The sequence below is a fragment of the Kogia breviceps genome, chromosome 15, assembly GCF_026419965.1.
Source record: "Kogia breviceps isolate mKogBre1 chromosome 15, mKogBre1 haplotype 1, whole genome shotgun sequence".
Taxonomy (NCBI): domain Eukaryota; kingdom Metazoa; phylum Chordata; class Mammalia; order Artiodactyla; family Physeteridae; genus Kogia; species Kogia breviceps.
Genome location: NC_081324.1, coordinates 71325694 through 71469872, shown reverse-complemented (window position 1 = coordinate 71469872; position 144179 = coordinate 71325694). Strand labels below are relative to the sequence as shown.

Genomic DNA, 144179 nt, shown 5'->3' with positions numbered 1-144179 from the left:
GGCCATTCTGACCAGTGTGAGATGATATCTCATTGTAGTTTTGATTTGCATTTCTCTAATGATTAATGATGTTGAGCATTCTTTCATGTGTTTGTTGGCAATCTGTATATCTTCTTTGGAGAAATGTCTATTTAGGTCTTCTGCCCATTTTTGGATTGGGTTGTTTGTTTTTTTGTTATTGAGCTGCATGGGTTGCTTATAAATTTTGGAGATTAATCCTTTGTCAGTTGCTTCATTTGCAACTATTTCCTCCCATTCTGAGGGTTGTCTTTTGGTCTTGTTTATGGTATCCTTCGCTGTGCAAAAGCTTTTAAGTTTCATTAGGTCCCATTTGTTTATTTTTGTTTTTATTTCCATTTCTCTAGGAGGTGGGTCAAAAAGGATCTTGCTGTGATTTATGTCATAGAGTGTTCTGCCTATGTTTTCCTCTAAGAGTTTGATAGTGTCTGGCCTTACATTTAGGTCTTTAACCCATTTTGAGTTTATTTTTGTGTATGGTGTTAGGGAGTGTTCTAATTTCATACTTCTACAGGTAGCTGTCCAGTTTTCCCAGCACCACTTATTGAAGAGGCTGTCTTTTCTCCACTGTATATCCTTCCCTCCTTTATCAAAGATAAGGTGACCATATGTGTGTGGGTTTATCTCTGGGCTTTCTATCCTGTTCCATTGATCTATATTTCTGTTTTTGTGCCAGTACCATACTGTCTTGATTACTGTGGCCTTGTAGTATAGTCTGAAGTCAGGGAGCCTGATTCCTCCAGCTCCATTTTTCGTTCTCAAGATTGCTTTGGCTATTCCCCTCTCCTAGTCTTTGACCATGGTTACCTTAGAGCAAAACGATCATACCTGTCTGAGCATCTACATTTGGAGTAGCATTTACATATAGATACAGCAATAGTACTGATGTGAATATAGCTAATATTTGGAGGAGCAAGTGTAGGGTACAGATAGTAGGTTTTTAACTCAAATGTATTTGCCAGTACATTTAACCATCATTATCAGTATTATAATCTTGCCAACAGTGCCAGTGTTAGACCGCATCTCAATATTATAGATGCAAACTGAAAAATGAGTACCTTTTAGTTATGAATAAATAGTCCAGCCCATCATCATATTACATGACCAAATGTCTCCTGGGCCAGGGCCACACAGGTTTGCAGGCTTTTGTTTGAGATTGTCAGGTTCCAAAAGAAGGAGTGGTCTCAGTTCTATGTGGCTTCAGCCTTTCAGGCATCTGGCAGAATTGAGCTAAGAGCCTTTTTAGAAGAATATTGGATTTCCCTCTCTGCATAACCCATGTATTCATTCCTTTACCTTCGGCTGTTATTTCTGCTTCTCTCCATTTGTACAGAATGAATGGGCTATTTCTACCACTGGGCAATATAAGCACATTCACCATTAACCCCATTTTGGCTTGAGGGAGTGAAAGCAGGACTCACTCAATCAGGCCCTTAGGAAAATTGACATAAACGTGTAAAAGTAGAGTTACAATTTCTTGCCTGGGACCCATGCCTGCTTCTGATTGTAGTTGCAGCCCAGTCCTGTGACAACTATTTACATCAGGTAGGGGAAGAATGTTGAGGTGATGGGTGAGGAAAAGAAAAATATATAATCATACCATCATCTTCCCCCAATGGGAAGAACTGCATAGTCAAAGCAGCATCCTCTCCCACGCCCTCTCCCTCAGATCTACCAAAAAAGCAGAAGGTTCCATCTAGTGGGGAAATGCCTTTGGTGCCTGTCACGGTGAGTGTGAGCAAACACGTGTGAGGACACATAAGCAAGTCTGTTATGCCTCTATCTCCCCCTGTTTTCGACAAATCAATGCCTTAATTGCCTATTCCAATTCTCTACCAAACCATTACTCTGAGGATGAGCATTGCGTTGCTCGGTGCAGGACCTTCTGTTCTGACTCTTTCGTTGTAGTGTGAGCATTGGCATGTACCACCTGATAACATACACTCCAGTCCATAGTCAGTATCTGTTCCTGTCAGGACTTAGGTATAGCCCCCTGGGGCCCCAGCATTAGTCCAGTGTAATCCACTTGCCAGGTTTCCCCCTGGGGAATCCACTTCACGGCCATCAGCAGTCTGTGTCTCTCTTGTCGACAGACAGAACAGTTCTTCTTGGCATTTTGTGTCTCAGAGGGTACAAGAGGAACGCATGCAGATTCAGTCCATTACTACAGTCCGTGGACCGAGGAGGCCACCTCCGGCAAGCACATTAGTATATCCAAACTCATCGATTCCAGTCATCGTACAAATCTGAAGAATGGTTTTTCTGATGGGCATTGACATATCCTACTTTAATTCAGTCTTCACATTTCCATATTGATTTCCATAGGGCCATGCCCCACCTGGGCATCCTTCTAATAGGCCAGTTTTCCATTGCCTTTTGGCCTGACCATATGGCCAAAGTAATGGCCAAGGTATTGGTCACCACGCATGCATCAGTAAAAACCCAAACAGCATGTAATACAGGGACATGGAGCTAGTTTATTTTTACCGTCTTTGATCAGAGTGATGGTCTTCCAAACAGGAAACTACCTCTTCATCTTGGAACTGTCATCTAAAAGCTAAGCCGCTCTTTTTTGGTCAGTCCAGAGCTGTTTACAGGGCACTGTCCCAAGTGGCAATGGAATCAGTAGCTTCTCATGTGACTGCAAAGTCAGTCCTAGAGAAAATGAGTGTACTTGCCCACAAATACACTGTGCAAACCATTTCCATTTTATTATGGAAGTCATCTGGGCATTGCCCTCCCTACTAGAGTGGCCCTCTGCTATCACCCAAGATATCATGGGTTTCTCAGGTTTCAAGATTATTTTATGTCCTTCAGTTGTAGGGCAGAGTCAGTTAATGTCTGATAGCAAGATAATAATTGCTCCTCTTATGGAAATTCTCTAGTCCGTTATCCCAGCAGTGGCCACTGGGAGGGGATCACAGGGTTTTGCCATAAACCCCAGTCTACACTCTACATGGGTCTCCTGTAGCGAGAATTTGTCTGTACCAACACTTAAGCTTCTATTTTATACTCTGTAGGTTCTGACATTTTTACTGCTTCCCATTTAGCAATTAGTATTGCTTGAAGGGTGGACTTATGTGCCTTCTGTTTTATGCCAGGCAAGGGAAACATTCCTGTCAGACCCAATATCCATCCCCATAACACGTTCAGGTAAAACAGACACAGCCACTTCACACAGAGCCTGCATAAACATTCCAGTTTCCATCCAAACTTTCCACCTTAATCCGATTAACTCATGCATTTCTGTTATTTTCTCAGTTTAATTGTAGGCTCTTTGAGGTCCTGTCTCACCCACAGATTTGGGTGCTACACAATTCATGAAGTTCTTTTGTCAAGGAGCCCAGGAAACTTCCCTTCCTCCCTCCCCAATCATTCCACACACTCAAGTGCATAAGGCTTTGGGTCCCCCAGCAGAGCCTTGAGCCAAGATACACTGGCCCCTTTGTCAGTCTTTATCTAGGTGAGTCTGCTTGACCGTCATCCCAGGTGACTCCCAGTTGGGTTTCTCACTGTAGTCTTTGCCTCCTGACTTTTAAAATTGCTCCAAACTGGGTTAAATAGAGTGGAAAGACATGTTTGAGGACCCATGTCCCATTGGTCCCCTCATCCTTTGATGGTGCTCCATTAAGACTTTTGTTTCAATGCCATTAAGGTCAGCTTTATTCATCCCTTTCCTCAAAAACCATGCAAAGATTTCCATTCTGCTGGAATGAGTCCCTTGACTCTCCCTTCTGCCTTTTGCCATTGTTTAAAGTTAATTAGTCTATTTTTAAATTAGCATCTATAAGACCCGTAAGGGGAAACTGAGACAGAAAAATCTCATAAATCATTTTGGGGCGCTGTTTGATTTGGCAGCAGTTAGGTTACATGGCGTGTCCATGCAAAAGAGGCCCTTTAATCACAGTACTTACCATGTCCTGGGTAAGGGGCATACTCTGTGGATTAAAATCCTGATCTCCATAAAGCCAGTGTAGCATGGCTTGTGTGCAAAGCATTTCAGCTGCTTCATCTGAGATGTACCAGTTGGCATTTATAGGGGGAGTCAGACAGTCTTTCTTCTCAGGGGAAACAGGCTTCACAGGGCCTTTTATCCAGCCCACAAGGCTGTTGGGAATAACCTTTGGTGTGTCTGAATCATGCACAGCCTTCTGTGATCTGTAGTGAGATGTGGATTCTGGATCAGAGCAAACACACCCTTCCACTGTGCAGCCTTCAAAGCCAAAGACAGCCCCCAAATTAATCCTCTCATGTGCCATTTCAGTACAGGTTTTTCAGGAAGTTGATGATACCAATCCACAAAATGAGACAACTGCACACTCTACCTCCTGGTTTCAGTAATTTCTTCGTTTTGCCATCCTTGACCTGGACTACCCTTTTGGTGACCAGAGGTCTCAGAGGTCCTCTCTCCTGTCCAAAATCTGAGCTTTGTCAACACCAAGATCTGACTCAGAACTTTCTTTCAATTCAGTTTTAGCTATTACAGATAACAGTAACCAGCGGACTACATACTGAACTTTTTTCTTGTTATTTTACAATTCTTATGCATCCAGTGAGCCAAAACCCCAGAAGCTGGGTCCATCATCTCTAAACTCTATTGTTCACTTTTGAGTAAGGGACTGCAGCACAACTGCTATTCCATACTGTAAATGACCTTGTGGCCACCCAGGAATCAAAAAATCCTCACCCGCCACCCTTTTATCCTTTCTCTTCCCAAACCATGTGTCTCAGTGGGTCAGGGTCCTTGTAGTGGATCCCCCATTTCTGACACTAAATGCTCTGTTTTCCCCCCTAATCTGGGCATACATTAATGTGAGTCTGATGCTCACCACCCAGAGTTAACATCAGATACCACAAGGTAGGACAAAGTCCTCCACAAGACTCTCCTTCCATCAGACACCAGATGCAATTTGGTGATTCCCTAGCCACCCACACTTACGATGGACTGGCTATATATTTAGGGGTTCCCACAACCCCTGGGGTTCAGTAATTCCCTGGAAACAATTCATAGAACTAAGTGAATCCCTATCCTTACACTTACAGTTTTATTATAAAGGATACACACAGGTGAGGTCTAAGAGGGTTCTGGATGCAGAGCTTCCATGTCCCCTCCCTGTGGAGTCCTAACACATCACCCTCCCACCAATGTGGGAGGTTCCAATATGTATGGGTGTCCAGAGTTTTTACTGGTGTTTCATTAGGTAGGCACGATTAATCAAATCATTGGCCGAATGACTGAAGTCAATCTCCAGCCCCCTCCCCTCTCCCTGGAGGTCACTTTGGCTTGAAGTTACAACCATCTAATCCTGCAGTTGGCCTTTCACTCCCATCCTAAAGCCATCCTAGGATCCAAAATGAGTCACCTCTTTGGCCTAACAAAGGCTATCTTACCATGCAGGACATTACAAGGAGTTTTGAAGCTTTGTGCCAGGAGCCAGGGACAGAGACCAGACACCATCTTTATTATACTATAGGATGTATGTCCGAATTTATCAAACTGCAAACCTTTAGTATGTACAGTATACTGTATGCTAAGCACACCTCAATAAACTGGGACAAAATACTGTTGCCATCCAGGAAAACATTCACGGAGTTCTAAATGGACAAAACTGTGGCTTCAGAATCACTATTACTGAGACATTAAGTATTCGTTTAATAATAAATCTCCACTCTGAGTTGGCCTTTACGTTCCCCTCATTTTGGTTGATCAAATACAAGAAAAGAATCTCTAACTGTATTTATGTGAGTTATGAGAAATGGGGGGCTTGAGAATGTGGGGTTATTCTGCAAAGTTGTACGACCAGAAAATAGGGAACCAGGCCCTGTAGATTAACCCTTCAGTTCCAAATCCTGTGGACTTTCTCTGGTGCCTCTGCTTCTTGGGACAGACTCTAAACTTCTCCTATGAGTTTGGCATATCAATTTTGACTTTAATCCTTGTTCCCAATCCTTGTGTGGGACACTCAGCAGGCCTGAGATTGCAGTAATCCCAGCCCTTGCTCCTTCAGATACTTTAACATTAAAGGAGTACTTTCTCAAGGATGCCTCCTTCCTGTCCCTCTCCACATTCCCAAAGCTTCTTTTAGTTATTACAGGAGGCTTCAGAATTAATCCTCCCCCATCTCAGCTGGGTGCTGGGGCAGCATTCCTTCCTTTTGCAGGAGCCCCAGGTGAACCCACATGTCACACCCAGTTCTGGAGGAATCTGAGAAAGGAGGATCCTCCAGGGATAAATGAAGGACATTCACTCCAACTTTCACCGACTAAGGTCTAGTATTTTGCTTCAGAAAAAGTTGCCAAGAATAGGAAATGCCATTCTGATGTGGAAAATCAGTCTCCCATCACTTATGCCAGCCCTGGTTTCTGTGTGCTGAGCACGAAACACTGTACAGAGATCTCCTTCAGGGACTGAGCATCAGGGTAGGCACTGGGCTCCCTTCCTGGGAGGATGAAGGGGAGGTTATGCATTGCAAGGTGGGGAAAGGGGAACTCAGCCGTGGGACAGGAACATTGCCACTCATGTCCCTGTCAAACCTGCCAGAGGAAATAGGGTCTGGGTTTCTTCTGAAGCCTTAGCAAGTAACAAGTCAAGGGAGTTGTTTGAAGTCAATGCAAATATAAAATGAGGCAGAGTCTGACTTGAGGATCCTTTTGTTTCATGGCTCCTGTGTGAAATGCATGGCATTTTAATAGAATTTGATTGTCCTACAGGAGTGTTGAAATTTTCCCCACAAAATAAAAAGAGGAGACTACTTGATTAAAAAGATCAATTGTTCCCCCCAGAAGCAAGTTTCTCATAACAAGATTGTCCTAGAAATCCTTCATCTCTAGATCACAGATTCCCAGGGGTGCTTGAGGGGACCCTGGCCAGGTGTGATTAAAGGTTACAGCGAGAGATACCAAGAGCAGCTGCCCAGTGGGTTCCATAGGAGACATGAGGGCCCAGAACCTTGGGCAGGACCTTGAGAGGGAAAAGATATGGAGGGACACAAGAAAGACACAAAAGTACCCAGGCCATGGGAAGGAAGAGGGGTGATAGATTCCAAAGTCTTCAGATGGGAAAAATCAGTACAGCACCAGCCATGGCCATCTCTACCTCTGTGCTCCTTCCATGTGGGGATGAGGGAGGATGAGGTGCAGTGGCTGCAGTGAGAATAACAGGGACATCCACCTTATTGTCTTCAGAGAGGAGCTTCCTTCCTATTCTGTTATCTTCTCCATCAATTGGAACATACCCGGCACTTTGCATCATGGCAGTTGGTGAGAGGCAGAGAAGAGGAGTCAGGTCTGACATGGGTCAGCAGGAATGGACTGCAGGGTCCGGCCAGAGACAGGAGGCTCTGAGACCTCTTCTCCCTCATGCTGGGAAAGGGAACAGTTTTTACTTTTCATCAGCTTCTAGAGGTTGCATGACTGCTACTCCTTTTCTAGACAATATTAACCAAGGCTTTTCCAGCCCAGAAAAGCATTTAAACTGAAGAGAGCTCACAGCATGTGGCCAGGCAGCTGTAGAACACTCCAGGCGCAGTGGAGGTGGGGAAGGGCACAGGCACTAGCACCGGGCAAGCTCAGCAAAGACATGAGGGATGTTCCCAGAGTCGAGGTGGTCCTTGCTACTCTTCTCTATGACCGAGAGGCGTCAGTTTGAGAGTTTCTTCAAAATCGTCTTGGAATTCTCAGGCCCAAACTCTGTGTCCTCTCACTCGTGGGGACAGGAAACTTGGACGTAGGTGATCACTGCAAGGGCACTGCCTGTATCTTCCTCATCAATTCTCACCCCAGTGGTCAGCCCTGGACAACCCATCTTAGGCCCCATAAATGTCTAATGTACACCCCCCCCACCCCGGACTGGGATCCAGTTCAGGGGTGGAGAGGGTCCCTCCTCAGCTTGTCCAGGCCTGCTGGGTCCACACCAAGCCAGGGGCCTGTTCAGGCTCTAATCCAGATCAGGAATGAGACAGGTGGGCTCCTGAAGCATCCCTCCCTCACCCCTGACCCCGCTGTTCTGATTACATCTAGCACAGGTGTGCCTGGCCTTGCTCTTCATCTCTGCTGACAGGTGGGGCCCCTGCTGGGAGTCCTCTAGGACCTGGGTGTTGACCTTACTGTCTGTGTCCCCATGGCCTCACTTAGTGCCTGGCACATGTGTGAGTCCAGGAAGAACCTACAAATGCATTGTCAGATAAGACCAGCAAATTATACTTACAAGGAACAAGGCGGAGCGGGGGAGACTATGTCTTCCTCATCTTTGGATTCTATAGCTGTGACATCCAGTGTGGTGTTCCCTTGCCAGATTTGCCTGTTTATAACTAACTAATTAATTATAAATAAAATGAACATTCAGTCCATCCATCACACCAGCCACATTTCAAGTGCCTTATAGAGTTATGTGCTAGTGGCCACTATATTCAACAAGGCAGAGAGAACATTTCCATCCTCACAGGACACTGTCTTGTGCAGCTGCCCTGATCTGGGCACAGGTCTGTTGGTTGAACTCATCTAATTCAAAGTGTTTCCATCACAGGTGGAATTTCAAGTTGATAAATTTGCAGGTGAGAGTGGTACTTATCCGGTGGGAAGTGGGGTAGTGAGAAGTTGAAGGGGAATCCTCTCTCTCATTAGAAGATTTGCAGCCCTTCTTGGTGAAGCGCTCTGGCTCCAGGGAGCCCAGGGAAGGCTGAGAACCCAGAGGAAGGAGCCGGGTGATGCTGAGTGAGCCAGCATGGCCTCCACCGGAGTAGAAGGCAGGAGTGAGCCACTCTGTCTGACAACTTTATTGCTCAAGTTTGTGTTTCTAAAGAATGGCTTGAGGAGAGCATATATGACTCAAGCAGCGAGGATGAAGCCTCTCCAGGTAGGGAACAAGGCTCAACTGCCTTAGTAGGCTGAGGAGGGAAGGTGGAAAATCAGAAAGAAGAGGAAACATGGAGGCTTGTTTTGTGTTTTCCGTATTTTTTAAAATTAATTAATTAATTAATTTATTTATTTTTGGCTGCATTGGGTCTTCATTGCTGTGTGCGGGCTTTCTCTAGTTTCAGCAAGTGGGGGCTCCTCTTTGTTGCAGTGCGCGAGCTTCTCATTGCAGTGGCTTCTCTTGTTGCAGAGCATGGGCTCTGGGTTCACGGGCTTCAGTAGTAGTGGCTCGCGGGCTCTAGAGCGCAGGCTCAGTAGTTGTGGCACGCGGGCTTAGTTGCTCCGCAGCATGTGGGATCTTCCCGGACCAGGGCTCGAACATGTGTCCCCTGCATTGGCAGGCGGATTCTTAACCACTGCGTCACCAGGGGAAGTCCCATGTTTTCTGTATTTTAATGACCTAATAAGAAGAGGTATTACGTCTGTGGGCTTTGAGGGTGCTGTGTTTGTAATCACCTTTTCTTGCTTTGTTATTTAAGATAATCATTTCCAGGAGACCAGTTCTTGCTGCCTTTGCCACTGCCAAACACTGGAACCTTTGCTTACGTTTGGTTGGCATCTCTTGGGAATAAAGCACAAGTGTTATTGGGTTGGGGTTTGGGGGTTGAGCTGGGATGAGGCCATCTGGGATGAGGCCATCAAGTGTTCCCTCACGAACACTTGAACCTGGAGACACAGTTCTTCGTGTGTGATCCCGGTGCTGGGTGAGAAGCAGACGCTCTCCCTCTGCACATTCAGGTCTTGTGGCGGCACCTTCATGTCCTGTCCTCAGGTTTACTCCTGGTTTAAGGGCGCTCCCAGGGGTGGGGAGGTTAGAGATGACGTCCTCCCAGCTTCCTGCACGGGTTCCTGGGTCCTCCTGGAGAGGTGGGGGGGGGGCACACCCTGGAGCACATTTCTCGCCTCCACTCCTCACCCACAACCCAAATCCTGGGACCAGGAATGAGGCCCGTGTTCAGCTGCCCCTCGAGCCCCTCCGTGGCTGGCAGGAGTTCTCGAGGATGCTGTGAAGGGTTGCCGGGCTGGTCCCACACACTTGTCCTCATAGCCCTGCTGACCTGGTCCTCTGGGACTGACGTGCCCCAGGACAGAACATCTGGGAGACAGGGCCAGGGGGTCGCTTCTCCTCTCAGAACCCAGTGCTGCAGCCAGGGAGCGCTGCCCCTGCTCCCCCATACCCCAGCCATGCCCACCCTGTGCCCTTCCTCCAGGCCGGCCCAGGTCCCCTCCCCCCTAGTCCTTCCAGGACTCCGGGAAAATCTAGCAGGTACTGTTTACTCATGTGGGCATATATCCTCCTGCTGGAGAACCCTTGTTGCATCACTTGCAGACCAAGAGAATTTAGACAAGTTACTTTACCTCTAAGCTTGTGTTCATCCCCTCTAAGAAGCTAGAAAACTTACAGGGTTGTTGTGAGGACTAAGTATCTAGCAAGTAACTAAGGTCAGCACCTCAGGCACAGGACAGATAAGTTGTATGTGGAATTGGCTGCCATTCTCTCCCAGGAGGGCCATCGAAACCCTGGGTCCATGACAGGTGCTTCCTGCATTTGGTTGGATTGGTTCATCGATCCATTGATTGATTAGGGAGAGTGGCAGGATACCCGCAGTTGTTCCTGCAGTGTTCCCATATGTTGGAGAACAATATGGTTGGTGGAGGTTGTCAAGGAGAAGGGACTTTAAGCCGACAAGGAAGGGAAGAAGTAAGGAAGAGGAGGGAGCTGGGAGGAGGGCAGTGTTATGCACAGAAAGCCGTGGAGATGTGACTGGCTGTTGGAGGCACAGGAGGACACAGGTGTGGCTTCCTGGTCATAGTTACAGAATCTGAGGGCTGGAAAAAGGGCCCTAGAGATCCTAGACCCTCTCCCTCATTGCAGAGGTGAAGCCATCAAGGCCCTAGGAGAGATGGGGACAGAAGGGGCCCCGAGCTCTGACCTTGACTCTGATTCTCAGCTCTCGTTTCCCATGCCCCCACCCCCAGCGTCATTGCTGTCCTCTGGCACTAAAACACTCCTTTGCTGACAGTGAAGACTCTGAATGGGAGGGCAGCAATCTGCATGTAACTTACTTCCTCTTTCATCTCCTTTACATTTTCTCTCTTTTTCTAATCCATAAACTCCTCTATGTAGCTCTTCCCCGTCCCCTCCTTCCTTCTTTTTAATGAGTCTCATCCAGAAGAGCCTGTTCTCATCCAGGCACTTGAGGTCCTGGGGTCTCCTATAAAATCTGTACAAACGCTCTGCAGCCGTCCTCCTCCACTTTCTTAGCATTGCCCTGGCTCCAGAGTGCCTGCCCACCACCCTGTCTGTATCACTGAATGGTGTGGAGCAGCCCTGAGTGCCCCCCTCCCTGGGGCAGGAGGCAGGTCGAGTCAGAAGGACTGGGCCCACCCTGCTGGAGCCACCGCAGCCCCACCTGCAAAGTCTGGCTCTGTCCCGCCCCCTCCCACCGCTACCACCAATGGGTGTCTGGCTCTGCCCCGCCCCCTCCCTCCGCTACCACCAATGGGTGTCTGGCTCTGCCCCGCCCCCTCCCTCCGCTACCACCAATGGGTGTAGTCCCGCCCTGGGCGCCTCTGACACGTGCCATCGTTCTCTCTCCAGCTGTCAAGAAATTCTCTCCGACTCTATTAGAGTGAAGGAAGGAGATAAAGTGGAACAAGAAGAGGAAATGGGAGTATGAAACAAGTAAACTGTGGAGGGGAGGCAAATAAGGGCACATGGGTTCCATTGCTTCCTAACTTTCTTTCTGGTACTTTGGTAGAACCAGCAAAACCGAGGAGCACACTGGGGTGGCCAGTATTGCATGCAAGGGAGAGAAGAGGATGGTAAAAATCTATGCAGACAAATGAAGGGTGCCCTGAGAACATCTTTCCTGGAAGCGATAACCCACTCCACATAAACTTTTAAGGTTGCTGGGCCAAACCCTCCAATGGCTCCTCCATTTGGAGGAGAGGGCTGTAGGTTACTGTAAGGCCACCTGTGCCTGACTCCAGGCTGCGTTGTTCACATCATACACGTTTGTAAGAGTCTTCCAGGATTTATTTAATATCTTGGTAGTGTGGGACCCAGTTCTGCTCCACCAACCCCCTTAACTGCAACAGGGGGCATCCCCCACTCAGCGGCTGAATGCTAGATCCGCTAACATTGGATATGATGAGATAGCATGGCGTGGCCCTGACCCTCCCCCTCCTTCAGGCCTCCTAGGAAAAGGGTGAGGACAGAGGCACCTGGGACTCCTTCTCATGCAATCAGGACAGCTCACCTGTGCCAGCTTAGAGCCCTGTCTACCCGTAGTAGTCTCAGGAACAAGTAGGGGACTCTGCAGGATCCATACCCAGCTGGGAGGGAGCCAACCCCTGGGGGCCCCTCAGCCTCTACAGAGCCCTGCAGAGGGCCTGAGTCACCTCATGGCAACGTTTCTCAGGCTGAGGTTCTGTAGATTTGTCATATGTATGTAAAAACAAACAAAACACACACACAAAAAAATGGAAGGAACTCAATGCCATACTCATCTGGCATAGGATAAGGGGGCAGAATTATAAATTGCTTATGTTTCTTTAATTTCCAAATTTGTAAATAAGTTAAAAAAATTATATATTTGATTAATTTCATTATTTATTTATTTATTTTTATTTGGCTGCATCAGGTCTTGGTTGTGGGATGTCGGATCTTTAGTTGCAGCACGTGAGATCTTTAGTTGTGACTTGAGGACTCCTAGTTGCGGCATACAAGCTCTTAGTTGAAGCATGTGGGATCTAGTTCCCTGACCAGGGATCGAACCTGGGCCTCCTGCATTGGCAGCACGGAGTCTTAACCACTGGCCCACCAGGGAAGCCCCTATTTCATTATATTTTATTTTATTTTATTGTTATTATTTTTAAAATAAATTTATTTTATTTATTTATTTATTGGCTGCATTGGGTCTTCGTTGCTGCACGTGGGCTTTCTCTAGTTGTGGCAAGCAGGGGCTACTCTTCATTGTGGTGTGCGGGCTTCTCATTGCGGTGGCTTCTCTTGTTGCAGAGTTCGGGCTCTAGGCACACGGGCTTCAGTAGTTGTGGCTCGTGGGCTTGGTGGTTGTGGCTCGCAGGCTCTAGAGCGCAGGCTCAGTAGTTGTCGCACATGGGCATAGTTGCTCTGCATGTGGGATCTTCTCAGACCAGGGCTCGAACCTGTGTCCCCTGCATTGGCAGTAAGTTCTTAACCACTGCACCATGAGGGAAGCCCTCATTACATTTTACATAGTGTTTTCTATAACCTTTACACATTGGAGTACTTAGGCCATAAACCTTATTTTTTTATTACCACTGAATAATCTTTTTCAAAATTGAAAGAAGCAAGCAAGTCTTGGTGGGAATGTTACGAAAAAAATTATTGTGAGTAAAATGTGACTTAACAATTAATTGTTCATTTCCACCGTGCGGGTCTCCTGATGGGTTGGGTTGAGTAGGGCTGGAGGGACAGGTTCAAGGCTCCCACCTGTGTCATCAGACCTCCCACTCCTCACAGCACCCAGGTGGGAGGGAACCACACTTTTATGCATTCTGCCAATGTCTGCCTATTGGAGTGTGTAAACCATGTATGAATACATTTAATTTAATCACTAATCAGGTAGCACTGAAATCTGTCATTTTGCCATCTGTTTTCTGTATGAGTTAATATCTTTTTGTTCTAATATTCCTCCATTGCTGCTTTCTTTTGTGCTGGTTATTTTCCAGTGTACCAATTTAATTCCCATGTTATTTCTTTTACTATAGATTCTGGGTTATAGTCTTAGTGGTTTCCCTGGAGACAGTTAACACCTTAATTTATAGCATTCTAATTTGTATTAATACCAAATTAACTTCAGTGACTTACAGAGACTTTACTCATCTGTGGATTTGTTCCACGTACCCTTCTGTATACTGTTATTGTCATATAAATTACATATTTTATATGTTGTGTATTCAGCAGTGTAGATTATAATATTCTTGTAGTGTCCTTTTTAAGTAGATGGAAGAAAATAGTACATTGTTTATATGTTTATACTATATACATCTTATGTACTTATATTTACACTTTCTTTTATATTTACATATGTAACAATTTCTTCATGTAGATTTGCATTACTCTGTTGTCTTTTCATTTCAGCCTAAAGGACTCCATATTTCTTATAGGACTGGTGATAGCAATGGATTCTCTCAGGTTTTATTTATCTGGGAATGTCTTAATGTCTCCTTCATTACTGAAGGGCATCTCTACTAGAGAATGTCTTTCAGCTCCTCTTTTTTTTTTTTTTTTTTTTTGGCCACGGTGTGCACAGCTTGTGGGATCTCAGTTCTCCAACCAGGGATTGAACCCGGCCCCTCTGCAGTGAAAGCGTGGAGTCCTAACCACTGGACTGCCAGGAAATTCCCTTTTTTAGCACTTTTATTACATCATCCCACTGCCTTCTGTTCTGCATGATTTTTAATGAAAGTAGGCCCTTAAACTTAGTGGGAAGCCTTTGCCCGTGATTAGTCACTTCTTTCTTATCATTTTCATGATTCTCTCTTTGTCTTTGACCTTGAACCATTTTACTGTGATGTGAGCTTATTCAACTTGATGTTCATCGAACTTCTTGAATATTGATTGTGTTTTCCGTCAAATGTGGTGAGATTTTGGCTATTACTTCACATGGCCTCCCTTTCTCTCTCTCATGTCTTTTTGGGACTCTTCTTTATGCATGTGTTGGTATGCTTGATAGTATTACCCAGGTCTCATTAGGCTCTGTTCATTTTTCTTCCCTATCCCTCCCCTTTTTTTAACTTACTGTTCATCAGACTGGAACTCAATTAACCTGTCTTCAAATTCACTGATTCTGTCTTCCTCCTGCTCACATCTGTTCAGCCCTATTGTGGGTTTGTGTCCCCCCAATTATATATTAAATCTCTAATGCCTAGTACCTGTGACAGTGTCCTTATTTGGAAATAAGGTCTCAAGTTAAGATATGGTCATATGGGATTACTGTGGGCCCTAACCCAATGGCTGTTGTCCTTATAAGAGCAGGGAAGTTTGGATACACAGACACAGAGGAGAGAAGTCCCTGTGATAATGAAAGCAGAGATTGGAGTGATACAGCTGCAAGATAAGGAAAACCAATGAGTTCCAGAAAATACCAAAAGCTAGAAAGAAGCAAGGAAGAATAATTTTCTAGATCTTTCATAGGGAGCATAGCCGGGCCTACAGCTTGACTCCAGACTTCCAGCCTCCAGAAGTGTGAAACAGTAAATTTCTGTTGTTTTAAGACATGTGGTTTGTAGTAATTTGTTACAGCAGCCCTGGGAAACTAATCTAAGCCCCTCCAGTGAGATTTTCAGTTATTACTGTCCTTTTCAACTACAGATATTCCATTTGGTTCTCTTTTATAATTTTATCTTCTTTATTGCCATTCTCTACTTTGAGGAATATAATTTTCATACTGTTGTTTAGTTTTTAAAATGATTTCTTTTAATTCTTTGAACATACTAAAAAAATGTTCCAGGGTTCATAGCAGCACTATTTACAATAGCCAAGACACGGAAGCAACCTATATCTTCATCAACAGATGACTGGATAAAGAAGATGTGGTGTGTATATATATATATATATATATATATATAATGGAATAATACTCAGCCATAAAAAAGAATGAAATAATGCCATTTGCAGCAACATGAATGGACCTAGAGATTATCATATTAAATGAAGTCAGACAAAGACAAATATCATATATCACTTATATGTGGAATCTAAAAAAATGATAGAAGTGAACTTATTTACAGAAATAGACTCACAGACATAGAAAACAAACTTATGGTTACCAAAGGGGATAGCAGGGGGAGGGAGTAGAGATAAATTAGGAGTTTGGGATTAACATATACACACTACTATGTATAAAATAGATAAACAGCAAGGACCTACTGTATAGCACAGGGAATTATATTCAATATCTTATAATAACCTATAATGGAAAAGATTCTGAAAAAGAACACACACACATATATATATATATATATATATAAACTGAATCATGTTGCTGTATACCTGAAACTAACACAACATTGTAAATTAACTACACTTCAGTGTTAAAAAATGGTTTAAAAAAATAGCTGATATAAAGTATTTGTCCATTGTCAGGAGTTTCATGAAGATACTGTCTACTAGAGTTTTTTTCCCCTTGTGTGTCAGCCTGTTTTGAGGGGGCGGAGAACACCCCCAGGCTATGTGATTCTCTCAGGGAACTCAGTATATTGTCATACCAGTTGCTATGATTTATTACAAGGACAGCACACTGAGCAAAATAAGCTAAGGGGAGAAGTGCATGGAGGAGGTCCAGAGGAAACCAGGCACAGGATTTTAGGAATCCTGCTCCAGTGGAGTCACACAGGCACACTTAACTCCTTCAGCAAAACTTGTGACAGCACATGTGAAATGTTGTCTTCCAGGGAACCTCATTAGAGACTGTGTGCCCAGAGGTTGGTACTGGGGGCTGGTCATTTGGTCATCCTCTGCCTAGCACATACCTAAACTCAAGAATTTCAGCAGGAAAGAGAGTTCAGCATAAAGCACAGTGTTTGCAAAAACAGCTTGGACACAGTGAGCCACTCTTACTGGATAATGGTGGGGACTGTCCTGATTCCAAGTTCCCAGACTCTAGCCAAGGGCCAATCTAGCAAGCAGCCCTTTCTAAGGAATGCAGTCTCAGCCCTACTATGTCAACTCTTTTCTGGACCACATAGGACCACACTTTTTTTTTTTCTTTCTTCTTTTTTTTTTTTTTTGGTGGGGTGTGTGTGTGCATAAACTGGACATTTAAAATAATATCACATGGAAACTCTGAGAATCACATTCTCACCCCTCCCCAGGATTTGTTGTGTTGCTATTTTTTTGTACTTGTGTTTTTGGTTTTTTTTTTTTCTTTTGTTGTTTTTTTGCTGTTGACTTTTCTGAGCGAATTCACTAAAGTATATTCTGTGTCGTGTGTGACCACCATCATCCCTGTTTGGTTACTTGGTGGTCATTTGTTGATTGGATAGAGATTTCATTAACAGCCTGGAACCAAGAAGTCAAGCAATCTTGACTGAGGGGCTCTGTGACCATGGGGATTTTTGTCTTACCACTCAGCCAGGCAGCAGAAATCCCCACCGAAGCCTTCACTTCCTGCTTGTGCAGAACGTCAAGGTCAGCCAGAGGTGAGAGCTTAGAACCTTCCCAGGTTTTCCTGAGCATGTGCCCAGCCCCGAGTACGTGAGCCAATTCCTCATAATAAATCTCCTATCTCTTTTTGTTTCTCTAGAGAACTCTCACTAGCTCAGGCTCCACATGACCTCTACAGCCAAATGCATACTTCTTAGGATGTGTCATCTTTATGACATGGCTGCAGCCTTCCTTCATCTCATCCAGACTCATCTAGAGTCAGTTCTCCCGTCCCTGTCCCCACCACCATCTGCCACACTTAGGCCCAGTGCAAATGCTATTATTTACTTGAACAACCCCCCAAATTTTTTTCTGTTGTTGACATATGCTGATACCAACACCTAGAGCATTTTCCCCCTCATTTCTCCTTCTAGCTCATTTCCATAAATCCTAAAGATATCACCCTCTGGGGTTAGGTTTCTGTGTCCTAAATGCTTCCCCCAAGCCTAAACCCTCACTGGGGATTTAACTCAATATGTGCTCCCACGGCACCCTTCTAATTCTCACACTGTTGTGTTCAGGGACTGGTAGAAAAAGGTGAAGGTGGGGCTTTGGAGACACAACTGAGGAGACTGACATCCAAAAACATAAGCTGTGTGAGAGCATTACTGTTCTAGTGTTAGGGACCCCAGGAAGTGGCCAATATATGCTGTAATGGTGGATAATCCACAGGACTGAAAAATTAGATCATTGCATGGAATTGAAAGATTGTTAGGAAGAAGTTGGGTAAGTAAATGTCCCTTTAGCTATTCTTGGTATTAACAGTTAACAGTTAACATTAACAGTTAACAGTTCCTTTATGGAAAAAATCGGAGGTTAAGTAAACATATTTAACCTAGCTCCTCTTCATTAATAAATACATGTAATACACATCATCAAGTAGATCCCAGTAGGTTTAGAACTGTGCTGCATATAAATATTTTTGAATGAGTAATTCTAAACATCCTTAACTGGACTTATTGAGTTTCATTGGCAGTCCCAACTTTAAAAAGCCCCTTCAAGTACCCAGTATTGTCTACTCCATATCTCCTCAGGGATCCATTGCACCCCGATGCTCTGGGCAGCGAGTAGGTAGCCTGAAGCCCAAAGGTCTTTCTCTCACTTCCCTGTGGACCTTGAGCACAATGCAAGCACCAAGCTGCTGTCCCATGCTGAGCAGTAATAATTAGCCTTGTCTCCAGGCTGGAGACCAGAGAGAGGCCAGTCTGCCTTGACCCAGAGCCCATGACTCTTTCTGCGATTCCTGAGAGTCGGTTAACATACTTGTGGGTCAGGAGTTTGAAGACACAGCCTGAGTGTTGCTGCAGCCAAGCTGCTCCCTGGTTGCCCACATTGTTGCTATTTCTAGTACAGGTGATGGTGGCCATCTGTCTTCGGCCCCTGGATGCTGAGGGTGGCTAAGTCAGCCCTGCCTGGGCCATTGACCCTAGAGGGAGAGAGGGAACAGTGAGCCAAGTGAATGAGGGTACAGGGCAGAACTGAGGAGTCCCCCACAAATATTCCATCCAGAACAAGTCAGCCCTCACCTATGCAGAGAGGGAGGAGAATGATGAGGAGGGGGTGCAGGTCATGGGGCAGGTGCTCAAGAGCTGTGCTGCCTGAGACTCCAGTGGGTGCTCCCCTAAGTCTCTCTTATTCTGAGGCACCCATGGGAGGAAGGATTTCCTACATTCACATGTGTCCCTGTTCCCCAACATGCTCAGCCTGAGGCAATGTCTCTGTGGCAGGTTAATGGCCCCTCCAGAGATGTCTATGTTCTAATCCTTGGATTCTACCCAAATGTTGCCTTATATGGGGAAAGGGAATTAAGGTTGCAGACGGAGCTAGGCAGCCTATCAGCTAACATTAAAATAGGGAGAACATCCTGGATTATCCAAGAGGTCCCAACATCATCACAAGGGCCATTAAAAGTGGAAGTGGGAGGCAGAAGAGTCAGTGCCAGTGGGATATGAGAATGACTCCATTGGCCATTGCAGGCTTTGAAGATGGAAGGGGGGCCAGGAGGCAAGGAATGCAGACAACTTCTGGAAGCTAGAACGAAGGGAACAGACTCCTAGAGCCTCCAGAAAGGAATGCAGCCCTGCTGCCACATTTATTTTAGCCCGGAAATGCCCATATCAGCCCTCTAACTCAGAATCAGGAAATTCATTATTCTTAGATGATATATTGTATTGCTGCATAGGCCAAATTCATTCATAACCTACTCAGTAACGTGAAACTTAGGTACTATGATACACTGGAGAAAGTTTATCTATAAGCCTTTGGAACAATAAAGCTTTCTCCTAGAAATATTTGATACCCAGTTTCCTTCATCTAATTTATAAAGGGACTAGTAGGCTAATAAAGTCAGATGGTGTCCTGGTCACAATATTTCTATTCATCTTACAAAAGCAACAATTTTTTCTAATCAGTAGATTGAGAAGCCTAAGACCATATTTTTAATAAGAAGACTGAATTCAGTGATTTTAACATGAATACCTTTATTGAATCACGTTTTAAATTTATAATTCTAGACATTATAGTTTTATGAATAAATAATATTTGTATTACATTTATAGGAAATGTTCAGAAAGTTCTCATTACTTTGAATTTGTTCCAAGTGATTTTTGTAGATCTCTAGAAATGTACTACCATAAATGTATTATCATAAATTAAATTCTAGCTTTAGAAAAGAATGTGTTATCTTTAATCATAGAGACCATATCCTATATTTATCATTATTAGCAATACAGCTAGGTAGGATGTTACCTGGATTACACTATATTTAAAAGACTGGTTTTAATTTTATTTCTTATAAGATGGGTTCAAATTGCAAACCTAAATTGATTAACCTATAATCAAAGCAATTATATTTTTAAACATATCCTTTCTGATGTATTTGAAGCCCCCTAACTACCCCACCTCAAAAAAAAAATACCACTCTAGGAGTATAAGAGAACAAAAGTTTCACATATTGTTTTTTTATTTAATTAATTAAGTTATTTATTTATTTATTTTTGGCTGCTTTGGGTCTTTGTTGCTGTGTGCGGGCTTTCTCTAGTTGCAGTGAGCAGGGGTTACTCTTTGTTGTGGTGTGCGGGCTTCTCATTGCGGTAGCTTCTCGTTGTGGAGCACGGGCTCTAGGCGTGTGGGCTTCAGTAGTTGTGGCTCGCGGGCTCCAGAGCACAGGCTCAGTAATTGTGGCGCATGGGCTTAGTTGCGTCGTGGCATGTGGGATCTTCCTGGACCAGGGCTCAAACCCGTGTCCCCTGTATTGGCAGGCGGATTCTTTTTTTTTTTTTTTTAACATCTTTATTGGAGTATAATTGTTTTACAATAGTGTGTTAGTTTTTCCTTTACAACAAACTGAATCAGTTATACATATACATATGTTCCCATATCTCTTCCCTCTTGCATCACCCTCTCTCCCACCCTCCCTATCCCACCCCTCTAGGTGGTCACAAAGCACAGAGGTGATCTCCCTGTGCTATGCAGCAGCTTCCCACTAGCTATCTAATTTACATTTGATAGTGTATATATGTCCCTGCCACTCTCTCCCTTCGTCACAGCCCACCCTTCCCCCTCCCCATATCCTCAAGTCCATGCTCGAGTAAGTCTGTGTTTTATTCCCATCCTACCACTAATCTCTTCATGACATTTTTTTCCTTTAGAGTCCATATATATGTGTTAGCATACGGTATTTGTTTTTCTCCTTCTGACTTACTTCACTCTGTATGACAGACTCCAGGTCCATCCACCTCATTATAAATAACTCAGTTTCATTTCTTTTTATGGCTGAGTAATATTCCATTGTATATATGTGCCACATCTTCTTTATCCATTCATCTGTTGATGGACACTTAGGTTGCTTCCATGTCCTGGCTATTGTAAATAGAGCTGCAATGAACATTTTGGTACATGAGTCTTTCTGAATTATGGTTTTCTCAGGGTATATGTGGCAGGCGGATTCTTAACCACTGCACCACCAGGGAAGTTCCCCAGCCTTTACAATTAGAGCAGCATTGCTTGGAGTACAGAATATTCAGGCATGTTTAATCATAAAGTCCTTGTAACACATTTGAGAGGTAAATTGTAAAACAAAACTCTCACCGTCATTTCTCCTGCCTGGAGAAGAGAAGCCTCATGTTAAGTTAATGGTAGTATTGAAAATAGCATAACACACTTGGAGTCTCGTCCATATCCAGTCAAGAATGGTTTTAAACTCTGATCGTGCATCTAGGAAAAAATTTCAGATGTACAGATGCAGAATGAGAAAATAAATTTACAAATTGTGGTTTTCAACACCCCATCATGCTTTCTTCTCTGAAAGGTAAAAGAGACATTTTGACAGAGATTCATGTGGTTCTTGGTGAAGACTCTGGCCCACCAGGTAAGCCAGCTTATGGGCATAATGGCAAGGAGCAGGGATTCAGATGATACCATTTAGGAGAAAGATCAACCAAAAAAATTTTTTTACCTTTATGTCTACTTTCCCTAAGTTTAAATTTTTATAGATATCCAAGGTTCAAAAAGTAGATTCAATTTTGAACAGTTTCACAGATCTGAAGGAAAATAAGTATCAAAAAATACTTACCATAGCCACTATGGAGAACAGTATGGAGGCTCCTTAAAACTAAAAACAGAGCTACCATATGACCCAGCAATCCCACTCCTGGGCATATATCCAGAAAAGATGAAAGCTCTAATTCAGAAATATACATGCACCCCCCAATGTTCGTAGCAGCACTATTTACAATAGCCAAGACACAAAAGCAACCTAAATGTCCATCAGCAGATGAATGGACAAAGATGTGGTATGTGTATACAATAGAATAGTACTTATTCATAAAGAATGAAATAATGCCATTTGCAGCAACATGGATGGACCTAGATATTATCATACTAAGTGAAGTAAATCAGAGACAAATATTATTTGATATCACTTACATGTAGATCCTAAAAAATAGCATACACACAAAGCAGAAACAGACTCACAGCCACAGAAAACAAACCTATGGTTACCAAAGGAGAAAGTGCAGGGGGGAGGGATAAATTAGGAGTATAGGATTAACAGATGCACATTACCAAATTAAAGAAAAAAAATACTTACTGAAAAATTGTAATACATGTGGCATAGTTTGTAAGTTAGACTCTGTACTGCATCTGGACTCAAGTAAAGCGTGTCATGGATGACATAATGAGTGGGAGTGACAGTGCCAGTGCCTTCTTTCACAGACTGACTCACAATAAAAAAGTCATACCTAGAATTGTAGAACATAATTGATATCAAGCTTATTTTAGAAGAAAAACAATGTAGCAAACCTAGTCTCTGAAGTAACAATTTACAGAAATCTACGATACAGAGTTTCCTTTATATTTAGAAGCCTGGCTAACTGTTGAGCAATGATTTGCTAAAGCAAATCTACAAAGGACAGTGAAATCATTGACAATTAATAATGCTCATGGGATTTAAACTCAAAAGCATATGCACTGATGCCTAGAGGCAGCAAACATCAAATTAGCATGTTAGACATGGTCATAGGTAATGTGATTCAGAGATTCAGGGAAAGATGGGAATATCCATCCCTGCAAAGCACCAGAATATATTCAAACTCCCTAAATTATATAAGTGGTAAGGTTAACCAATTTATTGTAAATATTGAATGTTTATATCATTTTATGTTATACTTTATGTTAATTGTACTTTTCATTTGCTTTTTCTTCAGTCCTTTCATGCCTTCTACTAGAAAAATCAGTGTTTCTGCCTTTCTTCAAATTTAATTCATTTCTCCCTATCTGTTGGTATGAATGCCCTGTTTTATTTCTTGCTGTGGTTTTGCATAACTTTCTCATTTGCATAATTCACTTTACAAGTCTAAAGTTAACCAGAAGTTCTAGCCTTCTTCCTAACAACTGAATCATCTTAGAACGATCAATAAATATTTGTCTGTTTTTAAAATTCTCTGAGAAACAAAATGATTGAAGACAGAAAAAATTATCATCTAATATACCTATCATTTTTAACCTTCTTTAGGTCAATTCTTCCTTTCTCGTCTAAATCATGCAAACCTTAAAAAATTCTGTTACTAGTTGAATAAAAACGAATCTTTAAAATAAAGAACGATGGCTTACCATTCCCTCCTAGTCACCTCTAAATCAATAACCGCTCCTGGAGATGGATTGTCAAGTCTTCGTTCATCCTTTTCAATAAAAAATCTGATGTTTATTTGTTTCTTCACCACGATGGAAGTTAGTCTGACACTTAAAGGATTATGATCAGTGTCAAAGACTCGGAGGCAGTGAGTTAACAAGGTTACACAAGCCTCAGGTGGAGGAAAGAGCAAGCCCCTAAGGAAGAAGTGTTGAAGGGAGAGCAAGATGAACAAGGGAGGGCGAAGCAGGGGGACTCAGAGAGGTAGTGGGAGGGAGGCCGTCTTAAGGAAATCTCCTGTGACTCTGAGAAAATGGGAACTTTTACAGGCTGTGGGTTGAACGTGAATCCAACTTACTGTTTCTGTGCTGGGAACAGACTGAGGATGAGACCAGGGAAGAAGCAAGAAGACCAGCTAGGAGGCCATCTGTGGGGTCCAGCCAGGGATGCTGTTGGTTTGGCCCAGAGGGTGGTAATAGAGGGGATGAGAAATGATCAGAGACTGGATATTTTTTGAAAGTCAGGGACAACAGTATTTCCTGGTTGTTTATGTGAAGGGTTTGAGGTCAAGAGAGGATGAATCCAAAGACTTTGGCCTAAACAACTGGAAGAAAGGGATTTCATCAGATGAAGTAGTTAGGAATTGTCTGGGAGGGCAAATCAGGAGTGTGAGACATGCATGGGGATGTTCGTTTAGTGCAGGAGAGGGAACTGGTCCACATACCAGCTCCCACTTAAAGCCATGATACTGATAAGATGGCCAAGGGTGTGAGTGCATGTACCAAGGAGAAGAGGCCCAAGGACTAGGTCCTGGGCATACGGACAGGACAGGAGGAGAACCCAGCCAAGGGAAGCTACAGCAGTGGCCAGTGAGGTTGGCGGAAAACCAAGGGTGTGCGGTGACCTGACCACCACATGGAAGGAGTTAATCAAGGAGAAAAGAGGGCTCAACTATTCCAAGTACAAGTGATAGGCAAGACCAAGGAGGACCTAGGACGGACCTGGGAATTTGACAAAGTGGAGGATACTGGGGAAGCCTGACAAGAGCCATTTCAGTGGAGCAATGGGGAGAGCACCTGATTGGAGTGAAGGGACAAGAGGGAGATAAGGATTGGACTTCAGAATAGAGACAAGACTTCGTTGATGAGAAGCAAAGAGAAAGGAAGTAACTGTGAGGAAAGCGTATCCAGGAGAGGATTCTTGTTGGATGGCGGTCACCTCAGCTGGTTGTAGGCAGATGGGGATGATCTAGGACTCGGGAGATAGGAGAATTGCAGGAGAGATGCCAAGGGATAGAGAATTGGCTAAGGGGCCCAGGATATTTTTCCTTTAGGTAGGAGCAGAGCCAGTGCCCTAGAGTCTCAGGTGAGGGGCCAAGGCCAGGATGTGGAGATTCGGTGAAGACAACATTGAAGTTCTGCTTTGATGCTTTACTTGTCTCAGTGACATAGGAGTTGATGTTAAAGGCTGAAAATTAAGATGGAGGAGGAGCAGGAGGAAGGGTCGAGGCTTGAGCAGGTGGGGGAGGGGAAGAAACAGGACCTGATGGGGTCACGTGACTGCCAGCCAGCACCGGGACCGATCAGAGGTCAAAGCAAGACGCCCTAAAGCATGCAAAGTGGATGCGGGATAAGAGAAGACAGAAATGCATAGAGACAGCAGGTATAGCAAGTTTTAAACAAGACTAAAAAATTCTATCCAACTCAGTCTGTTCAAACACTTGCCTGAAATTGCCCATTTTGAAATCACTCCCCAAAGAGGAGTCACTGTCTGAGACCAAGAGATGTAGATGACTTTCCATCCACTGGGGTTTGGAAGAAAGTCTGTTTGCATCTATGAAGATGCACATGAAAGGGAAGGGGTAGAGAGGATATCCAGGTAAATAAAGCCTACCCACACCGGCAGCCGTAGAATCTGACTTTTCTCACAAGATGCATTAGTTCTCTCTCAGCAGGAGAGAACTCTAAACCTGAACTGTACTGACTCCAGCAACGCATCTTTAGGAACATTAGGAAGCTCACTGCTGTGCCACGTCTCACTATGTCAGCGAAGCTCCGTGGTGGGTCGGTTCTGGGTACTTCAGGCATTCAGGACCCCCTAGCCACCTCAAGCTTAGCAGGCTCCACGGATGCTGGAACTGCCTCGGGCTTGAACCCTGGCCCTGCCGGTTATTGCTGTCCTGAAGGCAATGACCCTGAAGGGGAGAGGCCCTTAAAAAATATGGTTTTGTTAAACATCTCTGCGTAGTTACCTGGGAACTTTTTTTTTTTAACTATGACTTCAAATAAAGCATCAGGTTACTAGCTACACACGTTTTCCATTCACACCAACAAGAGGGACTGACCCTAAATTGTCAGAGAAGTGTCCTGTAGTAAAAGACAGGGGACCTGGGAAGATACTCGTGGGAATTTAAGAAAATTGTTGATTATGATTCTTTTCCACACACAGATTCACGAGACACTATGGTCAAAGTGCTTGCTACTACGAGTCAGGTGTGTACTGGGTTCTTCTTACCTACTAGGCATCCCCATAGCACAGTGAGGAGCCCGGGTGTCCCCTAGACTTTCTCTAACACACACACACACACACACACACACACCTCTGAACTGCTACTCCACCCACCTATCTCTAGTCTTGGTCCTCCGGACTCAGCCCACACAGCTCACCTACCCTCCTTCCTCTTCTGGAATTAGGAAGATCTGTGCATGATGCACCCACAGTTTTGTGCCCTCAGGTCCCTCTCCTCCAGCCCCACAGCGTCTGAGTGCCGATTTCTGCTGGGTTAGAGGTGCAAAGCTCCTTTCCAAAAGGGTTAGCCCTTCCCAGGACACAACCCTGTGCCCCCAAAGCAGTCACCAAGCAGGGGTGGGATTGGAGGGAGGACTAGCCTGGCCGCTTTGTGGGATGCGCCTCACTGGAGCAGGGCAGGTGCCTGGTGCAGGCCCACCTCAATTTCATTTTCAACCCTGCTGCCCAGCCTCTTCCGGTGCCGCCTCCATCCGGGCCCAAATGCAGCCAACTCTAAGCTGCACCTGGTGAATTAAGAGATGCTCCGAGTGTCAGTGGGATGGGAAGGGGGGTGGGGAGTGGCTCTGCCTGCCCTTGGGCCCACCTGATCCCACCCATCAGCTGTCCGCGGATTAACCTGCCGAGTGACTTTACCAAATGATGTGCACTTGGAACTCCAGAAACTTATGTCCTTAGCACTTAATACTTGAACTAAATCTCTGCTGTGGCCAATATAACTAACTCAGTTGTAGCTGCTGTGACTGTCTTTGGACTCAAACCTGGGCTCATCCCTAGTTGTCTCCCTGGCACAGATCCCTACAAGTGGATTTGCAGTGATATGTAAGCTAACTATTGGAGATTGTTTTTGTAAATGATATTTGTTGTATCAGTCTTTTTGTTAATTGCCTCCAGGTTTCTGTCGTTCTTTGGCTTTGCCATTTAAAAATTTTCTTAAATCACTAATTCTTTCTTTTAATATTTTTACAGTTGCATTGTTTCACATTTATATCCTTGATGCACACACTGAATACCCATTTTTATTATGAAAAAGATAGTTATTTGACATTTGGATAATCCTCACCTTACTCACTGCTTTGAAATTCCATTGTTATCCTACAGAAGCCTGTGTGCACGCCCAGCTCTAAATATTTACTCAGTTCTACGCTGTCCAGGGTGCTCCAGTAACAATGTTTTGTTTGCTCTATCTTGAAATGATTAAAGACTAGAAATGCCTAAATGCGCTAAGTGCTCAGAAATTCCTGGCTGTTCCTTTAAATGTATTTTTTCAAGTGAACTTTAGAATCGTTGCACTGAGTTCTAGACTATAACAAATTCTGTTGTCCTGTTAATTTGAGGTTGTCTTGAACTTAGATGTTGATTTAGTTCCCCCAAGTTGCAGAGTCCTCACTAAGATTTCCCTGGAATATCTTTGTGTTCATAAGTGATTTCAAGGAAGATGCCTGTGAGTGTTCAGGGTGCTGCCATAGATACCCGCCCAGGGTGCTTCTGGGTAGTGAGCATGCCTATTGTGTGTTCTGGTTTAAGATTCCGGCTTGTCTGGAGGGTAACTCAGGAGATAGGGTACAGGGAAAAGAGAAGACGATGAGAGGAGAAAACTCTGTAATGTTGGATTGGATGAGACACTTCCAGACATCATTTGTGAACACAGTCCAGTATTCAGGCGTAGCAGGTTTTCAGTAAGTATTTCCTGAACCTGCATTAAGTCAAACCTGAAATGCGTCTTTCCCTGAGTACCCACCTCTTCGTGGTATTTGGGACTCATAACTAATGGACACACCTGTAATGGAGCAGGACCCTTTGGGGGCCTTCCTGGGACAGACCTGTCCCCCATATCCTCTGCTTTAGTTCTTCTTTGAAGTACCTAGATAATAGTATCTGGTGCACATTTCCTGAGTTGTTTTTCAGATGCTAAACCTGCCCCACCAAATGGAAGAAATTAACTACTTGATGACCATGAGCTCTTAGCCTCCAGACTTACTGGAGCCTGAGGATCGATGATGTTAACCCTTGTGACACTGCCCCGTTACTGTTACCTAATTAAGTTCTCTGGACCCTGCTCGGGCTGCAGCCTGGCCAAAGTTCTCTGCCTCATTGAGGGAGGGTTCTTTTTCCATTTGTGTTAGAGTAGGCTGTTGACTGGGGAAAAAAATGCACAACCTAAAAGTTGAGAATTATGTTTTATTTGGTGGACTTTCTGAGGACTTCAAGCCCTGGAGGCAGCCTCTCAGATAGCTCTGGGGGACTGCTCCGAAGAGATAAGGGAGGAGCCAGGATATACAGGAGTTTTTGCAACAAAAACCAGGCAGTCGGAACATCAAAAGATTACTGTTAATTAAAGGAAACCAGACCTCTCAAGTTAATGAATTTAGCTCTTTTCTATATATAGAAAGATGCAAGAGTCCGGGCTCATTGTAATCATTCCTTTGATATGAAACTTAGCTACCTATGGCTGGTATCCTGAGCCCCCTGCGGGTGGCTGCAGGGGCTGAGGGCTGGGCAACAGGCAACCCGTTTGTTTCCATCCTGAGTTCCCTCAGGGCTCACTGGGGTGGGGGGCAGCTGTTATGGCTTATGGCGGCACCATTTTCATCACAAGGCGGAAAAGGAAACTGAAGCTGAGACTGACGCAGCACAAACTTCATTCCTTGGCCAAAGAATGGAGAAGTGGGAACTAAGTTCACAGATCAACTTCTCGCCCACCTGGGGAGAGTGATTCAATTTTAAAGAGTAAAGACAAAGGGAGGATGAGTGAAGCTAATGACAGGGAGGCATATGCATTAGTCTGCCAGGGAGGGGGCAGGGCTTTTTCCCAGGGAGTAGGGTGCCACCACCTTTTCATCCTTTTTTTGGTCCTTAACATCTGGCCCTGGCCGCTGGTAGGTGTGTGTCATTTAATATGCTAATGTAGTAAAACCAGCATATAATGAGGCTCCGAGGCTGCTGGAGGTCAGATTCCCGGCATCTTGGTCCCAGCTGGTTCCATCTGTTTTGTTTGTTTGTTTGCTTGCAGCTTGCTTTCTTATCTCTGGACCTTTAACTTAAAGATTTATGTTAACTCCTGCTAAAGGTAAGGGGGTTGGAGGTTTGTGAACAAACACCTGGGTCAGCTCTGGCAACATTACCTCACCATCAACCAATCAGAGAATTGTGCATGAGCTGACCACACACCTTGAGATGCCTCTCCCTCACCTTGCATTTAAAACTGTGTTGCTGAAACTTGTGGGGAGTTCGGGTGTTTTGAGCACTAGCTGCCCTGGACTCCTTGCTTGGTGCCCTGAAATAAACGCTGCACTTTTCTTCACAACCTACTGTCAGTAGATTGGCTTTACTGCATGCTGGTGAGCAGACCTAAGTTTGGTTCTGTAACAAAAAGGGCTCTTGACAGATGTACAGTTGAGAATAGCCTGGTGTGGTGCTGGGAATTCAATTATGAATGGCCCCATGAGACTTCTGAAAGACAATGAATGTGGGCCATGTAATCGCCCACCAAAATAATTTAACTGCTGGAGACAGGGATGCTGAGGTGGATGCCTTTGCTTAGCCCCTGGAGGTGAGTAGGCAGAATGGGGTCCAAGTCATGATGAGACCTCTAAGGTGGAGGGGGTCTACCCTGAAAACCAGAAAATAGGTACTGGTGAGGATGTGGAGAAATTGGAAGCCTTATGTGCTGTTGTTGGCCGGTGAAATGGTACAGCCACTATGGAAAACAGTATGGCAGTTCCTCAAGAAATTACAAATGGAATTACCATTTGATCTAGCAGCCTGAGTCGTGAGTATATATCCAAAAGAGAGATTTGCAGATCCATAGTCTTTGCAGCATAGTTGGTAATAGCCAGGAGGCAGAAGCAATCTAAATCTCCATCAACAGATGAGTAGATCTTTTAAAATGTGGTATATACATACAGTGTGGACATCCTATTGGTTATGAGGTGATAGTTCATTGTGATTTGCATTTCCCTTAATTACAGTAAGTCCCCTACACATGAGCCTTCAAGTTGTGATCTTTCAAACCCTGCCCTAAGGAGTAGTGATTGAAATACCATCAATTTCCTATTTTCAAGAAGTCTGTTTTGGTTCTTTCAAACCTTGATCGTCATTTGTTCTCTTGGATTCCAGATGGGTACCTCTATCTTTGCCATTGACATCGTCAGCAGTCACTTCATGTGGCTGGTGGAGACAGGAGTGGCTTTGGCATCATCATTGCAACTTTTAACTGGAATGTAAGTGACATCACAGGATTTTTCCTTTAAATCAAGACCATATACTGTTACATTTTTCCATGAGTCCATACAGGATAAACTTCTCTTACTCTTCAAATAAGTCACCAGCTTTTAAGTGTATAAAAGTTAAGGAAAACCTTAGTTTGGATCAGTGTAGACAGTAGTGTCCTGGAGTTGGAGAATCAACAGCACAATGACATTTCAGGACCACGGAGAGCAACACTTCCCAAGAAACATGAGTATTCTCAGTTGCCCTGACTTTTGTTACCTTGTGTTCAAGGTCAGCCTTTTTAGGTCCTTAGTTGAGAAAACAGGCAGGATAGTAATTATGACACACTGAAATGAGCTTCTCATCTTTTCTAAAATCTAATTTTGTTTTTGTTTCTTTTGCAGGGGGCTTCTGGGGCCTAATCACTGGACTTGTGTTTGGCCTCATTTGTATGGTCACAGAGGTTGCCTATGGGATGGGGAGTCACTTGACTGCCAGTGACTGTCCCAAGATTATCTGTGGAGTACACTATCTATACTTTGCCATCATTCTCTTTCTTGTGTCCAGCCTGGTTGTCTTGGGAATCTTCCTGATAACGAAATCCATTTCTGATGCACATATGAGTAATGAGGAATGACTTTGTGCTCATTTAAAAATATAGGTTCTTTACCTTCTAAAGCTAAAACTGTATACAAGTCTCAGGCAATGGAAACACAGCACACAAATCACTAGAGCTACAAGGAACCTAAGAGATTACCTTTAGTTATTCAACCAAACTCTTTATACCTAGTATTTGCAAAGCACCAATGAATAAAGAAATAAGGGATTAGGAAATGGGCTTCATCCAAAAAAAATTTATTTACAGTGCAACTGAGAGGTCAGTCTATACAATTGTTATAGAATCCTAGGAAGAGGATAGGATTGCCCAAGAGACCAAGAAAGACTTCACAACAGAACTATCACCTGGGCTGGACCTGTTTGAGGGTAACTAGGATTTCATCTACAGCATGAACACTGACATAGAGATGAAATAGCACACACACTATCAGGGAGCAGAAAAAATAAAAACAGGGCAATGTGATATAGTTCTTGCCTTACAGAGTGGAAAAAAAATTTTTTTTAATATGAAAAATGTCCAGTATTGGTGAGGATATGGGAAATACTCTCTAAAACTGTTGGTAAGCATATGAAATTGTATAATTTCTAAGAAGGAAATAGGGCAGTCTTTATCAATTTTAAAATTCCCATACCCTATGAGTCAAAAATCCTACTTGCAGGCATCTATTATGTAGTAATACTAGTACACATAGGAAAAAATATATGCATGAGAATTTTCATTGTAGAAAGATTTCTAGTGGAAAAAAATGTGAGCAACCCAAATTTCCATCACCCGGGGCATAAGTAAACAAATAATAGTACACTGAATATTATGCAGCTATTCAAAAGCATGAAGGAGCTCTATTACTGGCTTTGAAAAATGGTTAAGCAGAAAAAACCACTTGCATAATTATATAATAATAATAATACCACGTTCTGAAAATAAATTATGTGTAGGCATGTATGTTCATTTAAACCTAGAAAAAGATGTTAAACCATATACACATGAAACTTTCAACAAGAGATATCTCTAGGAGAGGCACCATTGGGGACCAGTAGTGTAGTGGACATAAGCTAGCTGTGCAATTATAAAAACAATCCGAGGATGACACATTTTTAGCAGGACTGGAAAGTACATGGTCCATGTTAGAGCAAGAATTCAAGGAGCCTGAAGAAAAGAGTTTTTGCAAAGAAATTGGATTTAGCATAAGAAATGCTATGATTAAGAACTTATGAACTTATGACTATGATTATGAACTTATGATTAAGAACTTAAGAACTTTCCATTTGCAACTTATGACTATGAGAACCATGAACAAAATGAAAAGACAACCTATGGAATGGGAGAAAATATTTGCAAGAGCTTTATTTCCAAAATATACAAGCACCTCATACAACTTAACAACAAAAAAACAAACAACCCAATTGAAAAATGGGCAGAAGACCTAAATAGACATTTCTCCAAAGAAAACATACAGATGGCCAATAGGCACATGAAAAGATGCTCACTTTGTTATAAAGCAGAAACTAGCACACCGTTGTAAAGCAATTATACTCTAATAGAGGTGTTTAAAAAAAAGAAAAGATGCTTAACATCACTAATTATTAGAGAAATGCAAATCAAAACTACAATACAATGAGGTACCACCTCATACCAGTCAGAATGGCCATCATTAAAAAATCTACAAGTAACAAATGCTGAAGAGGGTGTAGAGAAAAAGGAACCCACCTACACTGTTGGTTGGAATGTATTAATAAGTTGGTGCAGCTACTATGGAAAACAGTATGGAGGTTCCTCAGAAAACTGAAAATAGAATTAACATATGATCCAGCAGTCCCACTCCTGGGCATATATCTGGACAAAACTATAATTCAAAAAAATAAATGCACCCCTGTGTTCATAGCAGCACTATTCACAATAGCCAAGACATGGAAACAACCTAAATGTCCATTGGCAGATGAATGGATAAAGAAGATGTGGTACATACATACAATGGAATGCTACTCAGCTATAAAAAAGAATGAAATAATGCCATTTGCAACAACATGGATGCAACTAGAATTATCATACTAAGTGAAGTAAATCAGAAAGTGAAGGAAAAATACCATATTATATCACTTAGATGTATAATCTAAAATGCAGCACAAATGAACCTATCTATGAAACAGAAACAGACTCACAGAGAACAAACTTGTGGTTGCCAAGGGGAAGGGGGGTGAGGGAAGGATGGATGGAGTTTGGGGTTAGTAGTTGCAGAATATTACATGTAGAATGGATGAACAACAAGGTCCTACTGTATAGCATAGGGAACTATATCCAATATTCTGTGATAAACCATAATGGAAAAGAATATAAAAAAGAATGTATATATGTATAACTGAATCACTCTGCTGCACACCAGAAATTAACACATTGTAAATCAGCTATACTTCAATAAAAAATAAATTTAAAAAAAGAAGCTATGACTGAAAATTTTGGAAATAAGGAGAACACATATGCTTGTTATGTCAGTAACAACTAAGGAAGCCAATTACAAGTTCTAGTAAAATAAGTCTGTGCAAGAAAGTCATGGGCCAAATAGGAGGCCAATTAAAATGAGGCATGACTTTGAGCCTGTGATGGGTTATAAATTTAGAAAACCATTTGATACTTGGATGGAACAATTTCCTTAGAATGACCCAGGACTGGTATTTCACTGTGTCCAATGGAATATTATTCCATTGTGTGTGTGTGTGTGTGTATGCATATATATATATATATAACATTTTCTTTATTCTTGTGTCTGATGATGGAGATAATAAGTTGCTTCCATGGATTAGCTTTAGTAATTGATGCTGCTATGAACATGGGTGTACAAATATCTCTTTGAGAGCTTGCTTTCAATTCATTTGGGTATACACCCAGAAGTGAAGTTGCTGGGTCATGTGGTAATTCTATTTTAAATTTTTTAGTAACCACCACACTGTTTTCCATAGTGGCTGCAGCATTTTACATTCCCACCAACAGTGCACAAAGTTTCCAATTTCTCCACATCCTCACCAACACTTGTCTTTTGTTTCTTTGATAGTAACCATTCTGATAGATGTGAGGTGGCACCTCCATGTAGTTTTGATTTGCATTTCACTAATGATTAGTAATGTTGAGCATCTTTTCACATGCTTGTTGACCATTTGTATACACTTTTGAAAAAATGTTTATTCAACTCCTTTGCCCATTTTTGAATGCTGACATTAGTTTTTTGTTATTGCATTATAAGAGTTCCTTATATATCCTGAGTATTAACCCCTTATGAATGATTTGCAAATATTGTCTCCCATCCCCTGGGTTACCTTTTTCACTCTGTTGATTGTGTCCTATGATGCACATAAGTTTTTAATTTTGATGTAGTCATTTATCTATTTTTATTTTGTTGCCTGTGCTTTTGGTGTCACATCCAAGAAATCATTGCCAAACCCAATGTCGTGTAGATTTTGCCCTGTATTCTTCTTTGAGTTTTATAGGTTTAGCTCTTACGTTTAGATATTTGATCAGTTTTGAATTAACTGTTGTATATGGCATAAAGTGAGAACCCAACTTTCTTTATACTTCCATGAATATTTGTGGCTTTTCTCTTTATTTCTTCCTCAGCCTTGGCCATTACACAACGTTCCCACTCACTGCCCGTGTGGATGCCTCCTCCGAAGCAGCTTCTCTGTACCTGGGATGAAGAGCCACTAGGTGGTGCTGTTGTCACTCGTGAGTATCCACGACGATAAATCTACACCAGCCTCTGTAGCAACGACTTTAATTTACATAGGTTAAATCATTTAATCCTCACAATGACCCGGAGAAGGAGACAGTGAGGCACAGAGAGGCAAAGTTGCTTACCCAAAGTCACACAGCTAGGAAGTATCAGAGACAAGATTCAAATCCATAAGCCAGGGGCAGAAGGTTTCTGCAGTGAAATTGTCAGTGTACAAACACCAGCTGTCCCTGCTTGGGAAAGGCCTTTTTTTTTTTTTAGGTCTGAAATTAGGTCCTTCCTATTCTTTAGGTGTTAAGATGGTTTTTCTTTTCATTTTAAAATTTATTTATTATTTTTGGCTGCGTTGGGTCTTCATTGCTGCCCGCGGGCTTTCTATAGTTGCGGAGAGCGGGGTGGGCGGGGGGGCTACTCTTCGTTGCAGTGCGCGGGCTTCTCATCACGGTGGCTTCTCTTGTTGTGGAGCATGGGCTCTAGGCGTGCGGGCTTCAGTAGTTGTGGCACGCGGGCTCAGTAGTTGTGGGTCGCGGGCTCTAGAGCTCAGGCTCAGTAGTTGTGGCACACGGGCTTAGTTGCTCCGCGGCCTGTGGGATCTTCCCAGACCAGGGCTTGAACCCATGTCCCCTGCATTGGCAGGCGAATTCTTAAACACTGCGCCACCAATGAAGTCCCGGTTTTTCTTTTATGAAATGATGGAGACAGTGGATGTGTGGTGGTTTTTTGCGTCCTTAATAACCAAAATTAAAAATTTCCAGGAATTCCCTGGTGCTCCAGTGGTTAGGACTCCACGCTTTCACTGCTGAGGGCACAGGTTCAATCCCTTGTCTGGGAACTAAGATTTTGCAAGCCACGTAGCACAGCCAGAAAACAAATTTTTTTCCTATCCAATATATATTCCCCTGCAATTTTCAGGCCCCAAATATGCAAGATCAGGGATCATTTTCCTTAATGAACAAGCTATGGTATTCAGTTAGGAAATTCAAGTGTGTACAACAATTCTGTTGGTCACCCAGTCCAAGTGGAATACAATCAGTAATGTGGCACATATATTTATAAATGCATCAAACAATGAGAAATATAACAAAAAATTTTTTGTATCATACTCAAAGCAATAATTTACGAAGAGGAAGAGATAAATTTCAAACAGAATCAATGATTAGCCTCTTGGATTATTTGATAATCAAGTTAAGAAGAGGAGTAAACCTTAACATATTGAAGGAATATACACATTTCTGATTGGCTTCACAAGAAATCAGGATAACAGAAAACTATAGGTTTTCACTATAGGTTATTAGCATTTTTTATGTATATTTATTTTTTACCTTTAAAAAAATTATAGTTCATTTACAGTGTTGGGTTAGTTTCAGGTGTACAGCAAAGTGATTCAGTTATACATACATATATATGTTTTTTTCAGATTGTTTTCCATCTATGTGGAAAGAAAAACAGGACTTTTTGAATCAGGAGTTTGTGACAAACCACAGCAAGGCATTCATGTGGCATTAGGACATTTAAAAAAATTAATCCTGTAGGTGGATAGTTGTGGTTTCCTCAATATCACTGTGGTATCCCTCTTCTAAATGACAGTAAAACCACTTTTGTACACCACCACGCATATGTGCAAATGTAAGGCCATCTTCCTAGGAATAACTGCTCAATTTGAGTTTAATTTCCTTACCATTTGTTTTCCTGATTTCACAGGGTCACCCCTTTAAGCCTCCAAAAATGACATTAACTGGATCCTTTTTTTTTAAACATCTTTATTGGAGTATAATTGCTTTACAATGGTGTGTTAGTTTCTGCTTTATAACAAAGTGAATCAGCTATACATATACATATGTCCCCATATCTCCTCCCTCTTGCGCCTCCCTCCCTCCTACCCTCCCTATCCCACCCCTCTAGGTGGTCACAAACCACCGAGCTGATCTCCCTGTGCTATGCGGCTGCTTCCCACTAGCTATCTATTTTACATTTGGTAGTGTATATATGTCCATGCCACTCTCTCACTTCATCCCAACTTACCCTTCCCCTGCCCCATGTCCTCAAGTCTATTCTCTATGTTCCAAAATATAGTAGAGGGAGGAACACTCCCAAACTCATTCTACGAGGCCACCTTCACCCTGATACCAAAACCAAAGATGTCACAAAGAAAGAAAACTAAAGGCCAGTATCACTGATGAACATAGATGCAAAAATCCTCAACAAAATACTAGCAAACAGAATCCAACAGCACATTAAAGGGATCATACACCATGATCAAGTGGGATTTATCCTAGGAATGCAAGGATTCTTCAATATACACAAATCAATCAATGTGATAAACCATATTAACAAATTGAAGGAGAAAAACCATATGATTATTTCCATTGAGATAATATTGATTATCTATTGAGATGCAGAAAAAGCTTTCGACAGAATTCAACACCCATTTATGATCAAAAACCCTCCAGAAAGTAGGCACAGAGTGAACTTACCTTGACATAATAAAGGCCATATATGACAAACCCACAGCCAACATAGTTCTCAATGGTGAAAAACTGAAACCAATTCCTCTAAGATCAGGACAAGACAAGGTTGTTCCTAACAAAGGCTCTGATGCTAATCCTAACTAAGGCCTGACACTACTCCTAACTCAGGCCATGGCACTAATCCTATCTCAGGCCCTGACACTGTCCCTAACTAAGGACCTGACACTACTCCTAACACAGGCCCTGACACGGTACCTAACAAAGGCTCTGATGCTAGTCCTAACTAAGGCCCTGACTCTGTCCCTAACTAAGGCCCTGACACTACTCCTAACTCAGCCCCTGACACGATAACTAACAAAGGCTCTGAAGCTACTCCTAACTAAGGCTCTGACACTGTCCGTAAGTAAGGCCTTGACACTACTACTAACTCAGGACCTGATACTGTCCCTATCGAAGGCCCTGACAGTACACTTAACTCTGGCTATGACACTGACCCTAACTAAGGCCTTGACACTTCTCCTAACTCAGGCCCTGACACTACTTCTAACTCAGGCCCTGACACAATACCTAACGAAGGCTCTGATGCTAGTCCTAACTAAGGCCCTGACACTGTCCCTAACTAATGCCTTGACACTACTCCTAACTCAGGCCCTGACATTATACCTAATAAAGGCTTTGATGCTAGTCCTAACTCAGGCTCTGACACTGTCCCTAACTATGGCCCTGACACTACTCCTGACTCAGCCCTTGACACGATTCCTAACATAGGCTCTGATACTAGTCATAACTAAGGCCCTGACACTGTCCCTAATTAAGGCCCTGACACTACTCCTAACTCAGGCCCTGCTAGTCCTAACAGGGCTTTGAGAAGGATAGGTGTTAGCTCTTCTCTAAATGTTTGATAGAATTCACCTGTGAAGCCATCTGGTCTTGGGCTTTTGTTTGTTGGAAGATTTTTAATCACAGTCTCAATTTCAATGCTTGTGATTGGTCTGTTTATATTTTCTATTTCGTCCTGGTTCAGTCTGGGAAGGTTGTGCTTTTCTAAGAATTTGTCCATTTCTTCCAGGTTGTCCGTTTTATTGGCATACAGTTGCTTGTAGTAATCTCATGATCCTTTGTATTTCTGCAGTATTATTTGTTACTTCTCCCTTTTCATTTCTAATTCTATTGATTTGAGTCTTCTCACTTTTTTTCTTGGTGAGTCTGGCTAATGGTTTATCAACTTTGTTTATCTTCTCAAAGAACCAGCTTTTAGTTTTATTGATCTTTGCTATTGTTTCCTTCATTTCTTTTTCATTTATTTCTGATCTGATCTTTATGATTTCTTTCTGTCTGCTAACTTTGGGGGGTTTTTGTTCTTCTTTCTCAAATTGCTTTAGGTATAAGGTTAGGTTGTTTATTTGAGATGTTTTTTGTTTCTTGAGGTAGAATTGTATTGCTACAAACTTCCCTCTTAGAACTGCTTTTGCTGCATCCCGTAGGTTTTGGATCATCGTGTTTTCACTGTCATTTGTTTCTAGGTATTTTTTGATATCCTCTTTGATTTCTTCAGTGATCTCTTGGTTATTAAGTCGTGTATTATTTAGCCTCCATGTGTTTGTATTTTTTACAGATTTTTTCCTGTAATTGATATCTAGTCTCATAGCGTTGTGGCTGGAAAAGATACTTGATACGATTTCAATTTTCTTAAATTTGATTTGTGACCCAAGATATGATCTATCCTGGAGAATGTTCCATGAGCACTTGAGAAGAAAATGTATTCTGTTGTTTTTGGATGGAATGTCCTGTAAATGTCAATTAAGTCCATCTTGTTTAATGTATCATTTAAAGCTTGTGTTTCCTTATGTATTTTCATTTTGGATGATCTGTCCATTGGTGAAAGTGGGATGTTAAAAGTCCCCTACTATGATTGTGTTACTGTCAATTCCCCCTTTTATGGCTGTTAGCATTTGCCTTATGTATTGAGGTGCTCCTGTGTTGTAACTGGATCTTTTAAGGCCCACGTAGCTTCCCCAAATTGTCTTTTGAGCTTCAAAATTAAGTTGTTGAGAGAACTCTTCCAGCCCAGGAATTCTTAAGGACTTCCTATTTCCTATGGGATAATGGGCAGGGAGCTCACCTAAAAATAAGCCATGAAGGAGGTGCATCCAAGTGTCAGTGATGTGGTTCCCTGGTAAGCAGATTATTGTTTATGTGATGGTTCTTCTTTTTTGTTTGTTTGTTGGGTTTTTTTGCAGATCTGCCCCAGATATGAGCTGCCCCTTTGCAGCACTCAGCATTACAGCAGAAGTGAGTGGGTCCCTGAGAACCACAAACTGCTATGGGGAAAGCGTGTCCTGAACACCTGGGGTCCCCCTCACCAAAACACCTCCATAGTGACCACAGGACCCGGCACCAAGAATAACCCTGTGTTTGCAGGCACGATTGCCCCTGTCTTAAGTCAGAACCTGGAGGTGCTCCAAGGCAGAGCCCCCTTGTTGCAAGTAGGGAGCCCGGTGACACCAAAGGCAAGGCTGTGCTGAGATGTAGGCTCTGGCCTTTGCTACCGATGGCCCTGCTTCTGCCGAGGGCACAGTGAGGAGCAGCCTTGTCATTAGGGTCCCCTCATCATCTGCCCAGGCTCTTTTGGACACAGAACTGTCGGGCCATCACCAGCTCACTTTCCTGTGGCTCAGGATCCACACTTCCGGAGTCTAGGAAACAAAAGCTGACCTGAAAGAACAGTTTGCTTGAGAAGCAGCCAGAGCTCGGGTTCCTGTATTCTGGACCTTGCTTCTGCTCTGTCTTCGTTTCTTTTATAATTTTTTAAAATTTATTTATTTATTTATTTTTGGCTGCGTTGGGTCTTTGTTGCTGTGTGCAGTCTTTCTCTAGTTGCAGAGTGCGGGGGCTACTCTTTGTTGCAGTGCGTGGGTTTCTCATTGCAATGCCTTCTCTTGTTGCGGAGCACGGGCTCTAGGTGCTCGGGCTTCAGTAGCTGTGTCATGCAGGTTTCAGTAGTTGTGATTCGCAGGCTCTAGAGCGCAGACTCTTTAGTTGTGGCGCACGGGCTTAGTTGCTCTGCAGCGTGTGGGATCTTCCTGGACGAGGGCTCAAACCCACGTCTCCTGCATTGGCAGGCAGATTCTTAACCACTGCACCACCAGGGAAGCCCTCTGTCTTTGTTTCTAACACAAATTTATCTCTCATTTGTGCATTCCTCCAGGAAACTGGAAACCCAAGACCTTGAAGGGAGTGTGAAGAGAAGGAGGCAGAATGAGGCCAAGCAGAAGATACCTCGTGCCCAGATCTTGGTTTCTAATGCCACACTCCAAAAGAAGAAACTAAGGCTTCCTGGAGAAGTAGCTGATTCACAAGGAGGCAAGATTCACAAAACAGGCCGGTACTTGCAATTCCTGCTGAGACCCTACCCCATTATCTTTATTATTATCATTATTATTTTCTATTTTGTGAAAAGGTAACATATGTTCATAACAATTTTTTAAAAAGCACACTGCTGGAGGGACTTCCCTGGTGGTCCATTGATTAAGACTCTGTGCTCTCAATGCAGGGGACACAGGCATGGGTTCAATCCCTGGTTGGGGAACTAAGATCCCACATGCCATGTGGTGCGGCCAAAAAAAAACCGAAACGTACTGCTGGAAAGAGCACACAATTCAAAGTCTCCTTCCCATACAATAGTAAAGGGAGAAAGACCCATTGGCAAAGAGAACGGAGCCACACACAGCAAGAGAAAATCAATAACCTTCACACAGCCAGAGATGCTATTTGGCTTGTCCTTTTTTCCTGTCAAATCCACCCCGCATATCTTTCCATCAATTTAAGTGACTCAGAGTGAGTGTCTTTCCTGTCCTAAGAGCCTTGACTAAGATCTGCTTTAGCAGCTCGATAACATAATTTTATCACACGATCATATGTACTTATATGGCATGTACAACAAGAGTCTCCATAAACACGATGTCATTTGATTCTTATCTTCACATGTGCACTGAGAGATAGATAGACAAGTAGAATTAACACCTCTCCCATTTTATAGATGAGAAAAATGAGGCTTAGAGGATAAGGAATGATGTTCAGAAGGCAATGCCTGTGGCACAGGAACCAGGACATCCTGGAGCCCTCAGAGACCATCTGGAACACTTTTCTCTCCCACCTTCTCTAGGCCTCACTCATAGGCACACTCCTGAGCCACATACTCTTCGTTCTGCTTCAGTAACAATGTTCACACCAAATAACTTCAGCCCTCTGGCTACAGCTGCTTGGAGCAGATAGGGCCACCTCACCCAGGATAGAGTGAGTTCATTGGCTAGACTAAGCCAATCAGATTTTGAAGTTTGGAGACTAGACATGGGTTTTTTAAAATAAATTTATTTATTTATCTTTGGCTGTGTTGAGTCTTTGTTGCTGAGTATGGGCTTTCTCTAGTTGTGGCGAGCTGGGGCTACTCTTTGTTGTGGTGTGTGGGCTTCTCATTGCAGTGGCTTCTCTTGTTGTGGAGCACAGGCTCTAGGCATGCGAGCTTCAGTAGTTGTGGAATGTGGGCTCAGTAGTTGTGGCTTGTGGGCTCTAGAGCACAGCCTTAGTAGTTGTAGCACAAGGGCTCAGTAGTTGTGGCTCATGGGCTCTAGGGCACAGGCTCAGTAGTTGTGGCACGAGGGCTTAGTAGTTGTGGCTCTTGGGCTCTAGAGCACAGGCTCAGTAGTTGTGGCACATGGGCTTAGTTGCTCCGTGGCATGTGGGATCTTCCTAGACCAGGGCTCGAACCCATGTCCCCTGCATTGGCAGGTGGATTCTTAACCACTGCACCACCAGCGAAGTCCCTAGAGACTATTATTTCTTGAGCATTTTCTGTATGCCAGGAATATAGCACTTGGCATCCATTTCATTCTCACAACAAGCTTGTATTGATCATTATTGCCCCCGTCTTATAAATGAGGAAACTGAAGTTCAGGAAGGTTAAGGGACATGATCAAGGTCACACAGCTGGCAAGTAGCTGAGTTGAAATTCAGTCTTGTGTATGTCTGACCAGAGACTGTGGTCTTAACCAGTATGTGGTGCTGCCTCCCTGAGTGGACCCCAGAGCTTTCTCAGCCACCCCACTTTCGATACCCCAGTATTCAATTTACTGGCCAACATGTAATTCCCCAGATGTATCATACTGCTGTCACCTGTGAACCCTGCATGTGTTATTCCTTCTGCTTTTCATGCCCTGGATCTGTCACCTCCTAACAGCCAGACCTTGGGCTTTGTTACTCCATCTCATTGACCTCAGTTTCCTTGTGTGTAGAATGGGAAACACTGATTGTAACCTTTACCTCGTAAGGACAATATGAGGATCAAGTGATGACTGTGAAACCACTTTATAAACTTCGGCAATACTCCCCCAAACTGTCACAGATTAGTACAATCCTTAGGGAAAATCCCAACACCATTTTTGCAGAAATGAAAAAACTGATCCAGAAATTCATATGGAATATCAAGAGTCCCCAAATAGTCAAAACAATCTTTAAAAAGAACAAACTTGGTAGATTCACACTTCCTTACACAGTTATCAAAACTGAGTTGCTGGAATAAGGATAGTTATATAGATCAACTGAATAAAATTGGGGGCCCAGAAAGGAGACCATACATCTATGATCGATTGGTTTTCAAGAGGCTGCCAAGACCATTCACTGGAGAAACAATAGTTTCTTTTTTTTTTAAATTGGAGTATAGTTGATTTACAATGTTGTGTTACTTTCTGCTGTACAGCACAGTGAATCAGTTATACATATACATCTATCCACTCTTTTTTAGATTCTTTTCCCATATAGGTCATTACATAATATTGAGTACAGTTCCCTGTGCTATACAGTAGGTCTTTATTACTTATGTATTTTATATATAGTAGTGTGTATACATCAAGCCCAATCTCCCAATTTATCCCTCCCCCTGCACTCCCCCCTGCTAACCATAAGATTGTTTTCTACATTTGTAACTCTATTTCTGTTTTGTAAATAAGTTCATTTGTACCATTTTTAAAAATTCCACATATAAGTGATATCATACGATATTTGTCTTCTTTGTCTGACTTACTTCACTCAGTATGACAATCTCTAGGTCCATCCATGTTGCTGCAAATGGCATTATTTCGTTTGTTTTTATGTCTGAGTAATATTCCATTGTATATATGTACCACATCTTCTTTATCCATTATCCTCTGTTGATGGACATTTAGGTTGCTTCCGTGTCCTGGCTATTGTAAATAGTGCTGCAGTGAACACTGGGGTGCGTGTATCTTTTTGAACTATGGTTTTCTCTGGATATATGTTCAGGAGTGGGATTGCTGGATCATATGGTAGCTTTATTTTTAGAAATAATAGTTTCTTGAAAAAAGGGTACTGGGACAACTGGGTATCCACATGCAAATGAAGTTGGACCCTTACCTCACACCATATATAAAACTTAACTCAAAATGTATTGGAGACTTAAATATAAGAGCTGTACCTATAAAACTCTTAGAAGAAAACATAGGGGCAAATAGGTATAACCTTGGTTTTGGATATGGTTTCTTAGATATGGCATCAAAATCACAAGCAACAGGGACTTCCCTGGCTGTCCAGTGGTTAAGACTCCATGCTTCCAATGCAGGGGGCACAGGTTTGATCCCTGGTTGGGGAACTAAGATCCCACATGCCCTGTGGAGCGGACAAAAAATATTTTGTTTTTAATCACAAGCAACAAAAGAAAAAATACATAAATTGGACTTTATAAAAATTTAAAACTTTTTTTGCACTATCTCAATAGGCTGCTATCAAGAAAAAGAAAAGATAGCCCACAGAATGGAAGAAAATATTTGCAAGCCATATATGTAATAAGAGTCTAATATCCAGAATACATAAAGAATTCATACAACTCACCAACAAAAAGACGATTCAATTTAAAATGAGCAAAAGACTAGAATAAAACTTCTCCAAAAAAGTTATACAAATGGCTCACAAGCATATGAAAAGATGTTCAACATCATTAGTCATTAGGGAAATGCAAATCAAAATTACAATCAGATACCACTTCACACCCACTAGGATGACTATAATTTTTAAAAAGGAAAATAAGTTTTGGCAAGGATGTGAAAAAATTGAAATCCTTGTACATTGCTGGTAGGAATACAAAATGGTACAGTCACTATGGAAAAGAATATGGAGGTTCCTCAAAACGTTAAGCATAGACTGACCATGTGACCCATGTCTTAGTCAGTTTGGACAGTTATAACAAAATACCATAGACTAGGTGGCTTATAAACAACAGAAATTTATTTCTCACAGTTCTGAAGACCAGAAAGTCCAAGATCGAGGCACTGACAAATTCAGTGTCTGGTGAGAGCCCACTTCCTGATTCATAGATGGCTATCTCCTTGCTGTGTCTTCACGTGGTGGAAGGGGCCAAAGAGCTCTCTGGGGTCTCTTATAAGGGCACTAATTTCATTCATGAGGGTTCTATCCCCCTGACCTAATCACCTCCAAAAGGTCCTGCCTCCAAATACTGTCACACTGGGGATTAGGTGTCAATATATAAATTTGAGGGGAACATCAACACTCAGGCTATAGCACCCAGCAATTACACTCCAAGTTAAATAAAAATATTTGTCCACATAAAATCTTGTACACTGAAGTATACAGCACTATCCATAGCAGCATTATTCACAACAGCCAAAAGGTGAAAAAAATCCAAATGTCCATCCACTAATGAATGGAGAAACAAAATGTGGTATGTCCATAAAATGGAAATTCTTAAGCCATAAAAAGGAATGAAGTACTGATACATGCTACAACATAGATGAATCTCAAAAATATGGTATGTCAAGGAAGCTGGACACAAGGCTACCTACTGGATCATTTAACTTACATGAAATCTCCAGAACAGGCCAACTGATAGGTACAAAAAGCAGATTAGTGGTTGCCAAAAGTTGGGGGAAGGGGGAAATGTGGAGTGACTGCTTAATGGGTACAGGGCTTCCTTTTGAGATGAAGAAGTGTTCTGGAACTAGAGAGTGGTGATGGCTTCATCACACAGTGAATGTACTAAATGCCACTGAATTGTCCACTTTAAAATGGTTAGAATGGTGAATGTTATGTGACTGTTACCACAGTAAATTTAAAAGGCTTGCTGATGGATAGAATGTGGAATGAGAAGGTAAGAAGGAAATCAAGACTCTCCGGGGCTTTTTTAGGGAGTTATGGACTGGAGGAGCCTTAAGTACTCACTGTGTTACAGTCTCCATCCCATCCATTCTCTCCTTTATCTAGCCATGCTCATTCCCACCCCAGGGGCTTTGCACCTGCTCTTCCATGTGCCTGGAATGATCTAGATCTATATTTAGTGACATAGAGACATGTTCATTTTTAAGTGAAACAGCAGGTAACTTGTTTTTACAAATGTTCATGGAAACAGATGAACACATTACATAGAATAATTTTATCAGCAAGGTGTTTTCAACTGCAATTAAGAGAAGACTGTAGGTCAATGACTTCAAAATAGGGTCATGCCGTTGTGCCAGTAATCAGTGTATTGCTTTTCAACTCCAAATTATTTCTTCCATAGTGAATGGAAGTGTTCAGGGGTCTTTGGCCATAAGCCACAGAAGCTGACTTTGGCTAACTTAAGCAGAAGGCAATAAATTGGAAGAAAAACAGGCATTCCTGGAGTCCAAGGGAGGCTCCTCCATAATAATCAAGACTACATTGATTGTCTTTTATACTCAGCACGATGCTGAGTTTTCTCAGTAGAGGGCGCTAAAGAGACACTGCAGGAGAAACAGGCCTTTCTCACTGGTTCCCGCAGCTGCACCAGTGGTCAGCAGCACAGGTATGAGGCAAAGCCTGGGTAGGGTGGAATTCTCAGACCCTGAGGAGGGCTTTGGGATCTTTCCAAGCTGATCTTAGGTGATGGCGCCCCTAGTGGTGAGCAGTCTAACTTTAGCGGAGAGAGCCAACTCCTGGTTCAGAAACCTGAGCAAATCCAGGTCCCACAGATGCCCATCTTCCTGTTGCTATTAAAGAACGCTTCATCAAGTCCTTCTTTTTGGAAGAAAAGCTCCAGGTTTTCAAGGAGGGACCACCACAGGTCACCTATCCATGCCTGGTGCTTGGCAGAAGGAAAAACATGGGTTTTGAGAAATGGCTCCCCACAGTGGGGCCTGGGCATCCTACTTTTCTAAAGTACCCCAATTATCCTAGGGGCACAGTCAAGGATAGAACCACTGGATCAATCTCTTGAGCCCTGAGGTCAGAATTCTGACTGCTGTTCACTTCGTGTGTTACTTTTTTTTTTTTTTCTTTTGCCAAGAGGCAACTATTTCTCATACTCTGGGCACCTGCACTGGAGATAGTCGGGGTGGGGGGAGTGTGATTGAGACTCTCCTCCCGCAGAAGGAGCAGGCTGTGTGACCCAGGCCAGACCAGTCAGATGCTCCCTCTCTGGAACAGGGCCTTAAATAGATGGAGCTCCTCTCACCTGAGTGGTGGTGCTCTAAAACATAAAGTCTTTGTCAGACGACTATTCCCAAGAGTCTCCTTCTGGCCTTCCAGAGCTGCCTTGGTTTCATCCCATTTCTGAGTCTTCCAGCCTCCCTCGGACTCTGGGAATGCCCATTATCCTTCCAGTCTATTCCCTTTTGCTAAGTTAGCCAAAGTCAGCACCTGTGGCTTATGGTCAAAGGCCCCTGACACTGACAGATGGAAAAGAGGGGACTCTGGATCCGCAGCTGCAGGGAGAGGGCATACTCTGAGCTGTCCTCAGTCCTTCTGAAAGGAAAACTGAATAGTGGGGGGCCCTCTGGGGCAGGATGCAAATCCTCAAGTGGACTTCAAGGCCTTACAGGACCTTGGCTCACCATCGTGCTCCTTGTTTGTGCCACTCCAGCCCCACTGGCCTCTCAGCTTGTCATCAAACTCACCGGGCGCACTCCCACCTCAGGGTCTTTGCACTTGCTCTTCCCTTTGCCTGGAATGCTCTGCCTCCAGAAATCCCCACAGCCTACTCCTTTTCCTTTGCTCAAATGACACCTCTTCAGTGGGGCCTCTCTCAGCTACCCCACTTCAAAATACAAAGCCCACCCATCTGGGCCCTCCCTCTCTGCTTTGTCTACTTTATTTTTCTCCAGAAGCTTCCATCATACTATATCATCTGCTTATTTATTTTATTGTCTATTCCCTAAGCCCCACAAAGTGAGGCATTTTGTCTGTCTTGCTCAATTCAGTATCCCCAGCACAGTAACCTGGCACATAGTAGGTGCTCAATAAATATAGATCTGAGATGCATCCTGGGTGGATGCAGTCAGGAGCTTGGTGGAACAAACCTTGGTCCCAAAGAGCCCATTGCCTGCCCAGCCCTGGAGATCCTGGCTGACAGGTGCCCCTATTGGGGTCCTGCCAGGACCCCACTCTCCCAATGACCTGCATGTGGGGGAGGGAGCCCCTCAAGGCCTGGCATCTCCTGGATGGAGAACCAGTGTGTCTTGGAAGATTCTTAATAATACCACATACCTCAAAGATATGGCGGGTTCAGTTCCAGATCACCACAAAAAAAGCGTGAATAGTGAAATAAAGCAAGTCACACAAATGTTTCAGTTTCCCAGTGCTTATAAAAGTTATGTTTACACTATACTGCAGTCCATTAAGTGTGCAATAGCATTATGTCTAAAAAAATTGGACATACCTTAATTTCAAAATACTTTACTGCTAAAAAATGCTGTCATCCAAGCCTTCATTGAGGAGTCAATCTTTTTGCGGGTGGAGGTGAAATATTTTTGCAGGTGAAATATTGTGAGAATTACCAAAATGTGACAGAGACACAAAGCAAATGAATGCTATCAGGAAAATAGCACCAATATACTTGCTAAATTCAGGGTTGCCACAAACTTTCCATTTGTAAAAAATAAAACAAAACAAACCCCACAATATCTGCAGAGTGCAATAAAGGGTATAAGACACAAGCAATACTTTAGTTGAAAATAGACTGAAATCTATAAGTTGATTGGGAAAATGTGAACACTGACTGGATATTTGTTGTTATTAAGAATTTAGTGTTTATTTTTTAGGTCTGATAATGAGATTGGGGTTTTGTTTTAAACAAAAAGAGTTCTTATATTTCAGAGATACACACTGAAATATTTATAGATGACATGATAATGGTGTCTGGGGTAGGACACAAATGAGGTATAAAAAAGAAAAGATTGGCTGTATATTAATAACTGGGGATGGGTAAATCCGGTTTATTATGCTATTCTCTCTACTTTTATATATGTTTGAAAATGTCCATGGTAAAGTTTTTAAAATGAGAAAAAAAAGCAAAGCAGAATAAAACGAGGTATGCCTGTAATAATAATAATAATAACAACAACAGTAATAGTAGCAGCATAGCTGTCTTTTATGGTTGCTGGCCTTTTTTTCCTAGGTGTGTGCTAAGCGCTTTACATTCAGTACTTCATTTAAGTCTCATATTATTCCCATGAGGTGATCATATTATACCCACTTTAAAGATGAGAAAACCGAAGCTAGTAGAGTGTCGATAGTAGCCCCACCGTCTCCCGCCACTTCCGAGCCTGGCACACAGCAGACATTGAATAAATGATGCTGTCCTTCCCGGCCCCATAGAAGGCGGGTGGGCATGGGGAGGGGCGGGCCCTCGGGAGGGAGGTCCAGGCGCGGGATGCGCGGGGGTGAGCGTGTGTGTCGGGCCGCGCGGAGCCTCAGCTAGGACCTGGGCGACCCAGCGTGGCTCTCCGGAGGGTGGGGCAGCCGCGGCCGGGCCTGACGTCTGGCGCCTTGACCGTCACTCGGCTCTCGCCCCGCCCCGCTGCGGCCGCAGCAGCTGGGAGAAGCCCCTAAGAGCCGCCGCCGCCGGCCGCACTCGGATCGCAGCGCGCGCAGCCATGGCTTCGGGGCTGGCGGGTAAGGGGACGCGGGGCGCGGGGGCGGCGGGAGGGCAGCCCCGAGCCGCGGCCCCCAGCCCTCGGCTGAGCGACAGTTCTTCCGTGTCACCCCACAGAGGCGGAGACCCGGCAGAGGTTGCTGCGCACCGTCAAGAAGGAGGTAAGTGCCGGGCGGGGGCGGGGGGCGCGACCCCCAGGGCAGGGAGCCACCGCAGCCAGCCCGGAAAGCGTCTGCAAAGGAGCGGTGGCCTCCTGGGGTGTGGAGCTGCTCTGCGTGGGTGCTGACCCCACGGGGCTAGAAGCGGTGAGCTTGGGGGTGGGATTATTGGCGGGGGACCTGGGTGTTTTTGTGCAGTGTGCAGGGGCGACTGCTGCGTGAGGGCCCTGCAGGTGGCGGCACACTTGGATGTGTCTGAGTAGGACCCCCTCTTATGGAAGAGCAGGTTGGTGGGTCTCGCCAAGGTGAGAAAAGCACCTGGGGGGGCTGACAGGGCTTGTTGTCGGGGGCGGGCCGGATGGGGCTGCAGCAGGAGCACCAGACTTCGGGAAAGGGGAGAACGTCACTACGGGGAAATAAAGCCCCCCACCTACCCCCTCCCCGAAATTCACAGTCCTTGGAGCCACCCCCAGGAGCCAGGGGACTCCCTCCCTGAGAGTCCCAGGTCAGTGGGTTACTCCATTTGAGGCATGTGCGCATGCTCCCCTGGCAGGCAGAGCCCCCTGACCCCCACCCTCGAACGAGGGTGAGAATTAGTCAGGGTTCAGCTGCCCCTCAGCCCCTTCACTCTCCCTGGGGTTAGACGGGAGCCCAGTCTAGCCTTAGAGTTAATAGTTCATGAGTTCTCCGAGAGTGGGAGAATCTATAGCGATGGGTGCCTGGGGAAGCATTTAGATACCTGGACTGCGTGTGTTTTTGTGTGTGTGTACATGCATGCACATGTCTGTGTGGGTGAAGACATGTAGCTGTGAGTATGTGTATCTGAGAACAGGTGTGCATCTGCCTGGTGATATCTAAGTGTATCTCTATGTGTACATGCATCCGTGTGTCTGTGTGTTTATCTGTTTTTGTGATTATGATGTGTATCTGTGTGATGTGGGAATCTCAGTGAATGAGTGAGGTTGTGACTGTGTGTATGCATGTGACATGGGATGCATGAGTCTGTGTGTGAATGAGTGAGCTGTAACCATGTGTGTATGAGTGAGGCTGTGACCATGTGTGTGTCTGTGTGTGTGCATTGCCCTCCTCATGTCACTCCGCATCCCTCCACGTGGGACCCCATTGCTGCTGAGCCTGCCTCACATCTGCATCCTGAGTGCTCAGCCCTAGACCAGGAATGGTCGCAGACCTTGGGGGCTGACCTGATCCTGTGCCTCTCTGTATGTTGAGGGTGTCAGTATCTGGTAACAGTGCTGTCCACCAAGAAGCCCCTCCCCGCACAGTGGCAGATACCACCAAGGGCAGCCTGGAGGCTGGAACCTGTTGCTGCCCCTCCCTGCTTGGAGAGAGTGGGCATGTGTCTGTGTGTGGCATGTCCCATTGTTGCTAAAAGAATCAGCTCCAGGCTGACTGCACATTCTAGCGTTTCTGAATAAGGAGACATACAGGCTACATGGAATCCCTCAGAAAGGCCCAGAACTTTTCAGCTCAGGCCTCTTAGAGACCCCTGTGGGGACCTGAAGAAAGCTCTGTCTAGACCCTCTTTCCATCAAACCCTACATATTCTGATTGTTTTGGGGGAAAGTGTGTATAGACCTCCCCCCCAAAACCCTCCAGGTTAAAAACCTACAATTTTTTTGTTCATTGTTTAATTAAACCTAGGTGTAATATGTGCTCCCCAGGTGTTTTCTCCTGGAGTGGCTGTGTTTTTAAGGAAATGCTTGACTGGTTCAACGAGAGGTTGGGGGAGGGGACCTACAGGCAGAAGAGCTTGTGAACATCTTGGAGGGAGTGCTTCCTGGCTCTGGGCAGGCCTCCAGCTGGGGCTCTGAACCCAGCTCCGCTACCAGCTCCCCCGATGCCCTGGACGAGTTCCTTCCCCTCTCAGGGACTCAGTTTCCATATCTGGAGGAGGAAGCATTGGTTCAGTGTCCCTGGAGGTCCCATCCATATCAGTCTAGTTTGGGTTATTGGCCAGGCTGTGGGGGACTTTCCTCCTGGCGGCCAGCAGTCTGGGGCTGCATTCTCTCTCCTGGGAGCAGCTGTGTTTGGAGCTTGGGATGAGCTTTCTGCCTGGCTCGAGGCTGAGGCCATCTCCTGGTCAGAGGGACCTCTTGGCATCCTGCCTGATGCCTGGGTGGCGGCCGGGGGGTCGGGATGCAGAGGCAGAACCTTGCAAGTTTCGGCAAAGGACCTCTAGTGCCCATTGACCCCAATCTGCAATCAGAAGGCAAGACTTATAGTTGCAAGTTGATGGCTGTTTCTAAATTTTGCATTTCGTGGGCCACATCGTTTTAGTAATTAGTGCTTCCACTTACTGGGGTTTACTCTGTGCCATATCCTGTGTGCACAGTAATTTTATGAAGTGAGTGAGGTTGTTCCCATTTTCAGACAAGGAAACTGAGGCTCAGAGAGGAGGAGTGAATTCCTCAAGAGCACACAGCCCATAAGGGACTTATCCCCCAGGCCTGTCTGTTGTCAGAGCCAGGCTTTCTTACCCCCTAAATCACAAACATGCCCATCCACAACTACACATTGCCATAATCTCAGCATGTGTGGGTGGTATAATTTCCATTGTACAGATGAGAAAACTGGCCCAGAGAGAGTAAGCGATGTTTCAAGGGCACAAAACCAGTGAAGGGGAACAGTCTTCTGTCTGTGAGCCCCCTGTTCAGCATGGGTGCCCCCAAGGGCATGGTGACAAATCCATGCCCCCCAAAGCAGATCTCCTCTCTCTTTTCCTTCCTCTGCCTACCTCTTTGGAGAGCATCTCCAATGGAATGGTGAAGGGGAGCTCTTTGCTTAGAAAACTGGGAATTGATTGAGGTCTTCCTTCTCTCCACCCTCTGGGTTCAGAGCCACATCCCTGTCTGTCACAGCCTCGCCCAGAGGCCCCTCCCATCCTTCTTTCTGGAAGGGGTGGCTTAACAGTCAGTTTCTGTAGATAAGCCAGGCAGGTCTGCAAACTTTGTCTGAGCCACTGAAGCTACAAAGGCTAGTAGAGCCTGTGGGGCTGGAAGTTCCATCTAGTGCTGACTCAGCTGGGCTCTGTGGATCCCACAGTGAACAAGATCGGCCCTGCCCTCTGGTGGCTGACATTCCAATACGGTCGACAGACCCTGACAGACATCCGAATGTAATTAAAAGGATGACTGCAGGCTGTGCACTGAGGTCTGAAGTAGAAGCATTTGGCATCACAAGAACATATAACTGCATGCAGGTGGCTCAGGAGGGCTTCCCGGAGGAAGTGATGTTTAAGAAGATGTGTGAAGGATAAGTAGGCCTTTTAGGTGAAGGTATGAGGTAGCAAGAGACAGGAAAACCATTTCTGGCAGAGGGAACTGCACATGCAAAGACTTTGTGGCTGGAGGGAGCACTACAGACAAGGAACGGAAGGACTAGGAAGTGGCTGGAGTGCAGAGAGATAGGAGAATGGTGCCACATGCAGAGGGGGCAGAGCATGTGGTCCTAGCCCAAAAGCAAGAGGAAAGGAGTGGGGAGGACATGGAGAATACGCAAAGAAGAGGGTGGAGCCGAAACTCATTGCTTATCAATTGTACAACTTGGACAGGCATGTGTCTTTACCTTCACACGTATCTGGGTTTCAGTTTATTCATAATGGGGGTGAAAATTACTCACCTATCAGGATAAACCATGTGAAAACACCCACCACGTTAGTCTGAGCTTCTCCAGGACAGGAATCTTTTTTTTTTTTCTGTCTCCCCAATGCCACCCAGGGAAGGCTGGGGACAGCGTGGCCTCAGCATAATTTCCTCCAGTTAAATCCAGCCAACTCTATCCTGGCTCCTTCCTGGCTCGATTAGCCCTCCCCTCCTTTTCCCTCCCCGCCTCCACCCCTTAATTTTGTTTTGGTTCCCAGAGCCTCAGGGACTGGCTTCCCGTTGCCATGACGACTGCCACTAAAGGAGCCAGCCACGTGACACGAGTTGATAAAGGAAGCAGAGTGACTAACTGCCTTGTTTTCCTGCCTCTGGGCTGGGCCTGGGAGGCCTCTTAATTGGAGGGGAGAAGGCAGGGGCTTGTGGGCCGGAGGAGAGACCCTGGGAAAGAGGCAGGGGGATGAGGTGGGTGCTAGAGAGGAAGCTACGTTTAGCTCTGCACACTGGAGCTGGTGTGAGGGCTGTCCTGGGGAGCCATCATCACAGTGGCTGAGCTGGGCTTGTCTGGGGACTCAGCCTCCCAGCTCCTGAGTGGGGGATCGTGAGAGGGGAGTTGGGTGGGACGTGTTGAGAACGTTGGAGGAAATCAAGAGGGAAACAACTGATGTTAGTACTAGGACCCTGTGGTGGTGTCAGTCTAACCCGGTGGCTCTTAGTGAAGGAGGGGGCACAATTTTGCCACCCAGGTAGGATTGCCAGGTAACATTACAGGTCACACAGTTAAATTTGAATTTCAGATAAACAACAAACAATTTTTTAGAATAAGTATGTATTGCTAAATCTGGTAACCCTACCCCAGGGGACATTTGGCAACATCTGGAGACATTTTTGGTTGTCATAGCTGGGGGTGCTACTGGCATCTAGTGGGAAGAGACCAGGGATGCTGCTCAACATCCTACAAAGCACGGGACAGCCCCCATCACAAGGAAGTATCCAGCTCAGAACAGCACTAGTTTGCTGATTGGTCCCCACATGCCACCTCCTTTACTCTGAAAGACAGCCCTAAGAGGGAGAATAACCATCTCCTTCACTTTATAGAAGAGGACCTGGGGGCACAGAGACGGTAAGCAGCTCGCTCTAAGGTTGCACAGCCAGCCTGTGGAGAAACCAGGATTTAAATCCCACATTGTCAGGATCTGAAGGGTGGCCTAGTGGCCCCAGATTCACAGAGAGCAGAGGTAGGGAGCTACAAGGTACAGCAGGGTCCCCGGAAGCCGACTTGGGGGTCAGATGTGTGTAGGGGAAGGAGATGAGTCAGGAAAGGTCCATTAGCCCCAGCTTGTGCAGGGCTGTGGATGCCAGGCGGCAGCCTTTGCTCCATCAGATAGTGGGGAGCTCTAGAAGATTTATGCACAGGGGAGGTCTTGCTTGGAGTTGTACTTCAGGAAGTTTCATTTGGCAGCAGGGACCAGGACAGACCCTTTCTGCCAGCTCTTAGAAGAAAACTTCCTCTCTTCTTTCCTTCTTTCCACAAATATTTATTGAGCGTCTACTAGGTGCCAGGCACCGTTGTAGGAACTGCAGATTGAGAAGTGAACAAAGCAACATCCCTGCTCACGTGCTCTCGTGAAGCTTACAGTCTAGTTGGGGGCCAGATGGATAACACAATAAATATAGCGACAAGAGCTATGAGGAAAATAAAGCACGAAAGGTGGTGGAGAGTGGTGAGAAGCGCGCTCCAGAGGGGGCACTCTGGGATGGCCTTTCTGACAGGGTGACATTGTCTGCTTGGCAGACATCTGTGGGAAAGGTATTCCTGACAGAGGGAACAGCATATACAAAGCCCTTGAGTGGGGAACAGTGAACAGCGAGGAGGCCAGCGGGGCTGGAGCAAAGGGAAAAAGAATGGAGGAGGAGGAGATGAGGTCAGAGAACGAGCAGGAGGCCCATTGTGCAAGGCCTGTGGCCCTCGGAAGCTTTGGCTTTTACTCTGAGTGAGATGGGAGCCGTGGGGGGATTTTGAGCAGGGGGGGAGTGTGAGTTCACCTATGTGTGGCTGCAGGCGGGCAATACATGGAGGGGACAAATGAGGATACAAAGTCATCAGGCAAGAGAGGAAACTTCTATCTAGTTCTTTCCGAGCTTTCCATTCTTGGGCTGGAAATCACAGCCCCACACTCCTCTGCTGGGCCAAGTGGAGGTTCCAAAAACGCTTGCTGATCGAATGAACAAAAGCAGGAATACTGGGTGGGATATTTTGGGGCTCTCTGGTGCTTGCAGGGTTGACTCAAATCAGTTGGTGTGTGTCGTGTTTTCGAGCTTAAAACGGCAGAAGTTCTCATGAATAATGCAACTATATCCGCACATAGTCTGGTTTGATGCTTTTTTTGTATCTCCGGCAACGCGGCTTCTGGGAGCTTTGGATAGTGGTGGGCTTATGTTCGATGTGACGGGGGTGGCAGGAGAGACTCTGGCTTTTCCTGCTTAGCTATGTCTCCCGTGAAGTCTGGCTGGGTCCCCACTGCAGTAACCTCCTGAGGGGCTCTGCGAGAGGGTGGCAGCTTTTGCTGCTGGTTGGCAGGTGGGACAGTGCATTTCTGTCACCCAGTTGGGCCCACAGTTGTTGGCTGCAGACCCCAGGATGGGAGGTGAGGACGCCTGAGTCCTTGTCCCAACTCTGCCCCTGACAACCTGTGGCCTCCTAGCGGGTCCCTTCTCCCTGTCTCGTTCTCGTGCTTTCTAAGTGGACAAGGTCAGACAGCTCAGGGATTCTAAGAACATTGAGCCATCTAATTTGACCGGCATCTCTTTCCAAGAGCCAAGTCTCTCCTGTGTTTTCTCTACTCTGAATCTGCCAGGTCTGTATTTAAGACTTATTATACTCAGTAGCTGATAAGACTTTTGGGGAGCCTTCACTCAAGGAAAACAAGGGCTCGACTAAAGCCATTCTAATGGGATCAAGTTTTTTTAAACAGCATTTACTGAGCATTTTATATGAATGACTTCATTTAAGTATCTCAGTGCCCTGTGAAGTGGATAAAACGTTCTCCCTAATAGAGAAGGATACTGAGGCACAGAGATGGCAAGTAACACCCCTGCAGTCGTGGAGACTGTAAGTGGTACAGCTCGGGGGTCTGGCTCCAGGACCCTGCTTTGCACTCTGGAGCCCAAACCAATGTGGTTATAAGCTATGACGAGAGTGTGGAGTTAGGGACAAGGCCAAGCTTTGGAACCAGGCAACCCTGAGTTCAGGTTGCAGCCCTGCCATTTAGGAGCTGTGGGAATCTCTCTGGTTTGAGTTTCCTTGTGTACCAGGTGGCCAGGGCATCATCTACCACTCGTTTATGCTATCACACGGGGGTTTGACAGTATTTGTGGAGGGACCAGGCACAGTGCTTGGCTCACCCAGTTAAGAGTGAGATGGAACTCGTTTGCAGAAGGACATTTTGCTGCCCTTTCTGGTCACGTTGAACTTGCAGATGCCCTCAGCATGGGATCTTGCTCTCCTTGGGTAAGCCTTGGGCTGTGGGGTGCTAGGGCCACAGGAGCAGTGCTGTAACCTAGGAAGGGGAACCAGCGGGACTGAGCCCTTGAGTAGGAGTCTGCAAGGCTGAGTCTTGACTGATGGCATTGCCATCCTCGGGTGGGCAGCTGGAGGTTCCCTCTGTGTCTGACTGCTCATCGGCCCCCATGGAGGTACTCCCTCAGCCTCAGGAGGTCAGAAACCCTCGTGAGCCTGCCGGCCCTGCCGCTTAGCTGCTGTGAGCCCCCGGGGGAGGCAGCTAGGAGGGCTGAACTCCAATGGGGGGCAGTGTATTTTTCTCTCTTTTAGTAGTACAAGAACATAGGAGATGAATAGTTTTTTTGTGCTTTTTCTTTACAAAATCTTGAAGGAACTCAGATTCTGGGCATTTGTAAAGGACAGTAACGGGTCCTATTGCAGTAGACCCCATACAAAAATCGGATAACTGAAGCCCCAAGAGATCAAGGGACTTGGCGATACTTGGGGCATTGAATGAATTCTCATTCTCCTCTAATTATTGTTGTTTAGTGAATTATGTTGGAATAGAAAGTTAGAATTAGAGCAGTTATCGTTTCTTTTTTCTTTTTCTTTTTTTTTAAGAAATAAAGACATTTTTACTACTACTTTATTAAATGCTACTCTAAGTGCTTTACTCTGTCTCATTTAATCCAGAAAGCAATCTTTCTATAGAGTAGGTACCGATAGCAACTCCTCTTTACTGAAGAGGAAATTGAAGCTCATAGAGGTTAAGAATCCAGACTAAGTAAGGTCACACAGCTGCAAAGCAGCAGAGCAGGGTATTTTAGCCAGCCCCATCCAATTCAAGTTGGATAATAACTTGCTAAAAAAAACTAGTTAAAACAATAAATAAATATATAAATATAAAGCAGAAAGGGAAAGAGAGGCTAAGAAATGGATCTCTTGGTTCAAGCGTTTGGGAAGTTTGTAGTGATCCAGCTTTATGTACAGCTGTATCCAGGGGTTCCAGTGATGTTATCAGGACCATCTCTCTCCATCTGTCTGTGCTGCTTTTGTCTGTGTAAGCTTTATGCTTTCTCTCTATGGGGAGGTAGAGGGTTGCCCAGCCACTCTCAGGAAACAATATGCCAGCTTGACATCAAGACAAACAGAGCTTCTCCTTCCCCATGGTTCTAGCAGAAGTCTTAGAATTAGATCTCATCCGACCAGCCTGAGTCATGTGCTCCTTTTGCTCCAATGGCTGTGGCATGGGTTGCTCTGATTGGTCAAGCCTGGAGGGGTGAAGTGTGGAGTCAGCCCTGTGAGAGTAAAGGAAGGGACCCAGAGGAGAGTCAAGGTGAAATGACCAGACAGGGAGATGGTAACTAGGCCAACAAACCACAGACATCCACCTTCACAGCCTGAGGGTCCTGCATTTGGAGCTCAGCCCCTAACAGTAGAGGTGGCCACTCTGATGCTCCGTGCCTGGCTGTGATCCCAAGTGCTGCCTGGGGACCTGCTGTGCGCAGGTGTCTGCTGGATCAGAGATTTTTACCCTGGGGTGTGCAGAACCCTGAAATTGTACAAACACTTTGTACTTGCTGTATGGAGAGGGTATCCTCCGTTATCCTCAGGACCTGTAAGGGATCCACAACCCAAGCACCCTAATACAGTTGGTGTCCTTTAATATGGTTGTAAATAAACCTTTCACAGAGTTAAAAAGAAACCCAAAACATCCTGAAAGATGCTGGGATACAAAGATGAATACAGAACAGTTCCCCGACCTCCATGTACTCAGAAGTGGAATGGTGTCTCCTAATTTCTAACCCAGTGAGTCCTCTAATAATAATATCAATCTCTAATAATAATCATAATGAGCATTTATTGGGCACCTACTATATTCCAGACCTGCACTGTCCAGTGTGGGCTACGAGTCACGTGTGCCTATTTACATTTAAATCAAGTAAAATTACATTTAAAATACTGTTCCTCGGTGACACTAGGCATGTTTCAAGTGCTCAATAGCCCCACGTGGCTAGTGATACCATATTGGACAATACAGGGATAGAGCATGTCCAGAAAGTTCTATCATGTTCTAGAAGTTGTGCTAAGTGCTTTATATCCATTAACATATTTGATCTTAAAACAATCCTTAATAAATAGGACCTACCCCTACCTAAGAGGTAGGGGTAGGTCCTATTTATTATCCCATTTTACAGATGAGTAAACTGAAGCACAGAGCAAGTGAAGTGACTTGCCCAAGGTCAGAGAGCCCGTAAGAACCAGGATTCTAACCCAGCCCTTAAACACACTGTCTCACTGCTTTTCCTCTTAAGGTTGGCTGGAGGTGGTTAGTCCATTTTCTGGTCCATCCCGAGTGTGAACCATCTGGGAATTCCATTTCTTTCTTTCCTGCAGCCGCCCAGACCCCCAAATTTTGGGCAGCCTTCCAGAGAATCTCGGCACCCTCTGGAGTCCGTGTGCGCCTTCCTCATCCTTGAGGCCCATGGGTCTGCGGAAATGGGACATGTTGCCAGGGGAGCTGCCACACGCAGTAGGCAGAGCACCTGGGAGAAAGCTGGCGGGTGTCCATGGTGTGGGCTGAGAATGTGGTCTGTGAAACACGCGAGCCCCTTTTCCTGGGGATGGGGGGCAGCCAGGGGATGGTCTTCAAGGCTTCTCCATGTCCATCAGTGGCTGGGTGTGGGAGTGTTGGCCGGAGGGACCTTTTGGCCAAGGTGTCCCCAGGTGAATGCTCTTAGAATCAGGCACTTGTTGAGGGGTCTGGGGCACCTGTGCAGGGTGGTGATGACAGACCTGTTGGTGGGAACCCCATTCTCAGCCCCAGAACGCCTCTCTTTCCAGGCCTGGCTGGCTGACCAGTCTTTCTACTCTTTGGAAACAATGCCTGGTGCCTATTTATAGCACGCCAGTAAACTATTAACTGGGGCCAGACCGGCAGTAGCCCCGGGGAGAGGCATTTGCTTCTCCTGCCTCCTGCAAGCCCCGTAGCGCCCCGTAGCCACCTTTAGCGCGTTTAAGAGTGAGGAACCAGAGGGAGGGCTCTTCTAATCCTCTGAAGATCCACATAACACCACTTCATCATTTATTTATTTATCCGCTCATTCCCGTCACACGGATGGGACTGCAGAAGGACACCCCTGTGGCTTTGCCTTCCTTACCTGCGTGGATGTGGTGGTCAGGATGGAAGGATGTGGGCAGGAGGGTGGGGCAGATCAGTCCTGGAACTGCAGGCGAGAGGGTCCCAAAAAGGAAGCTTGGATCCATTCCCGGTGGTTGCTGAGGTCCTAGTGCTAGACACCTTCAGCCCCCTGCAGACCACAGAGGCTGAAGGCGTGGAGGAGTCTCTTTGGAAGGAGACTCTTACTTAGCTTGTTTGCCCAAAAGCTGGGACCCCGGCCAACATCTTCCATGAGTGTCAGAGTAAGGTAAAGACATTTTTTTAAAAAACAGACTTTATTTTTTTAGAGCAGTTTAGGTTCACAGTAAAAATTAAATGAAAAGTACAGAGATTTCCCTTACATTCCCCATGCCACACATGCACAGCCTTCCTCACTGTGGACCCCCCACCAGAATGCAACATTTGTTACAATGGGGGAACCTACATTGACACATTATCACCACAAGTTCATAGCTACACTAGGATTCAGTCTTGGTGATGTGCATGCTATGGGTCTGGACAAATGCATAAGGATGTGTATCCACCATTATAGCATCACAGAACCGTTTCACTGCCCTAAAATCCTCTGTGCTCTACCTTTTCATCCTTCTCTCCCCCCAACCCCTGGCAACCACCGATCTTTTTACTGTCTCCATAGTTTTGCTTTTTCCAGAATGTCGTACAGTTGGAGTCATACAGTATGTTGCCTTTTCAGAGTGGCTTCTTTCATTTACTAATAAGCATTTCAGCTTGGACATTCTTTTCATTACTATGATTTTCCTTCGGGAACCTATGTGTGGCAGAGAGAGGGAGTTAGGAGGTGCCTGGCGAGCTGGGAGAGATGAGTGATGAAAGATGATGGCTGGGGCGGAGGTGGAGCTGTCAGGCGCTGCTGGACCCTGACTGTGACTGTGACATTGGGCTTCACTGGGCTGAGGGAGCCGGTACGTTGGCCACCTGGCTGCTAGCGTCCCCACCGTGACTTGGGACTCCGGAGCAGGAGACCTTGATTCAGATCGCAGCCTCTTCACAGGCCAGATGATCTTTGTCTCTCCCAGGTCTGCTGCTTCATTGGAAAAATGAGAATAGTAGCAATGATACCTATATTATTGTGAATCTTTGGGCTCACATATGTAAAGCTCCTACCCAGCTTGTGGGAGGCATCCGTAGGTGTCTGTTGAATGAATGAATGAACCTACTGTGTGCCAGGGTCGGTGCAGAGCAGGTAGTCATGGGTTTGAATCCCTGCCCTGCCATTTGAAAACCTTGTGCTCTTGGAAAGTCATTTAATCTCACTGAGACTCAGTTTCCTCGTTTGTAAAACGAGTAGGCTAATTGTGTCCATTTCTCCAAATTACCACAAGGATTGGATGAGATAAACCCCCTAAACACAGTGCCAGGCACACAGTGAGCACTTTATAAATAAATGCCGGTTGTTCTTACATAAAACAAATGCATAAAGCACCTACTATGTGGCTGCTATTGTGTTTAATGTTTTATATTGAGTTGTCTGAGGTGTTTATATATATTTTGGATATCAACCCCTTATTGGTCATATCATTTGCATATGTTTTCTCCCATTCCGTGGGTTGTCTTTTTGTTTTGTCGATGGTTTCTCTTGCTGTGCAAAAGCTTTTAAGTTTAATTAGGTCACATTTGTTTATTTTTGCTTTCATTTCTTTTGCCTTCAGAGACAGATCCAAGAGATATTGCTACAAAATGTATTATCTTATGCCTGTGAGGCAATACTAATATTTAACACAAATACTAATATAACACTAATATGAATAGCACCCATTTTATGGATGGGAATGCTGAGGCTCAGAGAAGGGACATGATTTGCCTGAGATCATGCATGCATGAGCTGGGATATGAATTCTGGAAGTTTGATTCTAGAGTCCAGTGCTCATGGCTGTGCAGTGGGTGTTACTCTAGGAGCTGGGAAAGGAAGGGGGCATCACATCAACTCGAGGGGGTCTCAGGAGGGAGTAAGAAGGTCACATTATCTGATTCTGGAGCACTGGGTGGTTTTTCCAGAGCTGGAGGTGGAGGTAAGAGTGGGTGGGGATGTCAGGTGGAGGGGACTGCAGAAGCGAATATCAGGTGGTGGGAGTCACGTGGATCACACAGAAGGAATGCACGTGTGACTGGGAAGGGACAGGATTTGGCAGAAAAGGCTGGTGGAGCCACACCATGGGAATAGTTACAGCTTGCCAGGCGGTCCCATCCAGCCCCCACATCTGTGTCTGTGCTTTGGAGCTTCCCAAAATATTCCTTCCCCCCACCCCCCACCCCACCCATCAGCCTCAGCCCTATTCCAGCCCCTCCCAACTCTCACCTCCTGTGTGCCTCACCCATATCAAATTAAAAAATACAGAGCCGCCAGCTATTTCCAGGTAGTGCTTTTCCCTGTCACACTGTCGGTACATCTGTCCTTTCCTTTGAGCTCCAGGGCACCTCTGTAAGGGCAGTAGCAGGAGGAAGTTTTCTCCCTATGCTTTAGAGTTGGCGAATCCGAAGCCCAGAGGGTTCATTTCTACTTGTACTTCAGATCTTGAGCATCACCTCCTTCAGGAAGCCCTCCCTGACCTCCCCACCCACCCAGTTTCCTTGTTATTTGTTCTCATAGAACCAAGTTCTTTCACTGCAGAGAACTGGTCTCGCTTCATCATTATCTACCTGTTGGTGTGATTGAGTTAATGTCTTTCCACCTTGCTGGCCTGTGACCTCCATGAGGACAGGGACTCTATCTGCTTGCCACCTAATGCCATACACACAGGAGGCGCTCTGTGAATGTTGACTGACTGAGCAGTCAGTTTTGATAGTTTTGGTTCATGTGATACGTTATGGGAAGGCAGGTGTTAGCGGAACGTAGAAGAGGCACGCTTATCCCCTCTTGGGGTATGGAAAGTCCAGGAAGGCTCCCAGGAGGAGGGGACCCCTGGGCTGAAGCCTGAGTTGCAGTTAGCAGCTGGAGCATGCATGGAGGAGCATCTGGCAGAAGGCACCACGTAGGCAAAGGCATGGAGGTGAGCCCATTGTGTTGCCTTTGGGGACCTGCGTCCTGAGGCAGGGCTGGAAATACTGACCTCTTAAGGTATCTGCATCTTGTTCTCAGCATCCGGGGTGCCTGCAGAGTGGCCCAGCCTATCCACCTCTCACCCCCCTCACCCCAGTCATTGTCGAGGGGGCCTTTGAGCCACCCCCCTTTTCTCCCCACTTTCCCCACATGCTGAGAGTTTTGTTTTTTGTTTATTTTTGGCTGCATTGGGTCTTCGTTGCTGCACGCGGGCTTTCTCTAGGTCCGGCGAGCGGGGGCTACTCTTTGTTGTGGTGCACGTGCTTCTCATTGTGGTGGCTTCTCTTGTTGCGAAGCACGGGCTCTAGGCGCGCGGGCTTCAGTAGTTGTGGTGCGCGGGCTCAGTAGTTGTGGCTCACAGGCTCTAGAGCACAGCCTCAGTAGTTGTGGTGCACCGGCTTAGTTGCTCTGCGGCCTGTGGGATCTTCCCAGACCAGGACTCAAACATTGGCAGGCGGATTCTCAACCACTGCGCCACCAGAAAAGTGTCTGAGAGTTATTTTTAAAACCACTTCGAAGGCCCTCTAGGCATCCTAATCTAATGGTCCTCTCCACCGTGAGTTTCTTGTAGACGTAAGAGTCAGGTGCCTAGGGGCCTCCATCTCAGAAGCTCTTGCTACCTAAGCATTATCACCCACCTGCGCCACCAGGCATCTACCACCTGAGACCCCAGCTGGCATATGGATGCTCTAAGGCCTCCACCGAGCAGGTGGCAGCTCTGGTGATGTTTATTTAGGCCTCCTATGTGCCACAGGCACTGTGCTGGGTGCTTTAAACCAGGGGTCAACATGGCCCAAATGTAGCCTGTTTGTGTGCTGCCCTTGAGCCAAGAGTGCTTTTTACGTTACAAAGGGTTGTAAAAGCAAAAGAGACTCTGTGATGTAGACTGTAGGTGGCCTAAAAAAGAGGTTTGCCAGATTTAGCAAATGAAAATTCAGGAAGCCCAATTAAATTTGACTTTCAGGGAAACAGTAATGTTTTAGCAAAAGTATTTACCATTCGCTATTTGGAACATACTTATACTATATATATGTATGTATTTCTTATTTATCTGAAATTTAGATTTTACTGGGCATCCTGTATTTTATATGGCACCGCTATCCTAAAGCCTGAAGTATTTGCTGTCTGACTTATTACAGAAGAAGTTTGCTGACCCCAGCCTTACACACATAGCAGACGAGGTCAGGCGTCAAAGGGGCTTAGGACGCTGCCTGGAACCGAGCTCCATAAGCATCGGCTACTGGTATTCATGTTTTAGATATAATCAGAGTGATCACCAAATATATATTGAACTGCTTGTCCGAGGGGCTCAAGGTTTACTTGGGACAGATGGACACTAAACGAATAAATCCACAGACGTGTAGTGATGATCAGGCTGTGATAAGTTCTAGGGTGCCATGCAAGAGACTGTTTTAGACAGGGCAGTTCTGAGCACTGTGCCTGTTTTCTCTATGGAATCCTCACATAGCAGCCCTGTGAGGTGGTGCAAACATCATCCCCATTTCACAGATGAGGAAACCGAGGCCCGAGGTTCCCCAGCTAACAGCAGAGCTGGAGTTTGACCTGGGCGTGGTGGCTCCCAAGCCCATGTTCTTACTCACATCACTAAGATGCCTCCCTTTATATGGTGCCAGCTGTGTGGTGGGTCTCGTTTGAGGTCCCCTGCCTGTATTTTCCATAATCCTTATGACAGCCCTGCATACTGGGCCATGTGATGCCCATCCGGGGCTTAGAGGAGGGAACACAGCACAGTGTGGAGAGTCAGGGAGGAGGAGCAAGTTGATTTGGAGCCTCCTGGCAGAGTTCCAGGTGGGCAACATGAGGGTACCTGGGTGTGGACAGGTGGCAGGTGTGAGGAGGAGAGACACAGGGCAAACCAGGGAGCCACCAGGAGCCCTCCTTCCGGCTTTGCAGATTGGCCCGGATTTCCCTGTCTCTCTCCTGAGATTAATTCTCCTTTTATGCTGTTTAAATATTTGCAGGTAGAGGGAGGGAGAGATGGTGGGGGCAGGGCATGTTTCTGAATGGTTGCTGGTTGGGGCCAGCGGTTGGGTGGGGTAGGTGCTTTGAGGCCTGATGTGGAGGCACGGCTGGGCCACAGCCAGAGGAAGTTGGGGTTGGTTAATAGAGCTGAAAGGGCCCGGGCCACAGCCAGAGGAAGTTGGGGTTGGTTAATAGAGCTGAAAGGGCCCCTTAGCAATTGGCCATTCACCTAACTAACCCTCATGAAAATCCACCGCAGGAAGAAAATCCACGCAGTGAACCTGACCGTCACTATCATCTCAAGAGTCATTACTGTTTGTAGCATCCCTACTATGTGCCAGGTACAGGCTCCACAATCTCATTCAAGCCTCACATTACCCCTGTGAGGTAGGGGTGCTAAGACCATCCACCCCATTTTACAGATGGGGAAGCTTGTCTAGCATCATGTGGGCAGTGAGTGGCCAAGGATTGGACCCCAGGTCAGTGACTCCACCTCTCTCAACTGCCTCCTCACATCCTGTCCTTAGAGCTGAGAAGCTGGTTCCAAAAAGAGTGAGCTCCCCATCGTTGGAGAAATGCAAGCAGTTGTTGGAGGACTCCTTAGAATGGAGCTGGAGAGGGATCACAGTTTCCCGACCACTGTGACCTTTGAGGTCCCCCTGCCTCTGAAGGGTCCCCACAGTGGGATGTAGTTGGCAGAGTCACATCCAGGTGACCCAGGTCTTCTGACTCCCAGTTCAGTGCCTCTTTCCATCCCCAAGTTGGGAGACACTGGAGAATCCCTCCTCACAGGTTTCTCAGCACCTTGGGATTTCAGAGGGCCTGACCCAGGATTGGGCAGGGCTGGAGGCAGGGCTCCAGGTCAGGCCGTGAGACAGACCTGGCTTCAAGTCCTGGCTGTGTGACCTACAGGCAAGTTGTATAAACTCTCTGTGCCTCACTTTATCCATCTTTAAAACGGGGATAATAATGCTCTCGTGAGGATTAAATCAGACATTCTATACGGATCACCAGGCACTTCATAGATGCTCTTAGTATACATTCTCTTTTATTCTAATAACAAAAGCAGAATGACAAAACAAAAGGAGAATAACAGAAGCATTTGGTTCACAGTGGCCTCCGCTTCTGCAATGAGAGACAAAGTGTTAGAACAAAGGCCCTGGGTCTGAATCCTGCTGCCTCTGCGTGACCTGGGTCAGGTTAGCTAATGTTTGTGTGTTAGTTTCCCCATCTATAAAATAGGAATAACTTGGGAAATGACCTCATTAATGTCGTGCTTACAAATAGTCCCCGGAACACAGCGAGTGCCCAAAAAAGTGAGGGTAAGCTTTAGTGTCATAAAGCTCCTACTGTGTGCTAGCCCGGCCTGCCCTTTCACCAGTCACATCACATTTAATTCTCAGCACAGCCCCAGGGGGTGATAGGTTCCACTTTACAGATGAGGAAACTGAGGTGCCAGCAGGGGCACGACTCGACCAAGCTCACACTGGATGTGAGTGGCCAGGCTGGGATGAGAATGCAGGTCTGTGTGGCTCCAGAGTGGCACCAACCATAGTCGCTGCCTCTTTGCCGCCCAAATGGGGCGGGATTCCTGGTCCAAAGCTTAGAAAATCACACAGCCCGCAAGGAGCCAGGATGGCACCCTGCCACTGCCACTGTCTCCAAACCACCCCACGGTCCCTCAATCTGTCTGCCTCCAACGTGGACCAAGTTCAAGACCATGTCTGGGGGTCTGCGAGGGGGAAGGTGGTTGAGCTAACTTTGGAAGTCTTCTGCAGCTGCCAGACCCTCTTCCCCCACCCACAGTGCTGATCTGTCCCCAGGGATGGGTCCCCCCCCTCGCAGGAGTGGGCAGCAGCCTCTTTCTTCCTACTGTGAGACCATGCCCTCTTCTGCAGGAGGGGCCCTTCCTCCCCGAACCCATTGTTCAGGCTGAGAACACCCTGGGTGCTGCATTCTCCTCTCCACCACCCACCCCCAGATCCATCCCCAGGACAAGAGGCCCAGAGCCAGGCAGCCACGGGCTCCTCCCTGCAGCCAGCTTCCCAGCTGTGTGACCTCAACAGCAAGGTTACCCTTTGAGTTTCAGGATCCACAGCTGTAAGCAGATGGCCTTCTCTGCTCTGCAGATTTTGGAGTTGAGACAATGCGTGTGTGCAGTCAGGGTGCCGATAGGAAGCAAGTGCTTCCCCCAAACTGAGTACATTAAGGTGAATTTAATAAAGGGCTGTTGACTAAGGCAAGGGAAGGATGCTGGGAGACCCCGGGAAGCATGCAGCACCCCGTGATATTAACATTGGGGAACCAGGAACCGCTATTGCCCCCAGTCTGATCAGGGTGGGAGGGAGAGGTTCCCAGAAGGGGCAGGCTGTGTGGGGAGGGTCCCCAGAGAGAGCTGTGACTGCTATGCCTCTTTCTTAAGGATTTTGGGGCAGCTCCTTATTTTATATCCTCCCCCACCCTTCCCCACTCTCCCTCCCCACTCTCCTTTTCCATCCCCTTAGATCCTTGAGTACCGTCTGAGCGTGCTTGAGATCACCTGGAGGGCTTGATCACCACCCCAGAGTTTCTGATTCAGTAGGTCCAGGGTGAGGCTGAGCATTTGTACCTCTAACCAGTTCCCAGCTGGTGCCAGTGCTGGTGCTTCTGGGCCCCGCCCCGAGGAGCTCTGCTGGTCCCCATCGCACTTACCTCCCACCTCTCTTAGCTTGTAGCTCTTTGGACTAAGGGCCTCTTCAGGGCAGAACTGTCTGACTCCATCCCTGCAGCTCTCTCCACCTTGAACTCAGTATCCGAGGGCTGGTTCTCTTGCCGCCTGCCCAGATGAATTCACCTGCGTTTGTATCACTTGCAACTTGTCCCTGTGGATTGCTGTCCAGACATGTTGATCCGAGGTCAATGCTGAGATAGAGATCAAGATGCAGGAGGTCTATGAGGGCACGCTCTTGGGGTCAACTCCAGGAGAGGTAAGGCAGAGAAGCAGGAGTGGGTGGAGGGAGAAGTTGGGCCCCGATGTGGCCTCCGTGGAAGCCTCAGTCAGCCCTGTGGAGAGCTGGGACGGCCCTTCAGAGCTGTCCCACGTGAGGGCGAGGATGCCGGATCTTCACACCCCACATGCATCTTTCACTGGATGGGCCACCCCGGGAAGGACTGCGACCTTGGGGGAGGCCCTCTGTGCAGCTGAGGTGACCCTGTTTCCTAAGGGACAGCAGCTCTCCCAGCAGCTGGCAGCCTCCGGTCCTCATGGGATCTGAGTGGTGCATTGCGGCATCTGCGCCATCATCAGAACTTTCTCATAGCCCCCACCGCCATCCTCTCCCCACCCCTGAGTCCCATGGCCCCTGTACCCCACACTGTTCCTTCCTTTCCAGCCCCAAACCAGAAAGCCCTCTTGCTATCACTCAAACACACAGAGCCCCCAGTAAAGATACCTGCCCATGGTTTTGCCACCGGCTGACCTCTGAATCTTAATTTTGCTTGGCCAGGCCATCCTGCAACACAGAGAAGTCAAAGCCCCCAGGCCCCATCCTCTTTGTACTACATCAGTGTTATCTTCCACATGTGATGGTTAGGGATGCCCCAGGCCTTCCAGAGAGAGGGAGAGGGGAAGACGGCAGATGTATTCGTCTGCTCGGGCTGCCATAACAGGTACCACTTGGTGGATTAAACAACAGAAATTTGTTTTCTCACAGTTCTAGAGGTTGGAAGTCCAAGATCAAGGTGTTGGCAGGATTGGTTCCTTTTGAGGGCCGGGCGGGAAGGGTCTGTTCTGGGTCTCTCTCCTCGGCTGTTGACGGCTGTCTTCTCCCTGTATCTTCACATGGTCTTCCCTCTGTACCTGTCCATGTTCAAATTTCCTCTTCTTGTAAAGACCCCAGATGATACCAGATGAAGGCTCACTCGAATGTCCTGATTTTAACTTAATCACTCTGTAAAGATCTCATCTCCAAATACTGTCACATTCTGAGGTCCTAAGGGATAGGATTTCAACATGAATTTGGTGGGGGGGCCGGGGAGGGACACAGCTGAGCCCATAACATTAGGGGAGGTGACAGTTTACAGGATTGGAAAGCAGGTGACAAGGAAAAGGAATGGAAAGAGGTTAAGGCATCCTGGGCAGGTCTTTGAGGCCAGAGGGGTAGTGCCAGCCTAAGGGCCCCTACTAGTTGCTAGCAGAGCCGGAAGTTAAAGCTGAAGGGTCTTTCACATATCCTGAGAAAGCTCACAGCCTCCTTTTGTGGAGGGAGCCGATGAGACCTGGTGGTCTCTGCGCTAACAGTGGGGAAAGAGGCAGGCTGGCAGCAGGGCCTCTGCATCAGAGCCACTCCAGAGGGTGACAGGCAGATGGCCGCCTCCAAGGAACAGGAGGACGCTGGCAGGAGGGCTGCGACCTGCTTAAGAGAGGGCTGGCCCTCTGGAAAGAGCTGAGGCCTGCCCTGAAATGGAGTGGTCACGCTTCGGCACTCCTCCCACCCCCCAAGAGCTGTCCTGCTGCTGCAGGGAACGCCAGCCCGGCAGAACCAAATGTTCCTGTGCTGGGTCAGTGAGCTGCAAAAGCTCACACACACTCCTGTGTGTTTCTCCTTTGCTCTCACCTGTCCCCACACAATACTCCTGACACCAGACTGTGGGTTTTCTGCGCAACGAACAATCCCCTGACGCCAGCTGAGCGTCCTACAATTAACTCAGTTCTGACACCATCTATCGGAGATGGCATCCGATCCCCCAGGTTAAGGGCTCAGTCCCACGAGACTGACCCCCCCCCCCAATTTCAGGTACCAGTTGCAAATTTCAGGTTGTTCCTTGTACTTCTGGCAGACCTGCTGTAAATCAGGGCTCTCACCTCCTAATCCATCACAGTGCGAGTTAGGGTTTCAGCATATGAATTTTGGAGGAACCTAAACAGCCCATTGCAAGGAGTATCCTCCTTCCGCTGTCTCAGTTTCCTCCTCTGTGAATGGAGAGGGTATTACTGTGAAGTTCTTGTGATGATCCAGTGAGGTGAGGCAGGCAGGAGAGAGCTTTGCAAACTGTGACACACTCAGCACTTGCTAGTACTCGCTTATTCCATCCCACCTGCTTGTAACCCCAACCTCAACCTCACCCCCTGTAGGCTGCCCTTGGTGGCCGTGTTTCCTCTGCAAGGTTAATTTTGTTTATTGTTTTAAACTTGGTTTTACCTGCATACATGTGTTTGATGGCAGGGACGTGGGATGCATGGACCAGATTTGACTTGTTGATGGGCAGCAAAGAGGTCATGGTCATCATTATTAAAATGTTACTATTTATTGAGCACCTACTATGTATCAGGCATTATGCTGAGTGCTTTACCTATACTTCCTCATTTAAACCTCCCCTTAGGAAGTATGCATTCATCCAACAGATACTTATTGAGTGCCTACTATGTGCTCTTCTAGGTCTTAAGAATAGGGCGGTAAGTGATGCATATGGGTCATGGAAGTCAAGAGATGCCAAGGAAGAAGCAAAATACATAGCATGCTAGGGGCAATAAACACTATGGAGAGAAATAAGCAGAAAAGGGGTATGTTGAGTGCTGGCTGGGGTGGGGTTGAGATTTTAAATAGGATGATCAGGGATGGTGACATTTGAGTGAAGAGTTGAACCGTGTAGGTTTCTAGGGAAAAAGCATTCAGTAAAGGGAACAGCGAGTGTGAAGGCGTGAGGTGAGACCATGCCCTCTGAGCTGGGCAGACAGCAAGGAGATATGGGGTATGTGGAGTGAGTGATGGGACCAGTGGGGGAGGAGGTTGGGAGGACAGTGATGGACCCAGGTTATGTGGAGCCTTGTGGGCCATCGTGAGCACTTGGGTGGTCACTCCAGGTGAGATGGGAGCTACGGGAGAGCTCTGAGCACCGGAGGGATGGTGGTCGGACTTACCTTGTTTTTTCTAACTAGAAAATATTTATTTATACTACATTAACACATACGTGCTTCTTAAAATTGTGGTAAAATACAGAGAACAGAAAACTCAACATCCTTCACCATTTTTAAGTTCAGTAGTGTTAAGTATGTTTACATTATTGTGTAGCCAGTGTCCAGAACTCTTTTTATCTTGCAAAACTGGAATTCTGTACCCATTAAGCACTAACTCCCCACTTTCCCCTCGTCCCCACCCCAACTTCTGGCAGCCCCATTCTACTTTCTCTATGCATTTGACTACTTTAGGTGCCTCATATAAGTGGAATCCTACAGTATCGGCCTCTTCGTGCCTGGGTTATTTCACTTAACATGATGTGCTCAAAGGTTCAGCCGTGTTATAGCTTGTGTCAGAACTTCCTTCCTTTTTAAGACTAAATAATACTCCATTGTATGTATACACTACATTTTGTTTATCTATCATCCATCGATGAACCCTTGGGTTGTTTCCCCCTTTTGGCTATTGTGAATTACACTGCTATGAACATGGGCATACAAACCTCTCTCTCTGTATATAATATCTAAATATAAGATCATGTCATCTGGAAAAAGAGACAATTTTCCTTCTTCCTTTCCAGTGTGAGTCCCTCTTTTGTTTCTTTTCTTGCCTAATATAGCTGGCTGACTTCCAGTGCTATGTTAAATAGAAGAGGTAAAAGCAGGCGTCTTTATTTTGTTTCTGAACTTATAGGAAAAGCTTTTTCAGCCTTTCACCACCGAGTATGATGGTAGCCATGGGCTTTTCTTATACAGGCTTGACTCGGAGATAATGCAGGTTTGGTTCCAGACCACCACAATAAAGCAAATAGCACAGTAAAATGAATCACGTGAATTTTTTTGTTTCCCAGTGCATGGAAGTGTTATGTTTACACTATGCTATAGTCTATTAAGTGTCTATTAGGTTATTCAATCTATTAGTATCCAGTTGTTCATAGTATTCTCTTATAATCCTTTTTATTTCTATGGCGTCCCTTGTAATGTCCCCTCTTTCTATTCTGATTTTAATTATTTGAGTCTTCTCTCCTTTTTTCTTTTTAAAAAAATAAGTATTTATTTATTTACTTACTTATTTATTTTTGGCTGCGTTGGATCTTCGTTGCCGCGCACGGGCTTTCTCTAGTTGCGGAAAGCAGGGGCTACTCTTCATTGCCGTGTGCGGGCATCTCATTGCGGTGGCTTCTCTTGTTGCGGAGAGCACGGGCTCTAGGCGCGTGGGCTGCAGTAGTTGTGGCTCGCGGGCTCTAGAGCACAGGCTCAGTAGTTGTGGCGCACGGGCTTAGTTGCTCCACGGCGTGTGGGATCTTCCCCGACCAGGGATCAAACCTGTGTCCCCTGCATTGGCAAGCAGATTCTTATCCACTACGCCACCAGAGAAGCCCTCTCCTTTTTCTTAGTTAGTCCAGCTTAAAGGTTTGTAAATTTTGCTGATTGTTTGAACCAACTCTTGCTTTTGTTAATTTTTTCTGTTCTCTATCTTGTTTATTTCTAATCTTAGTTTTCCTCTGCTAGCTTTGGGTTTAGTTTATTCTCCTTTTATAGTTCGTTAAGGTGTAAAGTTAGATTGCTGATTTGGGATCTTTATTCTTTAACATATTTCCAACTGTAAATTTCCCTCATCACTGCTTCCCTTTCATCCCATAAATTTTTTGCATGTTGTGTTTTCATTTTCTTTTGTCTCAAGATGTTTGTTGATTTTTCTTGTGATTTCTTCTTTGACTCATTGTTTAAGCATGTGTTTAAATTTTCATTTATTTCTGGATTTCCCAGTTTTCCTTCTGCTGTTGATTTCTAGCTTCATTCCATTGTGATCGGAAGAGATACTTTCTTTGATTTCAGGCTTTCTAAGTTTATTAAGACTTGTTTTGTGTCCTAACACACTAATCTGAAGACTATTCCATGTACACTTGAGAAAAGTGTGTATTCTGCTCTTGTTGATTGGATAGTTCATGTGTCTGTTAGGTCCAGTTGGTCTGTAATGTCGTCCAAGTCCTCTGTTTCCTTATCGACCTTCTATCTGGCTGTTCTGTTGACTTACCTTTTAACAAGATCCTTCTGGACACGTTAAGACAGCCTCTAGGATGTAGATGCAGGGAGACCAGTGAGAGGTTATAGTGTCAATCTAGAAGAGATATGACTTGGACCAGGATCACTTGCACTGGTGGAGGGGAGGAAAAATGGTTGGACTCTGAGTCTGTTTCGATGGTGGAGCCAACAGAGTCAGTAAAACGATCCTGTAGAAATTGGAGCTAGGTAAAGGAGTTTGCCTAAGCTCCTACAGCTAGTAAGTGGCTGAGCCAGGATTTGAACCCAAGTCTGTTTGGCTCCCAATTCTTGGCTCTTGATTACTCACTGTGCTTTTGAAAGTACTCCCGATCCAGCTGCCTGGACACCCACCGCCATGCCTCCCTGCCAGTCCACTGTTGCCACTATTTGGCCTGAACTCACTCTCTCTGCCTCTGTTCCCAAAGGATGTCCAAGTCTAGGTGCTAGGAGCAGAGAAGAGAGGGAGGCAGGTACCTGAGGCTGAGGAGGGCAGAGAGGGGGACAAATGCTCTGAGACCATGTGGGCTTAACAGCATGTTGTAGAAGGGGCTCAACCCCTGGAGTCGGATAAACCTGGGTCCAAGCCCTGAATCCACTCCTCACCAGCTGTGTGACTCTGGGCAGGTTGCTCCGCCTCTCTGTGCCTTTGTTTGCTCCAGGGATCATTATGCCGCTGCTCCGTTTACCCACGATTATAGTGACAAGAAAGCATGTTTTTCAACTAGAATATTCTACCAAAGCAGAAGTCAATCATGATCTTTCAAGCCACTCATTCCTCAGACAGAACTGTTTTGAACACCTACTGTGTGCTGGAACCACAGTTGTTAAGCAGGGAGACACGGAGTGCTTGCCCTCATGGGGTCCACAGCTTGTCAGGGGGGACAGGTGCTGACAAAATCATCACAAATCTGATGGATGTTGCAAAAGCAGCCACTGTGGGCCCCCAAGCAAGGAAATTTAATCTTAACAGGGATGTTTCAGGCAGGACCAGAATAACGGTAAAGGAGGCCAGGGGTGAGGTTCTCGGCAGGACAGTGATCTGCATGCAGCTAACGTTTATCGCAGGTACACTGCGCACCAGGCTCTGTACTCAGCACGTGGGGTGCATTACCTTGTGCAGTCCTCCCATTGCCCCTTGTAGGTGCTGCTCCTACAAGCCCTTTACTCAGTGAGAAAACTAAGGTTCGGAGAGGCGACATGATTTGCCTGAGGAAATACAGCTAGTAGCTAGAGGGGTCAGGATATGGCAGCTGGAGCCAAAATGAGAAACATTTTTATAAGTTGGAATTCCAGCTCTGCTGCTTCCTAGCCGTATGGCCTTGGGTGGGCTAGTTCATCTTCCTGAACCTCAGTTTCCCCATTTGTAAGTGGGACCAGTTCCACAGGCTCAGTTAGATAGTTTTCAGACTTTGAAATGCTGCTGGCAAAACCAGGCTTAGAGCTTGCTGGGCTTAGTGGCTGGGAGCTGTTCACGGTGCGGGTGCTGACCTGGTTGTGTCTGGGGAAGTGCTGTGTCAGCTCTCAGGTTGTCACTGCCATGTGTTTTTCTGGAGAACATGGCCAAGAATGCTTTGGGTTCTGTCTTCCCCTCCAGAAGGCAATCAGAAGGAAGGGAGAGAGGGGCACTGAGAGCCTGAGACCGCTCTCAGACAGGTGTGTGGATGGGCTGGCCAGGCCGAGTGTAGGTGGGCTGCAGGGCAGCCAGAAGGGAGTAGGGGTTCATCGATGGGGGTGGATTCCAGATCCCCATGTCACAGCCGCAGAGATGTAGAGCTGGGACCAGGTTTTGAGGTCATCTCTTCTGACCTTCTCAACCTCCAGGTGGGCAAACTGAGGCCTTAGAGGGGAGAAACACTTTGCTAAAGTACTACAGTGACTCTAGACACAGTGGGGCCCAGAATCCAGCAAAGCAGAAGGGCATTCAGGCCCCCAGAGGGCCACCTCCATAAGCAGAGGCATGGCTACCCTTTCAGCGCTGTGTCCCCTGTGCCTGGCGCATCACAGGTATTCAATAAATATTTGTTGAATGAGTGAATGTAGTATGAAAAACACACAACCTGGGGAGTCAGACCCAGCTTGGATTCTCTCTCCACTCTGGGCCAGCTCTATGTTTCTGGGTGAATTTCTACACGTTGCTAAGCCTCTGTTTCCCAAAATAAGATCACAAATTCAGCTGGTAGGTACCTGAGCAGGGATTTGAACTGTGGTCTCCAGGATTCCAGGGCTGATTTTTCATACTACACCTTCCTGTTTTTTTTTTTTAATATACCCGTTTCATTCATTCATTCATTCATCCACTCACTTAGAAAATATTTATGGAGACCTACTGTGGACCAGGCACTGTTCTAGGCTCCATGGATACAGCCATGAAAAAAAGGCAGACAAGGCCCTGCCCTTGGGGAAATTATATTGTAGAAGATGGAGACAGACAGTAAACAAATAGGACAGGAAGTACTCTGAAGAAACCGTAACAGGGGATGGAAGGAGTTAGAGGTGGGATGCCTTAGATGATGTGGACAGTCAGGAAGGAGAGGACATTTTTCGTGACACCTCAAGAGAAGCCCACTATGCAGAGAGCCTGAAAAAATAATTCAGCGTGAAGTGTGGAGCTATCAGAGGCCACAGGCCCTAGCCCTACAGAAAACACAGCAGGGAGGATGTGGAAGGAACCACATCCCAATGCAGCCTGAGAACACCATGGGGGACGATGTAGCCCTTTGAGGTGTCCACACCCCGAGTGGGTTTGGGTCTCCCCCTCTGGTGCCTCTGCCTTCCAGGTGAAGCAGATTATGGAGGAAGCCGTCACGCGCAAGTTTGTCCACGAAGACAGCAGCCACATCATCTCTTTCTGTGGTGAGTTAGTGGCCCGTGGCCTTGAAAAGCGGCTTTTTTTCCCCTCTGTGGGCTGCCTCGGGGATGTGGCCTCTTTATTTGAGCAAAGTTCTCATGTCATTCTTCTGCTTTTTAACTGCGAAGTTATTTTTGGATTCTAAAGGGACTCCATTAGGGAATTTGGAAGTAGAGAAAACATTTGGAAGTAGAGAAGAAATTAAGAATGACTTCTGCACCCCGGGAAAAGGTAATCATGGTTGACCCAGAAGGATGCCTTCCCTCCCGTGGGTTCCGTTCGCACTGTCCCTACCCCAAGCGACCAAGGGTCTTGCATCTAAGGGATGGGCTCTACATCCTTTCCTCACCCAGGTAAAGAGAGGGGATGAATGAGGACTTAAAAAAATAATAATAAGGAATCAAGAGCCATGGACACATCCCGAGGGACCTCTTCGAGCTGGCTCAGCAAAGGAGGCAGGCTCAGAGCATGACTGAGACTTCTCTCCTTGAACCTGCGAGGCCCACAGGGTTCCAGAAATAACCTCGCTGCCAGGTTCTTACTGTACTTTCACAATGGCTAGAGACAGGTGTCTTACCGTGTCCCTGAAGTCAGGATTCAGTGCATAAGCAGTGTGTACGTATACGTGGGAGTGTTTCTTTCTCCCTGAAACCCTTTTTATTTCGTGATTAGAGTCTCATAACAAAGGACAAGCTGTCATGCCCCCCTCACAGTCTTGGCCCTATAGATGGGCCCATCATCTTCCATCCAGATGGCCGGGGACACCATCTGTGGGCCCGCAGCTGGCCGAGCACATGCCATGACCTGGGAGACCACTGACGTCAGCTCAGCCCCTTGCAGCCCACCTCTGTTCACATCCCACCTCTGCCACTTCTTGGTTGGGTGACCTTGGGCAAGATATTATTTTTTTAGGTGGTAATGCATTTATTTAAATATATATATATATATATATATTTTGGCTGCGCCTCCTGGCTTGTGGGATCTTAGTTCCCTGAGCAGAGATCAAACCTGGGCCCATGGCAGTGAAAGCGCTGAGTCTTAACCACTGGACCACCAGGGAAGTCCCAGAAATATGTTTTATGTATATATTGGGTTGACCAAAAAGTTCATTCGGGTTTTTCTGTAAGATGTTACGTTTATATAAAAATACACATTTATGCGTGCACATATATATAAACACATACATATATATGGGAATAGATATCTCTCTATATAAATATAGATATATATCTCTGGCTTTCTTTTTTCTCCTGGACATTTTTATTTGCAGAAGGCATGATATGCATGTCTATTTTGGGACTCACTAGCATACCTACCAATTAAAGACTTAGAAGACTAGAGAGTGATAAAAATCATAATAATTCTCTAACTCTGATCAGAGTTTGGGGGTGAGAGAAATCTGCTGGCTCTGAATGAAACCTGAGGGATGCCCTGAGGTTTCTTTTGTCCATTGTTCCCTATGAGCCATTGTCGGAAAGAATGGAATAATGTCTACCAAGCCAGAATGGATCATGAACTTAATCAGTATAAAGAAATGAAAGTTCTGGGTATGTAAGCAAAAATGAAAATATTTTAGAGATCATCACCCAGAATATTTTAAATCCATGAGCAGATGAGGCAACATGTGAACAATCCTTCAAAGCCGAGTCGTTTCTAACAACAACAAAAACAACACAAGCAATTAAACCGAAACCTCTCAGTATTTCTCCTTGCACATGGCATGACCTTGGCCAGGCTCTTGAGTTCTGGTGTCCTCTTCTGAAATGACAGTAACTAGAACACTTGCTTCATGAGTTTTGCCATGGGGATCAGGGAAGGTGAACCTTAACACTGGTCTGACACCCAGTAGGTACCCAAGAAGGGGTAGCTCTTATTATAAATTCACATTTTCCCACAAACATTGATGATGCTCCAGTGCATACCAGAGAGCTCCCAGTCTGCTGTGTAAGACGGAAAGTAAGAAGATAAATAAAGGCTGCTGAGAGTATCAGATATAAGATAGGGGCCATCAGAATGGCCTGCACAGGGTCTGTTTCTTAGAAGGGAACACTGAGGACCAGAGGGGGAAAGTTATTTGCCTAAGGTCACACAGCAAGTTAGTGGTAGAACCCAGGCTACACCCTAGGTTTCTTATTTCAGGAGAGCTGGGCAGGGCCTCCAGGGGATACACAGAAATGGGAAGATTATGGCTGAATCCTCTCTTCAAAGGCCCTTTGTGGAGGCACAAATGTGAGCACACCTTGGGTTCAGATGTGGGTTTGAATCCCAGCTCCATCACTTATTTGCTGGGTGGCCCTGGGCAGTTCAGTTTACCTTTGGGAGCCTCAGTTTCCACATCTGAAAAATGGATGGTTTTCCTTTCTGTCTGGCTGTGGCAGAGATCAAATGAGATCCATAATGTTAGCTGTTATTGGAGTCACGGTAGTAATGACAACAGTGTGCTTCCCTAACCGGAATAAAGCTCAGCAGTCACATAGTCCCCTCCCTCATTGACAGGAGTAATAGCTAACATTCGTAAAGCACACACTGTGTGCCAGGCTCTGTGCAAAGTGCTTTCCGTGCATTTTTTCCACCTCATCCTAACAGCAACCTCACGAGGTTAATGTTCATACCATCCCCGTTTTACAGATGAGGAAACTGAGGCACAGGGAGAGGAAGTAATTGCCCCCTGTCACACAGCTGGTTATTGGCCAGGAGAGAATGTGAACGGAGATGATCTGACCTTGGGCAGCAAGCGTGGGTTCACCACTAAGCCCCCCTTGCTCCCTTTTGAGGGGCTGGATGGTGGAGAGGCATATGTGCTTTTTGCTATGATGCTGTCATGAAACTTGTGATTCTGGGGTCCCCGGATCTTCAAGGTACGTGTGTGTGTCTGAAGCTCAGAGCCAGGCTGGGCACTGGGGAGCATGGGCAGGGCCTGCTGATCGTTGTGTCCCTGCAGCGGCTGTGGAGGCCTGCGTCCTGCATGGCCTGAGGAGGCGGGCGGCTGGCTTCCTGCGCAGCAACAAGATCGCAGCTCTCTTCATGAAAGTGGGCAAAAGCTTCCCGCCAGCAGAGGAGCTGAGCCGCAAGGTGCAGGACCTGGAGCAGCTGATTGAGAGCGCGTAAGTGCTGAGAACGGGGTACAGGCTAGGGTACCCCCAGAGGATAGCCCCTGCTCCTCCCCGGGCTCTGTGAGAGCCTGCACCTCCTTGCACCCTCTCCACTCTCCATTCTGCTCCTCAAACCCGCCAGATTCTTTCACACCCCAGGTCCTTTGCACACACTGTGCCCTCCACCCAGTTCACACCCCTCATCTTCCATGGCTGGTTCCTTGTCATCCTCAGGCCTTCCCCTCACTAATGGTAAATTCCAACCCTCACCCCATTTCTCTTTTATATCCCTCTGTTTATTGTCTTCCCAGTTGTTATCACCATCTGTAATTTATTCATTCATTCGTTTACTGCTTACTTGATTGTTGTCTGTCTCCCCCACTTGACTCTGAACTCCTTGAGGGCAGGCAGCTGCACCTGTGCTGTCCCCCATTAGGTCCCCAGGGTCTGAGACAGTGCTCAGCACCTGGGAAATGCCCAAGAAACAACTGTAAGATGAATAAGTGCCTACTCTGAGCCAAGCCTGTGCCAAATGCAGGAAGGTCAAAGTTTAACATAACCAACGTGGTCTCTGTCTGCGTGGACAGATGCTCACAGTGAAGCAGCCATTGAAGGAGATGTTGTCTTAGTAGCTGATTGTGTGTACTGGGGGGAGGCTCATGGCCTGAGAGTGTGTACATGAGGGCCTTCCACCCGGGCCACCCCCAGTGTGCCAACTGCACAGCCAAACCCCCTACCTGGAGCCTGGCCAGGGATGGCAAATAGGTTTCAAACCCATTTAGTCCTAGTGGCTGGCTGCACAGAGAGTTGTGTTGTGAAAGATTCTGGAGCTGTGAGTGGGCTTCATGGGAAAGAGGGCATGGATTGATTAGCCATGCCTGTTATGGGCAACAGAAGGGAGAGAGAGGCATGCATGTCATATGTTTGCCCTCTCTGCCATGAGTGGTTACTGTACTTCACTGGATGAGAAATGGCCCTTTCCTTGCCCTTTAGGCCCTGCCAGCCCCGGGCTGCTGGCCAGAACTGCATGATGGGTAAAGCTATGGATCTGGCATTGCCAAGTCCCATTTGGAATCTGACTCCTCCGCCACCTGGTCTTTAGGTGCCTTCCAGTCCATCTGCTAAATTCCCAGGTGTTTGCTGATAACTTCTTAAAAGGGATGGATTTCCATGGATCTTCCATAACATTGGGAGCAACTTTCTAATGGAGGAATGAGAGATGTCCATTCCAGGTGTCCATTCATTCATTTGTGCAATCATTCATTCATGGACATATTTACTGAGCCCTTTATATATGCCGGGCACTGTGCTGGGCCCTGGAGGTACAGGCGTGAAAAAGGGCCAAGGCTTGCCACTTGGTAGACTCAATATTTTATTTTAAAAGCAGTCGAGTTGCATTGTCCATACCCTCGAGGTCACAGCGTGGAGGGGAAGACAGAGAACTGAGTGGGAAGTTAAGCTGCGGAGGTTGAGGGAACACAGAGGAGGGGCCCCTCCCCAGCTTCAGCTAGTACAAGAGGGCTTCCTGTAGGAGGGGGTGCCCTCGCTGAGACCTCAAGAGTGAGAAGGAGTCAGCCAGGGAATAGGGTAGGCGGAGGAAGCCTGGAAGAAGCAGCAGCTCACAGAAAGTCCTCAGATGAGAGCTTCGCAGCCTCAGGGATCCACAGATCTCTCTGTCTGGCTGGATCTGGGGTCAGAGGCAGAGAGTGGTAAGGAGGTGGCTGGAGAGGCAAACGGGCAAGGTCATGGAGTGCCCTGCTAGCCATGTTAAAAATCTTCCTTCTCCAGGGCAATGAGGAGCCACCAAAAGATCTATAATCCGAGACTCTTCTTGGCCAGCACTCCTTTCCAGCCGAGAGAGAGAGAAAGTAAGAGAGAGACAGAAATTTCAATAGGGGCAAGACAGGAATAAAGACACAGACCTACTAGAGAATGGACTTGAGGATACAGGGAGGGGGAAGGGTAAGCTGTGACAAAGTGAGAGAGTGACATGGACGTATATACACTACCAAACGTAGAACAGATAGCTAGTGGGAAGCAGCCACATAGCACAGGGAGATCAGCTCGGTGCTTTGTGACCACCTAGAGGGGTGGGATAGGGAGGGTGGGAGGGAGGGAGACGCAAGAGGGAAGAGGTATGGGAACATATGTATATGTATAACTGATTCACTTTGTTATAAAGCAGAAACTAACACACCATTGTAAAGCGATTATACTCCAATAAAGATGTTAAAAAGGAAAATTTCAATATTAGAATCTGGCTCACCCATCAACAGTGTATGAAAGTGTCAGTTTTACCACATCTTCACACTCACTCGGTATTATTTTTTCAACTCTTTTCCTATTCTCCAGGAGCAATATGGGCTCTTGTTGTTGTTCTAATTGCCATTCGTTGATTTCTTAGAGAAGTTGGACACTTTACCATTTGCATATTGATCCTGTTGGATTTCCTCTTTTGTGAATGTCTCTTCTCTTCCTTTACTGGTCTTGAAGGCGAAACCAGATCCAGGGCCTCCAGGAGAATGTGCGAAAGCTGCCAAAACTTCCCAACCTGTCCCCACTCGCCATCAAGCACCTGTGGATCCGTACAGCCTTGTTTGAGAAGGTCCTGGACAAAATTGTTCATTACCTTGTGGAAAACAGCAGGTGAGCGGAAGACACCTGGGTGCGCTCTGCCGCCACCTGCTGGCCTTCTTAGGAATTGCACCCGCTCACACAAAGCTGCTTACCCTTTGCCCCCTTGATATACACTTGATGTGAAAGTGATTAAATAAGGGCCTTCTGGATGTTTGACTCTGAACTAGCCTGGCTTAGACCTTGGGAAGATTTGGGTGCTTAATAGCAATGCAGGGTCTTCGGAATTGGGGTGGGGTATAAGGATCTTGCAATCTTAGAGACGTTCCTTTTCCCATGAATGAAGCCCACAGTCTATTCACTATGTGGCCCTAGGAGACTCACTTAGCTTCTCTGTGCCTCTGTTGTCTCTTCTGGTGAATGGGACAGGATGGGAATTGCTGCCACTCTGGAGAAGAGGTGAGAAAAGGAGTTAGTGAGTACACAGCATTTTGGAAATGCATAGTGATATTTTTTACATTTTCTCTCCTAGCTCAGATTGACATGGTATAAAGGTTTTACAGTGTAAGTCCTCTTGGCAAACATTCATCCATGCATCCATTCATTCCCCCAATAAATATTTAATGAGCATCTACTATGTGCCAGGCACTAACCTAGATGTTGGGGATACATTGGTCTTGCCCGGATATTATGAAAAGAACAGTGGGGAGCTACTGAAGGATCTATGATCTGAGACTCCTCGTGGCCAGTACACCTTTCCAGCAAGAGAGACAGAGAGGATGGAAGAAGAAGGAAATATATCTGAGAATCTTTCTATCTTTCAGTATGTGAAAATGCCTGTTTAACCACATCCTCACAGAGTGGGTATCATTGTTCTCATCTTTTATTCTTTGCCTGTTTGCTAGGAAAATATGTATGAAAGTACAAACCGAAGTCCTTCCCCTCATGAAGCTCGCATTGTAGCAGGGAAAACAGGCAAATAGTAATTGTGATAATTTGTGATGAGTATACCAGGACAGGTGGGTGGTGTTTAATTTCCTCTGGGTGGTCAGGGAAAGTATCCCAGAAGATGGGATACTGTGAAACAGGGTGGGGAAGAGTGTTTCCAGCAAAGGGAACAGCAGGTGCAAAGGCCCGGAGGCAGGAGAGGAACTGAAAGAAATCCAGGCTCTGGAGTTCCAGTTCACCTATTCACCTTCTAGTAAATTATAACACATCTCTGCCCCCTGTCTTGTTATGGATCCAGGGTCTCTGTAGTTAATTGCCTTTGGTATATGACCTTGTGTTTTCCCGCTGAAAAAGTTGGTCATATTTATTTAGTAATTTATTTGAGCAGCAATACCAACGTACTATTTCTTCATTAACACTGTATTTTGAATTTTAAGTTCACACAGAATTGAAACAGTAGTACAGAGGGTTCTTGCCTACCCTCAATGTTAACATCCTACATAACTGTAGTTCAAATCTTAAAACCAAGAAATTGCCATTGACGCAATACTATTAAACCAACAGTACTGGTACATTTTTTTTTTTTTGCTATATAATACTATGAAATTTTAACACATGCATAGTTTCATAAAACCAACACCACACTCAGGCTATAGAACTGTTCCAAAGAAACCCATCACCTGGAAGAAACTCCCTGGGGCTACCCTATATAGTCACATCTTGCTCCCAACCTACCTACTATTTTAAGGCATTATTTCCAGGTTATGATCACATAACTGTGCTGATTTTTGGAATAGAATACGAGTGGTGGACTGGAGAGTGTCTCAGAGTATTAGCTTCAGATCTGACACCAAAATGTATAAACTTGGTGTTGAGCATGTTCAGGATGTGTCATTCTGCCTCAGCCAATATTATGGTTGACTGAAGATTTCTTTGGGGTAAAATTACAATGATGTTGCCACATTTAGTGAGAACTTCACGGTGTTGGGACTTAACTATATACAGTTGAACATTTACTCCTCCCAGCAACCCCAAGTGGGTGAGTTCTGTCATGCTTCCCATTTTACAGCTGAGGGCACCAAACAAAGCTTAGAGAAGGTAGTCGCCTGCCCAGGGACACACAGCGAGGGAGGCAGTAGCCGAGCTGGGCTCCCACTCAGTCCGACTCCAGATCCTGTGTTCTTCACCCCCTGTTGTAGGACGGGAAGAAGAGCTAAGCTTGCTGGGTGTAGCCTGCATCCACCTGCTGTGTGGCCTCCAGCAAGTCGCTTACCTTCTCTGGGCCTGAGATCCCTCAGGAGGTCAGAACAAGGTCCTTTCCAGTTCTGAAGTTCTGTTAGTTTCTAGATTGTATGAGTTTGCAAAGAATTAGAAACCAGTGCACAACAACTCAAAAAACAAAACACTCAACACGAATGTATTGACAGCATTGCATGTTAACTTAGAAAGTCAGAGGCCAGGGGCAGTTTTGAGCTTGTCAGGCCAGTGTCATCTGCTCTGCTTTAGTTTTCCAGACAGGAAGGCCTATTGTTACAGGTTTTGAGGACACACCACAGCTAAAAAGCATATGTTTGCCTCAATAATATTGGAAGGGCAGACATCATCTGAGCCTCTAAGTGACTTCATGTTTGAAATGGAAGATGCAAGAGAAGCAGACAGAACAGCCAGGCCTCGGCAGCCTTCTAATGATTTTTTCTGTTACTCTCATTAATAATAATGTATTATTAATAAGCCATGTATTAAGCAGTTATAGCCAAGCACTGTGTTAAGTGCCTTACATCTGTTGTCTCTCTCAAACGTCCTTTGGCAGCCCTATGACACTGATTATTATTATTATTATTTTTTTTTTTTCTGGTATACGGGCCTCTCACTGTTGTGGCCTCTCCCGTTGCGGAGTGCAGACTCCGGACACGCAGGCTCAGCGGCCATGGCTCATGGGCCCAGCCGCTCTGCGGCATGTGGGACCCTCCCGGACCGGGGCACGAACCCGCGTCCCCTGCATCGGCAGGCGGATTCTCAACCACTGCGCCACCAGGGAAACCCGACACATATTATTATTATTATCCCCATTTTACAGATGGGGCAACTGAGGCTCACAGAAGTACTGGGTGACCAGAGAGGCATTGAACCCAGTCTTCTCTTAACCATCAGGTTGTAGTTGATCATGCACCCTCCGCTGGTCACCATACAACCCTGCATGTCCTTTCCTCTCTTGCTAGTAAGTATTACGAGAAGGAAGCTCTCCTGATGGACCCCGTGGATGGCCCCATCCTTGCATCTTTGTTGGGTAAGTGGTCCAGTGCTCTGAGCTTCCTCTGGATCTCTAGTCTCAGCTCCAGGGGGCACCTCCTAAGGTCCTCTCTCACCTCCCTCCAGCCTCTCCCTTCAAAACTGTTCCCTGCCTCTTGCTTTCAGGGTCTTGTGCTGGTTTCTCTTTAGCAGGACCCTGGGTCATGCTAGCTGCCTGGAGGGGAGAGATGGTGAAATAAGTGGTCCATCTGGTGGTAGAAGGGAGGGAGGACTTTCCAGGGAGATGGATTCCCAGCCCCTGTCTGCTCCACAGTGGGGCCCTGCGCCTTGGAGTACACCAAGATGAAGACTTCCGATCACTTCTGGACGGACCCCTCAGCCGACGAGCTTGTCCAGAGGCACCGCATCCACAGCTTGCACCTGCGACAGGACTCGCCCACCAAGCGTCCGGCCCTCTGCGTGAGTGGGGTGGACGGTGGGGCACTGGGAGGGAGTCTGGCTGAGTTCTGGACTTGGTGTGGAGGGGGGGAGTGGACCAGGGCCTTGGTGGTCACTGCAGACCTCATCTGCCACCTCCCCGCACATTACCAGATCCAGAAAAGACATTCGAGTAGCAGCATGGATGACCGGCCGTCCCTCTCCGCCCGTGACTATGTAGAGTCCCTGCACCAGAACTCCCGGGCCACCCTGCTCTATGGCAAGAACAACGTTCTGGTTCAGCCGGTGAGAGTTGGTCTTGGGCCCAGTTCTTCCACTGGGGGTCTGGCTCCAGGTTATAGAGGAGGAGTTCCCTCTGGCTCCTGGTTGCTCACCCATCTATCCATCCATCCACCCATTCACCCATCTATTCATCCATCTGTCAAAATCTCCACCCACCCAGCCAGTCTACTCTCTTCCAGTCTCTATATTCACCCATCCCTCTATCCATGCATCCATCACCATTTCTTTATCCATCTGCCTGTATTTATATCCACCCAACCACCCATTCATTCATCCATCCATCTACCCATCATTACATCCATCAGTCCATCTACCCATCAACTCCATCCATCAGTCCATCCACCCATCATTACATCCATCCATTCATCTACCCATCGTTACCTCCATCCGTCCACCCATAATTATATTCATCTATTCATCCATCCATCTACGATCATTAATCCATCTCCGCACTTGTCCATTTGTTTTCCAGTTCATCTATCCATCCACCTGTCCACCCAGCTGTCTATCTGTCATTCTCTGTTGTAATCACTCACTCATTTAGTTCACTCATTTGTACTTAACCTGCTATGCACTAGATGCTTAGGATATCAAGATGAACGTCTTCACAGCTAATAGTTATGGAGCACTTCCTATGTGTCAGGCTCTGTGCTAAGTGTTTTTAACAGTATTAACTCATTTAAACCTCACAACAACCATCTGAAGCAAGTTATATTATCACAGATGATAACACTGAGACCCATACACAGGGGAGTAAGGGGCAGAGTTGTGATCTGAATTCAGAGTCTGTCACTTATCAGTCGCCCTCTATGCCCCAGCACTGAGTGCAGCCCCAGGGGTGGGTGGTGAGTAAGGCACATGAAGGCCCTACCCCCATGTGATACCACCTTTGCTGTCCCCTCCCTGGACCATCAGTATCAGTGTCGTGTTTGGGCTCAACCGGGAGGAGGAAGAGAGAGAGCTGTTGGCCACTCCAGCTCTGCGCTCACAGTTGCCACCACTGGGTGACCCAGGTCACTTCTCTTTCTGAGCCTCAGTATTTGCATCTCAGTGGGCATGAGACCCTATTTCTTCAGTTGTAAGAAGCCATGAATTTAAGATGAACGGTTTTTTCTTTTTTGGCTGCGCTACGCAGCATGTAGGATATTGATTCCCTGACCGGGTATCGAATCCTTACCCTCTGCAGTGGAAGTGCAGCGTCTTAACCACTGGATAGCCAGGGGAATCCCAAGGTGCCTGATTTATTAACACAACTATCAGGAAACTTAAAATACTATTAAATTATACACAATGTTTTCTCACTAGGAAATTTTATTTTATCCTTTTTTTTTTTTTTTTTTTTTGCGGTATGAGGGCCTCTCACTGTTATGGCCTCTCCCATTGCGGAGCACAGGCTCTGGACGCGCAGACTCAGCGGCCATGGCTCACGGGCCCAGCCTCTCCGCGGCACGTGGGATCTTCCCAGACTGGGGCACGAACCCGTGTCCCCTGCATCGGCAGGCGGACTCTCAACCACTGAGCCACCAGGGAAGCCCTGTTTTATACTTTTTGAAGGAGATATTTGAGACTTATTTATACATAGTTTTTAAAAAATCATACATTATTCTTATAAGTATACACAAGGGGAAATATAATTGAAATACATTAGTTAAGATAGTTCCCAAACACCTTCATGTTTCAGGATGCCAATCTTCTGTATCACTTTTTAAGTCACAGTCATCACTGCCCTTATTTTTCTATCTAATATAATTTTTTGTTCCATCAAGAGAAAGGGTCAACAAATTACAGCTTGTGGGCCAAATGCTGCCCTCCACCTGTTGTTTTGTTGTGTGTGGTTTTTTTTTTTTTTTTACCATTTATGTTCTTCCTGATACTTTATTACTCATTTTTTTTTTTTACAATTTTTATTGAACTTTAGTTGATTTACAATGTTGTGTTTGCTTCAGGTGTACAGCAAAGTGGTTCAGTTATACATACATACATATATATTATTGTAGGTAGCCATCTGTTTTTGTAAATATAGTTTTATTGGAACACAGCCGTGCCCATTAGTTTATATATTGTATATGGCTGCTTTCATGCTATAATGGCAGAGCTGAGTGGTTGCAGCAGAACCTGTATTGTTCACAAAACCAAAATTATTCCCTATCTGACCCTTTACAGAAAAAGCTTGCTCACCTCTGATCAAGAGCACAGGAGGTACAGCCTTTCCTGCAAGCATGTGCACTTGGTTGTTGTGCAAAAAAGTCTGGAAGTGTGGTCATCCCTGCAGGGTGAATGATGTGTCTGCCTCACCAGTACCACACTCCACTCCACTGCTCTGTTCCCAGCCTTCCTACATACATAATCACTTTTCCAATCAGATCACAGTCTAATCTTTTCGAAGACATTTTTAAAAAACACCTGTACTCCACACGTGGAGTAACAACGGTAGCAGAAAACGTCATTGGAGAGACAACAATATAAACAGCTGAGACCAAGTTTGCACAAGATCGGGCGAGGACAACTATGTCACAGTTTATGATGCCTCTGATTGTAAGAGGCATCCCCGTTTCAGGTGCACTAAAAGGCGAAAAACAATTGTGTATCTTAGAATCGATGAAATACGGCAAGGATGCTTCTTCCCGGGGTTGCTGGCATGTGTGGTTGAGATATTTATGGAGCGGAGCCATGCTCGGTACACCCTCGGTGCTCAGTAAATGTTAGTTGTCTGTCTCCACATGTTGTGGGGTGAATTTGGGGGGAGGAGGACTGCCTTTTATGTGTGAGGCTTGGAGACAGCCCCCTCCACCAAACCCCACTTGGGATAGAGCAGAGCAGGTGAGAAGCCCTGCAGGCATATTGGGAAGGGAGAGGATGGGGCTCCTGGGCGGGGAGTATGGAAAGGGTATTTGGGGAGGGGCTTCTGGGTAATATCTGTGGAACAGAACTCAGCTGCCATCTCTTTCTCCCTTAAGACTGGACACAGTGATGGCAGATACATACCTTCTGTTTTGGAAAGGGTGTTATTGAAAGGACAAAGCCACCTTCCTGGTTCTAAAGATGCCCCCCGACCCCACCCTTGCATCAGGGCTCCTGAGCCACATGAAAGGGTGGGGTGGGCGGCTTTCACAGCTGGACTCTGTAGAACCAAACCCATTGTGGTGGTTGGCTTAGCACAGCCATCTGGAGGGAGCTTCAGAGTCTTCCAAGTGGACATGGCCATGGAGGGAATGAGCCAACCTCTCAGTTCTGGTTGTGTGTCCTTGAGTCACATGGGCCAGGGCCCGTGTCCACTGTGACGCCAGCACGATGATCAGGCCTGAGTCCTGCTGTCTCTGCAGAGGGATGACATGGAGGCTGTGCCGGGGTATCTGTCCCTGCACCAGACAGCTGACGTCATGACCTTGAAGTGGACGCCCAACCAGCTGATGAACGGGTCTGTGGGGGACCTGGATTACGAGAAGAGGTAGGGTGCTGGGAGCCCCCCTTCCCCTCGGCACAGGGATGTTTGTGCCCTGTCCCTCGTGCCCCGCCTCTGCCCCTGCCCCGTCTAGTTGTTATGGCCACTTGGTCCAGCCTCCCTGCAGCTGTGGCCTTGTGGGTAACTCAGGAGGATCTGGGAACTGACTGGAAGAATCTTAGGATATAGGTAGTAGGCAGTGCCCTGGGCAAACACCATCCGGAGAGAGAAATCGTAACAAAGATCTCGTAAGCCCGCAAATGGCAAATACTCCCCGGTCTCCTGCCACCTTACCCATCACTCAATGCAAAAGGAAGGGCAGAGGTGTTGGTTGTGATCATCTGGTCCAGGTGTGTGTCTCCTGTAATGCCCTGCGAGTTGTAAGACCCAGCAAAGGCTTTGGAGTCACACTTCAAAGAGACCCGGGGACCAGGGATTCCCTGCCTGTGATCCCCTGTGTTCCAGCGCAATTAGGGAAAGTTGAGGGCAAACACAGGGAAGCCACCATGCAGAGGTGCAGCCAGCCTGGTGATTTCAGCTCGGGGAGTCTTGGCTGCTGGTGGGGAGGAGGAACGATGGGTTTTGCTTCTCTGAGTCCACATTGGGCTCTATTATTATTATACATGTTCTTGATTTCTTCAAAACTTTTGATTATGAGGAATTTCTAACATAAAAATAGAACTCGGGTACCCACGATGTAGCCCTAACAGCCATCCCGTTATCCCTCTGCCTTTCATATTGTCCTGCAGTAGCAAACAGACATCACGAAATTATAGGGTTTCATCTATAAATATATATACATATTTGTAAGTATAAATATATATATTTATATATATATAAAATAAGGACTCTTTTCAAGGGCCATAACCAGAGCACTATCATTGTATTCTGTGTAGTGTTAAGCCTCGGTGCGATTAACGCCAGCCTTTGGTGTGATTAAGCTCATTCTCTAAGCTGATCACTTCCTGGGCAAGGTTTACCATCTGTCCTCAGAGACGGTCACTGGGAGGTACAGTCAGTCCTCAGCTGGGCCACAGAATTCAGCTCCAGCCAGACTCCTGAGTTTATGATGGCGACCCCTTCTGGGAGGAGCATTGTAGGAGCCGGGGAAATGCTCTTGCCCTTGAACCTTATATCAGCTTATTCATCTGAAATCTCTATATCAGGCCTTCCCTGACCTCCCAGCTGAGTTCAGCTCCCACGGAGCCCTGAACCTCCTTCTTAGCATTTACAAAATCATAGTAAATCTGTTACTACTTGTGTTCTGACTGCCTCGCCCTTTAGATATCAAATAATTGTGAAGCAAAGCAGGGAAGTCAGGGGACCTGGATTCATTCATCAGATGTTAACTGAGTACCTACCGTGTACTAGACACTGTGCTTGGTCCGAGAGAGATAACAGATGCGTAAAAGGAGAGGAAAATCAGTCTTTTCAGAGCTTACACTGTATTTACATTGTACTGGAGGAGACAACGAATAAGCAATGAATAAATGGATGTGATGGGACCAAGTCCTTGCTCGGTCCTCACCTCACTGGATGACCTGGGGTACATCACTCCCCCTTTCTGGGCCTCGGCTTCCCTCTCCTATCAAATGAGGGTGGACAGGATGAGCTCTCCAAAACATGAAGGGTTCCCCAAGGGTCTGCAGGGCTTCCTAAACATTGACGTGTCTTCCACCAAACATCAAAGCTTTCAGCAACACAAGGACCCTGTTTGTTGGTTGCACCTAAGCCCGGGATTGTGTGGGCAGGAAACTTTTGACGTTAATGTTTTGGGAAAGACATTGGACCAAATGGTTGCCAAGCACCTTCCCTCCATCTCAAATCATCGGGGACTCTGTTTCTGCCTGTTTCTGCATCATCTTTGCCTCTGTGGACAGGCACATCATAAGTGCTTCAATATTTAGTTCCAGCTGAAACTGCACTTCGAAGGTCACTGCTAATGGGGTTGGGAATTTCCCCAGCCCTGGGCTCTGAACCCCCATCTATCCTTGTTATCCTTGCCTGGAACTGAGGCTCACTGGAATAAAAAACAGCCAGGGGTCAGAAATGTGCGTGTTGGCATGGGAAAGGGGGGGAACCCAGGGGCTCCAGCATCCCTGTGGGGATCAAGGGGCAATGACGATAAGGAGGAGGAGGTTCAGGACCTCTTTCCTCTTTTCCCAGCCAGACTTCCCTCGTACACAACCAGGATCATAACCCCCCAGCTGGGTTTCCTGATGTTCGAGGGGAAATACCACCAGAAAGGTGGATATTTGGTCCTGGAGTCAGCCCAGACTTGGCTCAAATCTCAGCCCTGCCATGTGGAACGGCTGGAACCCTCATACACTGCTGATGGTCCGACCACTTTACAAAGAAGTTTGGAAGTTTCTGATAACATACCCTTGCTGTATGACCCAGCAATTCCACTCTAGAAGCCGTTAGAACATGTAAAACGAAAACAGAAACTCAACTCTTGTTCCTTCCCAGTTGAGTGACCTTGGATAATCAACTTCACTTCCCTGAGGCTCAGTCTGTTCATCTGTAGAATGAGGATGTGGTAATGGAACCTCTGAAGAGACATACAGGGAAGAGTCAATAAGAAAATGCATATAAAGCCCTTAGCAGGAAGCCTGGCAGCTGGAAAGGCATCCCGGTCATTGGGTTTGTTGGTGTTAATTTAGATGGATCTAAAGGACCTGTGGCCACAGAGATCCTCCTTGCTGGTGTCTGGTGGTAATTGGAGAGTTGCCTTGTTTCCTGGGCATTCCAGGATCCAGCATTTTCCATTCATTATGAACATTCTCTAAGCATTTGGCAGAAGTGAACAAAAAGCCCAGTCCCGGGCTTCCCTGGTGGCGCAGTGGTTGAGAATCCGCCTGCGGAGGCAGGAGACACGGGTTCGTGCCCTGGTCCGGGAAGATCCCACATGCCGCGGAGCAACTAAGCCCGTGAGCCATGGCCGCGGAGCCTGTGCGTCCGGAGCCTGTGCTCCGCAGCGGGAGAGGCCACAACAGTGAGAGGCCCGCATACCGCAAAAAAAAAAAAAAAAAAAAAAAAAAAAAAAAGCCCAGTCCCTCTCCAGGAGTTCAGCACCCCTTGGAGAGACAGAGGAGAAAACAGGCAATTGCAATCCTGTGTGATGGGCCTGGTGTGGGAGCCCTGGGAAGGACCTCCTGACTGAGACTCACCTTGTGAGGGGCTCGGCAGAGGCTGCTACTCGGAAAAACGCTTGTGTACTTGACCATCGTCCAAGGACATTCACTCCATGGATCCTGACGAGACTGATTCTGGTATAGACCAGTGCAGGAAGGACCCTCGGAGAGCTTATATTCCAACTTCCTTGCTTCACACCAGAGGAAACTGAGGCCCAGAGACAGGGAAAGACTGACTCAATGTAGGTGGCAGGAGTGGGATTTGAACCCTGCCTGACCTTGACGCCTGTGTTAGTGTCCTCCAAGAAGCAGACACCAAGACAGGATTAGACGTGCAGAAGAGATGTAATGGGGGAAGAACCTGCAAAGGATAAAAGTGAGGAGCAGGAGGAGGTGGGCAGACCGAGAAGCTGGTCTTATCACTGGGAAGGGATGGGGAAAGGAAGGAAGACTGGCCAAGAAGAATCTCGGACACAGTGCAGTTCTAAGAACATTTGGCCAGATCAATAGGGAATCCCTGGGCTAAAGTTGACCATTGGAGGAGTCTCCCAGCCCACAAGAATAGACCTACACTGTCACCCCCACGTGCTCAGTCCTGACTAAAAGCAGCCCAAGCGAAGCGTGACCTTAGCACAGATGTGGTGGTGGATCCACAGGGGTGGCCTCTGAAACTGTTGGTCAGCTCTGCTCCCCACAGCAAGATCTGAAGGAAACTTGAACAGTGCACTCCTGTGGCCCCCACTGTCCATTGTGTTCTGAGGGGAAGGGCAATCTGTTTCAAGACAGCAGTAGGCATTGAGCTGGAAATGGAAAATCTTAAGTAAATCATCACAGGGACCATTCACCAAGTACCTTTTCATGCATCACCACTGTGTTAAGCCCTTCAAATATGTGATTCCATTTAATCCTCACAGCAACACAGTGCAGTAGATATTATCAGCCCGGTTTTATAGAGGAGGAAAATGAGGTTCATGGGAGCCTTCAAGTCACCCTGCTGAGACCTGTGCAGTTAGGGCTGTTGAGTGGCTATTCTAACCACATGGACACATGGTGGCCTGGAGTTGGTCAGGACTCCTATCTTAGATGCTGGTGACAGAAAACCAAACTCAGACTGCCTTAATCATTGACTCACATGAACTGAAAAATCCAAGGGTGGTGGCTTCAGGCATGGCTGGATCCAGGGACTCAAATGAGGACCTGAACTCTTTCCATCTCTTGGCTCTACTTTCCCAACTGTTGACTCCATTCACAGGCAGGCTTTTTCTTGCCATGGCCCTCTACATCTCCAGAGTTCTATCATCCTTACCACTACTCTCCTAGCAGAAAGGAGCATCTTTCCCAGAGATTTCTAACATAAATTCAATAATTGAGTCTCATTGGTTCTGCTTGCATCATGGGGCAATCCGTGAACCAATCACAGTGGCTGGAACAGTGTCATATACTGAGTGGCCAAGCCAGGGTCACGTGCCCATTCCTGGAGTCCTTGAGGTGGGGGAGGGTAGGAGAGGTCAGCCTTAACCACATGGACTGGGGTTAAAGAAATGTGTGTGTAGGGGGGATTCCTTGGAAAATTGGGATACTGGAACCCGAAGAAGGGGAGATAGAGTCTGGGAAGACTGGGACATGGATGTTGGGTATAGGTGGTCCTGGTGAGGAGGGTGGAGGAGCCCATGGATTGGGCTTCCCCATGACGAGTTGAGCAGACATCCTGCAAGCCTGACCCTCCCTCCCCTTCCAGCGTCTACTGGGACTATGCCATGACCATCCGCCTGGAGGAGATTGTCTACCTGCATTGCCACCAGCAAGGTAGGGACTGAGGGTGAGCATGGGGCTGGGGTGTACCTCCTGGATCCCCTGCCTGCCGCACCCACTTATTAACCTGTGCAGCCTCAGACAAGTGACTTCACTTCTCTGAGCCTCAGTTTCCCCATCTGTAAAATGGAAATCATAACAGCATCTGTTCATGGGGTTGCTGTGAGGATCAAATGGCATTTGTTAAGGGCTCAGCATTAAACCCATGTATCAGGCACAGTTCTCACTATTCACATGCTTGTTATCTAATCATTGCAACAACCCAGTGGTAAGGGCTCCATCATTCCCATTTTAGAGGTGAGGAAGCAGCGTGGCACAATGATATACTTCCTAAGCTCCCCAGTCTGGTCTCAAACCCAGGCCTTTGTCCCTCCAAAGTCAGTGTTCTGAAAATCAAATATTTATAACTAGAGTTCTCCTTTATAGCTCAAGGAAGGTATATTCTGAACAAGCAGAGGGCCATCCTGCTTTATTAAGAAAAGAATCTGTACTTCACCAAGACACAAAACACAGTGATTTAAATTATTTAATGAGACAGACGTGGGTTCCGATCCAGGTCCTGCCACTCACCAGCTGTGTGACCTTGGGCAAGTTACATAACCTCTCTGAGCCTCAGTTTTATCATATGCAAAATAGGCAGTAATAGATATGCCTCATAGTGCTCTTTTGAGTATTACAATAAGACAATGCCTTTAACGTGCTATGCATGTATACAGTAAATGCTTAATACATGCTAGCAAGAGTCAATTACTGCCCTGAAAATGGGTCTGTCTGAAAGCCTCCATACAAAAATCGGTCAGGTCAATTTGTAGAGTGTGTTTGAGGGGCATAGGGTGTTTGGGGGTTTCTTTTTCCTTTGGTGGGTGAATGCAGGGAGGCCAACCACCTTCTTCTTGACCTTGTCCTGTAGTTCCCCAGTTGATGACCTTGGTGCATGGGGTGAGGGGGACTCGGAAGAGGTGACAACTGCCCCTGACCTTCTGCCCAGGCCTTTCCGAGAGCCTTAGAGCAGGACCGCTGGGTCTGGCTGGGCATGCCTGGGAGGGAGCCCATCACCATGTCTCATAGTGACTTCCTGCTGGGTCTCCTCTGGCCGGGTCACGGTGGCAGTGGACAGCGGTGGGACAGTGGTGTTGGTCAGCCAGGACGGGATCCAGAGGCCGCCCTTCCGCTTCCCCAAGGGAGGTCACCTCCTGCAGTTCCTCTCGTGCCTGGAGAATGGGCTGCTCCCTCACGGGCAGCTGGACCCGCCACTCTGGTCTCAGCGGGGGAAGGTGAGTGATCACGGGAGCCCCAGGGAGGCTGGGGTGGGGGTCAGCCATGGGGAGTGGCTGGCTGTTCTTGCCCATGGGCCCTTATGTGGCCGCATAGGTTCTTGCACGCCCTGCAGAGACCCTCGGGCTGTGCAGATTGTGGAGACAGGTGAGTCCCAGGGACCATGCACTGGGATGTGTTCTTTCAGGGCAAAGTATTTCCCAAACTGCGCAAGCGAAGCCCTCAGGGTTCGTCCGAGTCCACGTCTTCAGACAAGGAAGATGAGGAGGCCACGGATTACGTGTTCAGGATCATCTACCCTGGCATGCAGTCCGAATTCGGTAAGCTGCCCTGGCTCTGGGCCCAGGGATCCACCTGTTAGCTGGTCCTGAAATTGACTTCAGCCATGTGGAACTATGAGGACAAGAGATGTGGATTCTGGGGCCAGCAGGGGGACCTGGAATCAGGAAGTTGGGATCTTGGCAGCCTTGATTTCCCCCAAATGAAAACAAATAAGCACTCTCTACTTAGCTAATAAAGATGTCCATGGGCACAAGGTGGCATGGGATAGCAGCAGTGATATGGGCTCTGGAATCCTGGTTGAACTTGGGCAAGTCACTTCACCCCTCTGTGCCTTGGTTTCCTCATCTGTAAAATGGGATGTTCATAGCACCTATTTCATGGGACTCTTGCAAGGATCAAATGAGATAAAGCACTTGGCACAGAAAGAACATTCACACGCTATTACGTTATTGTTATTACTTCACTTCAATATATTGTTGTAAGGATTCAATGAGATAATAAGCTGGTCAATGTAATGTCCATAGAATGAGGCCTCGCATACAGTAGGCCCGCAATAAATGGTTGTCAAGACAGCAGAGGGGGGGAATTTCCTGGTGGTCCAGTGGTTAGGACTCTGCATTTTCACTGCTGAGGGCATGGGTTCAGTCCCTAGTCAGGGAACTAAGATCAAGCAAGCTGCGCAGCACGGCCATAAACAAACAAACAAACAAACAAATAAATAAAAGCCAGCAGAGGGGAAGGGAAGCCCTGGGCACTGGCACACAAGATGATAACATACGTCTTACAGTTTGTATGGTGACTGCCATGAAGTAGATGCTTAGTGAATGGAAACTGTTGCTATGAAGATCTTCATTACCAGAGGGCTGTGGTGACGATGAAATGAATTAATATTTGAAAAATTCCCAGAAGGAGGCCTGGCATTTGTTAAGCACTGTGTGGATGTCTGTTAAACAAATCAATAATAAGTTATAGGCTCTTTCTATAAACCTTATTTTAAATATTTAACCCTCTGCAGCCCTGTTCCCGTTTGATGGATAATGGCTCTGAGATTCCCTTTGCTTAAGTGACCATGCTGGGCGGTGAAAGGCTCTTTTGAAAGCAGACACCCTCCCTGGCGAGGCTGGACTAATCGTGTCAGGCTGCTTAAGGCGCCAGTCCACATCCACTGCTGTCGGAGCTGGGATGTGGGCAGGCTTGGTGGTAAGGTCTTACGTTGCTTGGGTTAGCCTGTGTTTTCACATGTATCCAGTTAGGAGCAAAGCCTCATGTTCCTGTGTCTTTAAGAGCCATGGAGTGTCCTGAAGTGTATCGCCACATCCGTTCCCGCCCAGGATCAGGGTCTGAAGCCTTCCTAGCCTCTCTGCGGTACCACGGCTCACATGGCGCATGTCCCCCCACCTCCAGAGAGCTGATTTATCAGAGGGGCCAATGCCCTGTGGCTGCCTTCCCGGGCAGCTCTCTCCACAGGGCCTCATCCAACAAACAATCTGTCGGCTCTTGCTGGGAGCCAGGCTGGGTGCTGAATGTCTTACTTATTTGGGGAATATCCACTTTAGCCTGTCGTGGCCCTGCACGTGCCAGGAGAACAGATGCTAGCTGCACGCACCCACACCCTCTGTGCAGGCAGCTCCACTGCCGGCTGCCAGCCTTAGTGTCTCCTTGCCTAAGGGTTTCTCCAGCCACCAGGGTTCCTTCTGCCCTGGTGGGTGGGTGGGGTGGATTACAATCAGTGCCTCCCTGGAGCAGCTCTCAACCAGTGACCGGTAGGAGCTGGTGTATAAATGCCCCAGCCCGCTCACCCCTCAGGCGAGAACACTGAAATGTGTGTTCTGCACATGTCCTAGAGGTCCCCCACGAGATCAAGCGCCAGGTGCCCATGATGGTAACTGACGCAGTGATGAGCTCATTACCCTCTTCGCCCTTCCCCTCCTGTGTCCTTTCACCTCTCCCCTACCTGTGCTTCTTGGGAACATCTCCCAACTTGCACTTGAATCCTTGTCTGCCTTCAAGGAAACCCCAACCGAGACAGTGTATTTAGAAGAGGGCTTCTCAATCTTAGCACCACTGACATTTCGGATGGAATAATTCTTTGTGGTTGGGGGCTGTCCTGTGCACTGTAGGGTGTTGAGCAGCATCCCTGGTCTCCACTCACTAGGTGCCAAGTAGTAAATCTGCCCCCGCCACCAACACCACGTTGTGACAACCAGAAGTGTCTCCAGACACTGCCAAGTGTCCTCTGGGGGCCGAATTGCCCCCGGATGAGAACTGCTGGTTTAGAGAAAAGAACACATTACTGCTTTCAAGTCTGCCACTGCAGTGTGGCCAAGTGATTGGCCCTCTCCAGGCCTCATTTCCTCATCTGTAGAATTGGGATAACAGTATTCCCCACCCGGGATCATATTCTTAGAAGTCAGCTCAATGATACATCACACACCTAATATGACAGATGCCCCGTGAGCGATGGTGGGTCTCGTGTACTAAGTGCCACTGTGTGCCGAGCCCACTTAATCCTCACCACAGCCCTCCCAGGCAGGTACCATTGTCATCACCACCCCCCCTTGTTCAAAGGAGGAAACTGAGGCACAGAAAGGTTAAAAAACTGGTCCAGGGTTGCCCAGCTAATCCTTGGCATGGCTGGCATTTGAACCCACGTGGTCTGGCTCCAGAGCTTGTGCTTCTTACATCCATTCCATGCAGACTGTTTTGATGGGAGGGTGGGGGAGGGCATTGTGGTGTCACTCCCTTCATCCTCAAGGTCAGGTTCAGCCCACATGGAAATGGTGACCCCCATCCTTGGTTGATTTTCTCAGGACCCTGAGCCTCACAGAGTTTACAAAACAATCCTGTTATGATTTTTATCTGTAAGACCCGTAAAGTCTTTTCTGAAGAAGTGCCTGAATCTGAAATCAGCAAACCCCTTCTTGTGGGCCAAATTCAGCCCACTGCTTGTTTTTGTAAATAAAGTTTTACTGGAACATGGCCGCACCCATCCATTTACATATGGTCTGTGGCTGCTTGAAAAGCCACAGCCGCAGAGTTGAATGGTTGGGGCAGAGATCACATGACCCACAAAGCCGAAAATATTTACTGTCTGGCCTTTTGCAGAAAAAGTATACAGATGCCTGCCTTAAATAATAAGAGAGAAGAGTTTCCCCCCTGTGGGAGGGAAGATGTGGCCACAGATGGTTCTAAACTCCCTTTCTGTGTCTTCTCACCCCTGTCTCCACCACCTGGTTCTGTGCCTGCTTCTTGTGCACAGAGGAGGCAAAGACAAGTTCTCAAGCATTTAGGTGGGTTCACAGTCAGAGAAGGGCATTTCCAGACCCCTCTGTCGCCAAGACGGTCTCTGTACTGTCTGGTATGGGAGGTGTGAGCCGCATATGGTTCTGAGCACTTGAAATGGGGCTAGTCCAAGTTGTTAGTGTACAATGCACACTGGATTTTGAAGATTTTGTACCAAGAAAAAGAGTGTAAAATATCTCATTAATAATTTTATATTGCTTCTGTGTGAAAATGATAACATTTGGTGGAACTTCCCTGGCGGTCCAGTGGTTAAGACTCTGCACTTCCACTGCAGGGGGTGCGGGTTCGATCCCTGGTCATCCCTGATCAGGGAACTAAGATCCCAAGTGCCATGCCATGTGGCCAAAAAAAAAAAAAAAAAAAAGATAACGTTTGGAGTTTATTGGGTTAAACAGCACATATTGCTGATTGATTTCATCTGTTTCTTCTTACCCTTTTAGTGTGGCTACTAGGACATTTTAAATTACGCTTGTACCTCACATTGGATTTGTATTGGACAGCACCTGCCCAGTGCAGGGTTTCTCAGCCTTGGCACTGTTGACATTTTGGGCTGAATAACTGTTTGTGGGTGGAGGAGGGAAGATTCTTACATATTATATAGGATGTTGAGCAGCATCCCTACCCACTAGATGCTAGTAACATCTGGCTAACTTCCAAGTCATGACAAAACGTCTACAGACATCACCAAGTGTCCTTTGGGAGGCCAACATCACCCCAGTTGAGAACCGCTGGTCTAGGGCAAGGATAGTTTGGGGAGACAACAGCCAGTAGGAAAACAGCTGAGAGAGTATGAATAGGATCTCGGGGTCTGATCCTCTAGGTTGGAATCCCGGCTCCACCACTTATTAGCTGAGTAGTCTTAGGCTGCTTGAACTGTCTGTGCCTCAGTCTTCTATCTGTAAAAGGGGATGATGATAGGACTTGAGCTCGGGAAGCGACGGCTCATCTTAGTGGGAAGAGAAGGAGGGGCTTTAGTCAAAAAGACCAGCTGTGCCAGTGACTAGCTGGTGAGGCTTTGAGTAAGTTGTGTCACCATTCGGAGCCTCAGTTTTCTCTTCTGCAAAATAGGAAAACAAAAATGCATCCTTTACAGGGTCATTAGGGACCTGTATAGCAGGGGATGTTCACCCAGCACAGAGTAGGCACTTTATAGGTAACAGCATTCTTTCTTCCTCTGATCAAACACAATCCATGGGAACTAAGTGGAACAGGACAGGGGAAGGTTTCAAGCCCCAGGGAATTGGTTCTTCTCACCTTTTTAGTGTTCCGGTCACCGCAGACCTTCCATTTCACCAGGGCTTTTTATTTTGTCTCTTAAGTTGCTTCCAGTGCCGTGGGCGGCACTTCCCCTGTCTCCGTGGGCCCTGCCTGGATGGTGGTTCCTGTGGGCCGGTCCGCGTTAGTGGTGGCCAGGGGCAGTCGGTGGGTGCAAACCAAATGGGACACCACCCTCCCCACATCAAGCCAGAAGCCGCAGCCCCCCAGTAATGTCTGGGCTCCCCTCACCCCTGGGGCTGGGTGCCAGCCACCTCTGCCATGTTGTCATTTGAGTCTTGGTCCCGGGGGAGGTGGAGGCAGGAGAAATATTGATGCCCTCACACTGTCCTACCTCCGTGCTGCAGGATGCAGCTTGGAGTGTTGTGGGTTTTGTAGCAGAGGGATCCATTGATGAAGTCTGCAGGGTGTGAGAGGCTGGGGGTGGAGGCACGCTTGCCACATCTGCGTGAAACTATCAGTGCTTCCCTGAGATTGGCTGAGAACGGGGACTTTTTCTAGAACATTTTACAGGGGCTTACTGGTCTTTCTTGTCCAGCTCATTGGTGAGTCTATGGGGAGAAGTAGGGCAACAAGCCACTTTTGGTGGCCTCAAGAACTTCATTCTGTAGGCAGCTTTCTATTTTGTCGGTGAGTGGGGGCAGACGCTGTCAGCTACAGATCTGTGGTGACTAGGGGGGCCGGATCCACAGCTCCCCCTCCCCTTAGAGCCCAAGGGAAGAGGCCAGGTATTACCAGTCATCTTTGAGGAGGCATGGCTCATGGGGCAAATGAGTACCCCTCTTAATTTCCTAAAGCAGGGTTTGGCAGACTATGGCCCACAAGCCAAATCCAGTCTCATTCTGTATAGCTCATGAACTAAGAATGGTGTTTACATTTTTTAATTGAAAAAAAATCAAAAGAAGAATAATATTTTGTGATATGTGAAAATGATATGAAATTCACATTATAGTGTCCACAAATGAAGTTTTATTAGAACATACCCATGCTCATTTGTTTGCCTTTTGTTTTTGGCTGCTTTTGCATTACAGAAGCAGAGTCAAGTGGTTATGATAGTGGCTTGCAAACCCTAAAATATTTTCTACCTGGCCCTTTACAGAAAATATTTACCAAGCCCTGTCCTAGAGAAAACAACTTTTTTGCACCAAGAGGCCAGGAAATTAACTGTAGAAATTCTAATGCCTAGGTCACCGGTGTGTTTGTTCTGCAGCATTGCAGATGCTGCGGTTTCCATAGATCTCGGAAAGAAAACAGTGAGGGAAACTATAAGTGCTATATCCTTGGGAGCAATTGATCAGGAACCACCAGTGTCCAAGAGTTAGGAGATCATTTGTGCCCTCTTGGTTCTCAAATGTGGCTGCTACCTCAAAACTGTTTTTGAGGGCTTCCCTGGTGGCGCAGTGGTTGAGAGTCCGCCTGCCGATGCAGGGGACACGGGTTCGTGCCCCGGTCCGGGAAGATCCCACATGCCGCAGAGCGGCTGGGCCCGTGAGCCATGGCCGCTGAGCCTGTGCGTCCGGAGCCTGTGCTCTGCAACGGGAGAGGCCACAACAGTGAGAGGCCCGCGTACCACAAAAAAAAAAAAAAAAACTGTTTTTGAAACACGGACTCAAGGGCTGTATCTCCAGGAGACTTTAATTTAGTAGGTCAGGGGTGGGATACAGGCATATGGCTTTTTAACGTGCCCCCACCCACATTATTCTGGGGGGTTGCCAACCTATTTGAGGCTCTCTTGGTAGAGCAGCTACAGGCCCAGGACCATGGACAGTGCAGGCACCCTCATCAGTGGGGACTCCACTGGGTCCCCTTGCTGTTGGGTGCCCTGCCTCACCTGTTGAGTCAGGCTTCCTTACATCTCACCACCAGGAGCCCCCCATGAGACCTACCTCTGGGGACTCGAGGCCATCAGCCTTCCCCAGAAGTCCCCAGCAGGCTCCCCTTCCTTCCTGCCAGCCTCCTATGAGGACAACTGAATGACAACATGGTGAGGCTTGGCCTCCTGCTCGGGGATTGGGCCTGTTTCCTTGGTTCTGATCTCTTTCTGTCTGTTCTCCTTCTGTCTCTTCAGCTTTCATTGGCTCTGCCCATCTGCTGGGGGCCCGAAATCTTGGTGGTGGCTTTCATTGGCTCGGATGGGCTCAAGGACCTGGTTTGGGGTCGCTGTTTCCTGCTGTGACATTCAGGGTCTTTCCCTATCCCTGTGCTGGTCTGGGGGGGGAGCTGCTTGCTTTGGGGTGAGGTTTCTGTGACCCACATAGGCTTAACCATGGCTCTTCCTCTGCCCCTTCTACCCACCACAGTCCCCCAGGACCTGATGGATGTCTCCGTGAGCAACCTGCCATCTCTATGGCAACCCAGCCCACGGAAATCTTCCTGCTCATCCTGTTCACAGAGTGGCTCGGCTGATGGTGGCTCGTCCAATGGCTGCAACCATGAGAGGTATGAGGGGCTTGGACTGTGGATGGAGGGAACGGAAGGATTTACCAAAGATTTGCAGATGCCCATTTCTTGCCTTGCCTTGAATTCAGAGGAGTGAACATAGGCTATAGAATCATCCATGTCTGGGTTAAATCCTAGCCATGTGAAGTCCTAGCTGTTGGAGCTTCCTTACATATATTGATCAGGGTAAACAAGATTATGACGCTGTAACAAACAATCCTAAAATCTCAGTGGCTTATTACAATAAAGGATTGTCCATCGTGCATATTCATGCTGTGTGTCTATCCTGGGTCAGCTGGGCGCTCTGGTTTCTCCACATGAAAGGGCCTGGCAGATGGAACCACCACCATCTTGAATATTGCGAATCACAGTGACTGAGGGAAATGGAGCTCAGGATGGGGTTTAACCAGTGGTTAAATGCTACAACCTGAGTGCAGCACTTACACTTTCACTCACACCTTGTTGGCCCCACCAACAGGGGACCAGGAAGTGCATCCTACCACGCTCCTGGAAGACAGAAGCTAGAAATATTCCTTAATGACAACCAAACATGCTTCAGTTTGCTCTTCCAGCAAGTGGGGATACTAATGCTTACGTTATGTAGCTGTTGTAAGACAAATCACATAATGGTTTAAAGTGGCCAGCATGTGTACCTGGCACATGGTGATGTTCAATAAATGACACTTTTTAATTTATTGCATAAAGTTAAATCCCCAGGTCATCTCTCTCCTTGCCCACAGGGCTTTGTCTCCTTGGAACTACGCAGCCCATTCCTGAGACTGGTCATGTTTCCCATTGACCCCGCCTGGCCTGGCCTGGGAGAATGGAATTCTTTTTTCCTTGCTGGGCCTCTGTCCCAGTGGGTGGTCCAGTCTTCAGTCATGGGCGTGTAAATGGGGGCCAGCATCAGATAAAGCCACGTACTTCCTGGCTTTCAGGGTGTGGGCTCTGGGCCAGCAGCACCATCACCTGAGCAGGTTCTCTGTCCTCCATCCCAGACCTACTGAAGCTGAATCTGCATTTAACAAGGCCCCAAGATCATGTGTGTACTTTTAAGCTTGAGAAGCACTGAAATGACCAGAGATTCTCACATTTTCATAGGCATCAGAATCACTCTGGGGATCACGTACTGCTTCCTGGACCACTTACTGGAGATCCTGACTGAGTAGGTCTGTGCAGGACCTAGGAATCCACATGCTGGAGAAACCCCGAGCGATTCTGTGGCTGATAGACCATGGACAATTGACAAATGCTGCTCGAACCTAGTACCTCTCCTAGTATCTGCTTCCACATCCGTAATGATAGGGAACTCACCACCTTGCAGACAGCTAAGGCCGCTGTGGGGCAGCTGTCAGTGTGATGCTGTCCTTATGTAACCCGAGGAAGCCAAGCCTCACCAGCCTGAGGGCACAAGGAGGGTGACTTTAATGTTTAATGCCTCCATGTGCATAACTGGAGGACTTCAGCCATGCCTCCTTCCCAGTCTTGCTGAGTTTTTAATGGGTGTAATATTCCTCCACTCTGTTTTCTCCAAGAATGCACAGTGCTACCTTCAGCAGTCCTGTTTTCTCCATCAATTCTGAGGCCCTCTTTCAGCCAAAACAGTCCCCCCACCCCAAATTCCAATGCAAGGAGAAGCTCTGAGGCATTACCTCCTTTGCAGTCAGCCAGAGTCTGAATCGCAGTCTGGCTCCACTTTGGTTCAGCTGGGTCACTTTAGAAGTCAGACATATGGCTGTATGTGTATGGCTGATTCATTGTGTTGTGCAGTGGAGGCTAACACAACATTGAAAAGCAACCATACTCCAATCAAAAAATAAAAAGATGTCAAAACATTTTCTGCTGGTGAAAGAAACCCACTTCAAACTGGTGCAGATGAAAATCTGTTGATAGAACTGAGACATCCAGAGGTATGGTGGCTTCAGGCATGGCTGGATCGACATGCTCCATAGAGGGATGTCTGTTTCTTTGGCTCTTGGCTCTGCTTGTGTCTATGATGGTTTCATTCTCAGGCTGGCCCTTCCTGTGCAGTAGTAAAAATGGATCCCAGCAGCTGCTGCCCTACATCCCACTGGCTTAGGAACTCAAGCAGAGAAAAGAGTGTCTGTTTTCTAGTAGTTCCAACAAAAGTTGCAGGGCTGATTTTCATTGGCCCAGGTTGGATCATGTGACACCCCACCCCTGACCCAATAACTGTGACTCCAAGCTGAGTCATGTACTGGGTAGAATCAGCTCTACCCAAACCATAGGGACAGAGTTGGGGAGGAGGTAACTCCCAAGCTGATAGCAGAAGAAGGGGCAGTGATGCTATGTAGATAGAAACAATAATACCCCTAGTCTACTTGACTGGCTGGTTTTAATCTGCTCCCTAGAGATAGCGAATTATGCTCCTTTCCAGCAAACCTGGGCTATGTGTGGATCTGTACTGAGTGTCTTCCTTTTCCTTCCTTCCTTCCTACAGGGCTCCCTTGAAGCTTCTCTGTGACAATATGAAGTACCAGATTCTTTCCAGAGCCTTCTATGGATGTGCGTATTGGCCTTATTTGCCATTGTGGTCTCCAGGGAGCATTTTTTCAGTGCCTACTGCATGCCAGCAATATCAGGGGAAGGAGCCTGACTCCTATTTCCTAGGTGTCTAGTTTTGGTGAAGTTACATGAACCTTTCTTAGCCTCAATTTCCTCATTTACAGATTGGGCATAAAATTTCTCCCTTGGTCCTAAGGGAAGGCAATGAACACTTGCTGGAAGGGGTTTGGTTTAATCACCATTGCATCTCCAGTGCCCCCCTTAGAGGGTTTGTTTTCAGGATTGAATGGAAAGCATGTATAAAGCCCCTAGCACCTGGCATTGCATGCAGTCGGCGCTCAGTAAATGTCACTCCCCTTCTCCTATAGGCAGAAGCAGAAGAGTAAGATGGCCTGATCCCTTCCCCAAAACTTAAAAACTAAATTCATAATACAGGTGCTCTGATTATTTCCAATTAACAGATGAGGAAACTGAGGCACAGAGCGACAAAGTGACTTGCCCAAGGTCACACAGCTAATAAGCGGCAGAGCTGGGACTCAAACCCAGGCCTGCCTGGTGGCAAAGCCTCTGTTTTTTCCACTCTGCTATTTTGATTCTTAGCAGGTTTTCTTTCCCCTGCCTCACAGCCTAGATGGGGAAGATAAAATGTGTATATTTTCAGGGATTCTAGGAAAGTGTTAGAATATCCTGCTCGGGCCTGGGAAAAAACAGTGCAGGTCGTATCAGCCTGGAGAAACAGGGAAAGCATGAGCTCCCCAAGATCAAGGTTTTTGCCTGTTCTGTTACTACCCATCCCTAGTGCCTAACGCAGGGCCTGGTGTGAAGAAGGCATTGGGTGAGTATTTATGCAACCACAATGGAAGAGCTTCCTGGTAGAAGGGTTGGGGGTCGAGATGGGTCTTGATGTCATCACATGGTGTGGCTCCTCCCTGATGGTGGTTGAGAGCCCAGGTTCTGGAGCCAGACAGTCTGCATTCAAATCCCAGCTCAACACCTAGCAATGTGACCTGGGCAAGTGATGCACGCAGATTGTGCCTCAGTTTCCCCACCTATAAGATGGGCGTAGTAAGAGTGTCTGCTTCATAGGGTTGTAGTGAGAATCAACTAAGTTATGTAAGCTCTGGGAACAGCTCCCTGGAACAGAGTGTGCTATATAAATGTTAGCTGTCATATCATCCTCATTGTAACCACCATGATTACCCCTGTTGTTGGTAGGGGTGAGTCCTCAGGCTCCAGATGGTCCAGGGTCCTCTTTGGGACTTGAGGATGAGTTGGGAGCCAGTAGCCAGAAGGAACGGGCATGGTCAAAGCACACACAGGCCAGCACCGGCTGAGTGCTTCCTGTGGACCCAGCACCCAGGGTGGAGCAGATGGAAGGGGGCAAGTTGGTGGGAATTGCTCGAAGGGCCAGGGCCATCTCTGAAAGCAAACCAGTGCCCTGAGCATCTCCCCAGCTACTGACTGGCCAGGGCCTTCTTTATCCAGCTGCAGTTTGAACGAGTCACACCCCTCTCTCCCATTCTCTTTCTCTTGGTATGGATTGGAGGCACCCCAGGGCACAGCGAGCCGGTGGAGTCACTGGCCTCTTCCTGCCTCCAGCCTGTGAATTAAATGCCTTGGTTTCCAGCAGAGGAGGTGCTGGGGCTGAGAAAGGTGACATGACTTCCCCAGGGTCACGGGGCTTTTAAGCAGTTAAGCCAGCATGTGACTTTGCCTCTCTGAGCCTCACCTTCCTTATCTGGAAAAGGGGGATGATGACAATTTGCTGGTCACGAGGGTTCAATCAGATTGCGAGTAGGACAGTACTTCGGAGACTCCGTGAGACAAGGCAGGGGGTGTTGGATGGTGGACAATGCCACTTTTCCTTCCTCCCTGGCAGGGCTTGCCTACTGCAGACACCTGTCCACTGTGAGGACCCACCTGTCAGCCCTGGTCAATCACATGATCGTGTCCCCGGACTTGCCCTGCGATGCTGGACACGGGCTGACGGCCGAGATCTGGGAGCAGTACCTGCAGGACAGCACAGTAAGGCTTGGCCTGGCTTGGCCTGCCGTGGGGCAGAGACTTTGGGGGGACAGAGACTATGGGGGGAACCTCTTATCATCTGAGGGATAGACCCACCTGCGTGGGGACTCAGGTGTTGTGACATCCTTGGGTTCTCCATACACAGATTGAAGGTCCCCTCCTCGAGAGTTCCAACACCCATAGCCTGCTTCTGCGTATTGGGGTGAGGATCAGGGAGGGTGGAAAATACATATGTTTGCCTGGAAGGAGTAAAGAATGAGTCAGTCAGTAAGCATTTATTAAGCATCAGCTGTATGCTCGGTCCTGTATGATGTGCTGTGACTTCCCAGCCAGAAGAATTTACAGTCCAGTTGGCTACTTAGAGTGATGAGGGTGGCTAAGTTAGAGGGAGGCGGCTGGACCAAGGAAACCCCACCACTACATGAAACCCTTTTCTCTCATCTTTGTCTTAGGGCTCGAGATTTCTACCATTAGCTATTTCGCCTGGAGATAGATTTCTAAGATTTTCTTATTAGAATACAAATATTCCTGGAAGGGAAATGTTTATGTGTGAAAAAAGCTTCATGGAGAAATAATTTGCGAAACAAGCTTAAACAGTTTTCTGTATCCTGCAGGACTTGTCAGAGCCTTGGCTATGCTGATATGCTTGTCATGCTCAGGAAATTGGGGGAGTGTGGGAGAGCATATGGAACGTTCCTTCCAATGTTATGTGGCCGCAGGGACCTTTGTTGGAAAAGTACCACCTATGGTGGAAGGCAGAATCCACTCTAAGAAATACTGGTTTGCTGCCAAGTGCAGGCTCTCAGAGGAGATACCCATTTCCTCCACGCTGCGTAAATGCGGTGGCTCCGTCAGCTGCATCCCTCCTCCCTGGGGAGGGCCAAGCTTGTGAGCACCTGGCTTCCCCACGTTGGGGGAAGGTGCTATTCTGTGTATCAATCTGGGGATGCCAGGGGACTCAGTGGGAAAAACAAACTGATTCCCAAACCTGGACAAGCAGAAGGGTGGTTTTCTTTTTTTGCCAGAAATAGTTGTTTTTCTAAATTACAGGAGGAATGCCTTCTTACTGTAACAGTTCAAAGAATGAAGAACACAGGTGTACAGAATTTTGTTTTAAGTTTTTAAATATCATCTCTCTGCTGCACCCCCCTCGTTCTGATCCCCTGAATTAATGAAGAGTATCAGTTTGGTGCAGACCCTGCTATACATTTCCCATACTTATACATACACAGATATGTCTATATAGATAAAGCTGAAACTCATTTTTTTAATGAGGTAACATTATATTTATATTTTAAGTGACCAGCTTTTATATCAAAGACGTCTTTCAAATCTCTAAGTAAAATATTACATGTTAGAACCTTAGCACCCTATATATGGGTGGACCATAATTTAGTCAAATCTTCCTCTAATTATGGACATCTGGGCTGTTCCTTTCTCTTTTTAAAAAAATTATTTCAAACAATGCTGCAGTCAACATCTTTATAAGCATATACCTTTCTGTACCACTTCTCTTATTTTGAGGGTAGAGTCCGAGAAATGTAACTGTTTGATGTCCATTTTCAATTTAAATAGATATGCCAGCTTACCTTTCTTGAAAGGTTACAGGGTTCATAATCCCTGGTAGTCTGTGAGAGTGAGTGCACATTTCCTGAGGAATTTGAAAGATTTATAGACTTCTGGGCTCCACTCCAGGGGCTCCAGCTTTACTGATTGAGCACCTCTAAGAGTGGAGCCCAAGAATTTATATTTTGAAAGTCCCCCTTCCCCAGGGAGTTCCCTGGCAGTCCAGTGGTTAGGACTTCACGCTTTCACTGCCAAAGGCCCGGGTTCGATGCCTGGTCAGGGAACTAAGATCCCATGGGCAGCACGTTGCGGCCAAAAAAAAGAAAAGAAAGTTCCCCAAATGCTCCTTGCAGTCTCCCCAGTTTGGGAGGCAGTATCCTAAGGACAAATTGGCTGAAACAATAAATAGTCAAAAATGAATATTTTTCATCTAACACTCCTGCAACCCTTTCACAATCTGCTTGGTTGCATCGTTGTGTCAGGGTGGACTGGGCTGCAGTAACACATAGTCTCCGCTACTTTAGTTGCTTGACACCATAGAGGTGTATTTATTGCTCACTTAACAGTCCTGGGTGGGCATTCCTGGTGAGTGGGCATCTCTCCTCCCTCTAGAGGGTCAGGGATCTTTCAGTCTTGTGGCCCCACCATCCTCTGGGGCCTTATGGTCATCTGCTTCCAGCCAGCAGAGGGGAAATGGAAAGTGTGAAGGGAGTACACCTGCTTCTTCAAAGCCCTGGCTTGAAAATGGATTACATCACTTCCTCTTACATCCTTTTGGCCGGAACCCAGTCACATGGCCACACCTACCTGCAAGAGAGGCTGAGAAATGGAGTCCAGCTATGGACTCCGGGAGAAGAGAACACAGATTTTTGATGAAGCGTTCACAGCCTCAGCCCCACATAGGTCCCTAATTTTTATATAGCATTGACCAGGCTTGTCAATACAATATGATTAAAAATTCCTAACAGGAACAAAATGTCTGGTTTTGCCATTGTGGTTGGATACATTTAAGACTAGTGTTAAGAAGTGAAACATGCTTTTAATTTTAGAATGTGAAGTAAAGAGGTGGGAGGAAACAGGACCCCAGTGCGTTTTACGGTAGCCTTTTGGCAGGCACTGGCACTTTACACACACACACACACACACACACACACACACACACACACACACACACACACACACACACACGACCCTCTGGTCCCCCAGCGCGACTGCTTGACAAATTGTATCTGCAGAGCCTTTGCCTGGAAATAAATTTTTAAAAAGAAAGGACAAATCTATTCCACAGTACAGCAAACAGTTGCTAAAGTCATTCTTGTGTGCACAAAAGCTATTAGTGTACGAAGAATCAGCTGGAAATGGTTCCTTTTCGGTTTAATTCGCTTTAAAACAATTTTCTTAGTGCTGAGTCAAGATTAATATCTCCAAGATAATATTCCCCAATAAGCACAGTATACAAAATTGACTAAAAATTAAGTAGAAATGTTAATTCATTACATTCTGACCTTTGGGTTTTTGTTTTTGTTTTTTACAGAGATGGGTTCACCCTCGACCTATTCTGCATCTTGTTTTTTACACTTAACAATATATAATGAACGTCCTTTTGTGTAGGTTCTCATCAATGTGCCTGCTGCCCTGTTACTCTCTGTGTGGTATTCCCACGTAGGAATGCAGCATTCCCCCATTGGTGGGCAGTTACGGGGGTTCCTGGGGTTTTGCTTTATTGTATGATGCCGCGATGGATATCTGGGCCCACGTGGCTTTGCTTGTCCACGGCATGATCACTGAGGGCTAGGTCTGAGAAGCTGGACTGCTGGGTCGCAGAGTCCATCCCCTGGTTTCCTGTTGACCAAATCCTTTGTTTCCCCCCACCCACCACAGAGTTACGAGGAGCAGGAGCTGCTGCGTCTTGTCTACTACGGGGGCATCCAGCCAGAGATCCGCAAAGCCGTGTGGCCCTTCCTCCTGGGCCACTACCAGTTTGGGATGACAGAAACAGAAAGAAAGGAGGTTGGTTACCCCTGATGGTCAGTAGGGTCTTTGGCAACAAGAAGAGCCAGGTAATGTGGGGCTGGGGGAGCTCTGGTCCCGTGGTAGACCAAGGTGGGGCAGGGAGATGTTGGGGGGTCAGGAAGCTTGGGGGCCGCGCGGTCCAATAGAAACACAACACACGCCACAGATGTCATTTTTTGGAATAACTTTTTCATGTTGAGGTAATGATAGATTTCACGTGCGCTTGTAAGAAATAACGCAGAGATATCTCATCCTTTATCCAGCTTCCCCCAGCGGTAACTTCTTGCAAAACTGTAATATCACTGCCAGGGTATTGACATTGACATAGATATACTGGCATTGTAGCAATCTTTATTTTTACATTAATGTCCATATTTGATTGCATTTCTTTTTTGTTGTTTACAATAAATATGTATATATTTTTAATTGAGATATAGTTTATTTGCAATATTATATTAGTTTCAGCTGTTCAACATAGTGATTCAAAATTTTTATAGATTATATTCCATTTGTAGTTATTATAAAATATTGGCCATATTCCCTGTGCTGTATAATATATCCTTATACATATAAGGATATGTATGTGTGTATGTGTGTGTGTGTATATATATATATATATATATATATATCTCAATCTTAATCAGGCTTCCCATTTGACTTGTACTCGTGTGTGTGTCTAGTTAGTTCTCTATAATTTTATCACACATGTGGGTTTGTGTATCACCACCACAGTGAACATACTGAACATTTCCAGTGCTACTAGGGTCCTCATGTTCTTTTTTTTTTTTTTTTTTTTTTGCGGTATGCGGGCCTCTCACTGCTGTGGCCTCTCCCGTTGCGGAGCACAGGCTCCGGACGCGCAGGCCCGGCGGCCACGGCTCACGGACCCAGCCGCTCCGCGGCATGTGGGATCCTTCCGGACCAGGGCACGAACCCGTGTCCCCCGCATCGGCAGGCGGACCCTCAACCACTGCGCCACCAGGGAAGCCCCTCATGTCCTTTTATAGCCAAACCTCCCTCCCTCCCACTCACTCCCATCCCTAACTCCTGGCAACCACTGATTTATTCTCTATTTCTATAACTGTCATTTCAAGAATGTTGTAGAAATGGAACCATACAGTGTTTAACCTTTGGGGATTGACTTTTTCCACTCAGTGTGAATCTGTAGCGATTCATCGAAGTTGCTGTGCATATCAATTCTTGATTCCTTTATACGGCTGAGTAGTGTTCCACAGTATGGATGCACCACAGTTTAACTCCACCTGTTGATGGATAGGCAGGGTGTTTCCAGTTTTTTGGTGATTACAAATAAAGCCGCAGTGAACCTTCATATCCAGGTTTCCATGTGAGCATAAGGTGGAATAAATGCTCGAATGCTGTTGCTGGACCCGATGGTAGTTCACACTTTGTTTGGTTTTATAAGAAACCGCCAAACTTCTGCAGTGGCTGTACCATTTTATCTTCCCGCTAGCACTGTGGGAGTGATCCACACCTGCATCCTCACCAGGGTTTAGTGTTATCACTATTTTTTATGTTAGCCACTTAAAGGAATGTGTACATGGCATTTCATTGTGGTTTTAATTTGCATTTCCCAGTTGACCAGTGATATTGAACAGCTTTTCACGTGCTCACTTGCCATCTGTGAATCTTCAGTGAAATGTCACATCCTGGCTTCTGTTCACTTTCTTGTTGAATTGTTTCATTTTTTGATGGTTGAGTTTGAGAGTTCTTTTTATGCTCTAGATATTAATTCTTTGTCATATATATCATTTGCAAATATTTTCTCCCAGTCTGTACCTTGTCTTTTTGTCTTCTTAACAGGGTCTTTTGCAGAACAAATTTTTAGATTTTTGAGGAGGTTCAGTGTATCAATTTTCCCTCTGATGGAGTGTGCTTCTGGTGTCAAGTCTAATAATTGACTTAGATAATAATTGGGTAGCTGGGACGTAAAGGACGAGGGGGATGGAGGCAGCAGTGAGACGCAGGGCTGGAGAGGAAACAGGAGGAAGACTGCCGAGTGGGAGATGGACAGGAGGGGCCAGGCTGGGACAAACAGGCACCAGGAAGGAAGGTCATCTGGGTGAGGGGTCCTGGAAGCCTAGCCTAGGATGGCAGTGGGAACAGGGAGGTGGGCTTGGATGAGTCTTCGGGAAGTCAGTGGGAGGGAGCTGCCCATGACAGGCTTGGGCAGGGTGGACCTGGAGCCTCTCTCTGGAAGCCCTGACTAGCTAAAGAACGCCCGCCCCTCCCAACCCTGGCATGGGGCAGGCTCCCTGCCTTCCCTCTTCTGCTTCCTGCCCCCTCACACCCTTTCGTCAGCTTGTCTACCCCACTTGTGCCCAGAGGTCTGGCAGATTCAGAACCTCAGTTACCTGGGCTGTGCAACACAGAAATGAAGTAAGCTCCGATCTTCTCTGCTGAAATCCCACAAGGGGAACACTAGAAACCTGTGGCCCTTCTCTAAAGCCATTGCTGTAAGTAAAGGAAAGGGTCACTTTTATTCATCTTTGTGTTCTCAGCACCTACCCCCATGCTGGGCACCTGGGAGGCCCCTGGTAAGTGTGTTGAGTGACTGGAGGAATGGACAAATGAGGCATCTTGCTCATCTTATGTTTCGTATGCCTAGGTGGGTGCCTAGCACATAGTAGGTACTTATCAACTTAGATGAACAAGTGAATGAATGAATGAATGAATGAAGTAGGAAAGAGGAAAAGAAGGTAATAAAGAAGGAAAGAAACAGTCTGCTCACTTTAGTATCTCCAAGGCTTAGTATACTGCCTGGCACAGAGTAGGTTGTCAACAAATATTTGAATAAGTGTATGAATGAATGAATGAATGAATGAATAAAAGAAGGAAGATAGGAAGGAAGGAGGGAAAAATGGAAAGAAAGAAGTTGCCGGGCTTCCCTGGTGGCGCAGTGGTTAAGAGTCCGCCTGCCGATACAGGGGACACGGGTTCATGCCCCGGTCCGGGAAGATCCCACATGCTGCAGAGCAGCTGGGCCCGTGAGCCATGGCCGCTGAGCCTGCGCGTCGGAGCGCCTGTGCTCCGCAACGGGAGAGGCCACAACAGTGAGAGGCTCGCGTACTGCAAAAAAAAAAAAAAAAAAGAAGTTGCCTTGCTCACTTTTGTGTATCCCCAGGGCCTAGCCAGTGCCTGGCACATAGTAGGTGTTCAGTTAACGTCTGATGGATGTTAACTCCATGAATGTTGGATGGGTGTTTCTAGGGCTCAGGGTCCCAGGTCAGAGCCACCATCTTCTGGGTTGGGTTGGTTGTCCCCTGGGATCCCAGCATTCCAGGTGACCTTGCATCTGCCCTGGCAGGTGGATGAGCAGATGCATGCCTGCTATGCGCAGACCATGTCTGAGTGGCTGGGCTGTGAGGCGATTGTGCGGCAGAGGGAACGGGAATCCCACGCGGCCGCCCTGGCCAAATGCTCTTCGGGGGCCAGCCTGGACAGCCACCTGCACCGAATGATGCACCGGGACTCCACCATCAGCAATGAGGTGATGGGTGGCTCCCCTCAGGGAGCCAGGGGCGGGGCTCTGCTCCATCAGGCTGTTGTAGGAAGGGTGAGGGCTGGGTGTCTGGGGCCTTGGGACAGAGTCTCACCTCTGGCTTTTAGGTAGAAGGTGACTTTGGAGTCAGACAGACCTGACTTCAAACTCCAGCCCCTTCATTTCTTAGCTCTGGGGCTCAGACCAGCACCTTTACTTCTGAGCCTCAGTTTCCTCATCTATGAAATGGGAATGATCATTCGTATAGGGGAGATTCGTGTGCAGCTCAAACAAGTTAGTATACATCAAGTGCCCAGCACAGTGTTAGACTTTCATTTGTTCAGCAAATGCTGTTGAGTACCTACTATATGCCAGGTACTGTCAGGAATGTCAAGAATGCTCCAGTGACCAGGTCAGAAATATCTGTCCTGATAGAATCTCCAGTTTAGCATCCCAAAGCAGGGGATGAAAAGAAAGTCAATTCCCTTCACCAGTGATAAATCCGTCATCAACTGCCACACTAGTACTATATAACAAACAACCCCCAAAAGCCAATGATGTCCAACAGTAAACATATATTTTTTACTCATGAGTCTGTGGGTCAGCCGGGCAGTTCTGCTCAGCTAAAATGTTTGTTGATCTTCGTTGGGCTGTCACATATCTGGGGTGACTCGGCCCTGCTCCTCACGTCTCATCCTCCAGCAGGCTAGCCTGGCCATGTTCTCACAGTGAAAGCAGATCTTAAAGAGAGAAAGCAGAAATGCACAAGCATTTTTTTATGTGTTTGCCCTGTTGAGTTTGCTAACACCCCACTGGCCAAAGCAGGTCACTTGGCCAAGCTTAACATCAGGGTAGATAGAAACTAGAAGTTATAGGGCAAAAAGCATGTATACAGGGAAGGAGTAGAAAATAGACATGCATACAACCAGTCCTTTGAGTTGAACTAAAATATCAGTTGGAAGTCTCAAGTGCAGAGCAGTTAAAGGTGGGGTTCTCTGGTTGTTCGTGGGAGGTGGAGGTCCAGTGGCTGCTGTGGCCTCCGAGGAGGCTCCAGGGAGCAGCGAGTGAGCCGCCGTCCCACTTTTATTTGATAGGTAGGAAGCTGAGGCCCTGAGAAGGGACTTGCCCGAGTCAGGGGTAGAGATAAGACCACACTTACTGACTTCCAGCCCAGCAGCCCCTCCTGAGCTCAATGTGGGGACCCTGAGCCCGGATGCAGTCTCACCCACACGCCGTCCTGCCCCTTTTTCTCTCTCAGTCCTCCCAGAGCTGCAGTTCGGGCCGCCAGAACATCCGCCTGCAGAGCGACTCCAGCAGCAGCACACAGGTGACCTCCCGGAGGCCCCGCCCCTCCCTACCCATCCCCCTCCCTCCAACCTGGAATAACGGGACTGGAGGTCCCTCATATACAGGTCACTCATGGTTGATCTGTTTTAGCTTTTTATGCTAGCATTAAAAATTGAAGTTTTACCTACACTAGTAATATGTGAATCTCTTTTGCCTGTTAAAAATTAACATATTACAGAGAAAACTAAATTTGGCTTTGAGCATCCCTAATCCCCACTTGCCCTCCCTAGAAATAACATTGCTATCTTCAATTTGCTGTGTATCCTTCCAGACCCTTCTGTATACCTTTACATACACAGAAATATATAGACAGTATGTAATATATTGCGATGGTTAGTAATCTTTTAAAATTTCTAAATAAATACCATCAGATGTTATTGTTCAGCAGCCTTTCATTTCATTCAGTGCAAAGAAATGTTAACACATTCTCACTCAATATTAAAAAAACAAAGGGAAAAAATGTGCGTAGTATGTCACCTTTTGCATAAACAGAGGAAATATTAATATATATATGTATTTGCATCTATTTTCTAAAACGATGGAAGGATAAACCAGAAACTGATCAAATGGTTACTTAAGTGGGGTGAGGGGTACAGGGAAAGAAGCTACATTTCCCTGAATGTACTTTGTTTTCTAGTTTTGACTTTGGAGTTAGGTAAGTTAACTCCAAAAGCAATTTAATCGAAAAGAAATCTTTTAAAAACCAGAAGCACATGAAATTAACAGTAAATCAAGTTGGTGACATAACCACACAGAAGAAATATTTCAGGTGATCTTGGGACATGATCTCATACAGTCTGCCTTGATGGGATATGGCCTAAAGACACAAAGAACAACAACTAAATCTTAGATATGTATCCTGGAGACTTTTCCATAATATTTCATATACATCTAACTAATTTTGAAAATTGATGCGTAATAGTCCACCACATGGATGATTTTTTAGCCTGTTCCTTATGTGGTTAACTCATTTTTTTTTACTTTAAACAATTATGTGCACATAATTTTGTATGATAAAAGATATTCTTCCTCCGAGTCAACTGCAATGCTTCCTTGTTTCTTTCTGGATTATTCTATGCTTATGCGTGCATATGGAGCAATTTTTTATTTTCTGCACATGGGAGCATACTTTACACCTTGTTCTGCCTCAGTCTTTTTACTGACTGTGTAGTGTTCCCTTGCAGGCATGTTCCATATTTGAACCAGTCCCCTGTGGATGGATATTCAGGTTGCTGCTGGAAGCAGCACCACAATAGACATCCTAGTCCATCTGTCTTTGTGTACGTGGTCTGCAGGTCTTCGAGTCTGTGGACGAGGTGGAGCAGGTGGAGGCAGAATGCAGGTTGGAGGAGAAGCAGCCCAAGATCCCCAACGGGAACCTGGTGAATGGCACCTGTTCCCCAGACTCTGGCCACCCTTCCTCCCACAACTTCTCCTCGGGCCTCTCGGAGCACTCAGAACCCAGCCTGAGCACGGAGGACAGCGTCATGGACGCCCAGCGCCCTGCCCCACTGGTGACTCGACCCAGGGACAGCGGTGTGGATGACGGGCAGAGCAGCGAGGCCACCACTTCCCAGGATGAGGTCCCCCGTGAGGAGCTGGCTGTGCAGGACAGCCTGGAGAGCGACCTCCTGGCCAACGGGAGCATGGACGAGTTCGTGTCCATCACGGGCAGCATGGATGTAGCTCTGCCCGAAAGGGAGGGCCCTGCGATGGAGGGCTGGAGGGGCATCAAGGTGGGGAAGCAGAGCCAGGTGGACAGTGAGGACAACCTCTCAGAGGAGCCCGAGATGGAAAGTCTCTTCCCCGTGCTCGCTTCTCTGGCCGTGACCACTTCTGCCAACAACGAGGCATCCCCCGTGTCTTCTAGTGGCGTCACCTACTCTGTAAGTCACCAGGATTCTCCTCCACTCAATTTTCTGCAGCCTCAGGAGGGTGGGAGTGTCCCACAAACCTCAGTTATCCAGAACGACCTCTGGTTCATTGCCTTTTCCCATCACGGAGGGTTCACTGTAGAAACCCATTTGGGAGAGAAGATAATATAATACTTAAAGAACACAGGCTTTACAGACAAACAGTGCTGGCTTCAGATCCCAGCTTAGGTACGTCACTTTATCTTTCTGAGCCTCCGTTTCCCTATCTATCTCGTACCTTCCTCCCTGAGTTGTTTTCAGAATTAGTGAGTCAAGGCCTCTGTGCTCGGCCCATAGCGATCAATAGCAACCTTGATGGTGAGCATCCTGATTTACACTCAGGTCCAATGTCTTTCAAATATTTTACTTTCTTGCCAAAAAGCCCAAAGCGAAGGACATCAGCTGAAAGGGAGGTTTTCTGGGCCAGGTGTTGTATATCCATTTTCTTTTAAAGGACTTTTTATTTCTATCACAAAGAGTCAAACAGTCAGACAAGGCTGGATCCAAAAACTGGAAGTTGTCTGCCCCACCTCTGCCCATTAGGCTCTCCCCAGAGGCAGTACTAGTTACTTATTCTGCCCAAATCATCTGGTGTTTACCCTCATGTCTGTAAATAATACACTTGTATTGCTACTTACTGATCTTTTTTTGTTTTTCTTCAGTTTATGACATCTATTGACTCCCCGCTGTGGAGGAGGAGGTGGATTCGGTCTTCCTCCTCCCCACCTACAACCCCCTCACCACACGAGTGAAACCATCCCAATCCCCACCCATTCACTATGGTTATAGTAATTTTAGTTAAATGACTGTTCGGTGGTTATATTATTATAAGAATTTAATGCATAATCCATGTAGTAACCTGTATATGTTTTTTCTTTCCTGCAGAAAATTTTGTTTTTCCTAGAACTATTTTCATTTCTTTGTTTGCTTTTTATTAGTTTGCTGCATATATATTGTAGCATATATATACATATATGTATCAGTCTTACTTTTTTCATCTATAAAATGGGGATAGTAATTCTATACATCTCATAGGATTGTGTTGTTTTATTTTGGGGGGTTTATTTTTTAAAACATATTTATTTATTTGGCTGCGCCGGGTCTTAGTTGCAGCATGCATGCGGGATCTAGTTCCCTGACCAGGGATCAAACACGGGCCCCCTGCATTGGGAATGTGGAGTCTTAACCGCTGGCCCACCGGGGAAGTCCCAGGATTGTGTTGTTTTATAAAGGAAAAAAATAAAGAGAATTTTCATCATACAAAGTGAAAGAGGCTTTCTCAGGAAACAATAGCAACAAAAATAAAGTCGAACATCTGACTGGTCCAGGTTGAGGAAGTTTATTTCAGTGATGACAGGAGAGGGCTAGGAGGAGGAAAGAGAATCTCTGGAAGACAGCCTCTGTGAGGAGTTGGGGTGTAATTGTTTTTTTCCTCCGGGCCCGCAGCCAGAGCTGCTGGATCTGTACACGGTGAACCTGCACCGCATCGAGAAGGACGTGCAGAGGTGTGACCGCAACTACTGGTACTTCACACCCGCCAACCTGGAGAAGCTACGGAACATCATGTGCAGGTGGCTGGGGTGGGTGGGGGGGATGGATCAGTCGGGGATTGGGAGGAGATGGCACAGGTGTGGGCTACAGGGAGCCCATTTAGAATCGCACTCTCTGCAGCTGGCACCATGCCCACCTTGAATCTCATCCCAGCCCATCCTGACAATTATATAGCAATTATAGTAATGATAATAATAGAGAACATTTACTAAGCACCTACTGTATACCAGGCACTGTCCTGAGCCCTTTACTAACATCATTTCACTTGGCCCTCACAACAAGCCTATGAGGTAAGTGTTATCCCCTTTCATAGGTGAGGAAATGGAGGCTCAGAGGGGTACTGCACTGCTCAGGGTCCCTCCAGGTGGGCAGTGGCTGAACTCACCCATTCCTCTCGGACTCCAGAATCTCTGCTTTATTTCTTTAAGCCAGGATTTGGGGCTACTTGTTACTTTTCATTAAATAGTAAATATTTTATTTCTTGATATATGAAAGTAACCCATGGTTATTAAGAACCTGAATCAACAAAAGAAATCAGAAGTTCATAAAGTATAAAGAGAAACTTCTCCTTTTATATCCAGTCATCAACGCCACTCACCTAGAAGAAGAAACTACTGCTAACAGTTTGGTGAATATCCTCCCAAGCCTTATATATGAGATATCTATATATACACATATATAATAGTATATTATATAATATACAGTGTTATACTATATAACATATATAATTATGCTTCATATGTAGTATATAATTATATAAATATATAGTATAATATGAATATACACATGTTAATATATTGATATTTATTTAGATAGTAATTAATATTTAATGTAATATGCTATATTAACTACATAAATATATAGCATGTAATTATACTATATAATATATAGTTATACTATGTAATATATAGTATAATATAATATGAATGCACCCATTTTAATTTTTTTTTAAACATCTTTATTTGAGTATAACTGTTTTACAATAGTGTGTTAGTTTCTCCTTTACAACAAAGTGAATCGGTTATACATATACATATGTTCCCATATCTCTTCCCTCTTGCATCACCCTCCCTCCCACCCTCCCTATCCCACCCCTCTAGGTGGTCACAAAGCACAGAGGTGAACTCCCTGTGCTATGCGGCAGCTTCCCACTAGCTATCTAATTTACTTTTGGTAGTGTGTATATGTCCCTGCCACTCTCTCACATCGTCACAGCTTACCCTTCCCCCTCCCCATATCCTCAAGTCCATGCTCTAGTAGGACTGTGTTTTATTCCAGTCCTACCACTAATCTCTTCATGACATTTTTTTTTCTTAGATTCCATATATATGTGTTAGCATACAGTATTTGTTTTTCTCCTTCTGACTTACTTCACTCTGTGTGACAGACTCCAGGTCTATCCACCTCTTTACAAATAACTCAGTTTCATTTCTTTTTATGGCTGAGTAATATTCCATTGTATATATGTGCCACATCTTTATCCATTCATCTGTCGATGGACACTTAGGTTGCTTCCATGTCCTGGCTATCGTAAATAGAGCTGCAATAAACATTTTGGTACATGACTCTTTTTGAATTATGGTTTTCTCAGGGTATATGCCTAGTAGTGGGATTGCGGTGTCATATGGTAGTTCTATTTGTAGTTTTTTAAGGAACCTCCATACTGTTCTCCATAGTGGCTGTATCAATTTACATTCCCACCGGCAGTGCAAGAGGGTTCCCTTTTCTCCACACCCTCTCCAGCATTTATTGTTTCTAGAGTTTTTGATGATGGCCAATCTGACTGGTGTGAGGTGATATCTCATTGTAGTTTTGATTTGCATTTCTCTAATGATTAATGATGTTGAGCATTCTTTCATGTGTTTGTTGGCAATCTGTATATCTCCTTTGGAGAAATGTCTATTTAGTTCTTCTGCCCATTTTTGGATTGGGTTGTTTGTTTTTTTGTTATTGAGCTGCATGAGTTGCTTATAAATTTTGGAGATTAATCCTTTGTCAGTTGCTTCATTTGCAACTATTTTCTCCCATTCTGAGGGTTATCTTTTGGTCTTGTTTATGGTATCCTTTGCTGTGCAAAAGCTTTTAAGTTTCATTAGATCCCATTTGTTTATTTTTGTTTTTATTTCCATTTCTCTAGGAGATGGGTCAAAAAGGATCTTGCTGTGATTTATGTCATAGAGTGTTCTGCCTATGTTTTCCTCTAAGAGTTTTATAGTGTCTGGCCTTACATTTAGGTCTTTAACCCATTTTGAGTTTATTTTTGTGTGTGGTGTTAGGGAGTGTTCTAATTTCATACTTCTACAGGTAGCTGTCCAGTTTTCCCAGCACCACTTATTGAAGAGGCTGTCTTTTCTCCACTGTATATCCTTCCCTCCTTTATCAAAGATAAGGTGACCATATGTGTGTGGGTTTATCTCTGGGCTTTCTATCCTGTTCCATTGATCTATATTTCTGTTTTTATGCCAATACCATACTGTCTTGATTACTGTGGCCTTGTAGTATAGTCTGAAGTCAGGGAGCCTGATTCCTCCAGCTCCATTTTTCGTTCTCAAGATTGCTTTGGCTATTCGGGGTCTTTTGTGTTTCCATACAAATTGTGAAATGTTTTGTTCTAGTTCTGTAAAAAAGGCCAGTGGTAATTTGATAGGGATTGCATTGAATCGGTAGATTGCTTTGGGTAACAGAGTCATTTTCACAGTGTTGATTTTTCCAATCCAAGAACATGGTATATTTCTCCACCTATTTGTATCATCTTTAATTTCTTTCATCAGTGTCTTATAGTTGTCTGCATACAAGTCTTTTGTCTCCTTAGGTAGGTTTATTCCTAGATATTTTATTCTTTTTGTTGCAATGGTAAATGTGAGTATTTTCTTAATTTCCCTCTCGGATTTTTCATCGTTAGTGTATAAGAATGCAAGAGATTTCTGTGCATTAATTTTGTATCCTGCTACTTTACCAAATTCATTGATTAGTTCTAGTAGTTTTCTGGTAGCATCCTTAGTATTCTCTATGTATAGTATCATGTCATCTGCAAACAGTGACAGCTTTACTTCTTCTTTTCCTATTTGGATTCCTTTTATTTCTTTATTTTCTCTGGTGGCTGTGGCTAGAACTTCCAAAACTATGTTGAATAAGAGTGGTGAGAGTGGGCAACCTTGTCTTGTTCCTGATCTTAGTGGAAATGGTTTCAGTTTTTCACCATTGAGAACAATGTTGGCTGTGGGTTTGTCATATATGGCCTTTATTATGTTGAGGAAAGTTCCCTCTATGCCTACTTTCTGCAGGGTTTTGCATTGGGTTATACTATAAACTATTTTTCTACAACTTGCTTTTTACACTCAACAGTGCATCCTGGACTTCTTTACATGCTACTGTAACTCAGGGGTTTGCAAACTACTACTACAGCCCATGGGCCAAATCCAGCCTACCACTTGCTTTTGTAAATAAAATTTTTTTTAGAATTCACCTATGCCCATTTGGTTGCGTATTATCTGTGATTGCTTCTGCAGCGTTATGTAGTTGAGAAAGAGAACATATGGCCTGCACAGCTGAAAATACTTCTCATCCTTATCTCAGAAAAGGATTGCCAAGCCCTGTTCAAACCGTTCTTATTAATAAACACCACCTCTTAACTATTCTGTCTTATGGTCTCCCAAGCAATTACTGCCACTCAAAATTTAGTTGATGAGATACAAACATAATTAACTTTAATATCGCATGCTACCTTAAAATTAAATAGTGCTGGGGGAGAAGGAAGGCTAGACTGCCTTTTACCTAGTTATGGCACCAGGAGAAATCATGGAAAGCCTCACAGTGGTGTGACCTTCAGGATGAATTTTGGCAAAAAGAGGAGACACTGAAGAAATAAATCATTTAGCACTGAAGTTAAGAGCACATACTCTGGGGTGAGGCCACCTGGGTTCAAATCCTGTCTCTACCATTTATTGTTAGGTGTATGACCTGGTGCATGTCACTTGGTTCTCTGTGCCTCTTTCCCCTTACCTGTGAAATGGGATAATAATAGTAACATTTTCATATGATTATTTTGAGAATTAAATGATACAGTACATGTATAGTGGACAGAGCATACGGTAAATGCTTAGTAAATATTAGTTATTATTATTAAGGGACAGGTGGGAATTCCAGGCAGAGGAAACTGCTGGGACAAAAGCACAGGGGCATGAATGTATGCTTTATTTGTACAAAGGTAAATACCTCTGCAGCTGGAGGGGAAGAAGCACTGGGAAGTGATGTGTGAGACTGTAAAGAGGCATTGGGAGGAAACTATGAACTCCTTGCACCCCCAGTTAAGGAGTTTGGACGCTGTCCTGTTATGCAGTGGGGTTTTTAAGCATGCAGTGGTCTCCTTGAGCTGAGCTTTAAGGACATCCTGGTGACTGAGCCTAGGATGTTTGAAGAGAGTGAGGCTGGGGATGGGGACGCAGGCAGGAGGTTGAGGGAGTGGTCCAGGCGAGAGATGGGGACCAAACCAGGATGGAGGTAAAGGAGGAGTGGGTTGGAGAGGCATATTGTGGGGGCCATCACTGGGCATCTTGTGTCTCTCTTGTAGCTACATCTGGCAGCACATTGATATCGGCTATGTCCAGGGTATGTGTGACCTCCTGGCTCCACTGTTGGTCATTCTGGATGACGGTGAGTGTATCTTCCCTGCCCCAGAACTGGGGATGCAGTTTCCTTCCCACTACATAGAAGAGAGGTTAACCTGACTCTGTGACTCCATGAAATGGGTCAGTACAGGTGCTCAGAAGACCTGTCCAGTGAACACATCAAGGTCCTAGTGAAATAAAAAGTTCTCTTATTCCATGTTGACCAACACTTATTTCCAGGTGTCCAACACCCATCCATGCTTTTGCTAGCCACTGGTTGTATAAACATGAGTGAGAACAAAGGAAAACTCAGACCCAGACAGCTTCACTAGTGAATTCTACTGAACACTTAACAAAGAATGAATACCAATACTTCATAAACTCTTCTAAAACAGAAGAAGAGAGAACACTTCTCAACTCATCCTATAAGACAGGTCCTTATATGAGGACCCACTGGTACCCTGATACCAATACCAGACAAAGACATCACAAGAAAAGAAAACTGCAGGCCAATATCCTTTATGAAATCAAAGGCAAAAATCCTCAACAAAACACTAGCAAACTGAATCCATCAAGATATAAAAAGGATTATATTTCAAGACCAAATGGGATTTATCCCAGGAATGCAAGGCTGATTCAATGTATGAAAACCAATCAGTGTAATTCACTACATTCATAGAATAAAGGACAAAAATCATATGATCATCTCAGTTGACAAAGAGATGCCATCTGACAAAATTCAGCAGCCTTTCATGATAAAAAATTCAGCAAACTTGGAATAAAAGAGAACTTCCTCAACGTGATAAAAGGCATCTGTGAAAAACCCACAACTAACATCATACTCAATGGTGAAATACTGCACACTTCTCTCCTAAGATCAAGAGTAAGGCAAAGATGTCCACTTTTGCCACAAAAGGCCCTAGCCTGGACAATAAGGGAAGGAAAAGAAATAAAAGGCATCCAGATTGGAAAGGAAGTAAAACCATGTATATTTGCAGATGACGTGATCTTGCCTGTAGAAAATCCTAAGGAATCCAAAACACATTAAAACTAATAAACAAGTTCAGCAGGGTTGCAGGATATAGGACCTATATAAAAATCAATTGTATTTGTATACAATTGCAATGAATAATCTAAAAATGAAATTAGGAAAGCAATTCCATTTTCAATAGCATCTAAAAGAATAAAATGCTTATGAATAAATTTAACAGAAGAAGTGCAAGATTTGTACACCAAAAACTATAAAGCATTGCTGAAAACAGTGAACCAGAAACACAAAAAGTTATTTTTCTTCCAGTGAGCATGTAATTGATTTGAGTTTGCTAGTAGACAGATTAAAAAAAAAAGAACAACAAAGAAAAAAAGACTACAAAATTGGATTCTCTGTCATCTCTCACCCAACAGAGAATAGGTTTTCATTATACACCCAACAGAGATCACCAAATAGTCAGACCATAAGAGCAATTCCCCAGTCATTGTTCCACCAATTCAGATTAATTTATTGAAGGTATACAAGCCAGAAATAAAAACAGATACATGATGTCAGTAGAAAAAGAAAAAAAGAACTAGAGGGTCAGAAAAAGTTCTGTTGCCACCGAGGATGTACAGGTAGATTGATTTAATTTGTCTCCATTGGATTAATCCCCTCAAACATCTCAGTGGATGACCTTCAGAACTGATAAAATATAATTTTCAAAAAGTTAACATGTCTCTCTCATACAAATAAAATAAACACATGACAAAGATTTTATTCAACTTATTAATGAGGAAACCAGTAAGATATGGAAACTGCCTCCAAGAGCATGTGAGAAGCTGGGCATTTTAGCAACATTAAAATAAGATTGCTGCCAGAAGGGACAAATCTATAGAGACAGAAAATAGACTAGTGGTTGAAAGGGACTGCAGGGAGAGGGAAATAGGTGATGACCTCTGATATATAGAGAGTGTCTTTTGGGGGTGATGAAAATGTTCTGAAATTAGAGATTTTGGTTCACAGGTGTGAATATACTAAAACCAGTGAATTATGCATTTAAAAGAGTGAATTTTATGGTATGTAAACCTCAGTAAGGCTGTTTTAAAATGGGAAGTATAACTCCCAACTCTTCAGAGCTGAGCATAGTGACTTGCTTCCAGAAAGTTCAGTGTAGAAGGGGGTGGGAGGTGAGAGGGAAACTATGCAGTGGGGAAACCTGAAAACACTGCCTCTATCAGGTGGCCAAGGTCGTCAACCATCCTCAATCACATCGATACAATATACCCTTGATATGATGTGATTAAAATGGCACATTACCCACGTCTTTCTCCCAGTAACCCATAATTCCAGTCTTATCATGTGAAAAACATCAGATAAATTCCAAAAGGGAGGCATCCCGTACAATACCTGACAAGTATTCTTCATAACTATCAAGGTCATCAAAAACAAGGAAGGCCTGAGGCACTGCCATAGCCAAGAGGAGCCTAAGGAGAGATGACAGTTGTATGTAATGTCCTTGGATGAGTTCTTGGCACAAAAAAAGGACATAAGATAAAAAACTATGGAGTTGAGTCAATTATGTATCATCAGTGGGTCATTAATTGTAACAAACGTACCATACTAATGGGAGATGTTAGTAACAGGGGGAACGAGGTGTGGGGTATATGGAAACTCTCTGTACACTCTTCCCAATTTTTCTGTAAATGTAAACTGTTCTGAAAAATAAAGTCTTTTAAAAAATAAATGAGATCCTACTGTGCCTCTGGAAACCTTCTCATAACTTTCCCCAAAGTTACTAGGTGTTAAGAGAGAAAAAAGGTACTATTTTCAAATAAATTTTTTAAACACTGTGTTGAACAATATAAAAGATTTTTTAAATTACATGACTTCTCAGAGCCTTTTCATTCTTAATATAGGTAGTGGCTCTCTAAGCAGCATTTCACAATGTTATTTGACCCTTTCTTTGCATAACGCCTGCAAACACCCTTCCAATACTGAATATTCAATATTGTATTCAATATTCAATACAATATTGAATATTGTATTCTTTTAAAACAGTGGTTCCCAGACATGAGAATTTCATGAACCCTGTAGAATTTCTTTTTTCAAAAAGCTTGGGACCAAACATTGTCAACTTTTTATTATAGCAAATAGGGATTTTTAAAACAGAGCATTTTGCTGTCACCATTGTTTCCTAAAATAAAACATTTCAGTACCTCTAAAGGTGGGAAGTATGTAATTAATTGGAGAGCGTTCCTTGAAATGGTATACATTTGTACTCCATTGCCCTTATGTTTCTCATTTGGCTGTGGACTTCGTGAACCAGCTCGGGGCCTCGGACCATCACTTTGGGACCTCGGTTTCCTTGGGCAGTGGCGCAGTTGACTGTTCCTCCTGTGCTCTTTCCACAGAGGCCCTTGCCTTCAGCTGCTTCACCGAGCTCATGAAGAGGATGAACCAGAACTTCCCCCACGGAGGCGCCATGGACACGCACTTTGCCAACATGAGGTCGCTAATCCAGGTAGGACCTTGTGCTTTTCAATAATATAACTTATTCCAACTCAGCCCAATGGACCGCAAGCCAACTTAATAGCCACGCCTTGTTTAACTTGACTCAGTCTCTCAATCCTACTTAATTCAGCCCAGTTGAGTTAAACGAAAAAACTCAATTCAACTCAACCTTCACTCAACAGCTCAACTCCACTACATTCATTCTCACTGAGCATTTATTTGGTTCAGGCACTGTGGCTACACTGTTGAACAAGACATGGCCCTCGCCCTTAACAGGATGTTTGATTGTATTGGTCCTTTTCTGCAAAGAAATATTTGAGTATATTTCTCTCTCTCATACACACACACACACACACACACACACACACACACCCCTTTATTGAGATCAATTCGTATACCATAAAATTCACCCTTTTAAAATGTTCAGTTCAGTGATTTTTAGAATATTCACAGGTATGAGATCATCATCACTATCTAATTTCAGAACACTTTCATCACCCCAAAAAGAATCCCCATATACCCATTGACGTCAGTCTCTCTCCCCAGCTCCTGGCAACCACTAATCTACTTTCTGCCTCTATAGAGTTGCCTCTTCTGGACATTTCATATAAATGGAGTCACACAATATGTGGCCTCTTGTGTCTGACTTCTTTCACTTAGCATCATGTTTTCAAGGGCCATCCGTGTTACAGCATATATCTGTACATCTTTCCTTTTTATTGCCGAATATTCCATTGCATGGATAGACCACATTCTGTTTACCCATTCAGCCACTGATAAACACTTGAGTGGTTTCCACTTTTTTGCTATTATGAATAATGCTGTTGTGTACATTCATGTACAAGTTTTTATATGGACATAGGTTTTCATTTCTCTTGGGGATATACCTAGGAGTGGAATTGCAGCTGCACCAGTCTGCATTCCCACCAGCAACATATAAGGGTTCCAATATCTCTTCATCCTCACCAACACTTTGTTGTCTGTCATTTTTCTTATAGCCATCCTAGTGCATGTGAAGTGGTATCTCATTATGGTTTTGATTTGCATTTTCCTAATTGCTGCTGATGGTAAGCATCTCCCGTGCTTATTGGCTATTTGCACATCTTCTTTAGAGACATGATGGGGTTAGGTTGAGCTAGGTTGATTTCCATCTCAAATCCTTTGCCCGTTTTTAAACTCCACCTGGTTGTTAAGGGCTGTATGGTGTCTGGTGTGGGCACGTAGCATCATTTATTCAGCTGTCCCCTCTAGTCTAGCCTTTGCCCAGGAGGCTGATGCCTATCTTTCCTTTCTCTGACAGATCCTGGACTCAGAGCTCTTTGAGTTGATGCATCAGAATGGGGACTACACTCACTTCTACTTCTGCTACCGCTGGTTCCTGCTGGATTTCAAGCGAGGTACAGACTTCAAACTGGAAACTTGTTCTCAGACTCTTTGTAGCAGAATCTCAGGGGAAAAGGTACCGCGGAGGTGAGGCTGGGAGGGGTTGTAACAAAGCCAGTGGAAGAGAGTAATGCCCATTTGTTGAGTTCTGACTATCAGTTCACCCAGCTTATCTTGCAGAGACACTATACAGTAGGTGTTGTCACAGTCCCCATTTTACAGATGAGGAGACTAAGACTGAGAAGAACTAAATTCAGAGCTAGGAATAATAAAGCCGGGATCTGAGACCCACTCTGTCTACCTAAGCCCCGTTCCCTTCCATTCTATTAAGCTGCTTATCAGAGGCCAAGAACTCTGAAGCCCATAGAGCATCTTTCACACGTGACTTAGAAATGATGTCTGACACGGTGCATTGCCAATTTGGGGTGATGCTAACAATGGAGGTGCTTATTAAGGTCCAGGCACTGTGCTGAGCCATTTCTATGTATTATTTTTCAGTCCTTTATTACTATTAGTATCACCCCACTTACAGATGAGGAAAGAGGAGGGCTCATGGAGGGGAAGTAACTAGCCCAAGGTCACCTTACTAGTAAGTGATGGGGCCAGGATTCAGACTGAGTTTATTGGACATAGGAATATGTCCACTTTTCATTATTACTCTATTACTTTTCATTATTGCTTACTTTTCATTATTGCTCTATTCTATCTCTTTACCAGACCCAGAGGCAGCAGCCAGCTCTGCCTGGGTGCGGGGAGAAAAGTAGATACCCCCATTGGTGCTAAAAGAGATGGAGGGAGCAGGGAGAGAGGGGGACACTGACCAAGGGGCAGGGCAAGGACAGGTCAATGTAAATCAAATCTGCATGTGCCCGGTTCCTCCACTTACAGGATGTCAGTCAGAGTTGGAAAATTACAACCCACCTGGTTTGCATAGCCTATCTACAGAGGGGAAAACTGAGGCTTCTGTCAAATGACAGTGTCAGGTCTCCTGTCTCCTGGCCTGAGCTCTGTCCACTGCTCCAGGACAGAAGCGCAGACCACGGCTGGCCTGGGATCTCTCCAGAGGGAGGGCAGCACCGTGAGCTCAGTGACTGACTCTCCCCCTGCGCGTGTGTGTTGGTGTCCCGGCAGAACTCATCTATGATGACGTCTTCTCTGTTTGGGAGACCATCTGGGCAGCCAAACATGTGTCGTCCGCCCACTATGTCCTGTTCATCGCGCTGGCGCTGGTGGAGGTCTACCGTGATATCATCTTGGAGAACAACATGGATTTCACAGACATCATCAAATTTTTTAATGGTATCCACGTGACCAGGGTCTTATCTGAGGGGTGCAGGCTTCTGCAGGGCCCCTTCCTGGGGCCTGGAGAGGGATGGAGGGTCACTGAGACTGATGCACCATGAAGGGGATGGAGGAGGGTTCTCCCCACTTGCAGCTATTTCCAAATGGATGAGTTAACATCTTGTAATGCTGAGTGATCCCTGTATGTTTTTCTCAGGGATCTGGCAGAAGGGGCCTAGGTGTTGAAATCAGGCTCAGGGAGCATCCCTGGCTCTGCCATTAACCAGCTGTGCCATGGACACGTCACTTGCCCTCTCTCTAAACATCTGCTTCCTCATCTGGGAAATGGAGTAACAGTGTCTTCTTCAGAGGGTTGATATGTGTAGGGAGGGCAGATACAGGAAAGCAGTTGAAATGGCATGAAAAAGGCACAGTCTTTGAAATCAAACAGAGATGGATTCTGATCCCAGCCTTGCCACCTGGGAGCTGTGTGACGGGCAAATGACTTTATGTCTCTGGGCTTCAGAGTCCTTGGGGATAAAATGGTACTAACACCTCCCTCACGGAGATGTCAGGAGGATTTAATGAGACCACAAGGATATAAAGCCCATCAGTCAGGTGGTACTTGGCTCATAGCTGTTACTATGAATAAAAGCTGTTGCTACTATCAATATTATCACTATTAAAACATTTTCTTAAACTAAAGAAGGTTTTGGAAAAAGCAAAAGAAGAGAAAAGCCACCTGTGATGACCTTACACTGGAAACATTCTTCGTTTTCTTTAAAGAAGCTTTTTTATTTTGGAATAATTTTAGATTTAGAGAAAATTGGCAAAGATAGTACAGAGAGTTTCCAATACCCTTCACCCAGCTGCCCCTAATGTTATTATGTTACCTGATCCCCGTATGTTTGTAGAACAAAGCAATTAACATTGATATATTATTATCAACTAAACTACAGACTGACTTGATTTCACTTGGTTTTTAACTAATCCTTTTTCTGCTCCAGGATCGAATCCAGGAAACCATGCTGTACTTAGTGGGTTCATTTTTTTAAAAATGTTTTTTCCATCTAGTCTTTCTCAAAGTAATGTATATTTTTATGTTGTTACCATTTCAGAATCCAGTTGTATCTAGGGTTTTTTCCGCTTAATGTTTTAAAAACCATCTTCCATATAATCATTTTTTAAGACAGCAGAATACACCTCAAGTGACTGTTCATAACTTACTGAACCGTTCCTTCTGATGGGGCATCTAGGTTGTTTTCGGTTTGAGGGTGTGATTGAGAACCCAAAGCAATTCCTATCTTAGCGTGGAGGTTCTCAAACTTTCTCAGTCCACGGCACCCCTAATGTCTCTGTAAAGTTTTCATGGCACCCGGACCAAAAGTTCCATTCAGTAACTAGTTAGGTCCAAACCACCTAATAAGTATATCTATCCTAACAACTTAGTAGCCATTTGAAAAAATAATACGTGTAAGTCAAAAGAAAATCGTATTTTTATTTTATATTTAAATAAGTACAGTTACTGGGACTTCCCTGGTGGTCCAGTGGTTAAGACTCCGTGTTCCTGATGCAAGGGACATGGGTTCAATTCCTGGTCGGGGAACTAAGATCCCACATGCCACATGGCGTGGCCAAAATAAAAATAAATAAATAAGTACAGTTACTAATGGGTGTGTTCACCTGTTGGGCTTTGCACAACTTCTCAAACCTTGGAATCATTTTGAACCCCACCACCTTCATTTCCTATTCCACAGTGATTTTCATATGACACTTGCTTTTATCACGGCAACTGCTTGCTGCAAACCTAGTTTTTGCAAAGCTGTAAAGCCGTTAATAGGAATGTCATGAAATTTGCAAACTCACTCGCATTAGCAGTTTATGTGGTGTTCAGCAGATGTGGAAGATAGCTGTATTTCCCTCAAAGTTTCCCATGTGTTCACTGTGGCACCCTGGGATTCCTCAGCACCCAGTTTGGGAACCATGGTGCTAGTGTTTTTGTTTGTTTTTCTTTTTTTCTTCTACCAAATGATTTCTTTCTTTCCTGTTTGTTTGGTTTTTTTTGAGGTTCTTTTTTTTTAATGTTACTTATCCCTATTTTTATTTCAATTTTATTTATTTATTTATTTACTTGCCTGCGTCGGGTCTTAGTTGCGGAACGCAGGATCTTCATTGTGGCACGCGGGATCTTTTGTTGTGGCATGCGGGGTTCTCTCTAGCTGTGGCATGCGGGTTGTCTCTCTCTAGTTGTGGTGCACGGGCTCCAGAGCACGTGGGCTCTGTCATGTGCGGCATGTGGGCTCAGTAGTTGTGGCACGCGGGCTTAGTTGCCCCGTGACATGTGGGATCTTAGTTCCCTGACCAGAATTCGAACCCACGTCCCCTGCACTGGGAGGTGGGGACTACCACTGGACCACCAGGGAAGTCCCCAAATGATTTCTTTATGATAAATGTCTAAGGATTATTCTGCTTTGAAGAGCTGATCATTTTGTGTCACTCTTGACAAAGTGATTATTGGTGCTTTCTCCCCTCCCCTCCTCCTCTCCTTCTGTTGCTTCCTTCCTTCTCTACTTTTAAGCATCTACCATGTGCCTGGCATTGCTTTCTTAAAAGGTGTCCAGTCATTATGTTTGTAGGAGGGTGGTGGGAGGACCTAACATGTTTTTAAACACACACACTGAGAGCCAGCTTTGTCTCGTTTGATCTCACAGTAACCTTGTGAAGTAGGTACTGTTATGGTTCCCATTTTACAGATGAGGAAACCGAGGTCTAGAGATGCAGGCCTTCCCCAAAGTCTCTGCTTCCAGAACTGCTCTGGGGGTGATGCCAGATGATGATGATGTTGGGGATACCCCAGAGGCCTCTCCAGGCACTGAAAGTGCGTCCCAAGGATGGACAGAGAAAGAGGCTCATGAGATTTTGCTTCCGCCCTTTCAGAAATGGCCGAGCGACACAACACCAAACAGGTCCTGAAGCTGGCCCGGGACCTCGTGTACAAGGTGCAGACCCTGATTGAGAACAAGTGAGGACCACGTCACCCAGGCAGCGTCAACCAAGCCTCCACCCACCTGCCTGTCCTGCCTGCTTCTCCTCCTGGCTGCCCAGGGAGCAAGGTCCTGGCATCTGTTCCCAAGCATGGACCTCTGTGCAAAGAGAAAGTACCCCAACTTTGGCCACCAGGCAGGTGGGATCGAGGGGTTGCCCCTTCAGTTCAGCCTTATGTTTTCCTGTTTGACCAAAGATCGCCCAAGTCTGGGATTTCTCCCTTGTGGGAGTTGGGAGTTGCTGGTGTGTGGAGGGAACATCTTCGTTCATGGTCCCAGGAATGGTCTCCTCCCTCTTCTCTCCCATCCCTCCAACTGTCTTGTCGGATGAGACTTGGGGAGGGAACTTTTTGGAAAATGGTATAGGAGAGGTCTGTGGGGCTACCTCTGCACTCTGAAAGGAGTACAGAGGAGATGTGCAGAACGTGGCTGGAAGGTTGGCCTGGAGCAGAGCACTGTTGACATTTAATGCTTTTTTGAGGGATGCTGCCCTGTGCACTGTTGGAATTTGAGCAGCATCCCTGGCGTCTACCTACTACATGCCAGTAGCACCCTCCTCCCCAACCCCTTGTGACATCCCGGAGCACCTCCAGACATTGCCAAATAGCCCCATTTGAGAACCACTGGCTTGGAGGAGGGACTACAAATGTGTCTCCCTCTCCACTTTCTTTGTACCTGAGCCGCCTATATCCTGAGACTTTCTTCCGTTTAGAAAAGGCACATGGGGTCCTTTGCACATCTCTCTTGGGGTCTGGGATTTCAACCGTTGTATATTTCTCATTTTTTTCTCCTCCACCTGGCCCAGGAGAGACTTTTTTCTTCTTTTAAAGAAAGACGTCTGCCTGTGAGAAATGTCTGTAAGCATGAGATAGGCCTCTTCCGGGTCCTGCTCAGGGGCCCCTGGGCAGGGCAGAGTCCACATCCCCTTCCTCTCTTCCTAGGGAGGACCTCGCCTCTCCTTCCATACATCGGGTCTGATGTTCCAGAAGCTTGGAAGATGTGTGTTGGTGCAAGCCACTTGTTTAGGGAGGCTGGCTTTTCTCTAAGTGCCCTTGCTCACTCAGGACAAAGGAGGGAAAGGAGGACAGAGGATGGCCCAGGTAGGGTATGGCGGGTGTTTTCCTTGGGAAAGAAACATCAGCTGATGAACTGATGCCAGGGTCACAGACCAGACTGGAAATGGTCCCCTCCATGTCTTCACACAGAGGGTCACCAATCCCCAAACAGACCCTAAGCGAGCTAGTTTACCCTGCCTACCTGTCCTCCCAGGAGAGCGGTCCTGCCAGCCCTTCTCTTCCGAGAGCATACTGGAGTCAGGAGAAACAGAGTTGGGGAGGGATGCTCTTCCCAAGAATGGCAGGTAGGATTTTGGAGAGGGTAGGAGATTCGTCAAGCACTTTGAAGCATTCGCAGAGAGAGTGCATTAGTCCTTCCATCCTGAGCAAACCAGGAGAGGGAGTAATCCCCTGCCTGGCGTGCTTGTGAAGGCGCTTCCCTGGGACCCAGCACTTTAGGTTGCACTGAACTTCCGCCTGAGTAGGGTGTCCTGGGCAGGATGGATGAGACTAGACGGCCCTCGCTTCCAAAGAACGCTCTGTGAGAAAGCATCTCCTCGCCCTAGTCCCCCACCTTCCCAAGATGGGAGAAAATGTATGAAAGTCCCCTCCAGATAAAAGTTTATATTGCCATTCAACTGTTCACTACAGAGGATGTTATTTTAGCAAGACCCAGGTCCTAGACCTTCCGATTCTTACGTATTTTTTGACAGACTAGTCTGAAAGTACAGCACAAGATCTCTTGTCTGCTTTCTCTCGTGGTGTTCCGGAGAGCGTCGTGGTTGTGATTTGGAATAACTCCTATTTATTCGGCTTACTGTGTTTATTCGGATCTTTGTACGTTGTGTGTGTCCTTGTGTCCCTGAATCGTATGTGTGCGAGTTGTTTTATCTATGGAGTGCCCTCCTTTTCTCAGTGTTGCCAGCATATCTTGTTACAGTTTACTACAGAGTTGTGTCTATAGAGAGAGAAAATATATATAAACAGAAACGTGAACCTGGGTTATTTTTTGTTTCAGTGTTTGGGGATTTTCTTTTTAATTTGAAAGAAAGAAATGCTTGCTTCTGAAGACTGTGTCCTCATATCCCACCCTCCACCCCACCTCAGTGACCCAGACACAGAGAGGGACATATTCTTATGATAGCTCCCTGGTCTTTCCCCTGAAAGTTCAAGGCTGGTGAATCTCATCTCATCCTTTGTATCAGTTAGCTGTTACCACAAGTAATGCTGTGTAACAAACCACCCCAAATCTTAGTGGCTTCAAACAGCCATTTATTTAGCTTGTGATGATTCTGTAGGTCAACAATATGAGCTGGGTTCAACTGGGCGGTTCTTCTGGTCTCAGCTCAACTTCTTTGTGTGTCTCTGGTCAGCTGATGACCAGCCAGGCAACTCTGCTTTTGACAGTTGGCCGGCTGTTGGCTAGGATAGTGGGAGAAACTGGGCCATGTATCTCTCATCCTCCATTAGGCTAGCTCAGGCTTGTTTACATGGCCATGATGGCAGTTTCTAAGAGAGCAAACAAAAGTGTGCAATGCCTCTTGAGACCTAGGATTGGAATTGGCATAAAGTTATTTCTACTATATTCTTTTGGTCAAAGAAGTCATATGGCTGAGCTCAGATTGAAAGGATGGAGAAATAGATTCCACCAGTTGATGGGAGGTTTTGAAAAGTGACAATGAAAAGGGCTGTAAATACAGGCAGGGAAATAATTGAGTATTTTTGCAAACAGTCTACCACGTATCCCAAGGTCCATGCACAGGAGGGGTCCCAAGATGGTCAGCCATTGGAGTCAAGAGTATACCTCTAAGTTGATGCCTCACTGTATCCCCACTGCTGAGCTAGCTCCTCTCTCGCCCCCAGTGTTCCCATAGACCGTCAACTTATCTCCTTAATATCTATGATTCCCACTCATGGCTGCCATTCTAAACCACAGTCTTTGGGCAATGGAGACCTCGCATGGGTCTCCAGCCCCAGCAGCCTCTAACCATGTGCCAAGGGAAACTTCTGGTTTTCCGCTGCAGAAGCAAAGCTTGATTTAATCTAATGAGCACCCATCAAAACGTCAGGGTTTCTATAGAAAAAGTTAGTTTCCAAATAAGCCAGCAAAGTAAAGGAGTTTCAGGTGGCATTGGTGGCCTGGCTGAGCCCAAGTCACCACTTTCTTGGAAGATTGCCAGCAGAGGCAAGTCTGAAGCCACAAAGCAGCAGGCAGGTGGGGACTTGTCTTTTGCTGGCCCACATGGGGCTCTCTTAGTGGGAAGGTCTGCTTCTTCCTGGGAGAAGCTTCTGAGAGCAAAGACTGGTCCTGATGTTCTGACCATCCTCTGAAGCCACTGGTCTCATTTCCCCAACTGCAGCCATAGCCTGGTACACGTGGCCCTCCTCCTGGAGGACCCACTATTCTTGCAGCTGCCTGGCACCACCAGACCTGGGTACCACCAGCATACCTGTTATGTGTGTACAAATGTGCAGTTACGTGCACTATTGACTTACGGTAAAGGACGATATATTTTGTGGGGAAAAAATCCTAAGGGAATGTTTTGCTTTTGTAAAGGTTTTCCTAAACACATGCATTTGCACCTTGCACAGATGTGAGAAGATGAGTCTTGGGCCACCAGGCACGTTTTCGTGACTCAGCACGGATGGAGAAGGGGTCTTTTTGCCATGTGTACGGCACACACACTTGTCACTGTGGACTCCTCCTTCCCCCCTTTTCTTCTTCTTCCTCTGCCTCCTCCTCTGTCTTTTCCTCCATTTCTTTATCTTCTCCTTCCCCCATCCCTCCGATTCCTCTCCTCTCCTCCTTCTGCCTCCTTTCCTTGTAGCCGTGAGCATGTGGATACTGTCTGTCACCATGTCTTCTGCCTGAATGTTGCTGTTCTCATTCAGAACAACACTGCTGGGTTTAGACCCTCTGGCTGCTCTGTCATCTCTCTTCTAAATCACGTTCCATTTTCTTTTCACCTCAAGCTTTCCATTTGGCTTGTGGGAGAGGCCGTGGGGCAACTGAGAAGCACTTATGCAAAGGGTTTGGGAGGCCCCGACCATCTCATTTCAGAATGCTGCGACCATTTATGGCATCCTGTTTCATCTTCCTTCTTATCCCTCTCTCCTCCTCTCCCAGGCCTGAGGTCCCAGCAGCCCATTGGGGAAAGGAGGGGAGGGCACAGTCAAGGGCCGTGGGAGGAAGTGGTTTAGATTTCTTGCCTTTTCAACAGATACTCAAGTTTGAGAGACATTAGATCCATCAATCAATGAGTCTTCTCCCCAAGTTTTATGACAGCATCAAACTCAAGTCACCTGCAGTCCACCTTTATGATTTGGACCATATCTGTGTACCATCTGTACTATTCTATCTTTACTAGTTTTCTTTCTTCTTTTTACTCTTCGGCCACATCATGTTGCATGTGGGATCTTAGTTCCCCGATCAGGGAGCGAACCTGCACTCCCTGCAATGGAAGCGTGGAATCTTAACCACGGGACCACCAGGGAAAGTCCCTTTACTAGTTTTCTTTAGATCAACTCATTTTTTAAAAACTTCAAACTTATGGCAAGCTAGGATCATTTGCATAAACAGAAGATGGTTGTAAAAATAAATATTATTATTTTGCCAAAATACTATTTCCCACCAAAGACTTTCTGAAGCTTGCTCTCTTGCCGTTAAGAAGAGATGCACTAAGGGTTTGAGAGGTTAAAGATATGCTAGCACTAGATGAGCCTTTCTTCTTGGAGGACTTCAAGGAGGATTGAAGTGGGAGTGACTTTCTCACCACACCAACTAAAATCATGTCCTATATCTTTGTCCACATGCTTGGGGAGGGATGACTTAGGATCCCAACTCTGCCACTTCCTGGCTGTGTGGCTTTGGGCAAGTGACCTTGCCTCTCTGAGCCTTCGTTTTCATTTCTGTGAACTGGGGGTAATAATGCCTCCCTTGGGTCTGGATTCAGTCCTGGCCCCCATCTTTTCACTGGGACCCTCTGCCCCTAGCTTCACTGGGGATGATTTCCTGGTTGGGACCTCAGTTTCCCTGAGTTCCCATCATCTGTCTTGCTCAGGTTCTCAGGTGAATCTTTGACACAGCTCCTGGAGGAGAACTGGGGAAGGAATGAGCTCTGAGCCCTCTGGGGCTATGACAGAGCAACTGGAGTTAGGTGTGGTGAGGCCATCTGTTCTTGGCAGGAGCAAAACCCGCTCTGACTCTGCAGTTTGCATCGGGTTCTGCTGAGTCAGGGAAGGGCTCTTGGGTCTCTGTGCTGCTGGCTTTTAAGCTGCTGGACACATTGAGAGCTTGAGCCCAGGACAGGTAGAGATTCTAGAAGGAGCACAGCACAGTTTGATCCTTTTTGAAGTGCCAGCTTGCCAATCCATTGCTAAGTCAACCTAGTAGAATTCAAATGACCTACAGAACGATGCTGTTCCCTAGGGACTTTCCATTACATCGAGGTGCTGGGCAGGAATCCTCCAGTATCTTCCTGGCTTGCTTTATTCAGTCTTGTGGGCACAGTGATTTCCAGCCTCGGCAGGTAAAGGGCTCCTGCAAACAAATACCTCTTATTATGATGAACAGAAAAGAAGACAGATCCCTCTGTCTCTTGTCAAATAAAGACAGCGTCTGTGTAAATGCTTCTGCTTCATAGGCTGCAGATTTGCTGCCTTTGGCATTGCTGAAATTGTTGAAGGAGAAAATTAAGGAACTTGGGAGCTACTGTAAGGTTATTACATAGAGGGGGCGGCTCATCCCTAGCGCAGGTGGGTGACCTGAAGCTGAGTTTGGGCTTCTTCTTGGTGGCATCTACTTGCTGCTTTTTGCACTGGGATGCTGCCGGGGCCTTCTGGAATCTTCCCACAGAAGCCTGACTCACATCAAAGTGCTTCTGATGACACTTGAAACATACCACTGGTCTTCGAGTCCATTTGGATACCATGTGGTGGCTTCCTAGGTTTTCTATTACTTTATTCCATTATTCTATTACTTTTTAAAGTAATTATTGTCCTTATTGTTTTTTTCTGAAAGACGAACGCAAGCTGCATTCTCTGTGGCTTGTGTGTTTTCAAAATAATGGAATCACTCTAATAATATAATAGTGTTATTTACAGATGTTCTTAATTGAATATTTGAAACCAAAAGAGTTTGGTGAGCTGGGTCGGGGCAGAGATCACAAATTCAGGTGTTATTTTGCCTCCATCACAGAGTCTGACAGACCTGGATTCAAATCCCAGCTCTGCCACTGATCAGCTGTGTGACTTTGGGCAAGTGACTTTGTCTCTCTGAGCTTCAGTTTTCACTTTTGTGAAATGTAGATAATAAAGCTTCCCTTAAAGAGAGAGTTTGGTATCAAATGTTTTTGCTTGCCTGGCATCCTTGCCCCATTCTAGGACCAGCAACTTCTCCCCTCTTCTGGGGAAATGTATCTCCTACATTATAACTATAGTTACAGTCTAGTGAGATTGCTGACATGCCCCTCCCCCCAAGGTGGGCACATGACCCAGTTCTGGCCAATCAGATTCCTTCCCTGGGAAAAGAGCTGTTCACTCTTTCTTCTGGGCAGTCTAACTAGAGGGGTACCAGCCTGGAGCTGCCTGTGACTATGTCTCTAGCAGGTAGGGGAGCAGGCATGGCTGCATCCAGCTACTCAAGTGAAGTCTTTAGAGCTCCATCGTTGTCTGTCTGGTGGTTCCACTCTTGTCCATGTTGGCTTATACAGGTCCCATGCCCATTTCTAAACCAATCATTCTGACTGGGCTTGACTGGCCAGAAGGACTCACTTGTCCATCCTAAAGCCTGGGGTGGTCAGAGAGTTGCTGAAGGTCATTCCCCAAGGGAAGATTAGGGCGCTCTTCCCAGAGAAGGGTGATGGGTTTTGATAAGCAAAGGCAACAGACTGGCTCCATCCCTGGCAGAGAGAGCAATGTGTACAAAGGGGTGGAGCTGTGAAGAGACCTACTGTGGGCTCAGAATTCAGTGTGGCTGGAGGGAGACGCGCAGGGTTGGGTGAATGACAAGAAAGAAGCTGAAGAGAGAGGTTTGGACTGGATTGTGAGGGGCCTCGTGCCCCAAATAGCAGTGAAGTTTCCACATCAGTGGGATTATCCATGGAGGTGTGAGATAGGTCCTTACTGCCTGACGCCCCCCTCAATCCCTACCCCAGCACTGGACCAACTCTCATCTATAAGGGGCACTCACTAGGGGTTTGATGGGAAAATGAAAAATTTTCAAATTCTCCAAGAGGAGGAGTTATAAAAAGGGAGGAATATTTTTATTTTATTCTCTCATACAGAATATGCACATACTTATTAAAAGATGTAGTATTTGAGTGGTGACCACAGATTCAGAATTGCCCCAGGTACTTTTCATGAATAGATTTATCCTCACCACAGTCCTGTGAGATAGGGATTATAATAATTATAGCTAAAGTTTATTGAATACTAGTGCCTAACATCATGCTAAGGGCTTTATTTATGCACAGCATCTTAAGTTAATTCTCATAGCAACCCTATGAGGTAGGCATTATTTCACACACACACCCATTTTACAGAAGTATACAACAAGGCCCAGAGAAGTGAAGTGTCTTGTCTGAGGTCACACAGCAAGGAAGCAGCAGAGGTGGGATTTGAACCTGGGTGCGTGGTGATTTCATACAACGGTTGCATGGGCTCTTTTTGCTCCTCCTGAGATATTTTTATTTGCTCATTTCTGGCACCAGGATGATGCTCTCAGTGTCACTGGAGAAGAGGATGGTCCTTCGCTGGACCTCGGTCACGTGGAGCCACCTGAACGTGGGCAGGAGGCTGGCCAGGACTGTGTGGAAGATGGCAGTCACATAGCCCCAGCCCAGCTGGCACTGACCACTGTGGTACACAGAGGAGGCTAAGCAGGCTTCCTTGGCAAATGGGGAGGCCAAGCTGATCAGGAAAACCAGCAGGCCCACAATGGAGGCGATGGCTAGAAACAGCAGCAAGGAAAACCAGTGTGTCGGTCAAGGGGCTCTGGGCTGCCTTTCCATCCCAGGACTCACTCATCCACCCTCCTATCCACCCACCCATCCATCCATCCACTCATTTATTGGCTCATCTATCCTCTTATCCACCGATCACTCAGCTTAGCCTTCCACCCATCTGTCCATCTACTCACCCATCCACTCATTCTCTCCATTCCTCCACCTACCTATCCATTCACTCACCCATCCATCCATCCAACCAACCACCCATTTAGCCACCTGCCTTCCACCAATTCATCCATCCATCCATCCATATTCCAATCTACCCATTTTCCCCATCCTTCCACCCATCTATCCATTCATCCATTCTTCCAGTAATATGTCTATTGATGCATCCCTCAGCTCATCCACCTACTTACCCACCCTACTCCATCCATTCACCAACCCATCCATCTATCCATGCACTCATTCGTGAAAACTGTTAGGCACTCTGTCAAAGGTACTAATGATACTAAGAAAACGAACCAGACACCTCCGCACCTAGAAGGCACTCCCCGTGCAGGAGAGTCACGTGACCTGCAGCCACCCTTCAGTCACTCTCGTCCACTTGAAGTTCCCTACACATGCCTTGCTCTTGTCTCTATGCCTTTGCCCGTGATGTGATGTTCCCATTACCTGAAACCCCCTTCTACATTTGGTTAACTCCCACTCATCCTTCCAGATTCATCTCAGTGATGCCTCCTCAAGGAAGCCTTCCTTAACACCTTCCACACACTGGGTCAGGTACCGCTTGGAGTTTTTCTTTGCATCCTGTGCTCATCCTCTTGTGCCAAATATCCACTGAGTTATAACTGCCTAATACACCCCACCCCCATTAGACACTGGAGGACAAGTACTGTATCTCCATCTGTTGATTCAACAAATATTTAATGAGCAACTATTATGTGCAAAGTACCGTGTTAGATGCTGGTGATATCAAGGCAGACATGTCCTTGCCCTCATGGAGCTGATGTTCTAGTGGAGAGAGGTGCACAGTAATCAAGCAGGCAGGTAAGTGCTATGAAAAATGGAAAGCAAGGTAAGAGGAAGGAGACTCTAAGGAGAGGGAAGCTCCCTTACCTTGAGGTCATGGAAGACCCCCACTGAGGCAGTGATATTGGAGCAGAGCCCTTAATGAAGTGGGAGGAGCAAGATGTGAAGATCTGAGAAGAGAGAATTCCAGGCAGAGGGAACAAGCTTGGTTTTCACGAGCAACAGAAAGAAAGCCAGTTTGGCCGGAGCATGCTGAGCCTGGTGGAGCAGGTAAGAGATGAGGTCAGTGAGCGAATGAAGGCTTCATCGGTGGAGCCTCATCGGTAACGGGAAGTCATTGGCGCGGTTAAGCCAGTCCGAGTGGTATGGTCTGATTTCAGCTTTAACAGGACCCACTTGGCCAGAGTGTGGCAAACAGACTGTAGGGGGCAAGGGTGGCAGCAGGGAGATGTGTGAGGTGCTCACCTCTAAACCAGGTGAGAGATGGTGGAGAATTACTTGGATGAAGGTTCAAGCAAGACCTGAGCTAGATCATCCCAAGCCGATGTGTGAATTAGAGAAAAGCAGATGCAGCCGGGCAGACGCAGCCCTGCAGTTTCACAGCTTAGGAATTGGAGCATGGTTAGATTTCAGCAGCTCTCAGCCCTTAGCTGGATGCCCTTATGCAGTGCACAACCTGCCCAACTGTATATGATGGTCCTGGTAAAAATGATGCAAAGTGGATGGATGGGAGAGAAACAAAGGAGGACAGATTATTAAGACTGGGTTTGGATAAGGGCAAGAGAGGGTGATGTTAAGTATACCATTCCCTACCTCCAATATCTGGCTTGTTAAAGGACCTGGAATAGTCTACAATCCTAGGGTTTATCTCTGAGAGTCAACTAGGAGGCAAGACTCTGCTTACAGGCTCATTCATCCATCCATCCATTCATTCATTCATTCCACAAACATGTCTGGAACACATATGTGATAGAAGATTTACCTGCTGTTGCCTGCACCCCTGGCATTGGGCCACTGCCCCTCCTTGGGCACAGCCCTTTGGGGGCTAAGGCCCAGGACAGGAAGAGAATTGAGTTGAAGGCCAATAGAAGTCAGCCTCCAAGGAGCATCACAGCTGAGACCTGCCAGGAAGAGAAGGGAGGGAAGGTGTTGTCTGGGGTAGGGGCAGTCTCTGCTCTCTCTTTTTAACTGATCAGCTACTGAGTCCTCAAAATCCCACAAGGTCTGTGCTATTATTATCCCTGTTTTACATATAAACAAACAGAGGTATAAGGAATTGGAGTCATTTCCCTCAGAGCACACAGCTACTTAAGAGGTAGAGTCAGAATTAAGATCTAGATCTACAGCCACCATACCCTCCCTTTATTGAGTACCTGCTATACAGCGGAGTCACCAAGAGAGGCACCTTTGTGATCATCGGTTTTGAAGGCTGTGTAATCTTCCTTAGAGGTGCTGAACTGGGAGTCCCAACCCATTGTGCCCATTGTTGAATTTGGCAATTTGCAGTGACTTTCAACACCTTAGCTGTGGTTTTCAAACCTAGCAGCGCTTAGATAGAGGATGACCAGGTAGGTGTGTACAGGTTGTGCACTGCACAACTCCAGGAGATGCGTTTGGGAGTCATCACAGAAATGCATATTGACTACAGTACTTTTCCAGCAGATGGCAGTATAGTGTCCTGAAGAAGGAGCACCCTTTTCCTAATTTGTACAAAGGCACTGCACGCTGGCAGGTGCCTTCAGGATCATCCTGGGTGTTTGCTAAAATGCGGATAGCCAGACCCCACCCCGCACCTACCGAATCAGAGGTTAGAAGGAAGGTGGGCAGAAATTGGCTTTTTTCTTTTTTTTTTACTCTGATGGGTTTAAGAGTGCCCCACCGCCAGGTCCCAGTGAATTGATGAGACCACGCCTCACCTTCCAGGCAAAGTCAGGAATATCATCCAGGCACCTGAAGTTCCCGCAGCTCTGGTTCCAGCTGTTACCCTGAGGCCAGGAGCAGTAGGTGAGGACACCAAAGGAGAAAGTGTGGTGGTCTGGAACCAGGCAGGAGAGAAGAGGCTGAGGGCTGAGATGCAGGTTAGGGAAAGCCCCAGAGTTGCCCACAGGCTACCCATCATCAGGGGATGTCAGTGACCTAGAGGTCAAGGGACAAGATTAGTGGAAGGAGAGAAACAGGGGCTGGCAAAGGTGTCCCCCCTCCCCGGCCAGCCAGGGATCTGGTCCTGTCTTTAGATCACAGGTCATTAGCCTCCCTTCGGCCTGGGATGCACCTGGAGGTGTTAATAACTGGGGTGAGGGTGGGTCTTTTCCCTAACAAGTTCTGGAAGTCGAAACTCCAAATTTTAGAATGAATGTTAGTGCCTAAACAGACCTTGGAGCACAAGCAGTCCTCATGGGAAATGATCATCACTGGTCCATGCAAGCCCCCTCTCATGTGTCATTCATTCATTCATTTATTCCTTCATTCATTCCCTCTGCCCATCAAGGCTGGCACTTTCCAAAAGGTCTGCTTCTACCCAGAGGGAGCACCTTTTCCGAAATCACACACAGATGCTGTGTTTCTAGCAACCACCCTGCCCGGCAGCTATCTCCTCTCAATCCCTGACCATTATTTAATGTGTATCTTTTTGTATGGAGGTATTTTTTTTTTTTTTTTTTTTTTTTTTTGCGGTATGCGGGCCTCTCACTGCTGTGGCCTCTCCCGTTGCGGAGCACAGGCTCCGGACGCGCAGGCCCAGCGGCCATGGCTCACGGGCTTAGTTGCTCCGCGGCATGTGGGATCTTCCCGGACCAGGGCACGAACCCGTGTCTCCTGCATCGGCAGGCGGACTCTCAACCACTGCGCCACCAGGGAAGCCCCTGTATGGAGGTATTTTTGCAAGATCAATATTGTTCAGTATATGTGTATTTTTCATGCATGTAAATGGCATTGTTTTATATATTGCTGTTTCACGTGGTGCCACATATGACCCTTGAGGAATAGTCAGGTGGCACCTGAACCCAGCCTTAAATGCCAAGAGTTATTTAGTTTTCAATTCTCCTTCACTCCTTCTCTTTACACCAAGGAGAAAATTTCTGTTGGAGCTAAAGGGTCTTAATCATCTCCCAAGCATCTGTCAATCTCCTCTTTTTAAAAGACAGGGAGCCTTGAGCAGGCAATGGAGTCTAGCGAGATTTGGGGGATGTAGCTGGATTTTCCTTGTATTTGTTGTGGTGTTTTTGTTCTATTTTTTGGCGTGATACTGGTTATCCATTTTAAATTAAAATTATTTTAAGGAGAAAGAGAGTTGATTTCAAGTCCGGTCTTAACCA

At 46.1% G+C, this 144179-nt stretch overlaps 2 protein-coding genes across 8 annotated transcripts; one reads left to right on the top strand and one right to left on the bottom strand.

Annotated features, from left to right (window-relative positions):
* The first annotated feature begins 48413 nt into the window (after positions 1-48413).
* On the top strand, positions 48414-133889 carry SGSM1 (small G protein signaling modulator 1). 7 transcript variants are annotated; one of them, XM_067014271.1, is made up of 26 exons: positions 48524-48738; positions 48836-48879; positions 74979-75054; positions 77991-78153; positions 80635-80787; positions 83883-83950; positions 84227-84372; positions 84505-84636; positions 87957-88081; positions 92948-93015; positions 94132-94295; positions 94484-94616; positions 99201-99365; positions 101457-101595; positions 104057-104121; positions 106001-106146; positions 109594-109722; positions 113051-113233; positions 114483-114551; positions 115867-116457; positions 117931-118055; positions 122606-122688; positions 126027-126136; positions 127427-127523; positions 128641-128808; positions 131728-133889. In XM_067014271.1, exons 1-26 carry the CDS (start codon positions 48720-48722, stop codon positions 131814-131816), a joined length of 3450 nt encoding a protein of 1149 aa, XP_066870372.1. In that variant the 5' UTR covers positions 48524-48719; the 3' UTR covers positions 131817-133889. The 7 variants fall into 7 exon arrangements, with proteins under 7 accessions (XP_066870367.1, XP_066870366.1, XP_066870371.1 ...); XM_067014266.1 differs by lacking the exon at positions 99201-99365 and having other exon boundaries at positions 48414-48738; positions 131728-133885; XM_067014270.1 differs by lacking the exon at positions 99201-99365 and having other exon boundaries at positions 48506-48738; positions 94090-94295; positions 131728-133885.
* Positions 133890-139575: 5686 nt separating this feature from the next.
* LHFPL7 (LHFPL tetraspan subfamily member 7) lies at positions 139576-143056 on the bottom strand. Its single transcript, XM_059039534.2, is given in 4 exon segments — positions 139576-139838; positions 141848-141986; positions 142782-142892; positions 142895-143056. Coding segments are annotated over 4 exon segments (603 nt in total). The 5' UTR covers positions 142985-143056.
* Between the last annotated feature and the right edge of the window lie 1123 nt (positions 143057-144179).

Bases quoted from the DNA above. Each gene is read 5' to 3' on its own strand.
- SGSM1 (XM_067014271.1), top strand. The intron at 84,373-84,504 runs GTGAGTGGGGTG...GCACATTACCAG, and splicing joins CCAAGCGTCCGGCCCTCTGC to ATCCAGAAAAGACATTCGAG. The intron at 94,617-99,200 runs GTAAGCTGCCCT...TTGTCTCTTAAG, and splicing joins TGGCATGCAGTCCGAATTCG to TTGCTTCCAGTGCCGTGGGC.